The sequence below is a fragment of the Archocentrus centrarchus genome, chromosome 19 (genome assembly GCF_007364275.1).
Source record: "Archocentrus centrarchus isolate MPI-CPG fArcCen1 chromosome 19, fArcCen1, whole genome shotgun sequence".
In the NCBI taxonomy this organism is placed as follows: domain Eukaryota; kingdom Metazoa; phylum Chordata; class Actinopteri; order Cichliformes; family Cichlidae; genus Archocentrus; species Archocentrus centrarchus.
In genome coordinates this window covers 9,904,580-10,034,120 of record NC_044364.1, presented here as the reverse complement: position 1 = coordinate 10,034,120, position 129,541 = coordinate 9,904,580, and the positions used below count along the sequence as shown (strand labels likewise).

The following is a 129,541-nucleotide window of genomic DNA, read 5'->3' as shown; positions in this document are numbered from 1 at the left end:
CGCGTCTTCTTTTCTGCAGAACTGCAACTGTAAAGCCTGTTTGTCTATAAACTGGAAACCAATATTAGTGTTAGGACTGGGTAATAATAATAATAATCGCTTGTAACCTTGTAAAACATCAAGTGTTCTTTGAGGCTGTAGGGTTGTTAAAAAGGAAGACACCCTTTTGGGAATTATGAGGATGACGCAGCACTTCTGACCTTTCAGCTGCCTGTAGAAAAGATATCAGTGATAAAGTTACTTTGGATGATAAATGATTTGTCACAAGAATAAAAATGTATACATCAGGCAAAAATAAGAGTCTGCCTTTCACAGTGTGCTTCTATGGATAAAACAATCTTCATTTCAGTGGCCTTAGATCACTTTAATGAAACTGCCATAGAAGTGGAGCTTCTGTTTAAGCTCCATAAAACACACAAACATGGTTCACACAGATGTCAGTTGCATCAAAATGACACCTCCTTTGTCTTTGGGATTGTTTCTACTCATTTATGATTTCTCACTCCAAAATCTTAGTAGTAGTTGTTCGGGGCAATGTAGTTAAGTAAGATTGACTTCACTGTTTGGAGGCTGGTTTCACGCGGGACTACAAGATTACTGCAACGTCTGCAAATTCTGTTTTCAAAATATTTTAATGGCCAAATACAATATTTTGTCGTTGTTGTTCATTCTTACCTGTGAAAGGTAAGCATGTGATCCAGTTTCGACTGTAAAACGGTTTGAACAAGTCCACGCAGCACCTGAATAATGCTCCTCTATTTTTACGTTTGCCACATCAAATATGGCGGCAAAGTTAACGCTCAATGCGGCATCTACGTATATATGTCTATGATTATAGCCAGTCATTTTGATCAGCTTGGTCCACTCTGTCATCATCATAGCATAAAAGTTTGATGTAAAATATATAATTTCTTTTACCCAACTTGAATTTTCACCAGATGAAGCTGAATCCTATTTTACATGAGACTTTTTTCAGTTTTTCTTCCTGTTTATGACAATTCCTTTGTTTGAATCATTATTCAGTAGAAATTTCATTTATTAATGGAATAGCAAGCTCACTTTTTAAATTTTTTTCTTAAACATCTGTCATTAGTTAAAAATGCTTACTGGATAAAAATGCTGAGAAAAACTGCTTATATAGTATAAACATTTCTCAACTGATCTAATCTCAGCTTCACTGATTAATGATGGCTGTCTGACAACCACAGTGGAGATTTTTCACTGAGTTAAAGGTCAGAGTTCAGTCACAGTTTCATATTTAACTGAAAACTTGTAGAGCAGCTTTCCAAATCTATAATAGTGAATGGTCAATTGACTGGTTCTTATAGCGCTTTTCCACTCCACCTAAGCACTCAAAGCGCTTTATACAGTGCACAGAATGTAAAGGTAAATCAATAAAAGTCAAACATAAGAAATGTCTCAGCTTTATAGGTTTTTAAGTATTTCAGTACAGTTTTGGGAGGACGATCCATTTAAAATAACAAATGCAGAGCATGTCAGGAAACATTAAGCCATTATGAATGGATCCAGATGGGATGAGCTGGGAAATGGCTGGAGCCTGAAGTGGATTTAGGACTTATCCAGTCTGAATCCATGACCCTTGTCTGTTTTGGATCCTTCCTTCTGTGGAGCTGGACTCGGACATGTTTTGCTGATCTGTTACGGAGCTGATGATCCCATCGGATGGATCCAGCAAAGCACCAAAATCACAGATTTAAGTAATTTTCAGTGGAAGTTATGTTGTGATTAATGTTCTCAATTTCAGACACCACAAATTTCAAAATGATGACAACATTTAAGCCACTTCAAACATATTTATTCCTTTCGCTTTAACTAGTAGTGACTTCATGAATTTCTTCACAAATAAAATTTTATCCATTAGAGAAAAAATTATTCATAATCTCAAAGATTTATCTTCATGCTCGGCTGTTTTCAGCACTGCTGGTATTTGTTTAGACTCTTTCGCGCTAATTGATCTTTCGGAGTTAACTTCAATAGTTACTTCCTCCAAACCATCAACGTGTTTATTAGACCCCATTCCTACTATACTGCTCAAAGAAGTCCTTCCATTAATTGATGCTTCAAGCTTGAATATGATCAATCTGTCTTTATTAGTTGGTTATGTACCACAGACTTTTAAGGTGGCAGTATTCAAACCACAACTTAAAAAGCCATCACTTGACCCATCTGTCTTAGCTAATTATAGGCCAATCTGCAACTTTCCTTTTCTCTCAATGATTCTTGAAAGAGTAGTTGTAAAACAGCTAACTGATCATCTGCAGAGGAACGGTTTATTTGAACAGTTTCAGTCAGGTTTCAGAATTTGCTGCTTATAAATTCAGATAAAACTGAAGTTCTTCTATTCAGCCCCATAAATCTTAGAAACATGGTGTCTAACCAGATACTTACTCTGGATGGCATTACTTTGGCCTCCAGTAACACTGTGGGAAATCTTGGAGTCATTTTTGACCAGGATATGTCCTTCAATACACATATTAAACAAATATGTAGGACTGCTTTTTGGCATTTGCGCAATATTTCTAAAATTAGAAACATCCTGTCTCAGAGTGATGCTGAAAAGCTAATTCATGCATTTATTACTTCTAGGCTGGACTATTGTAATTCATTATTATCAGGCTGTCCTAAAAGCTCCCTGAAAAGCCTTCAGCTGATCCAAAATGCTGCAGCTAGAGTACTGACAGGGACTAGAAAGAGAGAGCAGATTTCTCCCATATTGGCTTCTCTTCATTGGCTCCCTGTTAAATCCAGAATTGAATTTAAAATCCTTCTCCTCACATACAAGGTCTTGGATAATCAGGACCCATCTTATCTCAAAGACCTCATAGTACCATATCACCCCAACAGAGCACTTCGCTCTCAGACTGCTGGCTTACTTGTGGTTCCTAGGATACTTAAGAGTAGAATGGGAGGCAGAGCCTTCAGCTTTCAGCCCCCTCTTCTGTGGAACCAGCTCCCAGCTGGGATTCAGGAGACAGACACCCTCTCTATTTTTAAGATTAGGCTTAAAACTTTCCTTTATGATAAAGCTTATAGTTAGGGCTGGATCAGGTGACCCTGAGCCATCCCTTACATATGCTGCGATAGGCCTAGAGGCTGCTGGGGGGGTTCCTATGATGCACTGAGTATTTCTTTTCATTCACCTCTTTTTCTCTGTTTATACTCCACTCTGCATTTAATCATTTGTTATTATTAATCTCTGTCTCTCTCCCCTCAGTCCCAACCGGTCATGGCAGATGACTGCCCCTCCCTGAGCCTGGTTCTGCTGGAGGTTTCTTCCTGTTAAAAGGGAGTTTTTCCTTCCTACTGTTGCCAAGTGCCAAGTCTTTACCTTACAATATAAAGTGCCTTGAGGCGACTGTTTGTTGTGATTTGGCGTTATGTAAATAAAATTGAACTGAACTGAAATTGAACTGTGATGCTGCAGTAAAATACACTATATTTTAGAGGCACTGACTAACAGTCTGACAGCTGTAGCTGGGCTGATTATAAATCTGTGATGTAATCGCTGTCTCTGCCCCATTGACAATGACTATAAAAGCTCTCATGTTACGTACAAAAAATAAACTAATGTCTAACTGGGATTTCAGTGCTTATAAAAACATAAATGTCTGCAAATTAAGTTGCTCCTATGATCGCTTTGACGGCGACTTTATGAATGAGGACATGAATTGGAACATTAAACAGGTGCTTCAGGTGCAGCAGGAGGGGAGGAGTCAGAGAGACACTCAGTTTGTTAGATAAAACATGCCAGTGAGATGGTTACCAGCTGGCAGGTTAGGTTCACAGAGTCTGGAGCCTCAGAAACTGACCCAGAGTTGAAAATAATGCTCTTTCTGAAAGTGAAAACCTCATTTTAGGGTTAGCAAACCCAGAGTTGTTAGCTAAACCAGCTTCCTGAAATAGGGCCCCAGTGCAGTAAAATGTAGAGGTTTACAAATGAAACTAAAGAGGCGTCACTTTTCATTGACATAAATAGGTGCATTAAACCTTGCCTTACCTTATTCTGGCTGTTGGGTCAACTTCATGTTTCACTGTGGGGTCCAGTGGGCCCAGCTGTTATGCTATTTCAAATATGAAGTTAGTGCAGTTTGCTGCAGTTGTTGGTCTCACTCATTGTTCTTCTCTGACAGCCAGCTGGCCTAACATAATATTACAGACTGGTTACTCCAAAAATAAAATACACAAACATTTCTTTAAAAAACAAAACAAAACTTTATTTTAAGCAAAATTTCAAAACACAAAGAAAAAGAAAACACTTTAGCAACTGACAGCATTTCATAAACCAATGGCAGGACATTTCTGAATACCAACCATAAGACAGCAGCACAAACCATGAAGTACAATCAGCACCAAACAACGATGGTGGCCACTGCAGTAAAAGGTCCATAAAGTCTGAAGTGTGTCTCTCCTTCTGTTACATATTCCATATTTTATACTGATTACTCATTTTGAATTATTAAACACTAATTAATGTTATTCCAGGACATTCCAGTTTCATTGAAACTGACCAATCACATTTTTGTGACATAATGTGACACATTATATGTTTGTTTTATATATCTGAATTGTATAAATTAAATATGTTACAGTAAGATTTCCTTGTTTCCAAACTTTCTACATATTCAAAACATCACATATATGAGATCACAACACTGTGTGTCTGTGTGCATGGGTGTCTTGTATTGTTTGGTTTTATGTTGTGTTTTTGTTTATGTCAATTTCAAAAGATTTAGTAGATATATGAACTCATACATCTACTATTAAAATCTTTGAAGTAATAAAAAAAAAAGGTAAATAAATAAACATCTCTGGCATCTACCCCTGTCTAAGTTATGTTAGAGTTTTTCTCTTTATTCTGGTTTTTTGTCACTTCCATAAAGGAGAGGCAAATGCACCTAAATAATCAGAATCAGAATCAAAATGGGTATAGCAGAGATACTTTACAGAGTAAATGGTGCAAGAGGACCATTTATTGGTCTGTTTAGGGTACTGCTTTACAGGAAATTTCAAGGCGTACTGTAGGTTTCCACACCGTGGAGCTCGGCTTGACGCTCTCAATAACTCCCCCGTTGTTTGCCATATCCGTGCAAAAAGAAATCCACAGGACCACTTGTAAACATTTAAAAACGTTTACTTAAACTAAAAACACAAAAATGGTGGTACAGAACATTCGCAAAATTGTTCGTTAATCTTCAATCATATCCAAAGCATAAAATGAGAGAGAGAGTGAGAGAGGTCAAAAAACCGTGTGGCTCCCCTCACTGCACCCGACGGTCTGATGAAACCGACCTTATGGGCCTCAATTAAAGTTACAGCACCAAACCCCATCACCTCATACATGCTCCCATACGTTAGAAATACCACAGAAATTACATTTTTATCCCTCTTAAACAAATCAAATGCCCTTTAAGAAATCAACTTATTACAATAACACACAAATAATCCAACATACCTATAAATAAGCCTCGTAATGCCTTCTAAATCAATTAACTTATACTACTATGAACTTAAACTGTCCTTTTAAACTAAATATCACAGAACTGCATTTAGGCTCCTACATTACCGGCCCCTAATTGTTATCAACTCCTTGAAACAATTACTCATAACATGTTTACATCAATGGAGCCTACATGCCACAATATTACTTAAAGCAAAAGAACTGTTCTTATTCTTCCATCTGCCCAGAACCAGTATTTGGCTTCAGAGTCAGTCTATCAATTGTTCTCTGATTCCTGAAGAAGACATAGCTTTGTTATTGGTCGACAAAGCTCATTGGTCTTGGTCTTGACCTTCACCTGGCGCACAAGGCCTTTCTTGTCAGGAAGAGCCTCCACAATTCTTCCAAGTGGCCATGAATTTCTGGGTGAAGTGTCATCCACAATCAACACCACGTCACCAACACAGAAGTTTCTTTGAGGCGTGAACCACCGTTGGCGCTCCTGGAGCTGTGGGAGGTATTCCTTGCACCACCGTTTCCAAAAAATGTCCGCAAGGTACTGAATCTGTCGCCACCTGCGGTTAGCGTAATGATCTTCCTTGTTGAACACCCCTGGCGGTAATTCCGGCTTGACCTTGAGCAATAACAGGTGGTTGGGTGTTAAGGCCTCTAAGTTGTTCAAGTCTGACGAAGCCTTTGTGATGGGTCTGCTGTTTATAATGGCCTCAGCTTCGCACAGCAATGTGTGCAAACCCTCATCATCCAAAAGCTGTTCATTCACTGTCACGCTCAAGACTTTTCTCACAGAACGGATTAGTCGCTCCCAGCTTCCCCCATGATGGGATCCTGTTGGTGGGTTAAAATGCCATTGCACACCCCTTTGTTGCAAGTGTTTGACAATCTTGCTGGTGTTCCATTCTTTAATGCACCTCTTCAATTCACTGTCTGCCGACTTAAAGTTGGTTCCATTGTCGGAGTACATTTCTTTGACCTGCCCTCTTCTGGCAATAAACCTTCTGATTGCATTAAGACATGCATTGGTGTCCAGTGAGGATGCAACTTCCAGATGTATGGCTCGTATGGCAAGACACGTAAAGATAACGCCATATCTTTTTACTTGTCCTCTTCCCCTCTTCACCAGGAATGGGCCAAAGTAGTCGACTCCAACTCTTGTGAATGGAGGATCATCTGGCAAAATCCTGCATCTTGGCAGATCAGCCATTAGTTGCTTGCCTGCAGGCCCATGTAGTTTTTTGCAAGGAACGCACTTGGACAGAAATTTTCTAATGGCTCCATTTGCTCCGGGGATCCAGAATCTTTGACGGAGTTGAGCCAGCATGCGGTTCCTTCCAGCGTGAGCTGTTACATCATGGACGTGTTTCAGCACAAGCTTTGCAATGTGTGAATCTTTGGGCAAGATTGCTTGCTGCTTGGCGTCGTCTGGCATTGCTGCACGACTCAGCCTTCCACCAACTCTTATGACTCCGTCTTGGAGCATTGGATTTAACTTCTGGAGTGAACTACTTTTCTTCACTCTTTGGCCTTCCTTTAGCATTGCCAAGTCCTCCTTGAAGCCTTGCTTTTGACAGTACTTCACAATCTCTGTCTCTGCCTTGGTTAAATCCTCACAAGTGAGGTGTGTTCCCTTGTAAGCCTTCTTAAACTGACTCATTCTGCTTTTCTCACTTAACAAGTTTGCTTCCTTTCTCTTAGCTTTCAGCTCCTTCAGTAAATCTCTCAATTTTAGAAACCAGGCCACCGCACATTTTAGCTTCATCCAGGATGAGTAGTGGGGCATCAACTGGTCCACTGGATCTTTGGGCTCTTGTGCCTGAATGGTATGTACTTGAACTACTTTTTTGACCTCTGGGTCATCAATTTCAAGCATTCCAGGATCGGGATTCTTTGGTCACTGGTCTTGTGTGTCGGACAAGAAATCCGGTCATGAAAGCCATTTTTCATTTTTTAGGAAAGCTTCAACAGTCTGTCCTCTAGAGACATGATCTGCCGGATTCAGAGTAGTACTGATGTATCTCCACTGTGAAGCCTGCGAGTGCCCGAGAATAGCTGATATTCTGTTAGCAACAAAGGTTTTAAATCTTGTACTCGCACTGCTCAGGTACTTTAGCACAGCCGTGCTATCTGTCCAAAAGATAGATTCGGCAAGTTCCAGTTCAAGCTCTCTCTTCAGAAGCTTATCCATCTTGACTGCAACTGCAGCTGCGGTCAATTCCATTCTGGGGATAGTTGGGGATTTTAAGGGTGCAACCCTTGCCTTTGCCATAATCAGCGTAGACTGAGATTCACCAGTAGCAGAGCGCAGGAGTAGGTAGCTTGTTGTTCCATAAGCATCTTCACTTGCGTCAGCGAAGTGATGTAGTTGCGCAACGACTGGTGCTTGTAACTGCTTTGTCTTAACACATCTGTTCACTCCAAACTTCTCCAGCTGCTGTAGACTAAATATCCACCTTTTCCAGCTCTTAATCATACTGTCTGGCAGGTCTTCATCCCAGCTATATTTCTGCCTGCATAGATCTTGCAGCATTATTTTAGCAGGAAGTATTACTGGAGCAAGGAAGCCCAGTGGATCAAAGATGGAGCTGACGACAGAAAGCATACCTCTCCTGGTGTAGGGTCTATCCTTGAGGTTGACCTTGAACTTGAACTGATCTGATTCAACACACCACTGGATTCCCAGTGCCCTTTCTGTTGGCAAGTTGTGTTCGTCCAAATCCAGATCCTGAAATCCTTGGGCTCTGCTCTCCTCGGGAATGGAGTTGAGCACCTTCCGGCTGTTGCTCGACCATTTGGCCAGCTGAAAACCACCTTTAGCCAACATATTCCTCAAATCAGCACAAAGGGTGATTGCTGTGTCATCATTTGCAGTTGACTTAAGGCAGTCATCCACATAAAAATTTGTCTTGACTGTCTTGGCAGCTTCTGGACCAAACTGTTCCACAAAATCTGTTGCACATTTTTGAAGTGCAAAAGTGGCTACACTTGGTGAAGATGTTGCACCAAAGATGTGAACTAACATCTTGTATTCCACAAGCTCCTTATTGTAGTTCCCATCAGGCCACCAGAGAAACCTGAGGAGATCGGTGTCTTCGTCGTTGACTCTGACCTGATAAAACATGGCTTCCACGTCAGCCATAACTGCCACAGTCTCCTGCCTGAATCTCGCAAGGACCCCGATTAGAGAGCTCGTTAGGTCTGGTCCCTGCAGGAGCTCTTGGTTCAATGATGTTCCTCCAAAGCTTGCTCCACAATCAAAAACAACACGAAGCTTCTGTTTGACTGGATGCCTGACTCCATGGTGAGGCAGATACCATATTCATCCCTCACTTGGCTCATATCCAGTACCGTTGAGCTTGACTGCGTAGCCTTTCTTAAGGATGTCCTCCATGAATGCAACATATTCTGCATGAAACTGGGTATCTCTTAAGAATCTTTTCTTTAGGTTAAATGCACGTTGCTCTGCAACCGATCTGTTGTTAGGCATGCACAACGCCTTGTTCTTTAATGGAAGGCAGACACTGTAATGACCATCCATAAGTTTTGAGGATTGAGATACCATCTTAATGAATTGGTGATCATCCTTCGACATTTCATTGTCTTCATTTAGTCCAGCATCAGGAAAGTCTTGCTTAAACTGCTGTTGCCATAACTCCTCTAGCCTGGCTACTGAGATTCGATTTGCAGTGACTTCCTTTGAGTTGCCGGTTTCCATCATACCACTTCCCCCTCTTAGTGGTCCATTTACTGTCCAGCCTAATATTGTCCTCACAGCATATGGTCCATCATTCACGCTACTGATCACTCGTAATGGCTCCATCGCCCTGTGAACGTTTGCTCCAATGAGCAATCCAATCTCTGCTTGAATAGGAGGAAGTTTCACCTCCTTCAGGTGAGGCCAGCGGTTAACATCCTCTTGGCAGGGAATGTTGTCTATGGTTACGGGGATGGTCTTCTGTGAATAGACCTCAGGAAGTTCGATGAACTCGTCTCCATTTAGGCTGCTGATTTCCAGTCCAGTTATAATGCAAGTGTTCACAATGGATACATTTCCCATTGTTCGCAGCGAGATACTTGTATTGCGTCCATTTATGTTGAGTTGATTAATCAATGACTCTGTAGCAAATGTTGCTGAGCTACCTGGATCCAGGAATGCGTACGTTGTCACTGTCTTGGTTCCCTTTTGTGCCTTGACATGCACTGGAACAACTGAAAGAACACAGTCTTCCCTCCCGGCCCCAGTGACACTAAAAGCTTCCATTGTTTGCACAAGCGCACTTGACACTGACTGTTGCTCCCCCCTCATCCTTCGCTCCCTCTACTCGTGAGTCTTTAGTGCTTATGTGCAGCAGCGAGGGATGCAGTCGAGAACAGTCTTGACATTGAAGCTTCTGTTTGCAGCTGCTACTTATGTGACCATGTTCCAAGCATGCAAAACACAAACCTTTGCTTCTCAAGAACTCAATCTTTTCGTTGTGTGGTTTGCCCTTAAGTTTTCTGCATACTGTGAGGTTGTGTTGTTCACCCTTGCAATAAACGCAAGGTTTGCTATTGGCATCCACTGTGGTGGGTTGTGCCCTTGATGATGCTTGTGTATCCTTTTCCACCTGTATTCTGGGGGGACCTACAGCTGTTGTGAATACTTTCTTAGGTTTGAGTGTCTCTGCACCATGTGCCTTTGGTTTCTGCCGGACTATGTCTCTTGTAATGGTGTTGGATTCTTTTAGGTTTCCAAAGAGCGGGTGTAATATATACTTGACTTGTTTATTTACAAAATAGACAAAGTCCTTGAACTTCGCTCTTTTCTTTGTTTGCTCTTGTAGGTCACAAGCATACTTTCTCCAGGCTTCTTTCAGCTTGTATGGAAGCTTATTAGCCAGTGCCTTTATGTTAGCAGTATTGTCCAAATCTTCCATGTAGCTAACATCTGTCATTGTGTTGGAACAGCCTGTGAGGAATAATGCAAAGGACTGTAGTGCAGTGCCATCTTCTGGCTTGATGATTGGCCAATCCAAGGCCTCCTTTATGTAGGCTTCTGCTATCATGTAGTCATCACCAAAGAACTCCTTTAACATTTGCTTCGCTTTAGCATAGCCTGCCGAAGGTTCCATGTGGATGCAGCTTTTAACCAGTTCATGTGGCTGTCCACCTGTGTACTGCAGCAAAAACTGTAGGCGGTCACGGTTGTCACTAGTGCGGCCTTCAACTCCATGTTCAACGGATCTGATAAAGGATTTATATTGCAGTGGGTCACCCTTGAATATTGGAATGGTGAGATCTGGCAATAATGAGGCCTTGTGATTCCTCACAAGGTAACATTGGCTTGCTGAGTGATAGCCTGGCATAGACTATCAAGCACTGATCCTTCATTGGTTCTTTCTGGTGCTAGACTGTCGGGATCTGGTTCATCTTTAAATTCCACCTCTGGGATGAGTGAGACTGTTTGCGGCAGTGCTGCCTGCACATTAGGGTTAACATCAGATGAAGGAGCAATGACCTGTGGTGGTGGTTGAATTGCTATATTCTCTTCATTTTTGATAGACTGTTTGGCACCTCCAATGCTGCTCCTGTCTGCATATGCATTGTCATATCTTTGCAAAACTTCCATTTTTGCATCAGACTCAGCGAGCGCTGTCTGCATTGCATGCGTTTCCTTTCTAGCCTTTATTGCAGCTTCTATTCTTTTTTGTTGTGCTTCAAACTCTGCCTCACGGCGTTTTTCTTCAGCTTGCAATTGAGCCTCCCTGCATCTTCTTTCAGCATGCCACTCTGCCTCTTCCTGTTCTATTGCCAGCTTCTCCTGCAATGCCGCTGCCTTTGCCTTTAATGCTGCACGTTCCATTTCTGCCTTCACTCTGACTGAGGATGATGATGACAAAACGCTTCCACATTGAGATCCAGGTCTGCTTACGTGCTGAACAGTAGATTTGGATGTTGTAGATCTACTATCTGCAGGCCTTACCTGTTTATCACACTCTTCAGCCTGTTCAGACCGCTTCATAACCTCTGTCATCCATTCCTCACACTTCCAGAAAAAATCATGCATTGATTTATTTTTAGGTTCAAACCAACTCTTCTGGTTATCTGCGAATTCCTCTTCAGTCATTAATTTTTCCAAACCAGAGTTTAGGTCACATAACTCCTGCTGCAGCTCGCTAAATTCAACACGCAGCTTATTTTTTACAGTGTCGACATTTGCGTCGTCCTCCATTAACTGCTCAATCAGCTTCTCCAAACTCGTCAACTGGGATAACTTGTTCCTACGTGCCTGCAGCTGTCTAGTCTTGTGCTCCTCCACAGCCTACTCCGTCATTTTTACGACTCGTTTCTCACTCTGACGTTCATCCATAATGTTAATATCCACTTCGTCATTCAGCCGAACGACCTTTATTTTTTGCAGCGTAACTAGTGTGACACAGCTGTATGCTCGATCGCTGCTTCGGCTAGCGACCCGTAATAGACTTAAATAAAGTTAGAACTTACTTAACTTGCTGTTCTTCCTTTCCGAAACCACCATGAATCCCTTCCTTCGTCCGTTTCCAGTAAGGCTGTGCCAATATCCAATTATCCATGCAGAGCAGGTTTTTTGACTAAAATGTAGGTTTCCACACCGTGGAGCTCGGCTTGACGCTCTCAATAACTCCCCCGTTGTTTGCCATATCCGTGCAAAAAGAAATCCACAGGACCACTTGTAAACATTTAAAAACGTTTACTTAAACTAAAAACACAAAAATGGTGGTACAGAACATTCGCAAAATTGTTCGTTAATCTTCAATCATATCCAAAGCATAAAATGAAAGAGAGAGTGAGAGAGGTCAAAAAACCGTGTGGCTCCCCTCACTGCACCCGACGGTCTGATGAAACCGACCTTATGGGCCTCAATTAAAGTTACAGCACCAAACCCCATCACCTCATACATGCTCCCATACGTTAGAAATACCACAGAAATTACATTTTTATCCCTCTTAAACAAATCAAATGCCCTTTAAGAAATCAACTTATTACAATAACACACAAATAATCCAACATACCTATAAATAAGCCTCTTAATGCCTTCTAAATCAATTAACTTATACTACTATGAACTTAAACTGTCCTTTTAAACTAAATATCATAGAACTGCATTTAGGCTCCTACACCTACTGACTTTTTACTGTATTGTACTGTGATAGGTTCAGATCATTTTAAAAACTCAGAGGACAAACACACAACTCTTTTGAACTTGCGCAAGGAGGAGAGATCCGTTCCTTGAACTCAGCTCTCAGCTGAGCGGAAGTTATCTGTCCTGGCGAACTGCTTCCTGCGCAGCGCTTTTATTCGGATTTTCACAATAAGATCACGTGGGTTACATCAAACACAGTTTACAGCATGTAATAAACAACATTCTTGGCTTTTTCCTTACCATATATGGTCGTAAGCATACTGTGACATGTGCGCATGTAACATGGCGTATACGAGACACGTATCCTATATGTGTTCTCTGCAGGCCGAGAGCAGCCTGCAGGTAACTACAACTTCCTTTGTAAGAAATACCACCACGTGTTCCCATTTCAAACATAAAAACAACAGTATCATATGCACATAAAACAACTTATAGAAAATATACAAACAGAAGATATGATAATTTATAATAAACAGAATGGAATTTATACCATAACTCCAACATACTGTATTTGATTTTGTTTTAGCCACACATTTTCTTAACTGGGGCCTATTCTAGAAAGCAGGTTTTGCTAATAACTCCGAGTTTGTTAATCCTAAAATGAGGGAAACTCGGGTTTTCAGTTCCAGAAAGAGAGCTAACTCCAACTCTGAGTCATTTACCGAGGTAACAGACTCTGTGAACACTAACCTGCTCGCTGGCAGGTTTTGTCCAACAAACTCTGAGTGTCTCTCTGACTCCTCCCCTCCTGCTGCACCTGAACCACCTGTCTGACACTCCGATTCATTTCCTCATTCATAAAGACGCTGCAAAACAATCAGGGGAGCGAATTCATCTGCAGACGTTTGTGTTTCTACAAACTTTGAAATCCCAGTTAGACGTTAGTTTGTTACTTTTGTAACATGGAGCTTTTACAGTCGTTCACTCGTCAGGCTGTAAGGACGGAGACAGCGATGATGTCTCTGATTTATAATGAGGCAGCTGCAGCTGCCAGACTGTCAGTCAGTTCCTCTGAAACATTTACTGTAGTTACTGTAACATCACTGTTACATCACACTGATCTGGATGAAGCTTTAGACACAGAACACACTTTCGATGGAAAAATGTCCGGATCCTGGAGATGATGTGAATGAGTGAAGATGAGGCTGAAATATTTGAAGAATTGAAAACTGAACTAAATGGATTTAAAGTGACCTAAATGATGTCATTTTGAAGGTTACGTTGTCTGAAATTCAGAGTGTGAATTTCCACATATTTTCCACTGAAAATCACCAAAATCAGTGATCATAGGCTCTATAATGGATCCGCAAACTGTGTCCGAGTCCGCCTGTGCAGCAGGAGGATCCAAATGGATCAGGATCAGGGATTCAGATGCGATAAGGCCCAGATCCAGTTCAGGCTCCAGTTATTTTGCAGCTTATCCAGTCTGGATCTGTTCATAATGGATTCATCTTCCCGACACGATCTGCATTCTTTAATTAAAATGTCTCATCCTCCCAAAATGTGCTGAATTTTAAAACGTATAAAGATGAGACATTTATCACAGCATGTTTGCCTTTACTGGTAAAACTTTACATTCATTACAGACTTGGAAAGCTGCTCTGAATGTTTTCAGCTAAATATGAAACTATTACTGAACTCTGACCTTTAACAGTAACTCAGTGAAACATCTCTGCTGTGGCTGTCAGGGAGCCGTCATCTATCCGATGATCTTAGATCAGATTAAAATGGTTAAACTGGAGACATTAAATGTTTTTTTTCTCTGTATTCTCCTTTTTTCACTCTTTCTTTCTCCCTTTTTCTTTTCCATTTCTTCAGCCTGTCAGCTCTGGCACAGAGTTTGTTACATTGTATGTTAAAAATAACTCAAATAAATAAAATAAAGGGTCAAACATCAACAAGAAGAGCCTATTGAGAACCTATAGAGCTCATCTTGAAATGGCAAATATGTCTGGCACAACAACGCATTCAGATCACAGTTCTGCTTGTAAGATCTGCCAGACATGACAGGCTTTAAAAAAAAAAAAAAAGAAAGAAAGAAAGAAATCTTTTTTTAAAAGACTTATTTTAGTTACATCTACATGTAAGCGAACACTGGTGGGCCTCATATTCAGCTGATAGAAACGTTGCATTTGAAATTGCCTGCCACTTTAAAAACATTGCTGCCTTTGAGTATAGTGCTATAAATCATTTTATGTTTAATAGGGTTGTCTTTTCTGTGTTATTGTTCCCTTTATTTAGGCTCATGTCAGTTTAACGGTTTGATGGTGAGCAGTGATATGAAATAAAAACTTCCTCAGCTGTGGTAGACCTAATGTAACGAAAAATTTAATGAAAAGGTAGAAAGTACAGGTGTTTATGCAAAAATGTAGAGAGTAAAAGTAAAAAGTTTTCAGAAAAATAAATATTCAAATAAAGTACAGTCATGAAATAATACAATTTGTTACTTCCCACCTCTGCTTATTTCCTGTTTTGCTAAGACAGGTTTTATCTTATCTGCTTCTGCTTCCCTTGTTCTACTTCCCGTGATTAAAATAATCCATGATTAGTTCTTGTTATTATTTAATATTCCATTTGGGTCTTAGTTTCTAAACTTAATCGTGGTCAGTTTCAGCTGCTTTCCCATCTGTTTCATCTCCCATCATTATCTCATGTGCGTGTTGTCCCAGTCTTCCCTTCATCCTTTTGTGTTTCTCTATTCCCTGTTTTCCTGTAGCTTCCTGGATTTTGGATATATAGATGCTGCTCTGCTTCCTGGAGTATTCTGTTTTTTTATGAAATAAGCTGCCTTGGCAGAGACAAAGACTCTAAAACGCAAACTTGACACAGATGCTAAGGAAATGATGAGAGTATACTCAATAAAACTAAAGCAGAATACTAATGGGACACCATAAACTGAAACAATGAACTTTGGCTCAAGATACTTAGAAATGTGACAACCACAAAAATTAATAAACTAAGACCCACATGGAACATTAAATAATAACAAGAATTCATTTTTTTTTATTTTAAACTGGAGAATAATGTGGATTAGCAGTGTAAATAAAATTGGTTCACTTTAGGTGACATGCACATTAGGTACTTTCACAGAAGATCTACAATGGCTTCTCTTTTTCAAGATTATGTGGAATCAGACAACTATGAGTATATTTAATCCAGGGCTTTTTGACCAACTCATAATACCGCCTGCCACTTATAGAATTTGCACCTTATCACATATTCAAAGTCGCAGATGATGTGAAACAGTTCAGAGTGAGTCAGATGAAAAAGAGAGATTGACTTTTTTTTTTGTTTGTTTTTCAAGAACAGGTTTGTCTAAGTCACACTGTGCCAAATGGGGCAGATAACCAGTGCAAATGGTTTAACATTTCCATCAATTCAGTATGAAAACAAAATTTCTTCATTTCTTATCAGAATTTTCCTTTTTATACTATGAAACAGAACTGCACTCTCATGAAGTCTTTTTTCCTATTTCCAATTTAAAGGACATCCATCCATAAACAGAAATAGAAATTAACTGAATAAAACCCACTTTTCAGCAAAGAATTTAGTTTCAAAACTGCCAACAAAAATTAAAGTTATTGTAGCTCCTCCTACTAGAGTGTTGCTACATGATTGCCCTACCTTTGATCAGTCACCCTATAATTTCTGCATTTCTTGGTTTCAACTCCTCTTCAGCAGAAGTCGCACCTCACTCAGCTGTCAAAAAAATTACACTTTCATGTATTTTTGATGAGAGCAGCACAATGGACTGGATAATTTGTGCAATGCTATTCTTGTCAGGTAAGACAAGTGTGCGTCTTCTGATTTTGTCTTTCTGTAATTATGATTGCAAACAATGAAACTATGACATCATCACATGAAAATAAAACTGTAAGCTGTCTTTCTACTAAATACACAAAGCAGATCAGCATTTTTTTCAATCAAGATCTATTTCTTACTAATCTGTAGCAGGGGCTACAGATTAGAAAATAAAACCACATCATCTAGAAATACTTTTGTGATGGTCATTTCCTTATTTGCATTTTATCCTCTGTGAACCAGTGTGTGATCAGTTCAGTCATCTTCTGACTGTAAATTTAGCTTCAGCTATTTTTCAATTATAGAAATGCACTGAGTAAAAAAGTATTTCATAAACAGTTTTACTATAGTAAACAAAATTTTTTATTATTAACCATTAGAAAACTGTGAAACTGAATTTGAGATCCCAAATAATTATTAGTTCATGCAGTTATCATGTATACCTTTTTAGTTTTGTGCAGGGATACAAAAAAAAAAAACGAATACTTTTTACAAGTGCGTAAGAGTGAGTTTACTATTGGGGCGGGCACATATCAGAAACCTGACAGATCCGTAAATAATCTGAACAAAGCTTAAAAACAATTCTATTTGATCTTTAACTTTCTTCTTTTTCAAATGTTTCTTGGAAAAATAGTGTTGTGTCCTTCTATGTTATTGCATGTATAATTTACATATGTAATCATGCGATGTGGGCAAGCCACCAAACAAAATGGCTTGAGTCTTTTATCAAGCATAATGTCCGTGTAATTTCAGGCTGTACGATAACTTTATCAGGTGGCCTCACTGGTACTAGCAAGCTAAATATTTCAGTAGCACAAAAATAATTCAGTATCGCACACAAGTGCAAAGTTTGATAATTGGTTGGAAATATTTAATACTAGTGAAAAATGCATTTATGTTGGCTGGCAATAGAACTGGTTCTTTAAACAATGTTCTGACATGAAAGAACCCTCACAGATAATGTAATGAACAACTTATTCACTTTTTAACATCAATCTTAAGTAAAAAAAATTAAAAGAAAAAAGAAAAAAAAACTGCTATTAAAATATGCCTATTCAGTTTGAAACTGTTTGTTTGGACAACAAAAACAAAATGTAATAATAAATAAAAATTAATATCAATAAAAATAATAACCAACAGAAATAAAAAAAAAAATTATACCTCTCACATTTAATAGATAAACTCTGTGCCTCACTGACGACACCAAACAGGTGCCGGAGCACACAAAGGGTTAAAAACCATTACCCTAGGCAAAAGAGCCAGAATGTTTTTCCGCCTCTCATTTGAAGCCACAAACTGCTTCCAAACTGACTTCTTGTCCAGAAAGTCCCGACAGACCGTTTTACCTCATTCTAAAGAGCTTCTGACTCCTGCCGCTGTCTCCGCCTCCCAAACAGAGCCGTTCAGAGGGGGGCGGGGGCAGTTCAGGAGGGCAGGAGAGTGCGCATGCAAGTAGGATTTTTTTTCAGTACTGTAAATAAGCAAATGTATACTGTATAGCAATAATCAGTTTTCATACTGCAGTATATACTGAAACTAATTGTATATAACTGCAACCTTATGCTGTGACAAATTTACTTTAAAATTTTAAGTGTCAGTATTTTGCTTTTGACAGATGGAGTAAAATATAAGAATCAAAGACACAAAAACAGATTCCAAAATGAAATCTTATGTATGTTTTTCGAGTGAGTAATTGCTCTGAGACACAATGTTCATAATTTTAAAATGTCCGACTTTGGCGCTGTCTACTGGCACAAAAAAACATTTCTGTGGTTGCACTCAAGAAGCAGAATGAAATTAACACATGCACTGTATACAGTTTCCAATAGGTGATTATAATTAGAGGTGCTATAATCACATTATCATTCTATATCATGGCTTTAAATAAGATTACTGACATTCTTCCTTCTTTAATTCTCAGCACTAAATGCTGCACTTTGTTTCAATATTGATCCTGTGGCCTGGAAGACTCTGAGGAGCTCTGCTGCTGGTTTTGGCTACCAGGTGGTGCAAAGACAGTCAGAGTAAGTCAGGACATGCACTGTTCTGTTGAATCTGGGTTTGCAACCACATGTATAAGATTACTGCTATTTATTTTTTGAACAACCATCTCTTTCATGCACCAAAGTAATATGTAAACAATACATAAAACATATGAAAACAAATGTAGTTTATTGAACCACAATTTTCTCATAGACTTACATCATTGTCTGGATTTATTTCCTTAGTGTGCTCATCAGTGCCCCGCTTGAACAGTATTCACAAAATGGAAGAGGAAAAATATATAGCTGCTCCACCACTACTCAAAACTGCCAAAATATACAATTTGAAGGTAAGTAACCAGCCGTGTCCTAATGTCCTGAAACTCTCACAGGGAGTATTTTGCTATCAGCGAGTTTGTTCCAAGTATAATGATGAGGTGGCAGGCAGGCAAAGGCTGGACCCCAAATGCAGGACTCAGACGAGAGATGAACTGAACTAGTTTATTGAAAATGATGACTACTCATACAAATAAACAGGGCTGGACAGATGCCAGCACTAAAACTAAGGAACAGAGACACACAGCAGGAACATTAACGACAACACAACAAGGAACAGAAGAAAATTGAGGGCTTAAGTACACATCGGGTAATTAGGGCAAGAGGAAACACCAGGGCACGACAGGTGGAACAAATGAAATTAATAACGCATGGGAAGCAAAGTTAAACACAAAGTACAGGGAACACGGGACTGTCAGAATAAAACAGGAAACACATAACGAGGTAAAAGGAGACCTAACACGGGGGATTGGCACACATTAAAAGTTCAGACTGTCTTTGAAAAAACGTAGATATTGGTCGTTTCTGCAGGTACGTTTTACGACCAACATCTAGGTTTCAGAATGAAATAAAGCGACATCTAGCGGTCGTAGAAGAAATTGCGCGTAAATACAGTGTTCGGTTTTCTCCGGCAGATCCTGAAAAAATACGTGAATATTTTCAGTTTCTGAGACGTCTGTGCGGACTAAATGGTATTAGTTGCAACCGGAAAAGTTAAAACAATAATTAAATAAGTTATTCTTTAAAAAAAAATTTTTTTTTTAATTTAACGCTTTACTTGAGTACTTCAGCACTCAAAGAGCTTTATGCAACATTATTTATTCATACAAGCACTTATACATTTTGCTCTCGGACACTTTGACATACCGACTGGAACAGATGGGATTGAACTATCAACCTTCAGATTAATAGATAGGAGGTAGGAGCGATCATTTTGGAAACGTAAATATAGGTCGTATTTCGGGGCCTGCGGAAACGACGGATTGGAGGACGTGTTGCAAAAGTTCCTGGTTTATGACAGTTACTGTTTACAGAAGATACTCTCTATAGTAGTTGTTATGTCAAAAAGGGAAGTATTTTAATTGTGATGTTTTGCATTCGTTACTTTCACTCTTGTTTTCTTCTTCTCTCAAAGTGTGTGTGTTTTAAAAAAAACAAATATCTAATGCCTTCAATACAGCGCCAGGTTTTGCAGTCAACATGTCCCTTGGTTTGACAATGAAACGTGATCCCACATCACAAAACACTGTGGTAAGTTGTGAACTGCATTACTGGTGCTTTGTTAAAATCAGTGAGGATCAAAATGCATGAAGGTCTGTGTTTCATACCTGTCTCCCACAAAATCAGCGGATTCTTTGGCGGTACAATAAGGTCTGCATATTTAATGAAGCCATGCCAAATGTTATCTCTATACATTTTCCAATTTATAAAGACTTGCATGGGACATAGGGCAATCACACTACACTGCCAAAAGGATTGCTTGTCTGCCTTTACATGCAAACGAGCTTGAGTTCCATCCATATTATGTCTGCCCTTTGCAACTATAACAGCTTCAACTCTTCTAGGAAGGCTTTCCAGAAGGTTTAGGAGTGTATTTTGGGGAATTTTTGATTATTCTTCCAGAAGTGCATTTGTGAGTTCATTCCCTGATGTTGGACAAAAAGTCCTGGCAGTCCCTGTTCTAATTCATCCCAAATGTGTTCTATCAAGTTGGAGTGTAGGCCAGTCAAGTTCATCCACAGCAAACTCCCCCATCAATGTCTTTATGGACCAGTCATGTTGGAACAGGAATGGGCCCTCCTCAAACTTTTCCCACAAAGTTGGGAGCAGGAAATTATCCAAAATTTCTTGCTATGCTGAAGCAATAAGACTTAATTGTCCCTCCAGGGTGCACGTCTCCACTGTTCTGACGATTTGCATTGCCCTTAGTAATATGAAGCTTGGATGCAGCTGCGCAGCCAATGAAACCCATTCCAAGAAATCTGTCTGTGCACACTTTATGAGCTAATCATGAGCTACATGAAGTTTGGTGCTCTGTAGCGATTGACTCTGCAGAAAGTTTGCAATCTCTGTGCACTATGCACCTCAGCATCCACTGACCCCACTCTGTCATTTTGCATGGCCTTCCACTTCATGGCTGAGTTGCTGTCATTCCCAATTGCTTCCACTTTGTTATGATACCACTAATAGCTGACTGTGGAATTTTTAGTAGAGAGTAAATTTCATGACTGGACTTATCGCACAACAACCCAAATGTTTGTAGAAGCAGTCTGCATGCCTAGGTGCTTGGTTTTATACACCTGTGGCTATGGAAGTGACTGGAACACCTGAATTCAGTGATTTGGATGGGTGAGTGAATACTTTTGCCAATATAGTGGATATTGGATTGGGCCAAAATTCATGTTTTACACATTTATACTGTGTTAAAAAAACGTATGCTTTTCAGCCCCGAAAACTTAATGTGGCTATGTCATGTACTTAAGAAGGTATGAGGCTCGAAAATGCTGGACCAATATGTAATAAAAAAAGATTAAAAATTGCCAAATTTTGATCCACCCTCTATAAGGCCTCTAACTTGGAATATTTTGATAGTACCAAGGTAAAATTTTGCATGGCTTCTTTAATTAAAGTTATATTTTTGATTTTGATGGCTTATAAGAATTTTTTTTTTGTATTTATTTTTTTCAGATTGATTGATCAGCTCATAGTGGGAATGTGGGAATGTGGGTTTTTTAAGATTTGGTTGATTTTATATGGAATGAACCATTGTTTATGGGACAGGGAATTAATCAGCTTATTATATTAATGACAACTTGAGTTGTCTCCTCTCAGGTGTGTGGTCCAACGATTCCAAAGGACTGCAAAAGTATCACCATGTACAATGGTGTGTGCTTTCAGATGGACCGTTCTAACTCATATGGACCACCCATACCTTCTTCTCTTCAAGGTACATTTTTTTTTTAAAGTAGTGCCTTGTTACTTAGGTACTCACTGGAGAAAGTAATTAGTTTCCCTACTTGTTACATAAATTTTGTGTTACTCTGTAACCTGACCTGAAATGCACATAATGACCAGGTAACAATGTAAACCAGGGCTCTTCAACTCCAGGCCTCGAGAGCCCCTGTCCTGCAGGTATTAGATGTGTCCCTGATCCAACACACCTGAATCAAATGGCTGAATTACCTCCTCAGTATGCAGTCAAGTTCTCCAGAGTCCTGCTAATGACTTCTATATTTGACTCAGGTGTGTTGAAGCAGAGACACATCTAAAACCTGCAGGTCAGGGGCTCTCGAGGCCTTGAGTTGAAGAGCCCTCATGTAAACCTTAGGCTACAGTCCCACACACTGACACAAATTCCAACCCTAATGAGGACATACAGTACAGAGGGTCTTTCTTTTAGTGATGTATAGCTGAACACAAAGCTGACAACACAATGCTACAATGCTACAAGCCTGACTGCTCATCACTGCCTTTGTTACTTGTTGAAGCTCAGGCTCTGGCAGCTGGGCTGGGGTGTGATTACACTCAGCTGTAACATCACTCTGGGTTCATCCCCAGAGCCCAGAGATGGGGTTGTTTTCTCTGTAATTATTGTAGGGTCTTTACCTTACAATATAATGCACTTTGTGGCGACTGTTTTTAATTTGGTGCTATATAAATAAAATTGAACTGAACTGAATTGAATCCCTGGCTTTATTTTTGCATGCTGTTTATGCAGATGTGATGCTGTTGTGCTAACAGTATAAGGCAGTTGTTTCTGTCTTTTACAGAGTTTGGATTTTACCATCGCACTCATGCCTTTTTGTCCAATAATGGTAAAAGTAGGGTACACCCTGGACAGGTCACTACTCTGTTGCAGGGCTAACACAGAAAGAATCTTCATACCCATGGGCAATTTAGAATCACCACTTAACCTAACCCCAGTGACTGCATGTCATTAGACTTTGGGAGGAAGCTTAAGTACCCACACAAACACAAGGAGAACATATAGAATTGCCAAATGGAGGACTTGAAATCAGACCCTTCTTGCTGCAAAGCGACAGTGCTAACCACTGTGCCACTGTGTTGTTGGACCTTTTTTTAAAAAATTAAATATAGCATTTCAAATATGATTACATTTAGTATTCACCAAGTATATGCACTCTGAAATGTTTCAAGGGGACACTAATGAGAAGTTTGTAAGCATGTGGTATTTATACTTCATTTACTGAAAGACTCAGATTCCTTTTCCTTGGATAATATGTGTGCAATGAAAAAAGTTTAAATTAACCCATAAAATTGAATTTAATTTCTAATCCATCTCTTTGATAGAGTGCCCGCCGCAGGCAGATATCGCCTTTCTGTTGGATGGTTCAGGTAGCATATATGGTCCTGATTTTGGAACAATGAAGAACTTTGTGAAAGATCTAATCAAGTCATTTATCTCAAGTGATGTACAGGTGAGACACTGTAATCCCTCTGCCAGTGAAATCATGCCACAGACATAAAATAGTTAGATTCTTATTTTCATCATATTTTTATATTTTTTTTCTCTCTTTCTTCAGTTTTCTGTTACACAGTTCTCCGGGTCACCAGTGATTCATTTTTATTTTAAGAAATATTCCTCATCTGGATCAGTAGACACTGACATAAATGGAATCACTCAACTGAACGGAGCTACTTACACAGCTAAGGCCATCAGACATGTTGTGTAAGGGTTGCAATGATATTAGTGAAGCACTACAGTTAACTTAGTGTCCAGACTTCCAGTCCAGATTATTTCGTTCTTTGAATTTGACCACATTATGTACTGTGAGGACTCTGACTGATGGAAGGCTGTCAAAAGAAACAGTGTACACAGACCTGAGTTTTGAAGGACTGTCTACACAGTGAATGAGATGGCCCCAGCAAAGGCTAAACTTGAAAAAAATATCAGCTCAGTAATGTTGAAAGATAATTTAAAAAAGAATGATACATGCTGAAATAATAACCAATAATCAATAATCGATCATGCAGTTTACCTTATGAACTCAAGATGCACACGAAAAAGATGTTCTGTGTTGAAATTTGATTTCTTTTTTAATTTGACAGGGATAATGTTTTTGCGTATTCCAGACCAAATGTGAAGAAGGTCTTGATAGTAATTACTGATGGACAATCTACTGACCCATACAATCTGGGAGGTGCAGTACAGCAAGCAGAGAGTAGAAAGATTGTTAGATTTGCTATTGGGGTAAGTACTTCCATTATTTAAACCTGAGAATGCTGAATTTCATCCTGACTCAGTCATGTTGGTCAAAGGAGGAAAGAAAAGCCATTGATGTCAAGACAAGAAAGCTCCATGGAGGGTTTCACCCCAAATCCAGCACCCTAAGACTGTACATTAAGTGAAAGGAAGGTGGCCGAGGACCACTAACCACTATCCTAGAAGAAACAAAGAAGATCCATGAATATATCAGGAAGATGGCCACAAAGGATCATGTGCTTAGTGAGTACCTCAGGCAGCAGAAACCTGAGAACAAAGAGGAGGAAGAACAGGAACCATCACGGAAGAACAGGCCTCTGCACGGCATGTACCACCGGCAGATAGAAGAAATGGCTGACATAGAGAAATCCTACCAATGGCTGGACAAGGCTGGACTGACAGACAGCACAGACACAGTAATCATGGCAGCACAAGAACAAGCTCTGAGCACAAGATTGATAGAGGCTGGGGTGTACCACACCGGCAAGACCCCAGGTGCAGGTTGTGCAAAGATGCCCCTGAGACAATCCAGCAGGGTGCAAGATGCTAGCAGGCAGGGCGTATATGGAACGCCATAACCAAGTGGCCAGCATAGTATACAGGAACATCTGTGCCGACGAGTATGACCTGGAAGTCCTGAGGCCAAGATGGGACATGCCCACAAGGGTGGCTGAGAACAACACAGACAAACTTGTGGTGGCTAACCAACCGGACATCGTAGTGGTGGACAAACAAAGGAAGAAGGTCGTAGTGATAGAGATTGCAATACCAAGTGACGGCAACATCAAGAAGAAGGAACACAAGAAGCTTGACAAATACCAAGGGCTCAGAGAGGAGTTTGAAAGGATGTGGAAGATGAAGGTTACAGTGGTCCCCGTGGTAATCAGAACACTCAGAGAAGTGACCCCAAAACTGGGAAAGTGGCTCCAGCAGATTCCTGGAATAACATCTGAGATCTCTGTCCAGAAGAGCGCAATACGAACAGCTAAGATACTGCACAGGACCCTCAAGCTCCCAGGACTCTGGTAGAGGACCCGAGCTTGGAGGGGAAAAAAAATAAAAATACACAGTCCGTAGAGTGTATTTAATTAAATCAAAGCCCATCTTGCTGACCATGCAAACTTGAAATGAAGGTTCTTACATAAATGAAAAAGCAGAATTACTGATGCAAACTGTCATGATTCCAGGATCTTGGACCTGGGGTTTAGTGATTTTTAGACTTCTAACAAATTAATTATATTAGTTTTATTCTTAGTTTGTATACTAACTAGTTTTTCTGGATTGTGTATTCCTTTGTATTTGTTTCCTGTTAGTGGTGTTGACTGCCTTATCCTTAGTTGAGTTGTATTTTCTTTGTATGGTGTTTGAGCTTTGCATTATTTGTGTTGTAATTGAGTTTTTGGTTTTACTCTCAGTTTAGTTTTTAGGGATTTAGTTATAGTTTCCACTTCCCTCATGCCTTGTCTAGCTTTGGTCCCTTTGTTAGATCTTGCCATTATGTTATTTCCTCTTTCATTTTGTTATCCCCTTGTCTCATGTATTCAGTAATCAATTACTTTCAACAGCCTTGTTTCACCCATGTTGTTCCCCACAGTTATTATTTACTTGTGTATAAGTAGCTTCAGTTTCCTCGCCCTTTTACTTGGTGCATTAGTTATTGGGTATTGTTACCCCATGATCTTTCATTGTGTGACAACTCAGACATATATTTATTAATCGTAGGTTGGGAATGCATTTATTTACTACCGGGCAAAACAAGAACTGGACACCATTGCGTCGTCTCCCTCAGTCAAATATGTGTTTCAAGTGGCGAACTTCAATGCACTTCAAATAATAAAACAGAATCTGCAGGACAAACTCTTCTCCATTGAAGGTACGAATTTAATGTTGCAACTTTCTTAAAATTCCTGTAAATGTTTGAAAAAATAATTACATTGCATTAAAAATTTCTTACAGTGGCTCCCTTATTCACAGGGTTTTTATGCCCTTCCCAGAGGGATTCATGTCTCCTCCTGGAATCGAAGCAGTGCTGTTTCATTTGTTGTAGAACTCACTATACTTTATTTTATTTTACTCATTAGTGTCTCATTTCACGCCAAAGGTCCTGCCAACAATAAATGCTCAGGCACCTTTATAAAAAACAGCACCCCCCCCCCCCCCCCCCCCCAAAAAAAAAAAAACCTTTGAAATGGCTACTTAAAAGCATAATGAAAGAATAAGACTTGTAAAATGGAATTTGCTGCATTGTGTGTGTCTTTTACCTTTTCATCTATTTTTCTGTTACAGGATCTCAAAGCAGTGGAGAGTCACTGAAAATGGAAATGTCTCAAGCGGGATTCAGTGCAGCTTTTGTGCCTGAGGTCATTAAAACTATCAGAAGCTCACCACACAGTCTAAGTCAGAGGAAGATTCACACGTGCCTGTGTTGCACTGTTTTACTTAAAAGCAAACAGTTATACAGTTAAGCAAAATTCAGATTTTCAATGTAAAATAAATTATATATAAAATCTATTTCCTGTCTACACTATAGGGAATTCAGATGTCAATTGTTGGTGCAAACCAGTGGAAGGGAGGCTACATGCAATACACAACAGGCAGCCAAAAGGTGAAAACATATGAGGATATGTTCTTTGAGCCTGACAGTTATCTTGGTAAGAATATTACAATTTTCACAAACATGCGTTTATGTATAATCACAGCTCTGCTGCAGTTCTTTCATCCAAACATGTTTTTCAGTTAGAAAAACTGAGAAAATTAAAAAGGAAGAATAAAGAATCTAAATCTGTCTTCCTCCTTTTGTCCACCTAAATTCTAGGTTACTCCATGGCAATTGCTAAAACCCAAAGTGGCTCTCTGACAGTTGTTGGTGCTCCAAGATACAAACACAGAGGAGTTGTGGTCGCTGTTAACAGAGAAAGTTTGAAAAACCAAATGATTGAACCCTTTTCATCACAGGTATGTATTAGTAACAGTAATAAAAGCTGAATGACGTTGTAAACTAAACTTAATAAGTAAGGACATTTGTAATTGGTCATTCATTTCTTTTTTTTTTTTTAACAATGCATCTTGGCAATAAATCTTATATCACTGGAAAGCCTGTTTATTTCCCCCTTAAATAGTGCCACATTTTTAAGGAAAATACATTTGTGGGTTGAACAGTAGAGTTGAGTATGTGGGCTGCACCTATGAAAAACTTGCCAGATCTTCTCTGCCAACGCCAAACAGCTTATTCTGCTACTAACGCTTGCTTAGTACATTTATTGGATTGGATGATTGAAGTCTGAAGAAACAAGACATACCACAATGTGGTTGTCTTGGTCACTCCGGCATGAAGCTGATGCCACAAATGGTGATGGGGTTTAGGTGAGGACTACAGGCAGGCCATTTCATTTTCTCAGTATTGATATATATTCGAATAGAATAGCATAAACCCCCACTCTATTGGTGTGACCGTTGTCATCTTGGAGGATAGAGTTCAGTTCCAGTCTGTGGGGATATGGGTTTGCCACTGGTTGCAGAATCTCATCTCGATATTTCTCTATATTGAGATTGCCTCCAGTGGTGAGAAGCCTTGTTTCTCTAGTGAGGGGGATGCTGCCCAGAACATCACACTGCCTCCACCAAAAGCTGTTTCCCGTTTCAGGATTATGCAAATTTTTCATGGGCGTAACCCAAATACTCAACTCTGCTGCTCAACACACAGATTTTCCTTACAAATGTGGCGCCATTTAAGGGGAGACGAACAGGCTTCCCAGTAATTTATTTATTATTTTAACAGTTACTGCCAAAGACCATTGTTACAACATAGAAATAACCAGCCAAACTCAATTTCCTAATTTTTTGTGCTAAGTTTATGTATAAATTATTTTCTCAAAGAATAACTGTTGATATTTTCCTTTCAGTGATTCTTTTCATTAATAATTTGTTGCTTACACAGTTTCAGACTGGTGAATATTTTGGGGCTGAGGTGTGTGCCATGGACATAAATAATGATGACATCACTGATCTAATCTTCATATCTGCCCCAATGCACATGGAGCCTGATGGAGAGGGAAGAGTTTATGTTTGCAGACTAACTGTTTTGGTAAATCACAGTTTGATGCCCTGCTATTAAACTGATCATTTTATTTGTCAACTTTTTAATGACCATATAATATTCACTCTCCTCCTTTTAGTTTGTCGAGTGTAATTTTAATGACCCAGTATTGCTAAGAGGAAGTGCAGCTGTCAAAGGAAGGTTCGGCTCTTCTCTTGCTGTGCTGCCTGATCTAAACTCAGATGGATTCAGGGATTTGGCAGTTGGAGCACCTTTGGAGAATGATGGTGAAGGCAGCATCTACATATTCAACAGTGAAGGAGGAAGAATCAGTCCTACTTACTCACAGGTACACAACATCAAAGAACTCACAAAGATGACTAAATACATCTGTCATGTAAAGTCAATATATCTACAGTCTGCAGCTTGATTAGTAATTAAAATATTTCCATGTACACAGAGAATTACTGGCTCTGAGGTTCAGTCAGGACTGAAGTTCTTTGGCCTATCAATCAGTCAGTTGTCTTTTGACCAGAGTGGTGATACCCTGCCTGACTTAGCGCTGGGGTCAAAGGGTGGGGTTGTCTTACTGAGGTAAGTCCAAATTAGTTTAGTCATGCATTATTGTTGTCTATAGTAATTTGACCATTTTTGTTGACAATCATAAATGATAGAATTATACGGGATCAGTGATTCATGATTTTTAATTGAATACATATGCAGAGTAAAACAGGTATCTATTTTTCTAAGGTCACATTATATTACTGAATGTTTATTATGCTAAAAGGCTTACTGACCATTAGAATTTTTTTAAAATTATGTTACTACAAGGTGAAAGTTGCTCTGTTGATTAAAGAAGCAAAAAATGTGGTTAGTTAAACACCTGGATTAAAAGCCTGTGTGTGTTTGATTCCAGTCTCAAAATGTAATATGAAACGTATAACAATAGCCTTGTTCTATCAAATTATATAACTGTAGTTCAGAAGTGCTAACATGTTCAGATATTTATCATTTAGCCCACTAAGATGATACAGTTGGATCTTTGGAACAAATGACTGATAGTGACAGAAAATTGTTCTGTGTAGAAAAATACTTAACCATTTAAGATAAATTGTAAATTATTCTTTCATTTACAACATTTCAGGGCAATTTGATATAATATTAGATAAAAACAAATGTGCTTCTTGATATTATTCTATGATATTTCTAAGTGACTCAAAACCTTTGAGCTGTAGAGGTTTTTAAAATGTGAAATGTTGGTCGAGCAAAGGAAAGATTACACTTGTGGGAGGTCTTGTTACTAATTTGGGTCAGAACACCATAATTAAAAAGGTAAATGTTGTTCATGTTTCCTGTTTTCCAGATCAAGACCCATAGTAATGGTGAAAGCTGAGGTGTCATTCAGCCCAGACCAAATTCCAACTCAGAATGTAAGCTGCTCAAAACCACTGGAGAACACAGCTACAATCTGCTTTACCATGAGCAGAGTGTCTACAGTCAATACAGGTTCATCATTCTCCAAAAAGCCACTGCCCATCAGTTAATTTTCTGTTTATGCACCTTTGTAACATTTAAATGTCTGATTTATTGCAGCTCAAGCAAGGATTAATTATACTTTAACACTGGATGCCACTCGCAAATCTCCAAATAACCGAGCTTACATCAGCGGGAAAGAACGAGAGCAGTCTGGATCAGTTACTGTTGACTTAACTAGCAAACAGTGTCCAACTGTAAAATTCCTTATTGAGGTAAAACCGAATAACAACAACGGAAAAAATAAAAACTAACCAATAAAGTTCAATTTGGTGAATGGAAGATTTTGATTTCCACATTATTTTTAAGAATCCTCCAACACTGAATCCAAACCTAACACTACTCTTTTCTTGCAGGCCTGTCCAGAAGATGCTCTCCTTGCACTTTCCAATGAGCTCAAATTCACGTTTGACGGTTTACTCTCAAACACAACTCTCAGACCAAGTCTCGCCCCACAGGCTCAAACAACAATCATTTATCCTGTAAGTGACCTTTAAAGACACCTTATTAACTAGACATCTGAGCCTAGTCTTTATGAAGTGCAGAAAACAACTTTAGCTTTGCCCTTAACTTTTCTTTGTTGTTGGCATGCAATTGACCAGTACTTAGTGGAGAGATTTCTACTGAAGTACTGGAAGTAAATAAGTCAACATTACTACAGTGACATCTTACTGCCATACATGCAAGCTGTACTATGAACTGTACATTTTTCTGCATTTACCTTTACATTTCTCAGCTGCTTCAAAAGCAGTGACAAACTTCAACTTTGGAAAGAAAACAAATGTAAAATGCACAAGCCTTTACCTCACGAAGGGTGCCTCTGTCTGAGATCCCACTTTGGATACATAGGTTTCTTGGATATGCAGAAGATTGAGACATTTTCCAGAAGTGGATCAAGAATATTAACAGAAATTGTGTTCCCTGAAAAAACAAACAAACAAACACACGGCAGGAAACCATAGCTAGATTGGAGAACACACAAAGTGGTTGTTGGACTCACCTATACAATACCAAATAAATAGTATATAATCTAAATACTTTTCCCCCCATGTTCTCTTCCGTAGTTAGGGTTTGAGATCAACTGTGGCACTGACAACCAATGTATTGATAACCTGAAAGTGGATTTCAACTTCACCAGGTAAGGCACAGTTACAAAACATGTCAGATTTAAGAGTTTGCACTCAAAAACTGTTCATGAAGTAAAAAAACACTGATATCTGGGGACAGATTATTCAGTCTGTATTATCTAGTCTAAACTAACACGTAACCCACAGTCAGTGCTTTATATATCTGCCCTGTTAGTGGCATTGCTTTGATACAGAAAGGTATTGAACAGTCTTTTAAAGCAGTGCATAATACAAATGTTCAGAATTTCACTCATAATTATTTACTGTAATAGATTTGCTGAAAATCATGTAAACTGATCAAAAGACTTTCTCCCTAAAGTGCCTGTTTTGGCACCAATTTGTGGTTCTAATTTCTGCTTGACCTTTGAATAATTTGCAATAAAATTTGAGTGGAGGTCCTGGTGGTTTGATCCCCAGTTGACAAATCTAGCTTTAGGAACATGGAACAACACCTCTTTAGGGGGGGAAATCACCTTAGCTAATACTTGAGGCTGAGAATTACTGGCTAGATCGTCAGGCTCGCCTCAACACACAGCTTGGGCTCTGGAACCAGTCTGCTGGTCTTTTTACTACTCTGGAATTTCCATCAGTGAGAGATGGTGGGAAGGGGTGGGCATACTTGTATCCCCCTGCTTCCTGATTGCCAGTGTACCCAGCCCTCTTGGAGTTCCAGTGTGGGGTGCTTGAAGGCCCCTTTCTCGGGGAGTGCATTATCCTGCTGTGAGATTTTAATGCACATATGGGCAATGACAGTGTGACTTGGAGGACTGACCTGCCTGATCCAGACTTCTGTGCTAACCATAGTTTGTTAATAATGAAAACTATTCTCGAGCATAAGTGTGTCTATGAGTGTGCTTGGCACCAGGACATCCTAGACTGCAGGCCAATGATGGTTTTTTTTTTTTTTTTTTAAATCATCATTGTGTCACCTGACCTGCAGCATTATGTCTTGGATACTTGGGTGAAGAGAGGAGAAGAGTTGTCAACTGATGTGAGTTGAATCAGAAAAGGTCAGAAGTGTTCACTTCGGGTCAGGTATGAGTTACGGGGGAGTAGAGTGGGAGCTTGACAGAGAGATTAACTTGGCATCTGCAGAGATGTGGACACTGCACTGAAGAAAAAAAGAGCTGAGTGTGAAAGTGAAGCTGCTATTGGTTGATTCGTATCCCGACCCTCACCTATGACTATGAGGTCTGGGTAGTGATTGGAAGAATGAGATTGTTGATACATACAGCAGAAATGAGCTTATTCTGTGTGGCTGGTCTCTTCTTTCAAGATACGATGAGGAACTCAATTTTTTGGGAGGGGGCTGAACGTAGAGTGATCTCCATAACGAAAAGAGCCAGTTGAAGTGGTTCAGGCATCTGTCTAGGATAGCTCCTGGATGCCTCTGAAGTGGTAACTTTTGGCCATGTCCTACCTGGGTCTGTCCAGGGTCTCCTTCCTGATTATGAGAGATTATGTCTCCTAGTTGGCTTGGGACTGTCCCTTGCTATGAGCTGAAGGAGGTGTCCAGGGGGAGAGAGAACTCTGGGCGTCTCTGCTGCTGCCGCTGTGACCCAAACCTGGACAAGTGTCAGAAAATGGATCGATGGATGTTAACCCTTTAACAGTGGGCAATTGCAGCTGATGCACCTGTGACCTGCCCTTACTTGCCGTGAAAAGCTGATTAATGCCGAGCATATCACTGCTGAAATGTCTGATTAAACGCACTTTGAATTACCATAATTATGCAACCTTTTGTCCTATCAGAAAAATTCAAATGGTTTCTGAAAGCTGAGAAATTGCACTTTAATCTACACCCAACATATGATTATTACAGTAATTGTTGCCGGAAGGCCGCAAATCGTGGTGGGCCCGTGGTAAATAAAGAGTTAATAACTTAAATTTTCATAATGCATCATCAGTTGTTTTTGTATGTTTTGTGCTAATCAGCAAACGTTTTCATTTTAACTCAGTAACATGTAAATGTTAGCATCAAAATCTTTGCACAGCTCTTATTGCTATGCTAGCCATCAACACAAAGCTACAGTATTCTTAGACTCATATAAGTTCAGCCTCCCAGTGCAGTGTTTTTTTTCTTCTCCCTTTATTCCCATCCTCCTCCATATTCTGCCAGATCCTCAGAGGTTAAAGTGGGCATTGATGAGCTTTTGGATGTCACAGTCACAGTGGAGAACAGCGGGGAAAACTCCTACAACAGTCGTGTTATTCTCACGTACCCAGCTGGTCTCTCCTACAGGAAGTTCACCATTCAGCAGGTAAGGCATCAGGATCAAGTCTGTATCAGTTCATCCCTGACCTGCTGCTCTCCCAATGCATCCTGCAGTCATTTCATTTTCTAATCAAGGGAAGAATTGAGTGCAACTCTTTGGACAGTGAAGGTTGTTTATCACGAGGAAGGACAGACTGCACTATTGACAAGCCAATTTTCAAAAGCAAAACTCAGGTTTGTTTTGTTTTTTTCTTTCAGGGTGGGGGTGGGGGGTGGGGGATTGTACAATTATTTCTTCGCTCTTCTGAAACAGTTTAGCAAAAAGTGGAGTCAATCTGATCTCTCACCTTTTTTTTGATTAAGGCTTTCTTCATTGTCTCCTACGGTATCGAAACCAATAGTCAACTTGAGAGGAAGATCTTTGTCACTGCAAATGCCACGAGGTACTGTTCCTTTGGTACAGATACTCTTCATTTAAACAATAGTCCCACAGATACAGTACAAAGTATTTCACTTCTCTCTTTCAGTGGAAATCAGGAGAATATCACTATAAGTGAAATCTACAAAAGGAAATCGATTGATGTGAAGTACAGCATTTTTATGACATTTGACAAGTATGTATTGTTCTCTATGCAACAAAGGAAATTATTCATAAAGTAACAAATGTTATATAGCATGCTACTTTTAAAATGTGTTTGTTTAGCTCCCTCAGCTACAACAATTTCACTTTTGGGATGAATAATTTGCAGAAACCATTCCAACAATCTATCCAGGTAAAATAAAATAAAATATAATACAAACGATTGTGTCAGTTGGGCTAAACCATAATAATACTTGGCTATCATTTTCTTTTCTTCCCATGTTTTAGGTAACAAATGATATCCGAGCGCTTAATTTCACTGTGGTGATCAGGGTTCCAGTGAAGCTTGGTGAAAAAGACATTTGGGTGGATTTGAGCAGTCTGCAGGTAATATATATGTCAGAAGTTTCCCAAACTTTGCTGTGGGATGGATGTGATTTGGCAAAATTAGGACCAATCACACTGATATTAATTTAAATGTATTTCAGATTGCAGACTGTCAGAGAGGAAATGATGAAGAACCAGGTGTCAGAGATTTTGTTCCGAAGATACAAGGGGATAAAGTTGTGGTAAGCACGCCTTTGCACTTGTGGCACCCACCTGCACATTTAACTGTTATCGATTCATAAATTCACATTACACTGGATCACAGCTTGTGTTACATTCACTCTTCTTTAAATCACCCACAGGACTGCTCTGTAGCCAGGTGCGGAGTGTTCAAGTGCAACACATTCATGGGAATATGGGAAAGCAGGACGTACGAAATATCTGCTAACCTCAGTTCAGGATGGATAGAGCAGGTAGTTGATGGGTGGTTTGTGTTAAATACTGCACTGATACATATTTGGAGTGCAAATATGTATCAGTGTATCAAAAATATGTCAGTTATAATAATTTCTGTCTTAAATTGAACAATAATTTAAACTCATCCCACTCAATTTTTTTTTCTTAGATTGGACTTCAATCTGCCAAATTCCGCTTGACCAGCACAGCCAGTCTGGAGTACGACAAAAACCAGTACATCTACTTTTCTATAGGGTCTAACAACAATCCTCCAGTTCGCAAGGTGATTACACATTATTTTATCTTGTTTGAGTTATACAACAGCTTGAATGCCATCCACATTCTGTCACCTCATCTCTCAGATTGAGGCAGAGGTAGAAGTGTATCCTAAACCAGATTTCACCAAAGCGATTATTGGAGGATCCCTGGGAGGGTTGGCTTTACTGGCTTTACTCACTGCTGGCCTGTATAAGGTGAAAGACTCTTCTTGCAGTTTTTCAATTAATTACAAAGCTGTAAAATTTGTAAAGAGCATGTCCAGTTCAAAAAACAAAAAGGTTAAAGGTCTTTATATTCACTCATCCTCTTATTTTGATTCATTATTAATGCAGCTCTGATTGATGCATTTCTTAAAATGTCTTTTTCCTTGCATTTCTAGGCTGGATTTTTCAAGAGTAAATACAGTGACATGTTACATCAAAATGCAGAAGGCGGTCCAAGTCCAGAGACTGATGCAGTTTCACCCCCAGCAGAAGTACAAGGATCACATTTGCAGTTGTGCAATTAATATATATGAAACATATAGACCGTCCTGATATCTTTAGGAATGAATACACGTTGAAATGTCCATGCTACCACATTTGATTCATTAAACAAAAAACAGCTTGCTGTGTCTGGACTCACTCCCTCATTCACTCACTGACTGTTATCTACAACAAAGGTTCCTACCTGGTGGTCATGACCCTCAAATCAAGATCACAAAATGAATGAGAAAGATCCAGGTACATTTATTTTTTAGTGTTTTATGGTCTTCTTCAGGACCCTAAAACTATTCCAATTAAGCTGAGAGGGAAAATACCACTGTCAATCAACTGCTTAAACTTCACACAGACACCTGAAGGCAAGGCATCACAAGCAGACACAAAGTTTGAATACTCGAATCAAATGGACGAGGCTAAATGTAGTGATTTTTTACCCAGTCCTGCGATGCTTTAAACTGTCTTTTCAAATTTGCTTTATGTTTTTTGAAGACTCTTTCTGCTCATTTACAGTAAAATGTTTAAATTTATGCAAACACTATATATTAATGATTTAAAATTTATTGGCATTTATCATCATGTACTGTAAAATGTGATAAATCAATAAATATGCTAAGAAAACTCAAGAAATGTTACTTGCTTTATTTAGTGTGATAAGATATGCAATTTTAAGTTTCATCAATAATTATAATTTGTAGTACGTGAACAGTACTATATTTCATTTTGGTTTTATATGATGTATTATCCCACTTTTAATAAGATAGATACCAAATAACAAAATTTTGCATTTTCCTTGTCCTATTTACTAATGCTTGCACACAACACGTGAATACTGACGTGCTGTGTGCAGTATGAAACACAGTTAGCAAAAAAGCGGCAGTTGAAAAACTATTGAAACTCATGTACATTTTGAATATACAGATCACTGAAATAAAATGCAGTAATATTTCAACCACAGCTGATTCCAGCCCCAGTTGGAGACACAGCCAGGTGCCGTCAGTGACACATAAAAAGAAGCTTGTTTGGAATGGGTTTGGCCAATGTGGGCACAGGAGAAGAGGGAGTGAGAGAGGAAATCACGCCTGGACAAAGAGGAGAATATTTGGGCCAGGGCAAGGGCGGGGTGGTGTTCATCGAAGATTAAGAACTAGTGCAACTGATGAAATTAGAGCCACCATCACAGACCATGTGAGAAACCATGAGCTGTCCCTGAGAGAGGCTGGTGAAAGAGTGCAGCCTGCTGTCACTTCCATTATCCAGGCTTTTCAACAAACTAATAGGTAAGCAATACAGTTACAAGTATATTCTTTGTGATGATATACAGTAACTGTAGGCCACCAGTCCTACTGCTAAAGGAGCAACGTCTGGGGGAAGGGGAAACTTCTGAGTGAAGACCAGGAGCATGCCATTGTTGACATGGTCATTGCTGACAATGGAATAAAAACTCAGAGAAAGTCAGTCCCAAAACTAGAAAAAGCATTTCCTATAGAAAATGCACTATGAATGCTTGCTGCTGAATGATTGGAGCTGAAATGCCAGGAAATGCTTCAAAGAGCTTAAATCTGGCTGAAAGAGTTTAAGCTGCTGAAAATTCTGAAAGTGAATTTGAAATTCAAAACAGCTGAAATTGTCAATGAAGTTGTTAAATTAAACTCGATTTGCTTAAAGGGCAGAAAAACAGCCTGAAGAAATTTTTAACTGCAGCCGAAGACAAAACCATAAAAGATATTGAAATGGGTGAAATAGGCCACCATGACTGAGATGGCAACTGCAGCTGATTACCTTGGGCCATTTCCCTGTTGATTTTTGTGTAAGTTAAGTGCAACTCCTGTGTGCAACCAGTAGGTGAGCACAGTGGTGCAAAGAGTTAGAAGATCTTTTCTTCTTCAATTCAAGTTTCCAAAGTATCAATGAATGTAAAAAATTATAGAGGCTAAAAAACAATCTTAAGAATTAAAGCATACTAGCATGTATCCTAAACATGAAGAAGAATGAAAGTGCAGAAAATTGTGGACAGAATGAATCTAACATTGTGGCAGCCAATGGGAGAAGCCACTAGAGCAAGGACATAATGGACTGTTTATGCTGATGTTGCTGCTTTTAGTTATCAGTGTTTATCATTTATTCAGTGATGTTGTGTTGGTCTCACTTTTATTGGTGGTTTTTGATGTCAATTACACTTTGTTGTTATTGAGGGTGGTTGATAAAGGGCCACCATGACTGAAGTGGCAACTGCAGCTGATGACCTCTGGCCACGTTATTGCTCATGGTATTCTGATTTTCTGTGGGAAAAGCTGCAACTTCTGTGTATAACCAGTATGAAAGCACAGGAATATCCACAGCCTGCAGAGGCTGTTCTTCAATTGTAGTCTGTCAAAAATATCAAGGAATATCTAAAGGTTTAATGGGCAAAAAAAGCTGCCTGAAGACATTTAAACTGTAGCTGTAAAAAGAGAACAGTCAAGATATTGGAGAGTTGACTCCAAGTTTAATGTTTTGCAGGTGAAGGCTTTGAGCTGAATTGCTGTCATTGCTGAAATATTTGGGAATATTGTTGAAAATGTTAAAATACACCTAATGCTTCTCCTAAACATGAAAGAGCATGACAGTGCAGACAATTGTGGAAAGAATGAATTTAATGTTGTGGCAGCCAATGGGAGGAGCCACCAGAGCAAGGACTTGTGGGAATGTTTATGCTAGTGTATGGGTGTTTTAGTTATCAGTGTTTATCAGTTACTCAGTGATGTTTTGTTGGTTTCATTGTGAATGTTGTTTTGTGATGTCAATATGTTGTTATTGAGGGTGGCTGATAACAGGCCACCATGACTGAAGGCTATGGCAGCTGATGACCTCTGGTCATTTTTCCTGTTCCTGATGTTCTAATGCTGTGAGTTATTAAAGTTTCATTTCACTGTGGGTAACCACTAGGTTGGGTGTAGTCACAGTGAAAAGTAAGAAGCTCTTTCTTCTTCAACTGCAGTTTGCTAAAGTATAAATGAATATAAAAAGTTGTCAAATACACAAAAAAAAAATGCCTGAAGAAATTAAAGCACACCAAATCATTGTCCAGAACATGAAGGAGAATGAAAGTGCAGGAAATTGTGGACAGAATGAATATATTATTGTGGCAGCCAATGGGAGGAGCCACCAGAGCAAGGACTTGTGGGAATGTTTATGCTGGGTGTATGGGTGTTTTAGTTGTCAGTGTTTATCAGTTATTCAGTAATGTTTTGTTGGTTCACTGCGATTGTTGGTTGCGATGTCAGTGTGTTGTTATTGAGGGTGGCTGATAACGGGCCACAATGACTGAAGTGGCTACGGCAGCTGATGACCTCTGGCCATTTTTCCTAAGCATGCTATTCTGACATTGTGTCATTAAAGCTGCTGTTTCTCTGGTTAACCACTAGAGTGAGTGCAGTCAGAGCAAAATGTGACAAGATTTATTTTCTTGTTCAGCTGAAATTTGCTAAAGTGTTAATATAAAAGGTTTTAAAGGGTCAGAAATGGCCTGCAGAAATAAACACACAGTGAAACTTTGTCCTAAACATGAAGGAGAAAGAAGGTGCAGAAAACTGTGGAAAAAAATGAGTTTAATATCATTGAATATGAAAAGATTTAAAGTTCAAAACCCAATGGAAAATCTTATAAGTTTGGGGTATGCTTTGAATCAAAATTGCACTCTCATTCAAGTTTTTTTTCCTACTTACAATAGGAAAGCACATCCACCCGTAAACAAAAATAGCGTTTTAACTGAGTAAAACCAGCTTTTCATTTAGGTGCTATTATTTATGATTACAATTTCATATGCTTGACCAGAAAGTAATGAGCTAACTGATCTGTTTACTAATGTTGCTATTGAGGTTTTTAATTTTATTCTTTGTAGAACAGACAGTGTTGTAATTATTGGAGCTCCTCCTACAAGAGAATTGCTCTAAACGATTGCCTTACCTTTGATCAGTCACTCAGCGATTTCTGCATTTCTTGGTTTCAACAACTCCTGTTCTGCAGAAGTCACACCTCTCTCAGCTGTCCAAAGAAAAAAAAAAAAATCCACACTTTTGTTTATTTTTCATGAGAGGAGCACAATGGACTGGATAATTTGTGCAACGCTATTCTTGTCAGGTAAGACAAGTGCGCGTCTTCTGATTTTGTCTTTCATTCTGTAATTATTAATGTCTGCAAACAGTGAAACTATTATATGCATTATATGAAAACAAAGCTGTAAACTGTGTTTCTACTAACACACACAGCAGATCAGCATTTTTCAATCAAAACTATTTCTTGTTGTATTAGAATTCAGCAGGGACTACTGATTAGTAGTAAAACCACATCATCTAGAAATACTTTTGTGATGGTTATTTCCTTATTTGCATTTTGTCCTCTGTGAACCAAACTACCCGCAGATGTGTGATCAGCTCAGTCAGCTTTCTGACTGTAAATTTATCTTCAGCTATTTTTCAATTATAGAAGTGCACTGAGTAAAAAAGTATTTCATAAACAGTTTTACTATAGTAAACAAAATTATTAATTGTTAACCCAAAAACTGTGGAACTGGATTTAAGATCCCAAATAATTATTAGTTCATGCAGTTATCATGTGTACCGTTTAGTTTTGTGCAGGAATACAAAAACTGAATACCTTTTACACCAGAGTCACATCATTCTTTTCCACCAAGTTATTCTGACCCTTCACCCACCTTTGTTAATGGTGTTTGTTAATTTATCTTTTTTGTTCAATGCTATAATTTGCATTCACTCTGTGCAAATATAAAAAGGAAAATGTAAATACATATATGAAAAAGTGAACAAATAATCTTTTCTTTAACTCCTGTTGAACCTATCAAGGATACAGTGATCTAAAAGAGACTGTGGCAATAAGAAAAAGAAGAACTTGAGGGTGTGTAAGTGTTACAAAATGTTTTTCGAATAGAATTAGGTTTTGCAAAACTGTGAAATTTGGGAATTTCACAGTTGGGAACTTTCCCAACTGTCATTTTTTGGGAACTGTCATGTGTTGAACACTGTGCCATGCAGAAAAATAGAGCAAACAGCAAAATTTGCAACAATATGATGCCATATTGACTGATCTTAGCACTTTTAAAAAAGGAATGCTTGTTTGTATGACAAAAATAAATGGTGTAGTGGTTAGCACTGTTGCCTTAAAGATGATAATCTCAGTTTGAATCCACTTTTGTCCAGGCCTTTCTGGTGTGATTTGCATGTTCTCCCCATGTTTGCATGGGCTTTCTCTGGGTACTCTAGTTTCCTCCCACAGTCCAAAGACATGCACTTCTGGGTTAGGTAATTGGTGATTCTAAATTGCCCATAGGTGTGGAATGTGAGTGTGGATGGTTGTCTGTCTCTCTGCGTTAGCCCTGTGACAGGCTGGTGACCTGTAGCAGAGTGTACCCTTGCCCTATGTCAGCTGAGATAGGCTCTAGCCCCCCGCAACCCTGAACAGGATAAGCAGAAGAAAATGGATGGATGGTTGCAGTGAGATGAGGTTTTCACTGTACAGTAATCATATCAGAAAACAATTACCTTTCTCTGTATTATTTTTAATAACCAAACATTCTCATGACAGTAAATTCTTCTCCGGGATGTACATGTGTAATTTTCAGCTTCCCTCAGAGCCTTTTTTTTGTTATGTGTAGAAATGGCACATATTGATCAGTCTGACAGTTCAGAGGGCAGAGAGTGCACATGCAAGTAGGATTCTCCATCCAGTTGTATTTTTCAGTACTGTAAATAAGCAAATGTATACCATATAGCAATAATCAGGTTCATTCTGCAGTATATACTGAAACTGTATATAACTGTAGCCTTAAGCTGTGACAAATTTACTTTACTAAATTACTAATTTCCTTTTTAAAGTGTCAGTATTTGCTTTTGACAAATGGAGTAAAATATAAGAATCAAAGACACAAAACTGATTCCAAAATGAAATCTTATGTATGTTTTTCAAGTGAAAAATTGCTCTAAGGACACAATGTTCATAACTTTAAAAATGTCTGACTTTGGTGCTCTCTAGTGGTAACAAAAAAAAACCCCACTGTGGCTGCAACTCAAGTAGCAGAATGAAATTAACACATGCACTGTATACAGTTTCCAATAGGTGATTATAATTAGTGGTGCTATAATACATTATCATTCTATATCATAAGATTACTGACATTCTTCCTTCTTTAATTCTCAGCACTAAATGCTGCACTTTGTTTCAATATGATCCTGTGGCCTGGAAGACTCTGAGGAGCTCTGCTGCTGGTTTTGGCTACCAGGTGGTGCAAAGACGTCAGAGTAAGTCAGGACATGCACTGTTCTGTTGAATCTGGGTTTGCAACCACATGTTCAAGATTATGGCTATTTATTGTTTGAACAACCCTCTATTTCATGCCCCAAAGTAATAAGTAAACAATACATAAAACATATGAAACTATATGTAGTTTATTGAACCACAGTTTGCTTTTTAGACTTGCATCATTGTCTGGATTTATTCCTTAGTGTGCTCGTCAGTGCCCCGCTTGAACAGTATTCACAAAATGGAAGAGGAAAAGTATATAACTGCTCCGCCACTACCCAGAACTGCCAAAATATACAATTTGAAGGTAAGTAACCAGTCATGTCCTAATGTTCTGTAACTCTGACAGGGAGTATTTTGCTATCAAATAGTTTCTCCACAGATCCTGGCACAGAAACTTGGTGAAATCAAATCACAGTTAGAGTAGATTATTAAAAAGATATTTCAGTGCGTAACATTCAGACTTCAAAACTGATATGAATTTAGCAGTTGACGAAGTAAAACAAGCAAAGAAAAGGTCAATAAGGTCAAAAAGGTTTAAAATGACGTAATAATGACATTGAATTCTATTTTTTGTAACTTCCTGTTGAAAATGTAACATATAAAGTGATGTTAAAAGTTCCTGTTTATGGCAGTTTAATGTTTGCAGAAGATACTCTTTATAGTAGTTGTCATGTCAAACAGAGATGTGTTTTAATTGTGATGCTTTGCATTCCATACAGCACCAGGTTTTGCAGTCAACATGTCCCTTGGTTTGACAATAAAAAGTGATCCCACAACACAAAACGCAGTGGTGAGTTGGTGAACTGCAGACATTACCAGTGCTTTGTTAAAATCACTGAGGATCAAAATCCTCTGTCTTCTATGTTTCTGATGTGTTATAAAAATCACTGTGCCTCACACCTGTCCCTCATAAAATCAGCTAATTTTTTTGAGCGTACATAACTTCTGCATGATTAATGAAGCCATACAAATTTTTAGCTTGACATGAATTTTCCAATTCATAAACACTCACATAGGACATTGGGCAAATATATTGACCTATAGTGCCAAAAGAATTCACTCATTTGGCTTCACACATATGCACTTGAGTGACATCCCATTCTTAATCCATAGGGTTTAATATGATACCCGCTAACCCACGGGTAGGGAATTCCAGACCTCGAGAGCCAGTGTCCTGCAGGTTTTAGATGTGTCCCTGATCCAGCACACCTGACTCAAATGACTGAATTACCTCCTCAGTCTGCAGTCAAGTTCTCCAGAGTCCTGCTAATGACTTCTATATGTGATTCAGGTGTGCTGGATCAGGGACACATCTAAAACCTGCAGGACACCAGCTCTCGAGGCCTGGAGTTCCCTACCCTTGCGCTAACCCTTAGCAGCTATAACAGCTTCAACTCTTCTGGGAAGGCTTTCCACAATGTTTAGGAGTGTGGTATTGAGAATTTTTAACCATTCTTTCAGAATATGTCTGTGTAGATTCTCAGTTATCCAGGTCATAGTAGTCTCTGGAGCTTGAAAAAGGCGACTGGACTTCTTTTTTGTTTCTTGAAGACGTTTCACCTCTCATCCGAAAGGCTTCTTCAGTTCTCAACCAAATGGTGGAGAGACCCAGGTATTTAAACCCCTGTGGGCGTAGTCCCCTGGAGGTGGTTATGACCCTCTATTGATCATGTGCTTGAACACATGTGCCCAGGAAACAATGGAGCGGAGTCCTAAGTTGGTTTCAACTGAAACCACTGATTAAATATGACCCACGCCCCCTTCACACCTGGGCACATGTGTTCAAGCACATGATCAATAGAGGGTCATAACCACCTCCAGGGGACTACGCCCACAGGGGTTTAAATACCTGGGTCTCTCCACCATTTGGTTGAGAACTGAAGAAGCCTTTCGGATGAGAGGTGAAACGTCTTCAAGAAACAAAAAAGAAGTCCAGTCGCCTTTTTCAAGCTCCAGAGACATTCTTTCAGAAGCGCATTTGTGAGGTCAGAAACTGATGTTGGATGAGAAGGCCTGGCTCGCAGTCTCTGCTCTAATTCATCCCAAAGGTGTTCTATCAGGTTGAGGTCAGAACTCTGCAGGCCAGTCAGTTCATTCACACCAAACTCACTCATCCATGTCTTTATAGATCTCGCTTTGTGCACTGGTTTTAGTCATGTTGGAATAAGACAGGGCCATCCCCAAACTGTTCCCACAAAATTGGGTGAATGAAATTGTCCAAAATGTCTTGGTATGCTGAAGCATTAAGAGTTCATTTCACTGGAACTGAGAGGCCGAGCAAAACTGCTGAAAAACAATCCCCCCCATCAGTGGCGCAAAAAGGGGGTATGCACTATATGCAATGCATAGGGGCGCCGCACAAGAGGGGGGCGCCAAAACGATGTGGGAAAATATTTCTGTAGTTGCATTTTCTGTATTTAACAGCTGTGCATATGACATGATCAATAACAGAGGCGCGGCGCTGATTAGGCGCCCCTGCGCTCCTTCACCTCCACCTCCTCCTGTCCCCAAGACAGTCGTAAGTTATTTCATAGAAGTCTGTATTTTATAAGTCCATGAATAATTGATTGCACACAATGAACAGCAGTAAATGTTGAGAGGATGCGGATGGGGTGGTGTGTGTGTGTGTGCGCACAGGTTCCAGCTAGCGCCTGGTCTGAGACGATCCTTTAGTCGGCTGAGGATTTCACCTCTTCACTGCATTTAGCAAACAGGAGCCGCCCCGCGGACTCCGCACCGGCTAGATCGCTGCTTTTATCGCTGCTTACCCTCCTTATTATTTCACTGCAATTTACAATCTACCACAGGAGGGAAAGTTTCACAATGTGCACGTTTGATTGTCCCTAAGGTTCATGCGGCGCACTTGGTTTCCGCGGCTACAGAAATCGAAATGACATCCAGCATGAATGAGGAGAAGTAAGAAGAAAAACGAAGATCAAATGAAAATTTCTCAGGCATGATTTAACAGGAGTGGATCATCGCTGACAAATTTTTTTCACGCCTCCATTGTCTGTGTGGTTTTACTCACTGTGCAGAGAATGTCAAGCTGTTATTTTTTCCTTACTTCAGCTGTAGCCCAACCAGAAACGCTCACTATAACCACAATCTGGTGGTAATTCACACCTATTGTGGTTTGGTTTGGTTTTGGTTTGTGCGATTTTTTTTTTTTTTTTTTTTTGGTGCCGTTTCCTTCACTGTCTATGAACTGACAGATTTCCTCAGGCAGTTCATCGCACTGTGTCACTGTAAACAGTGCTGACTGATGTTTTATCCGCTGATCACTGATCAATCGGCAATACGGAAAACGGGTGCACAGTTCTTGGCCTGCTGGCAGCTGTTGCAGTGAGTGGGATTTGTAGTATAAGTGGTGGGAGCACATTTACCCCCTGGCTATTAATAATAGCTATATGAAATCATCTTGCTGGCCGTATAAAATTAGATCGTGGGCCGGAAGTAGCCCGCAGACCTTGGGTCTGACACATGTGACATAGAGAAAAACTGCCAGTACGGAAGTTAAAATGTGCAGATGAAATTTCTGGCTAGAACCCTGGTGTGTGTATGCACGTGGGTTGGGGGGTTGGGGGGGGGCGCCTAAAAATGTGTCCGCATACACCTCAGAAAGTATATAGCTGCGCCCCTGCCCACCATAATCCCCCCTCCACCAAACTTTAGACTTGGCACAATACAGTCAGACAAGTACTGTTCTCCTGGCAACCACCAAACCCAGACTCATCCATCGGATTGCCAGACAGAGATGCGTGAGTTGTCACTCCAGAGAGCATGTCCCCACTGCTCTAGAGTCCAGTGGCAGTGCGTTATACACCACTGCATCGGATGCTTTGGCATTGTGTTTGGGGATGTAAGGCTTGGATGCAGCTGTTCAGCCACAGAACCATAAAGCTCTCCATGCACCGTTCTTTAGCTAATCTGAAGGCCACGTGAAGTTTGGATGTCTGTAGTGATTGACTCTGCAGAAAATTGGTGACCTCTGCACACTATGTGCCTGACCCTTCTCTGTCATGTTACGTGGCCTACACTATTGTAAAATTTTGCATGGCTTTTTTAAATGAAGTTATTTTTATAAAATCAGCAGTTTCTGGTTGCTCGTGAGGGATTTTTATTTTATTATTTATTTTCAGATTTGAGTTGATCTTATATAGAATGAACCATTGTTTACGGGACAGAAAAATAATCAGCCTACTATATTAATGACAACTTGACTTTGTCTCCTCTCAGGTGTGTGGTCCAAACCATTCCAAAGGACTGCAAAAGTATCACCCATGTACAATGGTGTGTGCTTTCATATGGACCGTTCTAACTCATATGGACAACCCATACCCTCTTCTCTTCAAGGTAATTTGGGACTTTATACTTGAACATTAGTCTTACCATCATTTGTCTTTGTCTTTGAATCTCAAATCATTTGAAACTGCATTGAGACTTTACCTTATATATTTAAGCACAAATCAACGGTTAGTCAGAAATACCAATGAAGCAAATGGTCAATTTTTTGGAAAAGGAGATCACTTCAGTTGTAAACGAGAATGACTTCCAGCTAAATGTATGATTTGGTGGACTAAAGCTGACAGACAAGGTCAAACCTGCAGTCATGGGCTTTGATGCAATATACAGCCCGAACTGCCATACTCCCTAAATAACCACAAGGAAAATCTCTTACATCAAGTCTAGACATTGTTAGAAATCATGTCCACATCAAAATAAAGTCCCCCCCCCTAAGTTTTACTTCAGTTAATCTGTTTAATAAGTGAGCTCCTGTATTGAAATGTCATCAAAAGGGGCCTTTCTGCGGTGCTTTGCACTTCATTCATCAACAGAATCTACAGAATGAAAATTAATTTTATCCTTAGGCCACAAAATATTTTTTGAGTCAGTCTGAAGTAGGAAGCTCTTTGTCTTTGTCTCTTTTGGTCTACTCGCTCTGCTTAATTGGTGGGCAAGGTAATAAAACTAAGCTTGGTAGTTTGTTTAGTACACAGGTTATACACAATGCAAGAAACGCCAATCCAGACACACAAGATTTTTAGGAAAATAAAATCTTATTTTTGTAGGAGACTAAGACCCTTTGGTTTCTTTCTAATGCATGGAGTTTGTGTGCTGTTCAAAATCATCAGTGTTGGTGTTGTACTTAAAAAACTGATGTATTACACATTACTTTTTACAGTTTTTTTTTTTTTAAGTAGTGCATTATGTTAAGTACTCACTGGAGAAAGTAATTAGTTTAATTAGTGTTACTCCATAACATGGCCTGAAATGCACTGTCACACCATGACCAGGTAACAATATAAACGTGGTCATGGTGGTATACATGGTGGCCAAAGTACTGACATTCTGTACTTACGTAGAAGTACAAGTACTTGTGTTAAAAACTACTCTGGTAAAAGTTGAAGTACTGGTTCAACTTCTGTACTCAAGTAAAAATAAAAAGGTACAGGCTCTGAAATCTACTCAAAGTAAGAAAGTAAAAGTAGCTCCTTGGAGGACGTTTCTACATCTTTCTTCCATCTTTCTCCATCTGAGTGAAGTTATCTCATTCTTTGCTCTCCCGTAAAATACAGCTGTTCTTTTAGCTAGCAGACACACTGTGTGACAAACGGCACACACTTTTTTTTGTCCTCTACTTTTTCTGTCATTTATTTTCCTCGCCGTTCCGGCGTGCAGCCTCTATGTAAAGCGCAACTAACTCTGGCTCTTTCCGGTCTCCGAGCGAGCGTTGAAGGAGCCTCTCCCTCTACCGTGTGGGGTGCCTGTTCCCTCTCCCCACCCTGTTGTTGCGACTTCCAAGAAAAAAACGCTCACAATCAAAAGCCGGCTCCCACACTGACCGGAAATGCAGCCGTTTCTCAGACACGTTAAAACTAAAGTAAAGAGCTGTGTGTGTGTATATATATATATATATGTATATATATGTATATAGTATCTCTCTCTGTCTATCTGTCTCTCTCTGTCTCTCTGTATCTCTCTGTCTCGTCTCTCTGTCTCTCTCTGTCTCTCTGTTCTCTGCTGTCTCTGTCTCTCTGTCTCTCTCTCTTCTCTCTGTCTCTCTGTCTCTCTCTGTTCTCTGTCTCTCTCTCTCTGTCTCGTCTCTCTCTCCTATGTCTCTCTCTCTGTTCTCTGTCTCTCCTCTTCTCTCTCTCTCTCTCCTCTCTCTCCTCTCTCTCCCTCTTCCCTCTCTCTCTCCCTCTCTCTGTCTCCTCTTCTGTCTCTCTGTCTCTCTGTCTCTCTCTGTCTGTCTGTCTCTCTTCTCTCTCTCTCTCTGTCTGTCTCTCTCTCTCTGTCTGTCTGTCTCTCTCTCTGTGTCTCTCTCTCTCTCTCTCTGTCTCTCTCTCTGTCTCTCTCTGTCTCTGTCTCTCTCTCTTGCTCTGTCTCTCTTCTTCCTCTCTGTCTCTTCTCTTCTCTCTGTCTCTGTCTCTATTTACGGGGTGGGACTCGATTAAAAAATTAATCGAATTAATTACAAGCTTTGTAATTTTAATCGAATTATCGCATTTTAATCGCATTTCAATATTTGACATGAGAAATATTTTAAGTTTAGTTGATGAATGAATCATATACATAAGCTTAAACTTCAAAATTTTGTTTATTTTCCCACCAGTCTACTACACAGACCAATGAAGGGTGGAAGTGCTCCTCTGATAAGCAAACACCTGAAATTAAAGTTAAGCATCATAACTGGATAGTTTTATTCAACATTAATGTCTCACTTGTTATAGTTGGAAATTAATCATTAGCTCAGCTGTATTCCTTGATGCTGAAATGTGTTATGCTTGTTTTAACAGCTTTTTTGAATTAAAGACTTAAAATTAAACCACAAAAAGGAGAAAAAGTTCATTCTCCGTTTAACAGCTGCTTTTACACAGCTGTGCTTCTCACTCACGGTTGCTAGGCGACATGAGCTACGCAGAGGTGACGGCAGCTGATATGAAGGCTAGCCGCTCACTTCCGGCCTTTGTGGTGTTCGTGGGCTGCGAAAGACGTGGGCCGGGTCCTTCGCAGGATGCGGCCCCTAATTTGGACATTGTGCGTCGATATAATCTGTATGCCGGGAACTCGTTCACTGAGAAACGTCCACGGTGCAAGTGCGATTAAAATGCATTAAAATTTTTAACGCGTTAATTTCCCCGTAATTAATTAAATCGAAATTAACGCGTTAAAGTCCCACCCCTAATATATATATATGTATATATATATATATGTATATATATGTATATATATATGTGTGTGTATATATGTATATATATGTGTGTGTGTTGTGTGTGTGTGTGTGTATATTATATAATGTGTGTGTCTAGCTCTATCCCCTTATTTCTTTGTTTTCTCCTTTTTTTTTCTTCTGTCCCTCTCTTCTTCTTACTCTTTCTTTCCTGCCTGTTAGACCTGGCAGTCATATGTGTGAACAATAATCACAACGAAAGAATAAAATTAATAAAAGAAAGCGTGACAAACTTTAACAAGAGTAGCCTATAGAGAACTTATAGAGCTCTTCTTGTAAAAGCAAATATGTTTGGTACAACAATTGGATCATGACGCCATAACCTTCCTCTCCACAAGACCCTTTCGCACATAGACACCAGTAAGGGAACTATGTGAGAGTGCTGTTTGTAGATTACAGCTCAGCATTCAACACCATAGTTCCCTCCAGGGCTGGTCTCAAAAGCCTCTTTCCCACCAACAGGGTTCCGGAGCCGGAGCCGTGAATTGAACCGAGCACTCGGTGCTCGGCCGAAAAACGGGTTCAATTCCGGCCCCGCAAACTAGCTGGTCTGAAACCAGGAACCCGTGCCGAAAGCGGCAGAGGGGCGAGACTCTGCCGTCTCAACATCAAGTTTTCTACCATATTACATGTGTATTACATGAGAAAAGGGAAGCGATTTTTACGGCTGTGAATTTGGTTGGGCTCTAAGACTGAACTTGCTGCTTTGTATCAGTTCATATCACAGATAAAAGGACACAAAGTGCGTACTTGTCGTCTTGCTCTAATCGCTGTCTGTGTTTACCTCTGTGCTGCACACAGATGCTGCAGTAGTTTGGTTTGGACCGTAAAACGTATTTGCAGCACAAGAAAGGAGAGCGTGTTCTCCCACGTTTGTGCGCTTCAGCTTCCGTGTCCAGACGAGGACCCGCCCACACTCATACGTAAAGGAGCAGTTCACAGAAACACGGTGGGAACGCGGGCCCGTTCTTAAGCGTTTCGCCGGTTCATTGGGATTGGCACGGGAACTTGCTCCGGCTCCAGAACCTCGGCGGTGGGAAAGTAGCATAAGCTGTTGGACCTGGGCCTGGGCCCATCCCTGTGCAGGTGGGTTCACAGCTTCCTGACCAGCAGACCACAGGTGGTACGAGTGGGTCACCTCACCTCATCCTCCTCTCACCCTCAACACTGGATCCCCCCAAGGCTGTGTGCTCAGCCCTCTGCTGTACTCACTGTACACCCATGACTGCGTGGCCACGTCAGAGTCCAATGTCATCATCAAGTTTGCTGACGACACTGCTGTTGTGGGACTAATCTCTCACAATGAGGAGACAGCCTACAGGAGAGAGGTCTCCCGCCTGGAGAACTGGTGCCGGGATAACCACCTCCTGCTCAATGTCATCAAAACAAAGGAACTGATTGTGGACTTCAGCAGGAAGCAGCAGAGGGACTACCATCCACTTGTCATCAGTGGTGCTGAGGTGGAAAGAGTGGACACTTTCAAATACCTGGGAGTGACCATCTCACGGGACCTGTCCTGGACTCATCACATAAACATCACTGTGAAGAAGGCCAGACAGCGTCTCTACCTCCTCAGGCGGCTGAGAGACTTCAAGCTCCCACTCAAGGTGCTCAGGAACTTTTACACCTGCACCATTGAGAGCATCATGCGTGGGAGCATCACCACCTGGATGGGAAACTGCACTAAGCAGGACTTCATGGGCCTAAAAAGGGTGGTTCGTTCAGCTGAACGGACCATCAGAACCACCCTCCCCAACTGCAGGACATTTACACCAAGCAGTGCAGGCTGAGGGCCATGAAGATCCTAAAACAGCCCAGCACCCCGGACACTCTCTCTTCTCCCTGTTCCCATCAGGCTGGCGTTACCGCTGCCTGAGGGCTAAGACTGAAAGGTTGAAGAAGAGTTTTTACCCACAAGCCATCCGTCTGCTCAACTCTGAGCCCTAACTGGACTATTATTGCACTATGTAAATAATATAATATTCTATAGTTCCATGTAAAAGTGTGTATAGTATATAGAGTATAGTGTATAGTATATAGTGTATAGTGTGAATTACTTATTTTTATTTGTATTCTTCTTATTTATATGTGTGTATATATGGTTGCAGGTACAAAATACATTTCACTGTGCATTGTACTGTGTATAACTGTGCATGTGACAAATAAACTCTATCTATCTATCTATCTATCTATCTATATCTATCTATCTATCTATCTATCTATCTATCTATCTATCTATATCTATCTATCTATCTATCTATCTATCTATCTGTCTGTCTGTCTGTCTGTCTGTCTGTCTGTCTGTCTGTCTGTCGTCTGTCTGTCTGTCTGTCTGTCTGTCTGTTTGCAAAAACTGCCAGACATGACAGGCTTAAAAAAAAAAAGAGACGTTTGCCTGAGTATGTGATATTTATAGTCCAGTTACTGAGAGGCTCAGAAGTTTAACCCATAAAAATTAAATTCAGTTCTCCATCATCTCTTTGACAGAGTGCCCGCTGCAATCAGACATTGCCTTTCTGTTGGATGGTTCAGGCAGCATACATGGTACTGATTTTCGAACAATGAAGAAGTTTCTGAAAGATATAATCCAGTCATTTTTCTCAAGTGATGCACAGGTGAGACACTGGAGTCCCACTGTTAGTCCTAGCAAAGACATAAAATAGTTACATTCTTCTTTAACACCATAAAACAAGAGTGGTTTATTTGTTTTAAATATTTTTTTAATCTCTTCTTTCAGTTTTCTGTTTCCCAGTTCTCAGGGGCACCACAGGTTCATTTTTATTTGAAGAAATTTTCCTCATCTGTATCAGTGGAGAATGATATCAGTGAAATACGTCAAAGGGTGGATCTACTCACACAGCTAAGGCCATCAGATATGTTGTGTAAGGGATACAATAATATGAAGCAGTCCAGTGAACTTATTAGCTTGATTTGTGAGGTACAAAAATCTCTGTAATGTTGAAAGATCATTTTAAAGAAGAAGGATGCAGGCTCAAATAACAATCAATCATGCAAATTAACCTATGACCACAAGATATACTGTAAAAAGCTGTTTCTTGCTGAAATTAAATTTTTTTTTATTTGACAGGAAAAACGTGTTCACACAACAAAGTGGTTCTAGACCAAATGTGAAGAAGGTCTTGATAGTAATTACAGATGGAGAATCTAATGACAGGAATGATCTGAGAGGTGCAGCACAGCTAGCAGAGAATGAAAACATTTTCGATTTGCTATTGGGGTAAGTACTTCCATTATTTAAACTTGCAAAATGTTGAGCTTCATACTGATGGTGTGTTTTGCTCATTGTCAGACTTCAGTCACATGATGCTGCACTATATGGAGAAAAGTATGGCTCACCCACTCTTGAAATCCTTAGAAGCTGCTTGGCCATGGAAACCCATGCCATGAAGCTCCCGGTACACAGTTTTTGTGCTGATGTTAATGCCAAAGGAGGTTATTCAGTCAGCAAAGTGTTTTGACTTGCACACTGTGCACCCCAGCACTCAGCCACCCTCTTTCAGTGAGCTCTTTAGAATGACCTGTTCTTTTGCAAATACTACATGGTGTGGTTTCTTGATATTGATGCCATGATATTGTGTTTGAAGGAATTCTTGGGCAACACAGTCTTTATAAAATAACATAAGGTTTATTACAAAGACAATGTCAAACAGACTTCTCGAGACGCCTGGGAGCTGTGGCAGTGGGATCGAAAACACCTGAGTTCAAACATTAAGAAGGGTGGCCACACTTTTGGATATACACATTTGTCCATAGAGTGTATTTAATTAAATGAAAAAGCAGAATTACTGATGGAAACCGCCATGGTTCCTGGGTCTCAGACTTAGTGCTTTGCGTTTGACTTCTAATTCATTAATCATTTTTAGTTTGATTCTTAATTTGTCTACTGTTTAGTTTTATTTTGGTAACACCTTGTTTTGTGTGTTTAGTATTCAGTTGTTTCCAACAGCCGTTATCACTTTCTTGTGTATAAGTAGCTTCAGTTTCCTCTCTGTCTTTGTTGGTGCATTAGTTATCCAACCCCATGATGTTGGTTGTTTTTCTGTTGTCATGATTTTGCCCGGACTCTTGGATATAATTACCTTTTAAACTTTGTTTTCCTTGGACTATCTTCATTTACTCATTAAAGGTACATTATACATTTACATTCTGCCTACCTTTGTTTTAAATCTGAATCTGGGGACCCCATCCACACTCAGCCTTGACAGAAACATAGACAGTGTGGATAATACAAATGTAGCCAATTCAGAATAAAAGAAAAAAAAGTGTAAGTATTATTTTACAGCATGAGATAATTGTTATCATCATTAGGGCTCTATTCAGTGTTAGTGTGCATAATTCTGTCTGCAAATTTTATTACAAATGGAATAAAAACTTTTTATGTACCGTGAGCAAATCATTTTTCATAGTATGACAACCAAAGCATATTTTGAAATCCTAGGTGGGGAATGCCTTTAACAAACCTGCAGCAAAGGAAGAACTGGACACCATTGCATCGTCTCCCTCAGACAAACACGTGTTTCGAGTGGAGAACTTCAACGCACTTGAAATAATAAGACAGAATCTGCAGGACAAAATTTTCTCAATTGAAGGTACAAACATAAAGTTACTGTTGCAACTTTGTTAAAATTCCTGTAATTGTTTCAAAAATGAAAATGATTACATTTTATTAAACATGATTTTCAGGTGCTCTGTTATTCACAAGAGTTTTGCCCCTCCCAAAGGGGTTTGTGTTCCTTCCTGGAATTGAAGGAATAATGTTTGATTTTTTTTATGTAACCCACTACAAAACCACTAAAATAATACATAATACATTCTATTAATGATTAGAGATACTGATAGTGTTTCATTTCAAGCTAACCAGCCTGTCACTATACATTAGTGAATTAAACAAATGCTCAGACACTTTCTAATAAACAACAAAGAAATCATGTGAAATTACTATGTGAAGCATAATAAAAGAATTAACTTGTAAATGGAATTTTTTGTATTGTGTGCGCCTTTTACAGTTTCATCTGTTTTTCTATTACAGGATCTAAAAACAGTGGCGATTCACTGAAAATGGAAATGTCTCAAGAGGGATTCAGTGCAGCTTTTGTGCCTGAGGTAATTAAAACTACCAGAAAGTGACCACACAGTCTAGTCATAGAAAGATAAGATAAGATAAAATAAGGTTTATTTGCCACATGCACAGTTATACACAGTACAATGCACAGTGAAATGTATTTTGTACCCGCATCCAGTAATAAGTAGAATATATATAATAAGAACAATAAAAATAAGTATTTCACACTATATAGAATATAATAGAACAATTTACATTGTGCATAATGCATTTTAGGGTCCAGAGTTGAGAAGACGGCCTGGCTTGTGGATAAAACTCTTCTTCAATTTTCACTCTTAGTCCTCAGGCAGAGGTAACACAGGCCTGATGGAAAGAGGGAAAAGAGAGCGTGTCCAGGGTGGTTGGGCTGTTTTAGGGTCTTCATGGCGCTTAACCTGCACTGCTTAGTGTAAATGTCCTGCAGGTTGGGCAGGGTTGTTCTAATGGTCCGTTCAGACCTCCCTTCTGTAGGCTGTCTCTTCATTGTGGGAGATTAGTTCCACAATGGCCCTGTCGTCAGCAAACTTAATGATGATGTTGGATTGCAGTGATGTTTAACCTCTTTCACCGCTCTGCGACCGTTGTATGAAGCAGCTTTGTAGTCCTCCATGTTCCCAGAGGTGAGGCCGGAGTTGTAGGCAGCGTTGCAGGACCTCAGAGCGTCACGGACAGATTTATCCAACCACAGCTTCTGATTGGCAAAAGTGTTGATGGTGCTCCTAAGCGAAGTGTCATCAACAACTTTTCCAATAAATGCTGAGAAACATGTCTGAGTCGCCTGAATCCAAGCACCCTGCAGAGTGACCTCTGTTTGTCACTTTGCTGACAGCAGGGGCTCCTGTCTGAGCCTTTGTTTGTATTGTGGCATGAGAAGGACAAGGGTGTGCTCTGACTTCCCAAAGAGGGGAAGAGGCTTTGCTTTGTAGCCCTCTTTGAATGGAGAGTAGCAGTGGTCTAGAGTCCTCTCTCCTCTGTTGGGGCAGTTGATGTGTTGAGTAAGCTCCGGTATCACCTTCTTCATGTTTGCACTTCTAAAGTCCTCAGCTAGAGCTGCATCACGCTGGTTTGCCCAATAGGTGGAAACAACCTCATGCAGCTCAGATAGTGCAGTGTCCGTGTCCACCTGGGGTGGGATACAGACGGCGCTGGTAGCAGGGGACGGCATTTCAGGGTTAGGAGCTCCAGTTAATCATTAGGCACACACCTCCTACTCTTGATTTCCCAGACTCGCTTGTTCTGTCCATGCAAATGAACTTTGAAGAACTCTGGCAGCTGTACGGCATGGTTTGGTCAGCTATGTCTCCATGACACAGACGATGTTGCAGTCCTGTAAGTCCCTCTGGAACTGTATCGTGGCCCTAAGTTCGTCCGGCTTGTTATCCAATGACTGGACATTAGCCAGCAGGATGCTCGGCAGTGGTGTTTGGTTTGCTTTATGCCTCAGCCTCTCTATTACACTGGCTCTTTTCCCTCGGGGCCTTGTGTGTGATCTGGTGGCCACGCTCCCTCCTTTGTTTGAGCTGGCCCACTGGTGCAGGATGTCCCGAGGCCAAGCCAGGTCAGGAGAAAAAAGTCTCAGAATACAGCCAGAGTTCTGTATTCCAATGTTTAAAAGAGTCTGTCTGTCATACGTGATATGACACAAAGCAGGCAAAATTATAAAATCAAAAATTAAGGCAAAAAGGAATATATACAGAAAAAATGTGACAGCTGCTGACCTCACCAGTACCATCTTAACCAGATTCACATGTGCCTGTGTTGCACTTTTTTTTTTTTTACTTAAAAGCAAACAGACAGTTATACAATTGAACAGAATCCAGGTTTTCAATGTAAAATAAATTATATATAAAATACATTTTCTGTCTACACTGTAGGGAATTCAGATGTCTATTGTTGGTGCAAACCAGTGGAAGGGAGGCTACATGCAGTACACAACAGAGGGCCAGAAGGTGAAAACATATGAGGATGTGTCTTTGGAGCCTGACAGTTATCTTGGTAAGAATATTACACTTTTAACAATCTAGCGTGTTCATGTATATTCACAGCTCTGCTGCATTTCTTTCATCCAAACATGTTAATCAGTTTGAAAAGTTGACAAAATGTAAAAGAAGCAATAAGGAGTCTTAATCTGTCTTTCCCCTTTTGACTACCTAAATTCTAGGTTACTCCATGGCAATTGCTAAAACCCAAAGTGGCTCTCTGACAATTGTTGGTGCTCCAAGATATAACACAGAGGAGTTGTGATCGCTGTTGACAGAGAAAGCTTGAAAAACCAAAAGATTGAACCCTTTTCATCCCAAGTATGTATTTACAGTAAGATAGATCTGAATAACATTGTAAACTAAACTTTGCATAAAGAGGAAGGAACTTTCTGTTTGGTCAATTATTTCTTTGTTGTGCATTTTGGCAATAAAATTTATACCATTGGAAAGACTGTTTATTTCCCCTTAAATGGTCCCAAATTTGTAAAATGCATTATTGGGTTGAGCAGTGGAGTAGAGTATGTGGGCCACACCCATGAAAAACTTGCCAAAATTTCTCTGCTAATGCCAAACAGCTTATTCTGCCATTGAATCTTAACCGTTTACTGATTTAACAAACAGTGGTTTCACAATAGCCTGGCACCTCGTCCTCATGCTGGTCACCAGCTTGGTCACACACTGCTGTGGGATGGCGTCCCATTCTTCAACCAGCATTTGTCTTAAGTCAGCCAGTGTTGTTGTGTTGGTCACTCTGGCATGAAACTGATCGCAGAAATATTCAAACTCTGGAGGTAGTCTCTGATAAACCCTACTATATTGGTGTGAGGGTTGTCATTTTGGAGGATAGAATTAGTTCCCAGATTGTCGAGATATGGGATTGCCACTAGTTGCAGAATCTCATATTGATATTTCTCTGCACTGAGATTGTCTCCAATGATGAGAAGCCTTATTTTTTCCAGTGAGGGAGATGCCGCCCTATGACAAAAGCTGTTGCCTGTTTGGCATTGGCAGACAGCATTTGGCAAGTTTTTGGTGGGCGTAACCCACATACTCAACCCTGCTGCTCAACCCACAAATGCATTTCCCTTACAAATGTGGTGCCATTTAATATACAGGCTTTCCAGACGTATAGGATGTATTGGCAAGGACCATTGTTACAACAAAGAAATAATCGACCAAATAAAAATTTCCTTACTTTTTGTGCTAAGTTTATGTATAAATTATTTTCTCAAAGAAAAACTGTTTTTATTTTCCTTTAAGTGATTCTTTTCATTAATGCTTACACAGTATCAGACTGGTGAATATTTTGGGGCAGAGGTGTGTGCCATGGACATAAATAATGATGACATCACTGATCTAATCTTCCTATCTGCCCCAATGCACATGGAGCCTAATGGAGAGGGAAGAGTTTATGTTTGCAGACTAACTGGTTTGGTAAATCACAGTTTGATGCCCTGCTATTAAACTGATCATTTTATTTGCCAACTTTTTAATGACCATAAAATATTCTCCTCCTTTCAGTTTGTCGAGTGTAATTTTGATCATCCGTTAATACTCAGAGGACATGCAGCTGTCAAAGGAAGGTTCGGCTCTCTCTTGCTGTGCTGCCTGATCTAAACTCAGATGGATTCAGGGATTTGGCAGTTGGAGCACCTTTGGAGAATGATGGTGAAGGCAGCATCTACATATTCAACAGTGAAGGAAGAAGAATCAGCCACACTTACTCACAAGTACACAACAACAAAGGGCTACAAAGATGACTAAATACATCTATCATGTAAAGTCAATATCTATGCAATCTGCAGCTTGGTAATAAAAATATTTCCATGTACACAGAGAATTACTGGCTCTGAGGTTCAGTCAGGACTGAAGTTCTTTGGCCTATCAATCAGTCAGTCATCTTTTGACCAGAGTGGTGATAAACTGCCTGACTTAGCAGTAGGTTCAAAGGGCACAGCTGTCTTACTGAGGTTTGTCCAAATTAATTTAGTCATGCATTCGGGTCAGAACACCAAAATTATAATGTTCAAAATTATAATTGTTCATGTTGTTTCCTATTTTCCAGATCAAGGGCCATAGTAATGGTGAAAGCTGAGGTGTCATTCAGCCCAAACCAAATTCCTACTCAGAATGTAGACTGTTCAAAACCACTGGAAACACAGCTACAATCTGCTTTACCATGAGCAGAGTGTCTCCAGTCAACACAGGTTCATCATTCTCCTCACTTTTTCTACACCAAAAAGCTACTGCCCATCAGTTAACTTTGTGTTTATGCTCCTTTGTAACATTTTAATGTCTTATTTATTGCAGCTCAAGCAAGGATTAATTATACTTTAACACTGGATGCCACTCGCAAACCTCCAAAAAACCGAGCTTACATCAGTGGGAAACAACGAGAGCAGTCTGGATCAGTAACTGTTGACTTAACTAGCAAACAGTGTTCAACTGTAAAATTCCTTATTGAGGTAAAACCTAATAAAAACAACAGAAAAAAAATTAATATGAACAGTGAAATTTGATTTGGTAAACAGAAGCTTTTGACTTCCATTTTATTTTTAATAGTCCTTCAAAACTGAATCTAAGTAAAACTCTGCTCTTTTCTTGCAGGCCTGTCCCGAAGATGCTCTCAGTGCACTTTCCAATGAGCTACAATTCATGTTTGATGGTTTGCCCTCAAACGATCTTAGACCAAGTCTTGCTGAGCAGGCTCAAACAACAACCATTTATCCCGTAAGTGACCTTTAAAGACACCTTATTAATGAGACAACTGAACCTAGTCTTTAGTGCAGAAAACAGCTTTAGTTTTGCCTTTAACTTGCAGTTGACAGTACTTAGTGGAGAGACTTCTACTGAAGTACTTGAAGTAAATGAGTCAGCATTACTACAGTGGCATCTTGCTGCCATAAATGCAAGCTGTACTAAAAAGTGCAGTTTTCTATTTTTAACTTTACTTTCCACAGTATGTACCTCTAGTTTTGACACTGGGAGAACCTGTGAAGTTCTCAGCTGCTCCAACAGCAGTGGCAAATGTCAACTTGGAAAGAAATCAAATTGAAAATACACAAGCCTTTACCTTATGAAGTGTGCTTCCATCTGAGATTACACCTTGGACAGACAGGTTTCTTGGACTAAGATGTTTTCCAGAATTGGATCCAGAATATTAACACAAATTATGTTCTCAGAAAGAACAGCAGGAAAGCCCATCTAGATTGCAGAACATCCACTGTACAGTGGTTGCTGGATTCACCTTTATAGTGAATAAATAATGTATAATATAAATACTTTTCCCATCATGTTCTCTTCCATAGTTAGGGTTTGAGATCAACTGTGGCACCGACAACAAATGTGTTGATAAACTAAAAGTGGATTTCAACTTCACCAGGTGAGATGCAGTTACAAAACTTAAGCTTTGCTTGTGTGTCTGGTACTGTAACATGTTAGATTTAAGAGCTTGCACACTAAACCTGATCATGAAGTAAAAAACAGGTTATTATTTATTTTGTATTATCTAGTTTAAAGTAACACACATCCCATAGTCAGTGCATCATATACACCCTGTTAGTGGCATTGCTTCGATACAGACTCACCACTTGAAATAGAGGCCATAACAGATTGGTGCTCTGTGGATCGGGCAGCAATCAAGGTGGAGGTCCTGGCAGTTTGACCCCCAGTTGATAAATCAGCCTTTAGGGACATGGAACAACACCTCTTTAGGGGGAAAACCCTGAGCTGGTACTTAAGGCTGAGAAGTATTGGCTAGCTATAATTGGGCTTGCCTCAACACATAGCTTGGGCTCTGGAACCAGTCTGCTGGAGAGGGGCTGGGCTCTGTGCTACGCTGGAGTTTCCATCAGTGAGAGACAGCAGCCAGGGGTGGGTATACCTGTATCCCCTTGCTTTGTTTTTCTCTGTTGGATGAGAGGGCTGCTTTCCTGTGCATTTGGGTTAGAGAATGGGTCCCGATTGTCACTGTACCCAGCCTTCTTGGAGTCTTGTGTGGGGTGGTTGTAGGCGCTCCTCCTGGGGAGTGCATTACCGTGCTTGGGAGACTTTAATACTGACGTGGGCAATGACAGTATGACTTTGAGGACTGTGACTGGAAGTAGCAGTGTGCCCGATTTGAATTTGAATGGTATTTTATTGTTGGACTTCTGTGCTATCAATAATAAACACCATACTTAAGCATATGTTTGTCTATAAGTGCACTTGGCACCAGGATACCCTAGACCACAGGTCAATGATTGATTTTTTTATTTTTATCATTGTATCATCAGACCTGCAGCTTCATGTCTTGGACACTTGGGTAAAGAGATGAGCAGAGTTGTCAAATGATGTGAGTTGGAGGCTGTGTGGGAGAATGCTGGAAAGACCTGGCACATCTAAACATATAGTTAGAGTGCACTGGGTGAGTGTGGGAGAAGCCCCAGTTAGCAAGATCTTTAATTCCCACCTCTGGCAGAAGTTGTCAAGGCATAGGGACATTGAGTCCAAGTGGACTGTGTTCTACACCTGTGTTGCTGAAGCCACTGAACGCAGCTGTGGTTGTAAGGCAGTTGGTGATATCATTGAGCTAATCCCTGAACTAGATGAAAGGATCCAAACAAACTGATGAGGAAGTCCTATTGAGCTTGGTTGGCTTTGTGGGACTCAGGAGGCAGCTGACAGGTACAGACAGGTCAAGTGCAGTGTGTTCATAACTTTTATGGATATAATTTCTAGGCACAGCCATATGATGACAGATTTTCACTTTGGCAGCCTTAGGATCATGTCTCTGCTTTTGGCAGATGATGCGGTTCTTTTGGCCTCATCAGGCTATGAGCTTCAGAGTGCAATTAGGGTGGTTTACAGCAGAGTGTGAATGGCTGGATTGAGAATCAGCGGCTCCAAGTCTGAGACCATGGTTCTCAGCCTGGAAAAGGGTGGAGTGCTCATGATGGGGGACAGTGGAGTGGAAGATTGACAGACAGACTGACATAGCATCTGCAATCGATGTGGACACTGCAATGATCTGTTTCTGGTAGAAAAAAAGAGCTGAGTGATTTATTTATTGCTGATTTATTGGTGGGATCAATGTCCCAACTTTCACCTGCAGAGCTGTGAGGACGGGAAGAATGAGATTGTCAATGCAAACAGCAGAAATGAGTTACTCTGAAGGGGGGCTGGGCTCTCCCTTCGAGATAGGATGAGCAACTCAGTTGAAGTAGTTCGGGCATCTGACTAGGATGCTTTCCTGGATGCCTCTGAAGGTGACAAGCCTGCTCCACTGCCTGTTTCCCTGATTAAGAGAGATTATGCCTCTTGGTTGGCTTGGGAAATGCTTCAGTGCCCATTTGGATGAGCTGAAGGAGGTAGCCAGTGAGAGCGAACTCCTGGCATCTCCACTGCTGCCACCATGACCCCAACCTGGATGTGTCAGTGTCAGAAAATTGATGGATTTTTCATAAAGCAACATCAGTTGTTTCTTACGTTTTGTGCTAATTAGCAACTGTTTGAATGTTAACTGAGTAAATTAAAATGGTAACTACACCTTCCTAGTTAGCACCAAAATTTTAGCACAGTCATTATTGCTATGCTAGCCATCAACACAAAGGTACACTATATTTAGCCTCTTATAAGTTTAGCCTCATGGTGCAGCAGTCCCGTCGCCAGATCTCAGTCTTAATGGGGGCTTATGAAATCCAACAGGGGGGCACCACTATTATTAGCTTTGATTAGTGATCTGGTTTGGTGTGGCGGGCCAGGGCGGGCCAAGCGTGATCAGTGGGCGGGCTCGGCCCCCTAGGGGCCCGCCCAATAGCGACGGGTCTGCGGTGCAGTCTTTTTTCTTCTCCTTTTTTTTTCTCATCTCTCTCATATTCTGCCAGATCCTCAGAGGTTAAAGTGGGCATTGATGAGCTTTTGGAAGTCAACAGTCACAGTGGAGAACAGCGGGGAAAAACTCATAAAACAGTCGTGTTATTCTCACGTACCCAGCTGGTTCTCTCCTACAGGAAGGTTCACCATTCAGCAGGTAAGGCATCAGGATCAAGTCTGTATCAGTTCATCCCTGACCTGCTGGCTCTCCCAATGCATACAGCAAGTCATTTTTTTTTTCTAATCAAGGGAAGAATGAGTGCAGCTTCATTAGACAGTGAAGATGTTTATCACGAGGAAGCACAGACTGCACTATTGACAAGCCAATTTTCAAGAGCAAAGCTAAGGTTTGTTTTGTTTTTTCTTTCAGGGTGGGGGTGGGAAAGTTGTATGATTATTTCTTCTCACTTCTGCAGTTTGGCAAATCTAGGAGTCAATCTGATCTCACCTTTTTTTTCGATTAAGGCTCCTTCATTGTCTCCTATGATATTGAAACAACAGTCAACTTGAGAGAAAGATTTTTGTCACGGCAAAATGCCACGAGGTACTGTTCCTTTGGTACAGATGCTCATTTCATTTTATTTAAACAATAGTCCCACAGACACAGTACAAAGTATTTTCACTTCTCTCTTTCAGTGGAAATCAGGAGAATATCACTATAAGTGAAATCTACAAAAAGAATGGATTGATGTGGAAGTACAGCATTTTTATGACATTTGAAAAGTATGTATTGTTCTCTATGGAACAAATTATTTTATAAAATAACAAATGTTTTATAACATAGTATTCATTTAATGTTTAAAATATGTCTGTTTAAGCTCCCTCAGCTACAACAATTTCACTTTTGGGATGAATAATTTGCAGAAACATTCAAACAATCTATCCAGGTACAATAAAATAAAATAAAATATAATACAAATGATTGTATGACTGTATATATATTGTATAACTATAATAACTATAATAACTATAATAACGCTTGGCTGTCTTTTTTCTTTCTCTCCAATCTTCTAGGTACCAAATGATATCAGAGCGCTTAATTTCAAGCTGTGGTGATCAGGGTTCCAGTGAAGCTTGGTGAAAAAGACATTTGGGTGGATTTGAGCAGTCTGCAGGTAATATATATGTCAAAGTTTCCAAACTTTGCTGTGGGATCAATGTGATTTGGCAAATTAGGACCAATCACACTGATATTAATTTAAATGTATTATTTCAGATTGCAGACTGTCGAGAGGAGAAATGATGAAGAACCAGGTGTCAGAGATTTTGTCCAAAGATACAAGAGGATAAAGTTTGTGGTAGTACGACTTTGCACTTGTGCACCCACCTGCACATTTAACTGTGTTATAGATTCATAAATTCATATTACATCTGGATTACAGCTTGTGTTACATCCACTCTTCTTAAATCACCCACAGGACTGCTCTGTAGCCAGGTGCGGAGTGGTTCAAGTGCAACACTTCATGGAATACAGGAGAGCAGGATGTACAAAATATCTGCCAACCTCAGTTCAGCATGGATAGAAGCAGGTAGTTGTGTTAAATATGTTAAATACTGTGCTGATTACATATTTGAATTACAATCCTAACATATACTAAAAAAATATGTCAGTTATAATAATTTCTGTCTTAAATTGAACAATAATTTAGACTCATCCCACTCATTTTTTTTTTTAGATTGGACTTCAATCTGCCAAATTCCTCTTGACAGCACAGCCAGTCTGGAGTACGACAAAAACCAGTACATCTACTTTTCAACAGGGTCAATAACAATCCTCCAGTTCGCAAGGTGATTACAAATTATTTTCTCTTGTTTATCTTGTTATGCAAGAGCTTGAAGTGTCAACCTGTCACCTCATCTCTCAGATTGAGGCAGAGTAGAAGTGTATTCTGAGCCAGAGTTCACCAAAGAGATCATTGAGGATCCCTGGAGGGTTGGCTTTACTGGCTTTACTCACTGCTGGCCTGTATAAGGTGAAAGACTCTTCTTAAAGTTTTCCAATTAATTACAAAGCTGTAAAGTTTGTAAAAAAAAAAACCTGTCAATTTAAAAAAATAGTTTAAAGGTCTTTATATTCTCTCACACTGCAGATATTTTCATTAATTTTTAATGCAATTGTAATGCATAATTGATGCATTTTTTTGTCTTTTTCTTTGCACTCCCAGGCTGGATTTTTCAAGAGTAAATACAGTGAAATGTTACAAGAAAATGCAGAAGGTGGTCCAAGTCCAGAGAGTGATGCATTTGCACCCCCAGCAGAACAACAATGATCACATTTGTAGACGTGTAATTAATGTATGTGAAAGATATAGACCATCCTGATATCTTTAGGAATGAACATGGCACGTTGAAATGTCAATGCTACCACATTTGATTCATTAAACAAAAAACAACTTGCTGTGTCGTGAATCACTCCCTCATTCACTGATTGACTGTTATCTACAACCAGAGCCGGTCTCAGCCTTGAAGTGGCCCTAAGCAAAATTTGAATTGGGGCCCCCTTCGTACCACTTCATTGTCCCCTGAACCTAACCATTACAGTAATCCCTCGCTACTTCGCGATTCATTTTTCGCGGTTTTTCAATCAATATTAGTGTAAAATATTTATTGCGGTATTTTCGCTGTTTCGCAGGTTTTAGTGGTACTTGTTCTTCATATGCATAGTATGTGTTGTACAGTAATGTATATATTTTTTGTGTAAGTGTGTGGGAAGGGTTTATAAAAACTTAAAATAGTGTATAACTACTAAAATAATGTATAAGTATTAAAATAAATACAGCGTCCCTATTTCGCAGATTTTGACTTATCGCGGGTGGTCCTGGAACGTAACCCCCGCGATAAGTGAGGGATTACTGTATTAATGCTAGAGGGTTAAGCATTGGTGTTTCAGCCTAATGTACACAAGCCTACTGTATTTTCAGTTCAACTCAATTTTTACAGCACCAGATCACAAGAAACAATAATTACACAGAAAACCCAGAATGGTATGTGAGAGTAGAATTTTTACAAATACGAATACCTTTATAGTCCCACAATGGGGAAATTACAGTTTAAATTCTAATTCTGGATTTAACAGGAGCCAATGAAAGAAGCCAGTATGGGAGAAATATGCTCTCTTTCTAGTACTCTAGCTGCAGATTTCGAATCAGCTGAGGCTTTTCAGGGAGCTTTTAGGACAGCCTGATATAATGAATTACAAATAATCCAGCCTAGAAGTAATAAATGAATTAGCTTTTCAGCATCACAACCGAGACAGGATGTTTCTAATTTTAGAAATATTGTGTAAATTCAGTCCTACATAATTTGTTTGAAGGACATATACTGGCCAAATGACTCCAAGAGTTCTCACAGTGTTACTGGAGGTCAAGGTAATGCCATCCAGAGTAAGTATCGGTTTAGACACCGTGTTTCTAAGATTTGTGGGGCCAAGTACAATAACTCTGATTGGACCTGAATTTAGAAGCAGGAAATTAGAGGTCATCCAGGCCTTATGTCTTCAAGACTAATTCATGTGTGTCATCTGGCTCATGGATGGATAAACTGTATTTCAGTAAGATACATATTGTAAAATTTTGTCATGTCCATGACTTTGAGGGGTTGGGACAAGTATCAGTGCATGCCATGTCCAATCTAAAGGGCATAGACTTTTACCTGTATTAAAAAAAAACAAAACACAGTTTCATGGTAATGTGGGTGAGCTCAAGGGCCCCCTGGTGCTCAAGGGTCCCTGTGCAGCTGCATGTGTTGCCTATGCCCTCGGGCTGGCTCTGTCTACAACAAAGGTTCCTACCTGGTGGCCATGACCCTCAAATCAAGGTCACAAAATGAATGAGAAAGATCCAGGTACATTTATTTTTTACAAAGGGCATAAACCAGGGAGAACACACTCCCCTTCTGCAAACTCTATTTCTTGTGCTGCAAACATATTTTATGGTCGAAACTAGAGATGTGTGCGATTACTCGACTAGTCCGACTAATCGTCGATATAATTAGGTTAGCCTAATTATTAAGGTTTAATTAACCTGTTAACTGGCAGCACCAAAATCACCTGAAAAAACTACATAACGCCCTCTGGTTATTATTTGCTCTGGAAAAACCCATTTCTGTCACCTGACACTGCATGTAAAACAACAGGACACAACCGAAAGGTAATTAACACATGTAATGCACCTGCATTGCAGTGTTAATTTCGTTGACAAACCATGCGTTGAGGTAAACCGGACTATATCTAGTAGGTACTTCTCAACCTCATGCAATAGCTTAGGCTCCTTCCCCACCAGAGAGGTGACATTCCATGTCCCAGTAGACTCTTACAGACTATGTCCATCAAAGGATGAGCGTACATTTTGGCAATGGAAGTGAACTGCTACTCCATTCAAATCAATAGGAACAGCAAGACTTCACTGCGGTTAAACGTGATTTAAAAGCGATATCAGCATCACAATGTCTGGCTCCTGCGCATTTGGCTGTCAGAATTTCTACTCCACCAAAAGTGGACTGAAGTTGTACCGAATCCCATGGGATCACGGCCCGTGGTTGCAAGCCATCAAATGTATTGATAAAAACTGGACTGAGGACACGGTCCAGAAATGCTCGCGTTGATGCGATCAGGTAAAGTTATTTATCTACTCTGGTTATACCGGGATGTCAGCTTTAGATAAATACTAATATCCAAAGTAAACAGCATTAGCTGGTAGGCTATTTGGCTTTTAAACTGTAGTGTGGCTGCTATTTACAGGTGAGGTATCACTGGACTCAGAGAGTCCTGATTTTTAAACTAATATTAATAGTACTATAGATTCCATATGCAGTGCCAGTCAAAAGTTGTGCAGACTCGCATATGAAATGGTTGAATGTGTCCCAGGCATGCTCAGCCACCAGGCGCTCTCTGTTGAGCTCCCGCCCTAGGCCTGGCTCCAGGGGTGGGCCCCAGTAACCCTGTCCAGGACTGTATAAACCAGTCCTTGGTGTGTCTTCCATAGGGGTCGTTGGAATTTCTTTTTGTCTGGCCATCACCCAGGACCGATTTGCCATGGGAGACGCATCCAGAACTGCAAACCCCCCAGGACAACATAGCTCCTGGGATCGCTGGGAACACACACACCCCTCCACCACGATAGTGTGGTAATTCACGAAGGAGGTATAATTAGTGTATTAGAAAAAGGACGTCATTTCACAAAAATAATGCAGTCTTGTTGTTATAAATGTAAAAGTCCTTTTTAAATGCTAATATACTTGCTTCAGTGTGAATTGTGTATCAACAGTTCTTTTAATACATATGAATGGAGTCATATAAAGAGTGTTAACAGCTGTCAATCAGTTTTATACTGCTATGCAATAATGAACTACATCAATGACCCCCAACAACAAATAATTACCAAGAAGAGCATGTTATCAACTGGAGGTCGCGAGACAGTACGTGGAGGAAGATAATTCTGTGGTATTCGTTTCATGCAATAACAGCACTTGATGCACACACACACACACACACACACACACACACACACACACACACACACACACACACACACACACACACACACACACCACACACACACACACACACACACAATTGAGAGGCTGGAATTTGATTTAATCAGAGATGGAAATTTAAAGTTTTTCAGTCTGAGTTAATAAAGGTTGAGTTTGGTTACTACTTATATTTAAGCTTCAGTAGGTCCTTAGTCATCGTGAGTGAGAACCATGGGCAGGCAGGATGCCAGAAATATAACACAAAAGGAACTTAAATAAAAATGATGGTGTTATGTGATCACAAAGTTATAAATCCAGGGATGTGTTAACCTTCTTCTTTGGGATGTACCACAACACATTGAAGCTCTTATGGCTTGTGTTCAGTTTGTTTATCTGTATTAGATCATCTTTTGTAGGCTGTTTGTTCCATGTTTATTTCAGTGTGATACATGTGAATTCTTGTCAGGGTTTTTTTTGGTTATTTGAGTTGAGTTCCTGAGGATTTTGGTTTATTTATTCCAGCTCCCCAGAGTCCTCTGTATGTTGCCAAGTCTTTGTCCGTGTTCAGTGTTTTCCTGTTTAAACTACTTCCTCTTGTGTTGCAAGTAGCTCTGTCTGCTGTGCCTTGCATTTAGTTTTACTTCCTCACAGTAGTTGGTCTTGTGTCCACCTCCCTGATATAACCTTCTGCATGTATTTAAACCCGTAGTTTGCTTGTGGTTTTTTTGGGGGGGCCATTTTATATTTCTGTGCATTTTTTCCCTAGTGTGCACTTCCTCCAGTACATGTTGTACTGTGTTTCTGTTGATTCAGGACCCTTTTTACTGGCCTTAATAAAGGCTTACTTTTGTTACATTTCAAGATTTAACAAAATTCACCAGCAGAAGCAAACAGTACAAACATATTAAAACAAATTTCTTGTGTACATACATCAAGCACTCTCACCTTGTTACTATAGCTTCAGCCAAGAGAGTTATCAGATAATTTCCAGCTTTTCTGGACAATTTCCACCCTAAGACCATGACTTGTGACTTGTAATTGTACACTTGAATTAAAATGAATTAAGACCAGTGTGTTTTTGTGAGTCCTCCTTTACTAAAGAGTCTGCTGCCCTGCAATATACAGACATAGTACATGTTACATGTTTGACACAGCGCATACTAGGTGCACTGCCTTACAGTGAGTGTCCTCTTAAACTCAACTCAACAAATATGTCTTATAGCAGAATATGCTAAATCAACATAAACAACAGTTATGTGATTTCCAGTATTATTTCACTGTGATAACAGCTAGGTATATGCACAAAATCACCATCACACCTCAAGATCTCTAAGTGAACTGGTGAATTAGCTTTTGCTGCAAATAGTTAGCTCCATGGCTAACCTAACACTCCCTAAACACACATAATGGGGATCAATGGCCAATATTCCCACATTTTCTACAAACCAGTGGACTCGACCTTACATCAATGTCAACTTATGTACGGTTTTGTACGTGCTTACCTGGAAATATACAAATGTAGTATATTGTTACACGTTTGACACACAAGCTGTGTCCAATTTGGACACAGCTACAGTCTCTAAGCTCATGCTAGACGCACTGAGTGGCTCGGCCCTTTACCCTTACTGGACTTCCTCCTTTTAGGGGATACTCAGTCTTATAGTGTAAGGGAGGAATAGCTGCCCTTTGAGTACTATGTTGCATCAAGACTGGAGCATAGCTGTTTTGTGACAACAAAGAAAATACAATTTTAATCATCTGAACATTATAACAAAACCAAATATTTTGGGGTGGGTGGCTTACTTTGTCCACGACACACTTCTCCCTTACACTTGCCGAAGGTTACACATTCACACAGTCAGGTTTACCGCGCTCTCTGCAGCTGTTTCAGTTTCTCTCACTCAGATAACTCATAACATAGCACAGTGAGACTTAAAAAAAAACAAAACAGATGTGAAACTGGAACCTCGGATGTGGTCAGATCACTGGCTGCTCTGACAGAAGTGCACTTTATCGGTGATGGACAATAGCAGAAAAAAAAAAAAAGACTTCCTGAAAAGCAGCTGTAGTCTGAACTAATAAGCATGTACAGACGTGATAAGGCATGAAAAGAAACAGTCATCTAGCAGCCAGGTGGGATTCAGAAAATATTTTTAGATGTTCAAAGTAACTTTGAATACTGTTTTTTAATCCTAAAGTGCAATATATGATTTCTCTTTTTCAGCTGTAGAAATAAAGTAGCCACAAATAGAATCCAGTCCTGTGTGACCAACTGATGGTGTATGCATTATATAAAAAAGTGCAAATTATTCAGTTTTTCTGACTCACAGGAATTTGAATGCAGAGGAAGTTCATGTTGAAAGTATAAAATTATTATTTTTATTTTTAGACTTGTAGGGGCTTGTCTGACCCACACCGTGGGACAGATCTATTTTCATCAAATAAGTACAAGAAGAAGAGCAGGCATTTTTCTTTGTACTGTAAACTGAAACAATATCCCACAATAGTAAGAATTCTTTAAAAAAATTCCTGGATAAAGATTGTGATCCAGATCACCGCCAAAATTTAATCACTTCTTCCTCTGGTCATTTCCAACCACTGCCACAAAATTTCATTGAAATCCGTTCATAACTTTTGGAGTAATCCTGCTGACAAACAAACAAACAGTCAAACAGACAGACAGACAGACAAACAAACCAACACGACCAAAAACATAAACCTGTTTTGTCATTCGTGTATCCGACTTTGTAGATGTCTTCAAAGTACATGAATGACTGATAACTAATAGCAGCATTGACGATGCTGTTATATTTTAACACTGAGTCTGTCTTCACACTTAAAATTAAAGGTCAAAGAGGCGGAGCTGTTAATGAGCTGAGATGGTGAAAGAAACCATTTTTCTATTGTCCAAAATACCAGCACTTGTTCCTGTAATCACCATTAAAACCTTTACTGGGAAAAGCTGGCGGGAGCCCGTCATCAAATCACATGATCAACAACAACAAAAAATAAATAAAACAAGCTCCAACATGAAGACGAGCTTGCAGCTGCTCCCATTTGTTTGTGTTACACAGCGTAAAATCTAGAGCAAAATTATAACAGAGGTTAAAATAAACTATGCAGATGAACCGTTAACTAACTAAGTCTGACACAATGTTTAAATCAGGCAGTCAGGTGTACTAGACCATATGTATTTCAGGGCTTTAGTAGCATTTAGCAGATTTAGATTACATAAATTTAAATAAATTATATTAGCAATTGCTATTAATTTTTTAAACGTATATTTTTTTTCCCTTAGGCCAGTAAAAATATACACGGGCCAGTAAAACTGATAAACTGACCATGTGCTGTTAACCTGGATTTATTATTAACATTAATTATTAACATTTACACTATCATATGCTCGCTTATTCTTTTTTGGAGCTGCCACATGCTCCCTTATAACCACACATACTCACTCATTCACACACTTAAAAACAACAACATATGCACACAACACACGCACTAAAAACCTACACATGCATACACACCAAATCTACCTCATCTAGAAGACACGAACACGACTCTTTTTTTTGTCTCCTACTAATGTTAGAGCCTTCAAAGAAGACAGTAATGAATGGTTTTACTTTTACGCTTTGTTTTAGGATGTATGATTACCTTTTTTATTTTTGCATTTTTATAGACATTATATATAGAGGCCAATATCTGTTTTAAAAACAAACTCTAAAATAAATGAGGACATTACATGAAAGCTTTAAATTTCTGATCAAATGTCACTGAGTAGTTCTTCTCCGTCTCTGAGTGAAGTTATTCCACATTATTTTCTCTCACTGTTAAAAAAACAACAGCTTTACTTTTAGCTAGCAGACAGCAAACAGTTTGGGTGTTTGCTGAAATTTGTTGTTTTAAAATAACATTGGTAATCACATGGTAGTTTCAAAAACATTACTCTCTTTATACTTGTTCCTCTTCTGTAGCGCTAGCTAGATGGTGAAATGCCACAACCACAACTTCCTGGCTCTTTTACCCCTGACCGTACTGCTACAAAATTAAATATGTTTTGTGGTTTTTTCATCTCTTTGAATGCAACAAGCACTGATGATGGCTACAGCAACTGGATTGCTTTTGTGTTGTTGTTCCCTCCATTTGGGTTCAAACTGGCTTGATTTGTGAGAAATTACAGTGACAAGTAATAACAACTGCTCTCAAACTACTTAAAACTCAAATAACGAGCCTTTTTTGAAAAGAGTAGAAAGTAGAGATATTTGTGTTAAAATCTGGGCAACTAAACTAAAAAGTTCCACTTAAGTACAGTAGTGAAAGATTTGTACTTGTTACTTCCCTCCTCTGATTAAATGTCACAGCCTACCTGACCATAGTTGCTGACCGTGTCCATTCCTTATGATCACAGTGTATCTGTCTTCTGATGGCTGCTCCAGCAGGATAAAGCTCCATGTCACAAAGCTCAAATTATCTCAAATTGGCTCCTGGAACATGACAATAAGTTCACGTACTCAGATGACCTCCAGTGTCACCAGAGGTCAATCCAGTAGAGTGAGGTTTGAAAAACCAGGTAAACAGAGGAGAGCTTTTGTTACTACAGTACTTGCACATATCTAAGCCAGGTGCTGAGCTGTGGTGACACAGAGCTATGGCTAGGCAGTAGTACAGCATGGAGACCTTTTAGCTGTTGTAACACAAACAAAATGTATTATGTGAAATCCAAAGGTGATTCACAGATATATCTGACCAATCACAAATCAACTGATTGGAACAATTCTCACAGCAGGAAAGTCATTCTCAGTACTCTTAATGCAGTTCTCAAAACAGTTCATGGCAAAATACAACAATCAAACCTTTTTCACATAATGTCAGAATATGAAAAGTCAGTCGATCAGTTCAACTCTGTGACCAATGAATAAAAATCCTTTCACCACCATTTTAAGACTTGCAACAAATTGTTTTTTACTTTTATGAAAATTTTACTGATTTGGAAAGAGCACTGCAAACAAATATGGGCCTAATGTAAAATGTTCAGACACAAAAATGAAATGTGACGGATTATTTGAAACTTTCCAAATTTTATGAAATGGTGAAAAGCAAAATGATACTTGTGAAACAATATGTCTGAGTGTTTCGGGAACTGCTGAGCTACTGCCCAAGCAACCTTCTGGGATTTACGGGGAATGGTCCTGAGAAAGAGAAAATATTCAGGAAGCAGCATTTTACTAGATGAAAATGCCTTCTGATGTCAGAGGAGAATGGCCAGACTACTTTGAGCTGATAGGAACTGCACAAAACATCTGACCTTGAGTAGATGGGTTACAGTAACAGAAAACCATACTGGGTGCCACTCCTGTCAGAAACAGGAAACTGGGGGTAAAATTCACACAAGCTCACCAAAATTGGACAACAGAGATCTGGTGACTGTTCTCCAATGGCCTACAGAGTCACCAGAGCTTAGTCCAGCAGATTGAAAACTCTAAAGCAATGCTGGACAGTACACAGGAAAGAGTATGTATGTTCTGAGTAGTGAGATTCAAGTGAGAAGCGCATCAACAAATATCTTTACTGCAGAAACATGCATAGAAACACTAGCAGTGAGTATAAAATACAAATACTAATACCTTTATTAGTCCCACAACGGGGAAAATCAATGAGAAAGTGAGAAAGTGTCAGTGAGGAAATACTTAAATGATTTGAGAACTGCATTAGGAGTAGTGAAAATGACCTTTCTGCTGTGGGAATTGTGCCAAATCGATTGAGAAAAAACAAAACGGTGGTGAAAGGTTTTTATTCATTGGTCACAGGGTTGAAGTGACTGACTTTTTTAAACATATGTGAAAAAGGTTTTGATTGTTGCAGCGTCTTTTGCACCGGTGAGTTGTGTTATGGAAAACACCTGTGATCTCAATATTTCAGTGACACACTCCCACTGATGTGGCCATAGGTGATGTTAGGAGGCAGATTGATCAATAAATCGAGAGCTTCACTTTCACGGTCAGCTCTTTCTTCTCCCTGACAGACTTCTGTAATATCCACATCACTGCTGATGCTGTTCCAGTGTGTCTTCCAATGACCCACTCCACTCTCCCCTGCAGCAGGGTCAGCAGCTCTCCTTGACCCTGGAGGAGGGCACTTCACTCCTTTTTGACTGAGAACCATGGCCCATATTTTGGAGGTCATACTCTGCTTCACATTTAGGTGCAAGCCACTCTGATGAACCAGAAGAATCACATCATCCATGAAAAGCAGAGAGGTGACCCTGAGTCTACCAATCAGGAAGCCCTACACCTGTTAACTGCAGCTAGAAATTGTGTGCATGAAAATTATGAATAATCTCTCACTGCTTTTGGGTCTGACTTATTTCAGCAATGTGGACCAAATTCTCACTGTGGTTGTACAAGGACTGAATGGCCCATAATAATTGATCCAATAACTCACATTCCTGCAGCAGCACCCCCCCCCCACACACACACAGAACACCCCAGGCGGCATGGTCTCCAAGTCCATAAAATCATTTAATCCTGCTGGGCAAACTCCCCTGCACCCTTGAATATCCACAAGAAGATAAAGAGCTGGCTTAGTGTTCTACAATCAGGAGGAAAAACATTTTGAATTTCTGTATCTGTATCTAGACCCACGGTTTGTCTCACAGAGGGACTCGGGAGTGGCTAAGCAGCATGATCCTCCTCAGCTGGAGCATGTCAGAATCAGGTTTACACCAGGTTTATTAATGTCATGGCCCTGAGTCTGTGACCCAGGGTTTTCAGTTCTTTGGACTTTCATATTCTGGTATTTAAGGTCTCCCAGTGTTTCTCAAGTTATTATGGGTTTTTGCCATTTTGAGTTTGTACATTTTTCCTTACAGGTTTTAGTGAGTTTCCTTTGTAGCATCCTCAGACCTTAGTTTCATTTTCTGAATGTTCTTGGCTATAGTTCATTTATATTTAATTCCTGGTTTCCCCATGTTCTCCATTCTAGTCTGCATTTTATCATGTAAGTCATTTCCTGTTTTATTTTGCCAGCCCTTGTCATGTGTGCATTGTTAGGTTTTAATTCCCTTGTCTAGTTAGATTCTGTTCACCTGTGCCCTGTTTTCCCCAGCTGTTTTCTTCTCCCTAAGCACCTGCTGTGTGTATTTAAGCCCTCAGTTTTCCCCTATTCATTATTACATTGTCTTTCATGAGAGTGTGAGTCCCCTGTGTGTTCTAGTCAGTTTGTTTCTTTGATCTTGTAAAAGCTCTCCATGTTTCCGTGTATTCTGTGAGTATCAGCAATAAAGCTTTGAATTTGTACTTCATCTCTGGAGTCCTGCGTTTGTGTCCCACTCCTGACTGCCAAACAGGACAGTTTACACGTTTTCACATTCACATAGTCAGGTTTTACTCACTGTGGGAGAAGAACTGAAGTAGATGCATTCAGATAGCTCATGAAACAAAACCACACATTGAAAAGATGTGAAATTTTGCAACTTGGACATGCTCAGAGCATTAGGTGTGAGTTTGTGGTGACATAAAACACTTTATCGCTGGGTGGGAAGCTGCAGAAAAGAAGATAATTTCCTGTAAGTTGTAGCTGAACATTTCATCATATAACCAGAGTCAACTGGTTAGTCATCTACCAGCCTGGGAGGTTCAGAAATGAACTTTATTCAGATGGTCAAAGTAATACTGAATACTATGTTTTTTTGTTGTTTTGTTAATATACTTAACTGGAGCATAAAGTGAATTAGAAATGTCAAATGTTTAAATAAAATTGCTTCACTTTAGGTGATTTGTGCACATCAACAAGATCTACAGTGTTTTCTCTTTTTCAAGATCAAATATTAAAAGCAACCATGGACATGAAGGTCAATCAAGTCTGTTTGACCAACTCTGCTGTCTCCCTCTTACAAAAGTGTCACATTGTCAAAGTTTCTGAGTCACAGAGGGTCGATCGGACATAAAGCAGAATTTGAATGTTTATTTATAGGTTTTTTTCAAGAAGAGGCGTTTCTAAACCAAACTGTGGTGAGTGGACTGTTTATATGGTCAAATGTGGTGTGTGTTTTTTTCTATCACACTAGTATAAAAAACTGATGCTGTTTACAACAGTAACACCCCCACCTTCTTATTTACAAATGTAAACTGATTTTTTATTATTCACAATTACCATGATTCCATCTTGTTGCACAGAAACTAATAAACTATACAACCTATTTACTATGTATTATATGGCTTATTGGATAAAAATTTGAACAATACCACTGCAGTCTGGTGTGTGCTCAAAACAAATGTTGCTTTCAGTATCGTAGCTCCTCCTACACAAGAGTCCTTTAAATGAATACCTCAGCTTTGAGCAGCCACCTATGATTTCTATATTTTGGTTTCAGCCCCTTCTCTGATAGTATCAGCAGAAGTAATTTCTCACTCATCTGTCATTTATGTTCTTCATGGGAGCAGCACGATGGACTGGATAATTCGTGTTACGCTATTCTTCTCAGGTAAGACAAATTTGCGCCTGCTGATTTGTCTCATTTTTCTTTTAAGTTGTGTTCCTACTACATACACACAGCAACTTTTTCAATCAAAAAATATTTCTTGTAGTTTTTACAAACCAGCAGGGATGACAGATTAGTAAGTGAAACCATATCATTTAAAAATACTTTTGTAATGGCTATTCCTCTGAATCACCTACCCTCTACAATGTGTGATCAGCTCAGTCAGCTCCTGACTGTAAAATAACTTATTACTAAAAATTATTCTGATTATTTTCAACTGTAGAAGTGCACAGAGCAAAATATCTATCATAAATATTCATACTAAACAAGACAAAATTTCTTTTTTGATTATTACCCCCCAAATCAAACTGGACATAAAACCCCAAAATAATTATGGGTTCATGCGGTCGTTATACATACCTGCTGTTTTGTCACATTGTATTAACCCTATCCAAGTTATGTGGACAGTGCACCCACCTTTGGTAATGGTGGCCATTTTCTTATATTTAATGGTATAATGCACACTCAATCTGTGCAAAATACAGCAGAAATGAAAAAAGTGAACAAACGCTGATGGAAATCTATGATAGACCTCTTTTCTTTAACTCTTGTGAAGCCATGACAAGCAAGAAAAGTGGAGAGTGTGTCATGATGATGATAAATATGTTACACAAATTTAGATTCTGGAAACTATGAAATCATGAAGCTGTCACTGCTGAACACTGTGACACATGGCAAAATATAGGACACAAGCAAAAAAGCACTATATGATGTCTTAGCAACTGTTAGCACCGCCCCCCAAAACAGGAAAGTTTTTCCTTTTTTGGGCATGCTGATGTGTTTGTGTAACAAAATAGATAACAGGACAGTTCAGGTGGAGCCTCGTATTACATAAAGACTTTACTATATACTGTATGGTTGCAGCAGTACAGTAATAATATCAGAAAACATTTCAGCTTACAAGTGAAATCTAAAGTAGCACATTTAAGTGAATAAGAGCCACAATGTTTCACAACTTTAAAATGTCTGACTTTGGTGCTCTCTAGTGGCAATGAAAGAAACACTATAAACCAAAAAAAAAAAAAAAATATATCACAGACTATATAGTTTCTATATGTGACAATAATAAGTATTAAATCACATTTTCATCCTTTACAGTGGCTTTAAATGACACGTCTTTATGAGAATAATGATGTTTGTTCTTTAATTCTCATGCACTGAATGCTGCACTTTGTTTCAATATTGATCCTGTGGCCTGGAAGACTCTGAGGAGCTCTGCTGCTGGTTTTGGTTACCAGGTGGTTCAAAGACAGTCAGAGTAAGTCAGGACGTGCTTGATTACAGAAAGCAGGTGTAGTTTATTGAACCACAGTTTGCTCTCTAGACTTACATCATTGTCTGGATTTATTTCTTTAGTTTGCTCGTCAGTGCTCCACTTGAACAGTATTCACAGAGTGGAAGAGGGAGAATATATAGGTGCACCACCTCTGACCAAAACTGTCAAAATATACAGTTTTCAGGTAGGTAATCATTCACTTCTCAGTGTCTTGACACAATGTCCTAAAACACTGACAGTAAGTATTTTACCATCAAAGAATGTCTCCACAGATCCTGGCACAGAAAACAAATCATAATTACAGTAGATTTCCAAAGCAAGTAACATTTAGCCTTAAAAAATTACATTGATTTCTGAATTGATGAAGTAACACAAGCAAAGAAAAGTCATTGAAATTTTACTTTTAGGGGTGGCTGTTGGTCAGGAGGTAGAGCAGGTCATCTATTAACCAGAAGGTTGGTGATTGCTTCCTGGCTGCTTTTTAAAAAAATTATATATTTGCTGTCACTACATTGTAGAGGCTGACACTGTCTCAACACATTAAGAGAAAAATGAGTACAATCAGGGGTTAAAGTGGGATTTGGCAGACAGGAGAGCCCTGTGATTGATTGTAGTGGTGCAGCGCTGGGAAAAGAATTATTAACACACCTCCCTCCGTCGAGGGAATAGCACCTAGCTGCTGGTAAAGGTGTGTTACAAGAATTATTACCCTAGCTCCAGCAGATTTTCTTTGTGTACAGGCTGAGATCAGCTGACCTGTGCTTCTGGTGCTCTGAGGTTTACTGCTCTTTGTGGGTTTACCACAACTTAATTCACAAGATGTAACCCAGTATTACACAAGCTGTCTTGGCTGTTGTGTATCAGTGCAGCACAGAGCTTTATTGTGAATTCATCACAATACAGCAAGCGAACTGTTTATCCTGCACTAAACTGCTGAGTATTTTCATGCAACCTTTGAATAACATAAAGTAATGGATCATGCCAGTGTTGTGCTAAAAAGTGATCGTCTTTCAAAAAGTGATATCAATTTCCCCAAAACTGATTGACTGTATTCAAATGGTTGGTAAATTACTTTTTGGACCATAATATGTCAAATATATGTCAAATTATCCCCCGTGAATGATATTAAGTAATTTTGACCCGAAACAACATTCCTGTCACAGGGTAGAAGCTGCAATCAGTTTTTGCAAAGTGGCTTTTACGCTTTTACATATTTTATATATTTAAAAACTGCCATTGACATTTTTAAAAAAAGTCTTTTAAGAGACATCTGGCCAAGAGGACAGCAGAAATTGCCACAAATATGACAAAAAAATAGTTCTTTAAATATATTTGAGTTGCCAAAAACAAACAAACAAACATTATTTATATATATATCTATATATATATATATATATTATATATATATAATATATATAATAAGATATATATTATTTATATATATGTATATAATATTTATATATATATGTATATATATATATATATATATATATATACATATATATAATATATATAGATATATTATATCTATATATATATAATATGTATATATATATATATATATATGTATGTATATATATATATATATGTATATATATATATATATATATGTATATATATATATATATATATATATATATATGTTTATATATATATATATATATATATATATATTATATATATATATATATATATATATATATATATATATATATAATATATATATATATATATCTATAGTTTATATATATAAAAAATCAAGAACAAATCAAAAAATGGACTTTATATATAAGCCATAATAAATTTTATATATAAGCCATTCTTAAATCCAGTTGACTACAGCCCATTTACCAATATAAGCAAAGATATTACACATTATAACAGATAGCAACATAGGAAATCATTTTTTGGCAAACAATTACTTTTTGGCACAACAACAGTTCATTTTGACTCTGAGTACAGAGCTATAAATGATGCATAAATTACAGTACCAGTCAAATGAGTGTGTCCAAACTTTTGATGGTACTGTATATGTTTTTGGATCATTCACCTCTTGTATGCGATAAGCCCGAGGGATGGATACACCAATAGGACTGCCTGTTATGTGTTATTGTTCCATCCATTTAGGCTCAAATCAGTTTGATGTTTGTGCAGTGATGTGAAATAAAAACTTCCCTCAGATGTTTTAAACCTAAAGTAACAATCTTGTTTTTAAAATGTAAAGCATAGAAAGTACAGATATTTGTGAAAAAATGTGGCAGGTAAAAGTAAAAAGCTGTCAGGTAACCTATTATTCTTACCATCCTGCCTGGTGATTTTTTTTTAAATATATATTTTGGCCTTTTTCCTTAATCAGATAGGTGTAATCCACATATCTGTACCAGCGGCTAGGTGCTATTCCCTCGAAGGAGCCAAGCATTTACTTCCTGCTTCCTCCATATAAAGGTTGGCCACAATGGGTGACCCTAGGGACCCCATGAAAACCATTGAAAACCATATTGTATTTGAAATATGTGGTAGTACAGCAAAGGTCTAGCAGTGTGCAAATCTGATTGTGGGTAAAGCTGTTTCTGTTGTGCAAGGAGCTGTAGTTGTTGTAGGTTTTTTTCTGACAGCCTCCACTTCCTCAGTTGTAGGTATACAAGTGAAAAGTAAAACTGCATCAAAGGACAGTATGGTTTCATCAGGATTCAACATAAGTTTGAGGACTTTGTTCGTGAAGTTCATGACGTGTTCGATATGATGGGGTGGTTTGCCCACAAATGGAGCTAAGGGTGGCAAGATGCCTCCTTTTCAAGCTGTAGTAGGCAACAGAAGAGTTTTTTTTTTCTTGTAGCTGCTTGTGGGATCTTGCCTTAAGACCTCATAAGTATTGCTGTCACTGGAGTGTAGTAATTTTGGTGTGATAATCAGTTGGGTTTCTTGTATTGTTTCCTTTAAAAAGTGTATTTTATGAGTGTTTTAACAAATATGAATGCTTTCAATACAGCGCCAGATTTTGCAGTCAACATGTCCCTTGGTTTGACAATGAAAAGTGATCCCACAGCACAAAGACTCTGGTGAGTTGGTGAACTACACACATTACCAGTACTTTGTTTAAATCATGAGGATCAAAATCCTCTGTCCTCTGTGTGCCAAATGTCTTGTTATGGTTAAATATGCATAAAGGTCATTCCATGAAAAATCTGTGTCTCCCACCTGTTCCCCACAGAATCAGCTGATGTTTTTTGATGTTTTGGGTGTGATAACTTCAGTAGATTTAATGAAGACATGAAAATTTTAAACTTTATTCTTTGATTTTTTTTTCAGTTATAATCCCTCAAAGGACATAGGACTGTGTCTAAATCAGTTTTGTTTGAATTCAAGTTTTACACATTTAAGTTTTGTTAAAAACTAAATGTGTATTTTCACCCTGAAAACTTAATGTGGATATATCATGTACTTAAGAAGTTATGAGGGCTCAAAATTCTTTAAAAAAATCACTTAAAATGGAATTAAAAAATTGGAATATGGAACATGGAATATTTTCTAGTATCAAGGTAAATTTTTACTTGGCTTCTTTAAACGAACTAAAGTTATTTTAAATAGTCAGCAAATTCTGAGGGGTCATGTGGGAATTTCTTTTTTCCACATTTGCTTTTATGTGGAATGAACCATGTTTAAGGGACAGGGAAATAATCAGTCTTGACAGCTTGACTTTGTGTCCTTTCAGGTGTGCGGTCCAACCATTCCAAAGGAATGCAAAAGTATCACCATGTACAATGGTGTGTGCTTTGAGATGGATAATAACAATAGATTTGGACCAGCCATACCTTCTTCTCTTCAAGGTAACAGTAAAAAGAGTTTGTGAAAAAGGTTTGATAATATCCTCACACACTGCTTTCTTCTGCCTCTCTCTCTCTTGCACACACACACACACACACACACACACACACACCACACACACACACACACACACACACACACACACACACACACACACACACACACACACACACACACACACATACATGCATTTTATACCTGAACACAGTGTTATAAACATTTATCTTTGTGCTTGTGCAATCTCTGAATCTCAACTCTGACTTCCTCTATATACTGAAGCACACATCAAGGGTTAGTCAGTAATAGCAATGGAGTAAACGGAAAAGCAATTTTTTTTGGAAAATGAGATTGTTCCAGTGGTAGAGGAGATTGATTCCAGGTTACATGGGTTTTTGACCCAGGGAAATTAATTTGTGATTTTTGGATTTGATAATTTTGTTGCCTTTTGATGTCTCTAGTTTCCTTTTGATATAATTCAGTTTCTTTGTTCCCAGTGTTATGATTGTTCCTTTCATGTCCAGTCTGTTCTAGTCTTGGTCTCTTTTGCCACTTCCTGCCTTATTGTGATAGTGTCTTATCATGTGCAGGGTGTTCCCTTTCTTTTGTCACAGTCATTCGGTCCACATGTTCTTCCCAGCTCTTTCCACTCCCTCCTCATTAACCCCTGTCTTTATTGTCTAGGTTGCCCCTGCTCTTTGTTGCATCATCATCATCAATTCCCTCTGTTTGTGCCATGTGTTCAAGTTCTTTTCCTAAGTCTTTGCAGGTTTGGCTAGCTGTCAGGTGATATTTGTTTGTGTTCTCTCCAGTGTTAGTTAGCAAATAAAGCTGTTAATCTGAGTTCTACATCCCATCTCCAGGGTCCTGCCACACAGTGTTTCATGACAACATGTATGACTTGTATGATATGATGGACCAAAGATGACAGAAAAGTTCAGTCCTGCAGCAACAGGCCGGATTGCATATGCATCCCAAACTGCCAAACCTCTAAATAAGCAGCAGGAAAATCACTGACATCAAGTCTAAGCATTGCTTATAAATAATTTCCACTTCAAAATGAGGTTTTGATGTCAAAAAAAGTTTGACTTCAGATAGTCTACTTATTAGTACTGTAATCAGCCGATTGTGCCAACTTATTTTGGTTATCCCCACAATTGTGCAGGAAGAAAAAGGCATGCAGATAATTAAATAACCTTATATAACAAGTAATGACATAATTTTAACTGTAATGTGATTACTGCATTACGAGAAAATGTAATGTAATTACAGTACCCAACATTGTAAATCATAGAATGGAATTTAAGTAATTCAAAGTACATGAGAAAACTAAGTCTAAGAATAATTGTATATCCTTTACATTAACTTCACTAAAATGTATACAAGCATTTTTGGAGCAATCTCATCTCTAAACCTTAATCTCTTCCTCTGTCTCTCATCAAATAAACATGAACAATAAGACTGCATTAAAAAGATACATACATATATATATATATATATATATTTCTCGGTAACAGTACTCAGTAATGCACTCTGAATGTTTCAAGAGGACATTAAAGAAGAAGTTTGTAAGTATGTGTTGTTCAGAGTTTGTTTACTGAGAGGCCCAGAATCTTTTTGCCTGTATAATATGAAAGTGGGGAAAAGTTTTAAGATTAACCCTTAAAAAATAATAAAAATTTGAATCCATGTCTTTAATAGAATGTCGAACACAAGCAGACATTGCCTTCTTGTTGGATGGTTCAGGCAGCGTATCTGGTAAAGATTTTCAAATAATGAAGAAGTTTGTGAACGATCTAATCCGATCATTCTCTCGAGTGACACACAGGTGAGACACTATAGTCCCTCTGTCAGTGAAATCATACCACAGGCATAAAATAGTTACATTCTTATTTTTATTATATATTTCTCTCTTTTCCAGTTTTCTGTTTCCCAGTTCTCCACTCATCCGAAGGTTCATTTTTATTTTAAGAATTTTTCCTCATCTGACTCAGTGGAGACTACCATCAATGGAATCCATCAACAGGGTGGATATACTTACACAGCTGCGGCCATCAGACATGTTGTGTAAGGATGCAATGATATTACTGAACCTCTACAGTTTTTATTATTCGTTTTTTTTTTTTTAAGCCTGTCATGTCTGTCAGCTTTTGCAATCAGAATCATGATCTGAATGCACTGTTGTGCCAAACATATTTGCTTTTCCAAGATGAACATATAAATTAGGTTCCTCTATTAGTGTTTTTCTTTTTATCTCTTGGAGAAGGAGGAGTGAGGCCCCAGATGGAGCCCTCATAGCCAACGGGCAAAAGCCCCTGAGAACCAGAGGCAACAGGCAGCCCAACCCACCAGAGGCTGCCTGACCACACTAGTGACCACACTAGAACTGTTGTGTGGACTACGAATCAGGGTTGTCAAAAGGGAAAATGTACACAGAATTGTATTTTGAAGTATTCTACAGTGTGGATGAGATGGCTCCTACCAAAGCTGATTTCAAATACTGGCAGAGCTAAATTTTCAATTTGCTAGATTTGCACAGTACAAAGGTCTCAGTAATTTTGAAAGATAATATAAAAGAATGATATAGGCTGAAATAATAATCAGTCAATACAATTGCCTTAAGATCACATCTTGAACTGTAAAATGATGTATTTAATTTTTTTTATTTGACAGGAACACTGTTTTCATACCACAAAGCAGCTCCAGACCAAATGTGAAGAAGGTCTTGATAGTAATTACTGATGGGTTATCCCATGACCGGTATGATCTGGGAGGTGCAGCACAGCTAGCAGAGAGTAAAAAGATTGTTCGATTTGCCATTGGAGTAAGTATTTTCATTATTTTAACTTTCAGAATGTTGAGTTTCATACTGATGATGTGTTTTGCTTATTTGTCAGACTACAGTTACATGATGTTTCACTATATGGACAAAAGTACTGGCTCACCCACTCATTAAACCTCCAGAAATTGCTTGGCCAGGGAAACCCATGCCATGAAGCTCCTGGCACACAGTTGTTGTGCTGATGTTAATGTCAGAGGTTATCGAGTTAGCTGAGTGTTTTTTTTTACACATTGTGCACCTCAGGACTCGGAGACCCCACTCGGTAACTTTGTGTGGTCTGACATCCCATAGCTGAGGTGGCTGCTGTGGATCCTAAATGGATCATTTTGGAATAATACCACTTGCAGTCAATCATGGAATATAAAGGAAGGAGGAAATTTCACAAACTGACAACAGTGGTATCCTATTATAGTACCACACTCAAATTCAGTGAGCTCTTTAGAATGACCCATTCTTTCACAAATATTTGTTAAGGGAGACTGCATAGCTAGGTGATTCTTATTTTTTTCATTCCTGTGGCAACAGGACTAAAACACCTTAATTAAAGAGCAAGAAGTGTGACCATATAGTGGCAATACTTTTTTATACACTTTTTCCCATATAGTTTAATTAAATCTAAGCATAGCTAATTGACCAAGCAAATCTGAAATTACGTTTCTTTAATAAATGACAAATCAGAGTTACTGATGGAAACATGGGCTGTGTGAGTAATGCAAATGCAGCCAGTTCAGAAAAAAATAGAAGAAAAAAACAAAACTATTTTAAAGCACAAGATAACTGTTACCATGGATTTGGGTTCCATTCACTGTTAGAATGTATAATACTTGACTGTAAATTGTATTATAAATGGGTTGAAACTCTTAGGTTTATTGACTGTAGTTTAATAAAATGAACAAACCATCTTGCAGCACGGTGGTGCAGTGGTTAACACTGCTGCCTCACAGATAGAATACCATCTGGAAGGCCTGGGTTCAATTCCACCTTGGCCCAGGCCTCTCCCTCTCTCTGTGTGGAGCTTGCATGTTCTCCCCATGTTTGCGTGGGTTTCCTCCGGGTACTCCGGTTTCCTCCCACATTCCAAAGACATGCACTTACTGGGGTTAGGTTAATTGGCTAATCTAAATTGCCCATAGGTGTGAATGAGAGTGTGAGTGTGAAAGGTTGTTCGTCTCTCTGTGTTGGCCCTGTGACAAGCTGGCGACCTGTTCAGGGTGTACCCTGCCTCTCGCCCTATGACAGCTGGGATAGGCTCCAGCCCCCCAACCCTGAACAGGATAAGCGAAGCGAATGGATGGATGGATGGATGGATCTTGCCGAGCATGAGAACTCAAACTTGTATTTTTTTCAACAACCCTAGGTGGGGAATGCATTTAACGAATATGCGGCTAAAGAGGAACTGCACAACATTGCATCATTTCCCCCATACAAACATGTATTTAAAGTGAATAACTTCAACGCACTTGAAGAAATAAGACGGAATCTGCAGGACAAAATTTTCTCCATCGAAGGTACAAACATAAATTCCTTCTTACAACTGTTAAACTTCCTATAAAGGTTCCAAAATCTTTAATTCATACATGGTGTTAAATGTTACTGTCTGCTGCTAAAAGAGAAGCAGATGCACAAAAGGAATTTATGTCTCCTGGAACTGAAGCAGTGATCTTCATATGTTAGTCAAAATCTGTAAACCACTACACGATGGAGCCACTAAAACAATTACACTGTATTCATTTTATTGTATTTTACTTATTAGTGTCTCATTTCAAGCTAAACATTTTGTCAGTATATATTAGTGACATGAACAATAGCTGCTCAGGGACTTTATAACAAACAGCAAAAAAAAAAATTTTAATCATCTGAAATTACTACTTGACATGTAATGAAAGAATGAACTTGTAAAGTGGAATTTGTTGTATTGTCTGTGTCTTTTACCCTTTTTATTTATGTTTCTGTTACAGGATCTCAAAGCGGTGGAGAGTCGCTGAAAATGGAAATGTCTCAGGAGGGATTCAGTGCAGCTTTTGTGCCTGAGGTCATTAAAACTACCAGAAACTCACCACACAGTCATAGAAAGATTCACATGTGCCTGTGTTGCACTGTTTCTTACCTACAAGCTGAAAGACATACAGCTGAACACATTCCAGATTTAAAATGTCAAACAAATTGTATATAAAATGTATTTTCTGTCTACACTGTAGGGAATTCAATGTCTATTGTTGGTGCAAACCAGTGGAAGGGAGGCTACGTGCAGTACACAAGGGGCCAGAAGGTGAAAACATATGAGGATGTGCCTTTGGAGCCTGACAGTTATCTTGGTAATAATGTTACACTTTTAACAGTCTAACATGTGTTCATGTTAGATTCTGCTGCATTTCTTTCATCCAAACAAGTTGATGAGTTTACAAAATGGAAACAATGTAAAAGCAGGAATAAGGAGTCCTAATCTGTCTTCCCCCTTCTGACTATCTAAATTCTAGGTTACTCCATGGCAATTGCTAAAACCCAAAGTGGCTCTCTGACAATTGTTGGTGCTCCAAGATATAAACACAGAGGAGTTGTGGTCACTGTTAACAGAAACCAAAAGATTGAACCCTTTTCATCCCAGGTATGTATTTACAGCAGGACAGAGCTGAATGACATTGTGAACTATATACAGTACCAGTCAAAAGTTTGGACACATACTGTATAAATTTTTTTTTTTTTCCTTACATGATTCTTTTCAGTATCAGACTGGTGAATATTTCGGGGCTGAGGTGTGTGCCATGGACATAGATAATGATGACATCACTGATCTAATCTTCATATCTGCCCCAATGCACGCAGAGCCTGATGGAGAGGGAAGAGTTTATGTTTGCAGTTTATCTGGTTTGGTAAATCACAGTTTGATCTACTGCAGTTAATTAATCCTTTTTTAAAAATTGAACTTTTTAATGACCATAAATATTCACTCTCATCTTTCAGTTTGTAGTGTAATTTTGATGATCCGTTAATACTCAGAGGACATTCAGCTGTCAAAGGAAGGTTCAGCTCTTCCCTTGCTGTGCTGCCTGATCTAAACTCAGATGGATTCAGGGATTTGGCAGTTGGAGCACCTTTGGAGAATGATGGTGAAGGCAGCATCTACATATTCCACAGTGAAGGAAAAAGAATCAGTCCTACTTACTCACAGGTACACAACATCAAAGAGTTTACAAAGATGACTAAACCCATCTATCCTGTAAAGTCAATGTGAATACTACAGTACCAGTCAAAGGTTTGGTCCAAACTTTTGGTACTGTGTATGCATCTTGGTTAATAAAGGTATTTCCATTTACACAGAGAATTACTGGCTCTGAGGTTCAGTCAGGACTGAAGTTCTTTGGCCTATCAATCAGTCAGTCCTCATTTGACCATAGTAGAGATCGACTGCCTGACTTAGCGGTGGGTTCAAAGGGCACAGCTGTCTTACTGAGGTAAGTCATGTGTTATTGTTGTCTTTCACAATTTTACCATTTTTTTTAAATGTGCAACCTCAATGAATGCACTACTGGTTAAACATTTAGGTTATTCTGAAAGGTCATTATTTTAAGAGCTACTCATAGATTTTTATATAATATAACAATGAATTGATCATAAATGATGGAATTATTCATAAGTGATTCAGGATTTTTAATGGAATACCTATGCAGGGTAAAACAGGTATGTTTTCTGAGGTCAAATTATATAACGAAAGTTTATCATGTTTAAAGGCTCACTGATCACTTAATCACCATGATGAAAAGTGCTCTGCTGATTAAAAAAGCAATAATAATATGAGTTAAATATTGCACCACTGGAACAAAAGAGTGATGATGGCCAGAAAATGGGTCCCTGTACACATAGATTCTATTAAAAACATTAACGAGTCCCTGATTGAATTATTCATGAATCATTACTGTAATTTACAAATATCTGGTCAGTTTTATGTAATATTAGATCTAATGTTATTCTTTTTCAAAAGGATATTTCAAGACGTCAACATTACTTACTTAGATAAGTTTATCTCAAACTTCCAAACACTAGAATACAACTTGATATATATGGACATTCAACAAAATAAAGTACCAATTATAATAATAGTTTGTATAGGTGTGTGTGTGTGTTATGTGTGTGTGTTGTGCGTGCACGCCATATGTGAATGGCATATATGTGTGTGCAGTTGTGTCCTGGTCCCTGAGGTTTACTGAGCCTTGGCCCCTGTAGGAAAGACACCCAACACTACAGGCTTAAAAAAAAAAGCTCTCCTCTGTTGCCTTTGATATTTATTGAGCTTCCTGTGTTCCTCTGTCTTCTGATGTTGCCATTGCCTTGGATTTGCAACGTCTATCACTACGGCTTTCTTCCTCGTGCTTGTCCAACACTACAATGTCCAGTTGGTTAGTCATCACAAGTTTATCTGTCTGTATCTGGAAGTCCCACAGGAGTTTAGCTTTGTTATTCTCAACCACCTGTGGGGGCGTATCCCATTTGATTTCGGGACTTTCAGGTCATTACTGGCATAGATGTTTCTGTTTACTGTGTCAGCCACTTATGGTGTTCCATGTATGCTATGTTCCATGTTGCACCCTGCTGTTACGTGCTGGATGTCTCAGGGGCATCTCTGTACAGCCTGCACCTGGGGTCTTGCCTTTTGTGGTAGACCCCAGTCTCTATCGATATGTGCTGCTTGTTTCTGTGCCGCCATAATTAGTGGCTCTGTGCTGTCCTCAGCCCAGCTTTGTCCAGCCATCGGTAGGATTCTTGTATGTCAGCTACTTCTTCTATCTGCCGGTGGGACATGCCGTGCAGGGCCCTGTCTCTCCATGAGGGTTCCTGTTCTTCTTCCACTTCTTTACCTGGTCTCTGCTGCCTGAGATCTTCACTATGCACTTGATCAGTTTGTGGCCATCTTCCTGACACACTGGATTTATGACATTTCAATACCACTTGGTTCTTCTAATCAAAGTATTTCTGGAAAGACTGCTTATTTAAATTGTTTTCTAAACTGGAAAATGTTGCTGTGAATCTTTGAAGGACTATTCCATAGTTTGACTTCACGGATAGAAACACAAAAGGTTTTTCGCTGTGTCTGTGCTTTCTCAAAGTTTTTCAACTATACTTTCCCTTCAGAGTCTAACACCCCTCTCTGTCAGAGTATGTCTTCTGTATATTTCCTGGTAATGGTTTAATTCCATGCTTTATACATTAATCAGTGTGATATTTAACAAGGCCCATAAATTTAACTTGTGATTTAAGAATAACAAGTAGTATGTTCTTTGAAACATACCCAGTTAACTTTTTATTGCCTATTTTTGAGGGTATACATAAATGTGGGGTAATGGTTTATAAAATATGAAATATGAAATATTGGTAGAGCAAAGGAAAGATTAGACTGGTGGTCTTGTTACTAATTCAGGTCAGGAACTGGAGGGCAGCTGTTAGTTTGGTACAAATTAAAAAGCCAGATGTTGTTCATGTTTTCCTACATTCCAGATCAAGACCCCCTAGTAATGGCGAAAGCTGAGGTGTCATTCAGGCCCAAAGCAAATTCCTACTCAGAATGTAGACTGCTCAAAACCACTGGAGAACACAGCTACAATCTGCTTTACCATGAACAGAGTGTCTCCAGTTCAACACAGGTTCATCATTCTTCTTACTTTGTCTAAGCCATTGCCCCTCATTTTTTTTAATGTATCTCTACATTTCTAACATTTAAATGAAAATTTATTTATTCCAGCTCAAGCAAGTTTTCAGTATACTTTACACTGGATGCCACTCGCAACCTCCAAACAACCGAGCTTACATCAGTGGGAAAACAACGAGAGCAGTCTGGGATCAGTTACTGTTGACTTGGGAAGAAAAAGTGTTCAACTGTAAAATTCCTTATTGAGGTAAAACCTAAAAACATCAGAAAAAAAAAATACTACAAACAACAGAGGTTCCGTTTTTTTTAAACAAAAGATTCTGTTTATTGAATTTTCTTTTTTAGAATCCTCCAACACTGAAATTGAAGCCTAACACTTGCCCTTTTCTTGCAGGCCTGTCCAGAAGATGCTCTCAATGCGCTTTCCAATGAGCTTAAATTCACGTTTGATGGTTTGCCCTCAAACAATCTCAGGCCAAGTCTCGCCCCACATGCTCAAACAACAACCATTTATCCTGTAAGTGACCTTTTCAAAACACCTTATTAACTGAATAACCGATTCTAGTCTTTATAAAGTTATGAAAGCAACTTTAGTTTTACCCTAAATTTCTGAATTCATTTATTACTACTGGCATGCAATTGACCAGTTTGTAGTGGAGAAACCACAAACACAACCTCCTTGGCAGAAGTAAAAATTGTTTATAACATCACAGTCTTTATAAGCTACCAGGTCGGAGAACCAATCACAACCACACAAATCACAACAGCTCTTACTACAGCATCAGTGACCTGAAGATGACCAGTGGATTCACAAAATGTCAGTCTTAGTTCCACTTGTTGTATTGCTATCTTTAACAGTGTTAATCATTACATTTTAAGGCAAATTCTACTGATTTCCGTGGTTAACAGGTCGGGCCTCTTTACTGGCTTTCCTCATACCTAACGGGTAGCAGTTTCAATGTATTAATTAGTAGTGTTAGATCTGCAGAATTAAAATTCAGTGAGGGTTCCCAAAGTGTCAGTTCTTGGTTCATTAGTCTCTTTCATTGGTTCCCAGTTCAGTGTACCTTTAAAATCCTTTTGTTAGTTCATGACTAGTCGTTATGTTTTTGATTTGTTGCTTTTGCTGCCTTAAAAGACTGTGGGTATGTTACATATCTATATATAGTAGCACATTGAGTTTATGTGTAATAAAATGTGCTATATAAATACAGATTAAAAATATAAATAAAGCTGACACCTAGACAATGTTTCATTTAGCCTGCAAATAATGTGTAATATAAATAATTATACCCATCATGCTTTCTTTTGCAGTTAGGGTTTGAGATCAACTGCGGCACTGACAACAAATGTGTTGATAACTTGAAAGTGGATTTCAACTTCACCGGGTGAGACTCAGTTACAAAACTTCAGCTTTGCTTGTGTCTGGTAACATGTTAGGTTTAAAAGATTGTACCCAAAAACTAATTGTGGAATAAAAAACTCAAATTTTTATGTACAGTTTATTGTTTAGTCTATGATATCTAGTCTTTCAAAAATTCAATTCATTATGATGAATAAACCTGGAAGAGAACAAATAAAACCCAACAACAACTTGTTTTGTTCTTTAAGTTTAGTTCATGTTATTTCTTCTTGTCATGGTTTATACAGTAGCTTGTTTCTTTTGATTCCTAATACATGATAGGTTTCAGGTTAAGCAGATATCTAGCTTTTTCAGGGAGGCCAGAAGTTCCTTCTTGTTTTGTGGATGACGCTCCCTTTGCCTGCCACACAGCCCGTTTCATGACAGTGCTAGTCAGCAAATGATGACATAACTCAGTAATTAAGATGGTAAAAATACCTTCTCCCTTATCTGAAAACTGCCTATTCTGCCAGATCCTCAGAGGTTAAAGTGGGCATTGATGAGCTTTTGGATGTCACAGTCACAGTGAAGAACAGAGGGGAAAACTCCTACAACAGCCGTGTTATTCTCACCTACCCAGCTGGACTCTCCTACAGGAAGTTCACCATTCTGCAGGTAAGGCATCAGGATCAAGTCTGTATCAGTTCATCACTGATCTGCTGCTCTCCCGGTGCATCCAACATTCATTTTGTTTCTAATAAAGGGAAGAATTGAGTGCAACTCCTTGGACAGTGAAGATGGTTTATCACGAGGAAGCACAGACTGCTCTATTGACAAGCCAATTTTCAAAAGCAAAACTAAGGTTTGCTTTTTGGACAAATGATCTTTTCTCACTTCTGAACAGTTTAAAGGCAAAGAGCAGTCACTCTCATCTCTCTCCTTCAATTAAGGCTTCCTTCATTGTGTCCTATGGGATTGACACCAACAGTCAGCTTGAGAGGAAGATCTTTGTGACTGCAAATGCCACCAAGTACTGTTGTTCCTTTAGTGCAGGTACTCTTCATTTAAGCAATAACCCCACAGATACAGTACAACTAATTTCACTTCTCTCTTTCAGTGGAAATCAGGAGCATGCTGCTAAAAGTGAACTCTACAAAAAGAAATCGATTGATGTGAAGTACAGCATTTTTATGACATTTGAAAGGTGTGTTGTTCTGTTCTTAACAAAATAAATCATTTAGAAATTAACAAATGTTTTATTACATGGTATTAATTTCATGTTTTAAATGTGTCTGTTTAGCTCCCTCAGCTACAACAATTTCACATTTGGAATGAACAATTTGCAGAAACCAGTGCAACAATCTATCCAGGTAAAATGTAATGAAATAATAGACATATGATTTTGTGAATTACACCTAACTCTCATGCTTAGATTTCTTTTACTTTTCAACCCATCCTTTAGGTTACAAATGATATCAGAGCGCTTAATTTCACTGTGGTGATCAGGGTTCCAGTGAAGCTCGGTGAAAAAGACATTTGGGTGGATTTGAACAGTCTACAGGTAAAATATATGTCAGATGTTTTAGCTGCTGACTCTAAAAAATGGCTCAATCTTAGGTATGGATGAATGGATGTGTTAAAATTAGGACAAATCAAAATTCCATAAATGAAATGTATTTCAGATTGCAGACTGTCAAAAATCAAATGATGAAGAAGCAAGTGTCAGAGATTTTGTTCCTCAGATACAAAAAAATAAAGTAGTGGTAAGTATGCCTCCAAACTTCAGCTGTTAAAATTTCACCTAACTGTAGACTTAAAAAATCACCTTATATGGCATCACAATTTGTGTTACATTCACTCTTCTTTTAAATCATCCATAGGACTGCTCTGTAGCCAGGTGCAGAGTGTTCAAGTGCAACACATTCATGGGAATACGGGAGAGCAGGACGTATGAAATCTCTGCCAACCTCAGTTCAGGATGGATAGAGCAGGTAGTTGATGGATAATTTGTGTTAAATGCTTCATTAGTATATATTTTTTAAAACTTCTGAGTATGTACTAGTAACTTGGTTAAATCTTTAGAATAATTGTTCTACTAAATGAAACACTGCCTAATTTAGGTTCAACTCATTCCATTCTTTTTGGTCTTAGATTGGACTTCAATCTGCCAAATTCCTCTTGACCAGCACAGCCAGTCTGGAGTACGACAAAAACCAGTACATCTACTTTTCAACAGGGTCCAACAACAATCCTCCAGTTCGCAAGGTGATTACACATTATTTTATCTTGTTTGATTTATGAGAGCTTGAATGTCATCCACATTCTGTCACCTCATCTCTCAGATTGAGGCAGAGGTAGAAGTGTATCCTAAACCAGATTTCACCAAAGAGATCATTGGAGGATCCCTGGGAGGGTTGGCTTTACTGGCTTTACTCACTGCTGGCCTGTATAAGGTGAAAGACTCGCCATTTTATCAGTTAATTACAAAACTTTAAAGTTTTAGAGAACATGTCCAGTTAAATAGTTTAAAGGTTATTATATTCACTCACGTAGCTTGGTTATTTTCATTCATTTTTCTTCCAGCTCTAATACACTATTATTGCATTTTTAAATGTTTTTGTGTTTTCACTCCTAGGCTGGATTTTTCAAGAGTAAATACAAACAGATGATGAATGAAAATGCAGACGATCCAGGTCCAGAGACTGATGCAGGTGCACCCCCAGCAGAATAACAAAGATCACATTTGTAGTTGTACAGTCAATTATATGAAACATATAAATCCTCGTGATATCGTTAGGAATGAAGACTATGTGTAGAAATGTCCATGCTACTGCATTTGATTCATTAAACAAAAAACGGCTTGCTGTGTCTGAAATAACTCATTCACTCACTCATTCAATTCAATTCAATTCAATTTTATTTATATAGCGCCAAATCACAACAAACTGTCGCCTCAAGGCGCTTTGTATTGTGGGTAAAGACCCTACAATAATACAGAGAAAACCCAACAGTCAAAACGACCCCCTATGAGCAGCACTTGGCGACAGTGGAAAGGAAAAACTCCCTTTTAACAGGAAGAAACCTCCAGCAGAACCAGGCTCAGGGAGGGGCAGTCATCTGCCGCGACCGGTTGGGCTGAGGGGAGAGAAAAGACATGCTGTGGAAGAGAGCCAGAGATTAATATCAATTAATGATTAAATGCAGAGTGGAGTATAACAAAGTAAATAAGGTGAATGAGAAACAGTGCATTATGTGAACCCCCCAGCAGACTAGGCCTATAGCAGCATAACTAAGGGATGGTTCAGGGTCACCTGATCCAGCCCTAACTATAAGCTTGATCAAAAAGGAAAGTTTTAAGCCTAATCTTAAAATAGAGAGGGTGTCTGTCTCCCGAATCCAAGCTGGAAGCTGGTTCCACAGAAGAGGCGCCTGAAAGCTGAAGGCTCTGCCTCCCATTCTACTCTTAAGTATCCTAGGAACCACAAGTAAGCCAGCAGTCTGAGAGCGAAGTGCTCTGTTGGGGTGATATGGTACTATGAGGTCTTTGAGATAAGATGGTGCCTGATTATTCAAGACCTTGTATGTGAGGAGAAGAATTTTAAATTCTATTCTAGATTTAACAGGGAGCCAATGAAGAGAAGCCAATATGGGAGAAATATGCTCTCTCTTTCTATTCCCTGTCAGTACTCTAGCTGCAGCATTTTGGATCAGCTGAAGGCTTTTCAGGGAGCTTTTAGGACAGCCTGATAAATATGAATTACAATAATCCAGCCTAGAAGTAATAAATGCATGAATGAGCTTTTCAGCATCACTCTGAGAAAGGATGTTTCTAATTTTAGAAATATTGCGCAAATGCAAAAAAGCGGTCCTACATATTTGTTTAATATGTGCATTGAAGGACATATCCTGGTCAAAAATGACTCCAAGATTTCTCACAGTGTTACTGGAGGCCAAAGTAATGCCACCCAGAGTAAGTATCTGGTTAGACACCATGTTTCTAAGATTTGTGGGGCCGAGAACAAGAATTTCAGTTTTATCTGAATTTAGAAGCAGGAAATTAGAGGTCATCCAGGCCTTAATGTCTTTAGGACATTCCTGCAGTTTAATTAATTGATGTGTGTCATCTGGCTTCATTGATAGGTAAAGCTGAGTATCATCTGCATAACAATGAAAATTGATGCAGTGCTTTCTAATAATACTGCCTAAGGGAAGCATGTATAATGTAAATAAAATTGGTCCTAGCACAGAACCCTGTGGAACTCCATAATTAACCTTAGTGTGTGAAGAAGACTCCCCATTTACATGAACAAATTGGAGTCTATGAGATAAATATGATTCAAACCACTGCAGTGCAGTACCTTTAATACCTATAGCAAGCTCTAATCTCTGTAATAAAATGTTATGGTCAACAGTATCAAAAGATAAGATAAGATAGTGTTTATTTGTCACATGCACAGTTATACACAGTACAATGCACAGTGAAATGTATTTTGTACCTGCAACCATATATACACACACATATAAATAAGAAGAATAAAAAAGCTGCACTGAGGTCCAACAGGACAAGAACAGAGATGAGTCCACTGTCAGAGGCTCTAAGAAGATCATTTGTAACCTTCACTAATGCTGTTTCTGTACTGTGATGAATTCTGAAACCTGACTGAAACTCTTCAAATAAACCGTTCCTCTGCAGATGATCAGTTAGCTGTTTTACAACTACTCTTTCAAGAATCTTTGAGAGAAAAGGAAGGTTGGAGATTGGCCTATAATTAGCTAAGACAGCTGGGTCAAGTGATGGCTTTTTAAGCAGAGGTTTAATTACAGCCACCTTGAAGGTCTGTGGTACATAGCCAACTAATAAAGACTGATTGATCATTTTTAAGATTGAAGCATCAATAATTGGAAAGACTTCTTTGAACAGTCTAGTAGGAATGGGATCTAACAAACATGTTGCTGGTTTGGAGGAAGTAACTATTGAAGTTAACTCTGAAAGATCAACTGGAGCAAAAGAGTCAAAACAAATACCAGCAGTGCTGAAAGCAGCCGAACATGAAGAATAATCTTTGAGATGGTTATGAATAATTTTTTCTCGAATGTCTAAAATTTTATTTGTAAAGAAATCCATGAAGTCACTACTAGTTAACGTGAAAGGAATACTCGGCTCTACAGAGCTCTGACTCTTTGTCAGCCTGGCTACAGTGCTGAAAAGAAACCTGGGGTTGTTCTTATTTTCTTCAATTAATGATGAATAGTAAGATGTCCTAGCTTTACGGAGGGCTTTTTTATAGAGCAACAAACTCTTTTTCCAGGCTAAATGAGCATCTTCTAATTTAGTGAGATGCCATTCCCTCTCCAGCTTTCGGGTTATCTGCTTTAAGCTGTGCGTTTGTGAATTATACCACGGAGTCAGGCACTTCTGATTTGAAGCTTTCCTTTTCAGAGGAGCCACAGTATCCAAAGTTATAAGCAGTGAGGATGTAAAACTATTGACGAGATAATCAACCTCACTGGGAGCAGAGTTTAGGTAGCTGCTCTGCACTGTGTTGGCACATGGCACTGAAGAGCATAATAATGAAGGAATTAGATCCTTAAACTTAGTTACAGCACTTTCAGAAAGACTTCTACTGTAATAAAACTTATTCCCCACTGCTGTGTAATCCATTAAAGTAAATGTAAATTTTACTAAGAAATGATCAGACAGGAGGGGGCTTTCAGGGAATACTGTTAAGTCTTCAGTTTCTATGCATATGTCAGGACAAGATCCAGAGTATGATTAAAGTGGTGGGTGGGCTCCTTTACATTTTGAGAGAAGCCAATTGAATCTAACAATAGATTAAATGCAGTGTTGAGGCTGTCATTCTCAGCATCTACATGGATGTTAAAATCACCCACTATAATTATTTTATCTGAACTGAGCACTAAATCAGATAAAAAGTCTGAGAAATCAGACAGAAACTCTGAGTAAGGACCAGGTGGACGATAGATAATAACAAATAAAACAGGTTTTTGATTTTCCCAATTAGGATGTACAAGACTAAGAGTCAGGCTTTCAAAGAATGAAAACTTTGTCTGGGTCTTTGATTAATTAATAAGCTGGAATTGAAGATTGCAGCTAATCCTCCTCCTCGACCTGTGCTTCGAGCATTCTGACAGTTACTGTGACTCGGGGGTGTTGATTCATTTAAACTAACATATTCATCCTGCTGTAACCAGGTTTCTGTAAGGCAGAATAAATCAATACGTTGATCAATTATTAAATCATTTACTAATAGGGACTTGGAAGAGAGAGACCTAATGTTTAACAATCCACATTTAATTGTTTTATTCTTTGGTGCAGTTGATGAAGCTGTATTATTTATTGTTTTTGAATTTTTATGCTTAAATAGCTTTTTGCTGATTTTAGCTTTTGTTTTTGGTGGTCTGGGAGCAGGCACCGACTCTATGGGGATGGGGTTTTGGGGGGATGGCAGGAGGAGAGAAGCTGCAGAGAGGCGTGTAAGGGGCTCGACACACGGGGAGCGACGTCGCTCGCTCTCCATTCATTTCCTATGGAGCTTGTGTGATGAGGCGACAATCGCTTGCCCTCCTCCAGCTAAGCGACCGGCGACGTTCGTGCTTGTGAAATTTCGAGCTCGTACACGTAGACGTGCACACGCGACCAGGCGACGCGACTCAACAAAGTTGGAAAATGTTCTACTTTTGTCGCTGTCGCGTGGCACTAAACCAATCAGCAAGAGTTTCATTGACTGACCAATGAGCGAAGAGTATGCTACACACTGCAGTCTGCAACCACTTTCAGCAGGAAGGAAAGCATCGTTTTAGCTGTGTTTGACTTTCCTATATTATATGACACTTCACGCAGTGATTATCGAGTTAAACATAAAAGGCAGCTGTATGGGAACGTGTTGGTGCAAGACTAACGTTAAACAGACGGATAGAGAGGACTTTTGTGCTAATATAGGATGAACGCGAGGTTGTCTTTTTCTTTTGTAGAGGAGACTTAACAGCAAGATTTCTGTCAGTTCAAATAAAATCTTCAGACTCCTCATCTTTATTGCCGTGTCTGACACGGACTGCTTTTAAAATGTCTAAATCCCTCCAGTTTCATAACCAATCACATTTCTTGGAGACGAGTGACGTAAGAGCGCGATTCGCAAAGCTGCCGTTGCTATCGCGTCCCGTGTGTTCAGTTTCACCCCAGTGGCGATGCGACCCATTCGTCGCTGTCGTTTGTCGCTCCCTGTGTGTCGAGCCCATAAGACTGCAACTCTGCTTCCTGGTCTCAACCCTGGGTAGTCAGTTTTTAGGAGGGTTAATAAATTTGGCCAGATTTCTAGAAATGAGAGCTGCTCCATCCAAAGTGGGATGGATGCCGTCTCTCCTAACAAGACCAGGTTTTCCCCAGAAACTTTGCCAGTTATCTATGAAGCCCACGTCATTTTTTGGACACCACTCAGACAGCCAGCGATTCAAGGAGAACATGCGGCTAAACATGTCGCTCCTGGTCTGATTGGGGAGGGGCCCAGAGAAAACTACAGAGTCCGACATCGTTTTTGCAAAGTTACACACCGAGTCAATATTAATTTTAGTGACCTCCGATTGGCGTAACTGGGTGTCATTACTGCCGACGTGAATAACGATTTTACCAAATCTACGATTAGCCTTAGCCAGCAGTTTCAAATTTCCATGAATGTCGCCTGCTCTGGCCCCTGGAAGACATTTGACTATGGTCGCCGGTGTCTCTAGCTTCACGTTTCTCAAAACAGAGTCACCAATAACCAGAGTTTGTTCCTCGGCGGGTGTGTCGCCGAGTGGAGAAAAACGGTTAGAGACGTGAACAGGTTGGTGGTCTACCCGGGGCTTCTGCTTAGGACTACGCTTCCTCCTCACCGTCACCCAGCTGGCCTGTTTTCCCTGCTGCTCGGGATCTGCTGGGGGGGAGCTAACGGCGGCTAAGTTACCATGGTCCGCACCCGCTACAGGGGCCTGGCTAGATGTAGGATTTTCCAGGGTGCGGAGCCGAGTCTCCAGTTCAGAAAGCCTGGCCTCCAGAGCTACAAACAGACTACATTTATTACAAGTACCGTTACTGCTAAAGGAGGCCGAGGAGTAACTAAACATGTGACACCCAGAGCAGGAAAGTGCAGGAGAAGAAGCCATGCTGGTAGTGAGTCGGCTAAGGGCTAAGCTACTAGCTGAGCTAAGCTAGCGAATTTCTAAAAACAAATAAAGTGAGTAATGTGAATACAGGTGATTCAGCAAAGAGTATGCTATTTAAAGTAGGTGAAGATTACACTAAAATATGTTATTATCCAGATAAATCGAGTTATACAGATATAACAGCTAACAGACAGCAAAACACTGTGCTCCGAAACAGGAACAGGAAGTGATACAATACCGCAGTGAGAGCCAACACCAAGGATTAAACCTATAACCTATTAATTCAGTATTACCTATAACCGAGGTTCTTATCTGGGGGCAGGCCCCTCAAAACTGGGTCACAAAATAAACCTGGATGGCTTGCCACAAGCAAGTGGCTGGCATAGTATACAGGAATATCTGTGCCGAGTATGACCTGGAAGTCCCGACGTCAAAATAGGTGGTTGAAAATGACAGAGGTAAGATCCTGTGGGACTTCCAGATACAGACAGACAAACTTGTGGTGGCTAACCAACTGGACGTCGTAGTGGTGGACAAACAAAGGAAGAAGGTCGTAGTGATAGAGATTGCAATACCAAGTGATGGCAACATCAAGATAAAGGATCACAAGAAGCTCAATAAATACCAATTGCTCAGAGTAGAGCTAGAGAGGATGTGGAAGGTGAAGGTAACAGTGGTCCCTGTGGTAATGGGAACACCTGGGGGAGTGACCCCCAAAATGGGAGAGTGGCTCCAGCAGATTCAGGTGTAGCCTTGTATAGAATAAAGACTTTGCTATGTTATATAGTATGTAGAGTGGTGATGGTGTGAGATTTTCACATTATGATAATAATCTCAGAAAATTTGGTTTCTGTTTATTATTTTGATATCCAAAGCAAACACCAACTTTAATTTAAATTCAAGTGTTGCTGAATTTAATTACACTGGGCAACAATTTTTTACTTTTTGAATGTTGTCTAGATTGCTACAACTGATTTAGGGTATTTTTGCACTGCTGAATCAGGAAATGGCATCCGTTTTTCTCCATCAGGTTAGGGTTTTTGTGCTAAGTTGATTTGAAAACAAATCAGATCTTGTGACAAAATCGATTACATTTTTGTAATCATCCTAAATATGTTTTTAAGAGAAAAAAATGTTTTTCCAACAACATATATTGATTACCTGATAGAAACATTGATTACTGTAAACTGAATGGTGGGCAATGATAATGGTAAGTACACGTAAATTGCATGTTGCTTCACCATTGTTCAAACTTCAGGGCTTGAACTTCCATTTCTTCGAACTGGTTGCAGTTAGTTATCTGAGCAGTGTGATTTTAGGTTTAAAGTCAGTTGAGACGGTGTTTTTAGGCACCAGCTTCCTTAGGATTGTTTTATACTCCATGTTTAACAATATTCAACACAGTGATTTATATCAAGGTGAGAAATTGTTGTTTTTTTAATGAGAGTGAAGTTATCTTACATTGAGTCTTTGTGTTTCTCACATTGTGTCAACTGCCAACCCTGGCAAAAGTTGCACATTCACAAAGTCAGATTTACTGTACACTGCATCTGTTTCATTTTCTCTCACTCAGCACATGAGAAACCACAGACTAAAAAAGAAAAAAAAAAGGGAAACGGCATCTCAGACATGATCAGATTATTGGTTGTTAGGCTGTGCTGACAAAAGTGACCGTTTATCACTGGTGGACATTTGCAGAAAAAGAGGCTGACTGACACAAGTGTCTTACTGAAGAGTGTAGAGTAGTCTGATGTGGACCGATGAGTCTAAATGTGACAAGGTGTCAAAAGAATCACAACCACCTTGTTAGTCATCTACTGTAGCAGCCAGGCAGGGCTCATAAATTAGTTTGGGGTGTTTAAAGTCATAGTGAATACTGTGTTTTTTAACCCTGAGGTGCAACATACAGTGAGTTAGCCATGGCAAAATGTCTAAATTTTTTCCCTTTTGGCTACATGTGCACATTAGGTACATCCACAGAGCATCTACTTTGATTTTTCTTCTTCAGCCATAGAATGAAGTAGCCACATCTTGAATCCAGGCCTAATTTAATAACTCATGCTGCATGCATCATAAAAACACAAATTTTCTGACACACAGTAACTGCGTGAGTATGGAAGGGAAGTTGGGTAAAAAGGAGAAATTAATCGTTTTATTTTAAGAGGTTCTTCTAAGCAGGAAGCTTGTCTGAACCATTCTGTGGCGATTGGGATGGATGGGTAATCAAATAAAAATGAGAAGAGGAGCAGGCATATTCCTTTACTGCAAACTAAAACTATATTTTTAATAACACTTCATTTATTTCTTATGTACAATTTAAAGTGATTAAAAATAGAGTATTATCTGAGTAAAACCTACTTTTCAGGAAAGAATTTATTTCCACATACCAACAAGGACTGAAGTTATATAGCTTATGTTTGGCTATTTATTATTTTAGTTATTATTTATGATTAGAATTCAATTCAATTCAATTCAATTCAATTCAATTTTATTTATATAGCGCCAAATCACAACAAACTGTCGCCTCAAGGCGCTTTGTATTGTGGGTAAAGACCCTACAATAATACAGAGAAAACCCAACAGTCAAAACGACCCCCTATGAGCAGCACTTGGCGACAGTGGAAAGGAAAAACTCCCTTTTAACAGGAAGAAACCTCCAGCAGAACCAGGCTCAGGGAGGGGCAGTCATCTGCCGCGACCGGTTGGGCTGAGGGGAGAGAAAGACATGCTGTGGATGAGAGCCAGAGATTAATATCAATTAATGATTAAATGCAGAGTGGAGTATAAACAAAGTAAATAAGGTGAATGAGAAACAGTGCATTATGTGAACCCCCCAGCAGACTAGGCCTATAGCAGCATAACTAAGGGATGGTTCAGGGTCACCTGATCCAGCCCTAACTATAAGCTTTATCATAAAGGAAAGTTTTAAGCCTAATCTTAAAAATAGAGAGGGTGTCTGTCTCCTGAATCCAAGCTGGAAGCTGGTTCCACAGAAGAGGCGCCTGAAAGCTGAAGGCTCTGCCTCCCATTCTACTCTTAAGTATCCTAGGAACCACAAGTAAGCCAGCAGTCTGAGAGCGAAGTGCTCTGTTGGGGTGATATGGTACTATGAGGTCTTTGAGATAAGATGGTGCCTGATTATTCAAGACCTTGTATGTGAGGAGAAGAATTTTAAATTCTATTCTAGATTTAACAGGGAGCCAATGAAGAGAAGCCAATATGGGAAAAATATGCTCTCTCTTTCTAGTCCCTGTCAGTACTCTAGCTGCAGCATTTTGGATCAGCTGAAGACTTTTCAGGGAGCTTTTAGGACAGCCTGATAATAATGAATTACAATAATCCAGCCTAGAAGTAATAAATGCATGAATGAGCTTTTCAGCATCACTCTGAGAAAGGATGTTTCTAATTTAGAAATATTGCGCAAATGCAAAAAAGCGGTCCTACATATTTGTTTATTATGTGCATTGAAGGACATATCCTGGTCAAAAATGACTCCAAGATTTCTCACAGTGTTACTGGAGGCCAAAGTAATGCCATCCAGAGTAAGTATCTGGTTAGACACCATGTTTCTAAGATTTGTGGGGCCAAGAACAAGAATTTCAGTTTTATCTGAATTTAGAAGCAGGAAATTAGAGGTCATCCAGGCCTTAATGTCTTTAAGACATTCCTGCAGTTTAACTAATTGATGTGTGTCATCTGGCTTCATTGATAGGTAAAGCTGAGTATCATCTGCATAACAATGAAAATTGATGCAGTGCTTTCTAATAATACTGCCTAAGGGAAGCATGTATAATGTAAATAAAATTGGTCCTAGCACAGAACCCTGTGGAACTCCATAATTAACCTTAGTGTGTGAAGAAGACTCCCCATTTACATGAACAAGAAGAATTTAATCTGGGAAACTGTTACTAGTGTTTATTGCAAAAGCCAAGTAGTTGAAGGACTGAATCAAAACAAAACCACCACAGTGCGGTGCGTCTTATGAAACAGAAAGTGTTGTCACTATTGTAACTCATCCCACGTAGGACTTTCTCTAAAGCAGTGTCTTGGCTTCGAGCTGTCAGCCTTCTGAATTTTTTGGTTTCAACTTCTTCTCCATCACCAGAATTAATACCTCACTCATCTGTCAAATAAAATTTTGTATTTTTTTGAGTAACAGCGACTGCAGGGTTCTCCAACCTTAGAATATAGAATGGGACTGATGCAAGCTCACTTGCTGGGACATGTTAATAGCCTGGCTGCAGCATTTTCTGTTACTTGGAGGCTCGAAACAAATGACACAAATGCATGGATAATTTTTTACAGTTCTGCCAAACAGACCACATGTCACAGTTTAGAAATGGTCCTTAAATGAGAAAAACAGGAATGAGAAAATATTTTATATCGGAGTTAAAACCCAGAGAGGAATCAAATATTACAACAAGATTTTAAACAGTAGCTTTAGTAGGTGAACAAAAGGAGGTAAGAGCATGACTGAGTTTCAGGAGAAGCTATGATCATGGTGACAGTTTTGTTTGCATTTAAGACAAGGTAATTGCAAAGTAAGAGATCCAATCACTAATCCAGGTTAAACAGTGCACTAAGGTGGATAGCCTAGCCAGCTGGTGAGGCTTCATCAGAATAAAACTGATAAAGAAACATCAGAAAACAATTGAATGATGCAATCCAAAAGTAGAATGTAGAAAGAAAGAATGTAAAAAGAAAATAGCAATGGACCCAGGACTGAACCTTGTGGAACCCCTCAGGTTAGAGAGACAGTGTTAGTGGAGAGCCCACTCTAATGCAGTCTAATGCCAGTCTAATGCAGAGCCAGAAATACTAGCCAAAACCTTAAGTCTTTTAAGTAAAATCTTATGGTCAAATGCACTGAGTGATAAAGCAAGTAGCTCTGAAATGTAGTCAAAGTATCAAGTAAAAAGTAGCTTTTCTTACTTGACCAGCTATTTTGTGCAAAGCTAACAGAACCTCATTATTATTACTGCTAATAAAATATATTAAGCAGCTTAAATTCTAAATCTAATGCATGTTCACAAGCAGAGAAAAAGAAAAGGAATTTAAAAAATAGCTCTATTTGCAATTGCCTACATTGTAGATGGGGTGCTGTGTGTCTGGTAAGGAGTAGATGCAGTACTGTCCCTTGAGCATCAGGGGGCACAGACTTTAGAATGGTTACTTAGCCCAGTGGTCCCCAACCTTTTTTGAGCCGCGGACCGGTTTAGTGTTAGAAAATATTTCCACGGACCGGCTTTTAAGGTGTGGCGAATAAATACGTCAAAATAAATGATACGACCATAACCAAGTGTGATATTTTCTACGTATAATAATAAAAAACGTGAATCCACTTTGTATTCGTATGCAACTCTATCAGCAGCGTTCTCGTAACATCCCGCCTCAACATTAATAACAGGCTCTCTGCCCACAGCGCTCCCTGGTCAGCTGTTAGAGCCATGGTAAAACATGCCTTCAAAATAAGATACACCGCAAAAACAAATACAGTAGAAATCACCTGAGTCGGATTCAAATGGCCCAGTGCAATGGCTTCTGCTTCATCTATGAATTTGCTTCTGCAAATTTTATAATCTGAAATTTTACTCGTAAGTGCAAGTTTGTAGCTTACACTTGCCACGATTGTCCCCGGTGAAATGAACTGATATAAACACTAAAACAATTTCCAGGCGTTGTTAGTGTGTGCGTAGTTGTGCATGAACGAGCCGATGCATGGAAGTGGGCGGACAGGAGCTGAGGAGGGTTTTAGCGCTAAACTCATCCAGTTTATGCGATCACATTTAACTGGAAATTTATTACAATGGGACCAGATTTTTCATCCGAGGTAGGTGAATATCCGACGGATTTATGTGATGATTTTATTGGAATTAATGTTAGAAAAAAATCAGGACCTGCAGATGCCATCCAACTAGAGCGAAAACCTGATTTGTGCGACTTCGACTTAGGTGATTTTTACTGTATACAGCGCATGAAAATTACAACTCACCATAACACTGAATCAGTGTAAGCCCCCTGAGCTTGTTTCTCTGATACTCATTTTTGCTGGCTTCTGGTTTGACTGGGTTCGGCCGATTTCACATGGAGCGTGGCTGCAGAGCCGCGGTGTCAAGCGCTGGAGAGTCAGTTTGATGGCTGGGTCTACCTCACTGCTATTCCCGGTGTTGATAAATAAAAATGGTAAATGGACTAGTTCTTACATAGCGCTTTTCTACTCTTGTTGAGCACTCAAAAATTTAAAGAAGCGTTATGTAGGTCAACCAACCGATTTCGTTAGACAGGCCTGAAGCTTCTGGGTTTAATTTTAGCGGTGACGTATCATGTGAGCAGAAACGTCTTGACACGTCAAGAGGAAGTCATGGAGGGAAGTAACGGAGCGAATCCGCCCATTTTTCAAAATAAAATATAGTTTAGGCGCAGATAATAATCAGAATCAGAATCAGAAGGTTTTATTGCCATATGGGTGAACAGGTTCACAGCATTAGGAAATTGCTGCGGTACTTCGTGCTTACAGAAAAAAAACAAATAAGTATAAAAACTATAAGACAATATACAAGTATACAAATTGCAAATATACAGAGATATTAGAGCTATAACTATAGCACAATATTACAAAATTACAAAATATACAGTGCAGAGACTAATTAAAAGATAAAAGAATGTAGACTATATTCCACTAATATGTACATCAGTGCAATCAGACAGGTGCATAGACATAGGGTCATCAGCGTTTGTGGAGGGTGGTGGTAACAGTCTTAGGGTAATTGTTCATGAGTCCAACAGCTGAGGGGAAGAAACTGTTCTTATGGCGGGAGGTTCTGGTCCGTATGGACCGTAGCCTCCTTCCTGAGGGGAGAGGGTCAAAAAGTCTGTGCCCAGGGTGAGAGTGGTCGGCTGTGATCCGACCTGCACGCCCCAGTGTCCTGGAGGTGTACAGGTCCTGGGGAGATGGGAGGTTACAGCCAATCACCTTCTCAGCAGAGTGCACAACGCGCTGTAGTCTCTGTTTGTCCCTAGTGGTGGCTCCAGCGTACCACACAGTGATGGAGGAGGTGAGGATGGACTCAATGATGGCAGTATAGAACTGCACTGTAAGTAAAACGGAAATAATTTAAGTTATTTATTCTTTATGTGCGGCCCGGTACCAAATGTCCCACGGCCCGGTACCGGTCCACGGCCCGGGGGTTGGGGACCTCTGACTTAGCCTATTTCATGCAGGCACCTGGGGCACAGGTACAGAGAATTAGAATGAGGAGGAAGTCACAGTTTTTTTTTTAAATGACTTCACTTGCCTCCAGTGGTCTTTTTAGTGGTTGGATTGCCACTACATTTACTTTGCCTCAACACCTACACGGGAAAATGAGAAAAGTGATATTTAGATGTGTGAACACTATGACTGGGTACTGGGGTGCAGTGTGGGGAAAAAAAATCTCTTAGAAATAGGTCACAGTAATTTCTTTGTCATGGTCCCTGGGTCATCGATCCAGAGTTTTGACTTTTTGTGTGTTTATGATTTATTTTGGTTTTGAGAAGAGATTGTGTTCTAGCTCTGCAGTGGGTAGAGTCTTTTATTAATTATATTATTTCATATTCACTGGTGCTTTTTGAGTTTGTGCCTTTAGTTTCTTTCTTGCTTATAGATAGCTTGAGGTTTATTAGTTCCCTGTTATGATTCCATTCTATTCTTCCAGTCTTGTATAAACATGGAAGTGCTTGTATGAATGTGACTGCATGGGTAAATGGTAAATGGACCAGTTCTTATATAGTGCTTTTCTACTCAGTATGAGCACTCAAAGCGCTTATACAACCTGTTTTGCATTCACCCATGCACTCCCATTCATACAAGCACTTCCATTTTTACTAAGCTAAGTGCTTTTAATTACCTAACATTCACACGCATTCATACTCCGACAGAACGGTCGGAGAGCAACTTGGGGTTAAGTATCTTGCCCAAGGATACATTGGCACGTAGCCCGGAGTAGCCAGGATTCGAACCGCTGACCTTCCGATCAGTAGGTGACCTGCTCTACCTACTGAGCTACAGCCACCCCACTACAAATGTAAACATGATGTGTAAGCGCTTTGAGTGCTCTGACTGAGTAGAAAAGCGCTATATAAGAGCTAGTCCATTTACCATTTACCATTTGTCTCTGTATTTGTTATGTCAAGTTTTCAATGTTTGAGTCCTTATCTTGGTGTTAATGCTTTTCTGTTTTATTTTGGGAACCTTTGTTTCTTGTGTTCAGTTTAACTTTCTCCAGTCTTGTTTCCCTGATGAGTTTCAGCTGTGTTCCCAGGTGTTTCCTCTCTGCCCCAGTTGCCCCTCTCTGTATTTATAATTGTTGTATTCCCCTTTGTCTTCATCACAGCATCTGTTTTCATTGCTCCAGTGTCTCACCCTAAACTTCTACATTACTGTGTGTCTCAGATGATTAGTGGCCCCTCTGCCTCCTTTAGCAGCAATGGTACTTTCAATAAATGTAGCCTGTTTGTAGCTTTGGAGGCCAGACTGAGTGAATTGGAGACCTGGCTCCACAGCCTGTAAAATCCTGAAGCTAACCAGGCCCCTGGAGCTGATACGGACCAAGGTAGCTGATCATTTCTTAATGACATTTAAATTTACTTTAATGGATTACACAACAGTAGGGAGTCAATTTTATCACAACAGAAGTCTTTCTGAAAGGGCTGTACTAGTTCAATTCCTCCATTATTATGGTCTTCAATGACATAGTCAGTAGTTTCACATCCTCACTGCATAACACTCTAGATACTGTGGCTCATGTGTGTTGAAGCTCAGTCAGCTCTATTTTTAAGTCTAGATTTAGTAATATTGAAGATCATCTGATTAGCAGACAGGAGTATGAACATGAATAAGATCAGACAAATACAGTGGTGCCAGCCCATATAAAATCTTAAAAACAATCAATAAAATTTTAAAATGAATCCTAAAATTGACAGGATGCCAATGAAGCGATGCTAAACCTGGAGTAAAATGCTCACGGTTTCTCATCCCTGTTAAAAGTCGAGCAGCAACATTTTGGACCAGTTGAAGCTGACGAAGTGACGACTGTGGTAAACTTGCATACAAAGAATTACAGTAATCCAGTCTTGTCATAATAAGAGCAGTTTTAACTGGTATAACTCACAAATGCACTGCTTGAGGCAGATAACCTGTAATCTGGAGAGGAAATGGCATCTCACTAATTTAGAAGATCTTCACTTAGCCTGGAAAAAGTTTATTGCTCAATTTAAAAAAAGGTCCTCTGTGAATCTAGGATATCTTACTATTCATCACTGATTGAAGAAAACAAGAACAACCCCGTGTTTCTTTTCAGTACTGTAGCCGGGCTGACAAAGAGCCAGAGCTCTGTTCAGCTGAGTATTCCTTTAACTTTAACTACTAATGACTTTGGTTAAAATTTTATTTGTGAAGAAATTCACATTCATAACCATCTCACAGATGTATCTTTGTGTACAGCTACTTTCAGTTCTGCTAATATTTATTTAGACTCTTTCTGAGTTAACTTCAGTAGCTACTTCCTCCAAGCTATCAACGTGTCTTTTAGACCCCATTCCTCCAAGACTGCTCAATGAAGTCCTACCATTAATTAATTTTGGCTCTTCTGCTTAGGCCAATGATTTTAACCTTTTGTTTGGCTAAATGCAGGCCTGTAAAGAGGCACGCAGCTTGTCTATTAAATGTGAGTTTCAAACTGAATAGGCATATTTTAATAGCTGTTTTTTTAACTTAGGCTGATATTAAAAAGTGAATAATTTGTTCATTACATTATCTGTGAGGATTCTTTCATATCAGAAAGTTGTTTAATTAAAGAACCAGTTCTGTTGCCAGTCAACCTACATAAATGCATTTTTTAACCATTATTAAATGGTTTCGACCGATAAAATATATCAAACTTTGTACTTCTGTGCATTAAATTATTTTTCTGCTACTGAAATATTTAGCTTGCTAGTATATGAAGGAGTGTGAGGGCCACATTGAGGAAAAAAAAATAATTTTATGCATTTTGAGAATAAAGACAAAATCGTCGAAGTCGTCATTTCAAGTCAAATAATGGCCACAGCTGCTATACTCTCTACAAAATGCCTTGGGTAGAAACAACTTGATCAGCTGTGTTATTGTGTCTTGTGGTTCTGTGGTCCCCTCTGTACTGTACGAAGGTGCAGCCATCCATGAATCTAACCTTATAAAACATACAGTGGTGTGAAAAAGTGTTTGCCCCCTGCCTCATTTCCTGTTTTTTTGCATGTTTGTCACACTTAAGTGTTTCGGAACATCAAACCAATTTAAACAATAGTCAAGGACAACACAAGTAAACACAAAATGCAAGTTGTAAATGAAGGTGTTTTTTACTGAAGGTGAAAAAAAATCCAAACCATCATGGCCCTGTGTGAAAAAGTGATTGCCCCCCTTGTTAAAACATACTATAACTGTGGTTTTTCACACCTGAGTTCAATTTCCTTAGCCACACCTAGGCCTGATTATTGCCACACCTGTTCCCAATCAAGACATCACTTAAATAGGAGCTGCCTGACACAGTAAGGTCCCCCAGAAGATCCTTGAAAGCTACACATCATGCCGAGAGCCAAAGAAATTCAGGAGCAATTGAGAAAGAAAGTAATTGAGACCTATCAGTCTGGAAAGGGTTATAAAGCCATTTCCAAAGCTTTGGGAATCCAGCGAACCACAGTGAGAGCCATTATCCACAAATGGCGAAGACATGGAACAGTGGTGAACCTTCCCAGGAGTGGCCGGCCGCCCAAAATTACCCCAAGGGCGCAGCGACGACTCATCCAAGAGGTCACAAAAGACCCCACAACAACGTCCAAAGAACTGCAGGCCTCACTTGCCTCAGTTAAGGTCAGCGTTCATGCCTCCACCATCAGAAAAAGACTGAGCAAAATGGCCTGCTTGGCAGAGTTCCAAGAAGAAAAACCACTGCTGAGCAAAAGAACATTAAAGCTCGTCTCAATTTTTCCAAAACGCATCTTGATGATCCCCAAGACTTTTGGGACAACATTCTGTGGACCGATGAGACAAAAGTGGAACTCTTTGGAAGGTGTGTGTCCCATTACATCTGGCGTAAAAGGAACACTGCATTTCAGAAAAAGAACATTATACCAACAGTAAAATATGGTGGTGGTAGTGTGATGGTCTGGGGCTGTTTTGCTGCATCAGGACCTGGAAGACTTGCTGTGATAAATGGAACTATGAATTCTGCTGTCTACCAAGAGATACTGAGGGAGAATGTCAGACCATCTGTTCGTGTACTCAAGCTTAAACGTACTTGGGTTCTGCAGCAGGACAATGATCCTAAACACACCAGCAAGTCCACCACTGAATGGCTGAAGAAAAACAAAATGAAGACTTTGGAGTGGCCTAGCCAAAGTCCTGACCTGAATCCTATTGAGATGTTGTGGTATGACCTTAAAAAGGCCGTTCATGCTCGAAAACCCTCTAATGTAACTGAATTAGGACAATTCTGCAAAGATGAGTGGGCCAAAATTCCTCCAGAATACTGTAAAAGCCTCATTGCAAGTTATCGCAGACGCTTGGTTGCAGTTGTTGCTGCTAAGGGTGGCCCAACCAGTTATTAGGTTTAGGGGGCAATCACTTTTTCACACAGGGCCATGATGGTTTGGATTTTTTTTCACCTTTACTAATAAACACCTTCATTTACAACTTGCATTTTGTGTTTACTTGTGTTGTCCTTGACTATTGTTTAAATTGGTTTGATGTTCCGAAACACTTAAGTGTGACAAACATGCAAAAAAACAGGAAATGAGGCAGGGGGCAAACACTTTTTCACACCACTGTATATATATGTAAATTATACATGCAATAATATAGGTGTACACAACACTATTTTTCCAAGAAACATTTGAAAAAGAATAAAGTAAAAGATCAAATGGCATTTTTTATGCTGTGCTCCGAGTATTCACAGATCTGTCAGGTTTCCGATATGTGTCCCCCCCCAATAATAAACTCAGTGGCGGTCCTAGCCTGTTTGGCGCCCTGGGCGAGCATCCCCGCCGGCGCCCCCCCCCCAATAGCGATCGCCTCAGCAGCGCCTACCGCACTACTCCACTTGGGGGGTAATGAGTGCCCTCTGCCTGCTGTGTGGTGAATTCTGCCATGGTCTGACAGACAGTTTTTAACAGAAGCCCCCCCCCCCCCCCCCCCCCCCCCAATCACAGGCACACTCAGAATTTCTTTTAAATTTTTATTTGAAAAAACATGGAAGAAACTGAAATATTACACAGCTTCTGCTTACCTTTATCTTTTGCTTCTTTCTTTTCTTCTTCTTTTCTCTTTTCCTAAACTGCGTGCCTGATGGCTTTGACCTTTTCCTTTCCATCTGCCGTAATTCGTACTGAAGCGGAATAGGTTATCACCGCCACCCATCCCCAGGGTTGTCAGATCTGATTGACAGTAGCCAGCCCAACACAACGAAACCTCCATTGAAACTCATGTTAATAGCACCAGGTGTGATATATATTTAAATATACACAACTTTGGGTAAGTTGTTAAAGTTTTGGCTGCTTTTCACCATATTTGGTAGGTTCTTAGGAAGTTTTTAATTGTAAAATTATATATCTACATGATTTTATAATTATGTAGATATATCTATATAATTTTCCAGCCCAATGTGTTTACAAGCTGCCCAATCTGGCCATCTGGCAACACTGCGCCATTCACCAACATTTGTCTGAACCATCTAGATTCGTATTTGTGTTATTTTTTTCATCAGGATTCAGGTTCACACAAATACTGTGAATTAATGACCATATTTCCAGTATTATAAATGAAATGTGCTTTGTGTTCTATCAGTTTATTATTATCAGTTTATTAGTGCATCTAATTTTATTAGATGTACAGATTCATTCTATACGGAACCCAAGGGACATTGGGTATCTCCGCTGTCTGTCAGACCATGGCAGAAAGCTACATGCACCACACAGCAGGCAGAAGGCGCCCATTACCCCACAAGTGGAGTAGTGCGGTAGGCGCTGCTGCGGCGATCGCAATGCGTTGGGGGGAGGGGGGCGGTCATGCTGCCCTAGATGAAAAGCCGCCCTGGGCGGCTGCCCATATTTCCCATATCAGAAACCGCCACTGCCTTCAGACAAATCTGAACCAAGTTAGGACCTTCAACACACATACTGTAAGGCAGAATTTGCAGGACAAACTTTTTTTCCAGCAAAGGTACAAATACAAACTCACAATGAAAACTTTCTTGTAAACGTTCTTTGTATAAAAAGTAGTTACCGTTAGGCCTTTAGGGCTTTGGACATTAACACATATTTGGCCATTGAAGAATTTTCCATTTCTTTACCTTTCACAATACATATCAGTTAAGTACATTCTCGTGTTTAAAAGACTTTGGTAAGTTTTTTTTTTTTATTCAATTAAAAGTGATAAAGCAAGTAGCTCTGAAATGTAGTCAAAGTATCAAGTAAAAAGTAGCTTTTCTTACTTGACCAGCTATTTTGTGCAAAGCTAACAGAACCTCATTATTATTACTGCTAATAAAATATATTAAGCAGCTTAAATTCTAAATCTAATGCATGTTCACAAGCAGAGAAAAACAAAAGGAATTAAAAAAATAGCTCTATTTGCAATTGCCTACATTGTAGATGGGGTGCTGTGTGTCTGGTAAGGAGTAGATGCAGTACTGTCCCTTGAGCATCAGGGGGCACAGACTTTAGAATGGTTACTTAGCCTATTTCATGCAGGCACCAGGGGCACAGGTACAGAGAATTAGAATGAGGAGGAAGTCACAGTTTTTTTTTTATATGACTTCACTTGCCTCCAGTGGTCTTTTTAGTGGTTGGATTGCCACTACATTTACTTTGCCTCAACACCTACACAGGAAAATGAGAAAAGTGATATTTAGATGTGTGAACACTATGACTGGCTACTGGGGTGCAGTGTGGGGAAAAAAAATTTCTTAGAAATGGGTCACAGTAATTTCTTTGTCATGGTCCCTGGGTCATCGATCCAGAGTTTTGACGTTTTGTGTGTTTATGATTTATTTTGGTTTTGAGAAGAGATTGTGTTCTAGCTCTGCAGTGGGTAGAGTCTTTTATTAATTATATTATTTCATATTCACTGGTGCTTTTTGAGTTTGTGCCTTTAGTTTCTTTCTTGCTTATAGATAGCTTGAGGTTTATTAGTTCCTTGTTATGATTCCATTCTATTCTTCCAGTCTTGTATAAACATGGAAGTGCTTGTATGAATGTGAGTGCATGGGTAAATGTAAACATGATGTGTAAGCGCTTTGAGTGCTCTGACTGAGTAGAAAAGCGCTATATAAGAGCTAGTCCATTTACCATTTACCATTTGTCTCTGTATTTGTTATGTCAAGTTTTCAATGTTTGAGTCCTTATCTTGGTGTTAATGCTTTTCTGTTTTATTTTGGGAACCTTTGTTTCTTGTGTTCAGTTTAACTTTCTCCAGTCTTGTTTCCCTGATGAGTTTCAGCTGTGTTCCCAGGTGTTTCCTCTCTGCCCCAGTTGCCCCTCTCTGTATTTATAATTGTTGTATTCCCCTTTGTCTTCATCACAGCATCTGTTTTCATTGCTCCAGTGTCTCACCCTAAACTGCTACATTTCTGTGTGTCTCAGATGATTAGTGGCCCCTCTGCCTCCTTTAGCAGCAATGGTACTTTCAATAAATGTAGCCTGTTTGTAGCTTTGGAGGCCAGACTGAGTGAATTGGAGACCTGGCTCCACAGCCTGTAAAATCCTGAAGCTAACCAGGCCCCTGGAGCTGATACGGACCAAGGTAGCTGATCATTTCTTAATGACATTTAAATTTACTTTAATGGATTACACAACAGTAGGGAGTCAATTTTATCACAACAGAAGTCTTTCTGAAAGGGCTGTACTAGTTCAATTCCTCCATTATTATGCTCTTCAATGGCATAGTCAGTAGTTTCACATCCTCACTGCATAACACTCTAGATACTGTGGCTCCTCTGAGAAAGCTTCAAATCAGAAATGCTTGACTCCCTGGTGAATGGCAATGTCCAAATTTATTTATAGAGCAAACTGTAAATAGTTACAATATATCAAGATTTAGCTTGAATTAAAAGCCAGTGAGTAGAAATCAGTCTTTAGCAACAACTTAAATATAGTAACTGTCTAGGCAGGTCTAATATGAAATATAAGGCATTCCAGAGACTCAGGGCAACAACTGAAAATGCTCAGTCACCTCTATTTTTAAGTCTAGATTTAGTAATATTGAAGATCATCTGATTAGCAGACAGGAGTATGAACATGAATAAGATCAGACAAATACAGTGGTGCCAGCCCATATAAAATCTTAAAAACAATCAATAAAATTTTAAAATGAATCCTAAAATTGACAGGATGCCAATGAAGCGATGCTAAACCTGGAGTAAAATGCTCACGGTTTCTCATCCCTGTTAAAAGTCGAGCAGCAACATTTTGGACCAGTTGAAGCTGACGAAGTGACGACTGTGGTAAACTTGCATACAAAGAATTACAGTAATCCAGTCTTGTCATAATAAGAGCAGTTTTAACTGGTATAACTCACAAATGCACTGCTTGAGGCAGATAACCTGTAATCTGGAGAGGAAATGACATCTCACTAATTTAGAAGATCTTCATTTAGCCTGGAAAAAGTTTATTGCTCAATTTAAAAAAAGTCCTCTGTGAATCTAGGATATCTTAATATTCATCACTGATTGAAGAAACAAGAACAACCCCGTGTTTCTTTTCAGTACTGTAGCCGGGCTGACAAAGAGCCAGAGCTCTGTTCAGCTGAGTATTCCTTTAACTTTAACTACTAATGACTTTGGTTAAAATTTTATTTGTGAAGAAATTCACATTCATAACCATCTCACAGATGTATCTTTGTGTACAGCTACTTTCAGTTCTGCTAATATTTATTTAGACTCTTTCTGAGTTAACTTCAGTAGCTACTTCCTCCAAGCTATCAACGTGTCTTTTAGACCCCATTCCTCCAAGACTGCTCAAAGAAGTCCTACCATTAATTAATGCTTCAATCTTATATATGATCAATCTGTCTTTATTAATTGGCTACTCTTTGAATGAGGTAAAACAGTCTGTCGGGAACGTTACCATGAATATGGCTTGTTTGGCTGTTTACTTTCATACATAGGATAAAGTTTACTTACTGGACAAGAAGTCAATTTGCAATGAATTTCAAATGAGAGGCGGAAAAATCATTTTGGCTCTTCTGCTTAAGCCAATGTTTTTAACCTTTTGCTTTGGCTAAATGCAGGGCTGTAAAGAGGTACGCAGCTTGTCTATTAAATGTGAGAGCTATCACTTTTATTTATTTCTTTTGGTTATTATTATTTTTATTGACATTTATTTTGGTTTATTAGATTAGAGTTTCAAACTGAATAGGTATATTTTAATAGCTGTTTTTTTTTTACTTAGGCTGATATTAAAAAGTGAATCATTTGTTCATTACATTATCTGTGAGGATTCTTTCATATCAGAACGTTGTTTAATTAAAGAACCAGTTCTGTTGCCAGTCAACCTACATAAATGCATTTTTTTTACCATTATTAAATGTTTTCAACCAATAAAACATATCAAACTTTGCACTTCTGTGCATTACATTATTTTTCTGCTACTGAAATATTTAGCTTGCTAGTATATGAAGGAGTGTGAGGGCCACATTGAGAAAAAAAATCATTTTATGCATTTTGAGAATAAAGACAAAATCGTCGAAGTTGTCATTTCAAGTCAAATAACGGCCACAGCTGCTATACTCTCTACAAAATGCCTTGGGTAGAAACAACTTTGTAAGTAACCACAAGCATGTTTTATTGCAGCAAAGTGATTGTAGTTTTTCCACTTGAAAATGTTGTAAATTTGCAGGCTTCCGTGTATAAGCTTTTATTTTGAAGTGCACTTCCTGTTTAGCGCAGTGAGCTGAATGTGACTGTAGCTTGTTTACGCTTCAATGCAACGGACACAGAGACACGGTTTATCTCAGTCATCTTCTCACTTGCAGCCCCTCCGAAGAGGCAAAAGCTCTTATGTTGGTTGGTTGGTTGGTTGGTTGGTTGTTGTTTGACACGGCTATGGTGAAAGGTTGTAGCTCAATAAAAACGCCACAAACCATCAGTAAAGTCTCATCCTTGTTCGGGGGGCATGCTACAGTAAGAGCTTCACCTCAGCGTGCTACATCGAGCTGCCCATGAAGGCTAAGGACAACGGCAACGGCACAGGCAGCGAGCTGGAGCAGCTACGGTTAAAGGCTAACAAGCTAAGGCTAAAGGAGAAGGTGAGCTACAATAACAAGGAAAATGGACGGCATCGAAGAGCACACACATAAGCTACAAACAGAAATAAATGAATCGAGAAGTTTATTATGCAAAGGAGATACAGAGAGTATGTCACGGCAAGAATTAAAGGACAACATTGAACACAAAGAGAGACAATTAGCTGAGCTTAACAAAACGGCGGCTCAGTTAACACTGCCCAGGCATTCAGAGCGGCCTAGCGTGCTAACGGAGAAAATGCTAGCATATAATAAAGACGAACTGATTAAAAAGGACAGAAAACTACAAAGCCTCTATGATCAATGGAAAGTACTAATCAGAACATCCAGGGAGAGCCTCAAAACTGATTTATCCGAGCAAGCGTTATGTGCTATGGCAGATGATATTGAAAAGAAATTGCAGGACATGATGAAAGTGTACAGTGAAATAAGGGAGCGTAGTACGCCATCTCCTGACACTAGACGCAGAATGGACTCTTGTGAAGCAGTAAATAAGGACATTATGAAAATACTTAATGAACGTATAGTAGCAATAGATGACTTTGATTCGGCTACAGAAAGGCAACGTCTTCATCAGCTCCTGACACACCAATACGCCCGCTCTATCTACGGTACTGCCTCTCAGTTAAGTGTTGGCAAACAGTCTGATACTTCAAGCATCGCAGCTAAAAGGATTGATGCAGCTGCAGAGTTAGCTGCAAAGGAAGCGGAATATAAAATCGTGCAAGAGGAAATTAGACAAAAGGAAAAAATAAGAGACATAGAGGAGCAACACAGAAAGGAATTGGAGGTACAAAAATCAGAGCTTGAGCGTTTGAAGGCAGAAAAGGAAATGCAAGCTGCTCGTGCGAAACTTGAGACCTATGACAGAGAAATGAACGTGGATATGGACAATCAGCAAATGCAAAATGATAATATGCTTTTCTCTGTTGACCATCAATCCTTTCATGAAGCACCAGCACCCTCTAGTGGCTTACCTCGCTCATCAATGCCACGAAACAACGTGTCAATCCCCGCTGCAAACGATCCGAACCATCAAGTCTTCACTCAAACACCCCCTACAGACATTTCCCAGTTAGCCCAAGCAATTCAAAACAGTATAGCCATAAACAGAATCCCAATGCCAATGCCCACAGTTTTCAGTGGAGATCCAATTACCTACATAGAATGGAAGGCATCGTTCACTTCACTTGTGGACTGCAAAGGAATCTCACCTGCTGATAAACTCCACTTGCTAAAAAGGTATGTCACAGGCTCGGCACAAAAATGTCTAGAGGGCATATTTTATCGCAGTGATGAAGAGGCTTACAAGGATGCATGGCAAAAGCTTGACCAACGTTATGGTCAGCCCTTTGTTGTCCAACGAGCTTTTAGAGACAAATTGTCAAAATGGCCTAAAATAAGTTCAAAGGATGCAGAAGGACTAAGGACATTTTCAGACTTTCTAAATGCATGTCTCCAAGCCATGCCCCATGTGAAAGGTCTAGAGATTCTAAGTGACTGTGAGGAGAACCAAAAGTTGTTGCAGAAAGTTCCAGATTGGCTGGCAGCCCGTTGGAATCGTCAGGTCACAGTTGCACTTATGGACGGCAAAGATTTTCCTTTGTTCAAGGACTTTGCACAATTTGTGGCAGTTGAGGCAGAAATCGCGTGCAACCCTGTCACTTCTTCATATGCTCTTCATTCATGCAGTTCATCCTACGAGAAGAGGACCACAAAGGACTTTAAACCAAACAGATCCACTCATGTCTTCACGACGCAAACTATGGTACAAAACAGTAAGGGAAGGACAACCAACACTAAATTAAAGGTGCCCTGCATGTTTTGCAAAGATGAAAACCACCAGCTGTTCAAGTGTCCAAACTTCTCAGAAAGGCCCTTAGAGAAGCGCACATATGTTAAGGACAACAAGTTGTGCTATGGATGTTTAAAGGTGGGTCATAATGCCAAAGATTGTCGCCACAGACACACATGTGACATTTGCAAGGGAAGGCATCCCACTTGTCTGCACAATGACAATCACAATGCCAATGAAAGGTTTCCAAGCCCTGTCAACGCAGCTCCTAGCACTCCACAAGAAACTACGGCAGTCACAGCTCTCAATGTTACTAAGGTGGGTCAGTCAAATGGCACATCCATGATCGTTCCTGTATGGGTGTCCACGGTTCAGAGCCCTACTAACGAGCAATTAGTGTACGCACTTTTAGACACACAAAGTGACAGCACATTTGTCAGTGAAGAAGTAAGCAACCAGCTACAAGCAGACACTCACCCTGTAAAGTTAAAGCTATCTACTATGCTGGGTGTCCATTCTATTGTTAAGAGTCACAGAGTATCTGGATTGTGTGTGAGAGGTTATGACTCAGACATTCGCATCGATCTTCCCCCCTCATACACCAAGGACTTTATACCAATTAACTATGACAATATACCCACCAGTGACACAGCAAAACAATGGCCCCACCTGACAGAAATCTCTGATAAGATACCACCTCTTTTAAGTTGTGATGTTGGACTCCTTATCGGATTTAACTGTCCCAGATCTCTAGCCCCAAGACAAGTTCTACTAGGAGAAGGCAATGAGCCCTATGCAATCCTCACGGACCTAGGGTGGAGCATTGTTGGAGGCTCCACATTTGAGCTCAGTGAAACCAAGTCAAGTTTGTGTCATAGAGTCACAGTGAAGGAACTACCCCCTGTAACTCCCATGGATGTGATTAATGTGCTAGAGTCAGATTTTAAGGACACAAAAGCAAGCGACAAAACTGTCTCGCAAGAGGATCTCATCTTTTTGGACAAGCTCAAGGAAGGAATAAGGAAAAACGAACAAGGACACTGTGAGATGCCTCTACCATTCAAACAAAGGCCACACTTACCTGACAACAGAAGGCTTGCTGAAATCAGACTTGAACACTTAAAGCGAAAGTTCAATAAAGACGAGAAATACAAAAGAGACTACATAACCTACATGAAAGACATTATTGAAAGGGGTGACGTCGAAGAAGTACACAACGAAGGAAAACAAGGTGAACAATGGTACATACCCCATCACGGGATTTATCATCCCAAAAAGCCCACTAAACTGCGTGTTGTATTCGATTGTTCAGCCAAACACAATGGTACAAGTCTAAATGATCATCTTCTTCAAGGGCCAGACCTAATCAATAATCTAACAGGCATCCTCCTACGGTTTAGACAACATCCTATTGCTCTCATGTGCGATATAGAAAAGATGTTCCATCAGTTTCATGTCCAGCAGTGTGACAGAGACTACCTGCGTTTTCTGTGGTGGAAAAATGGCAACACAGAGACACAGCCACAGGTTTACAGAATGAAGGTACATCTTTTGGTGCAGCATCATCCCCAGGCTGTGCAAATTATGGACTAAAGTACTTAGCAAAAGAACATTGTCACACACACCCCGTGGGATCTGAGTTTATGGAGAAAGACTTTTATGTAGACGATGGAGTGACAAGCACAAACACAGTTGAAAGGGCAATACAGCTTGCACAAGAGGCTACAGAAATATGTGCACAAGGAGGGCTCCGTCTACACAAATTTATTTCAAACAACCCTGCTGTCCTACAAAGCATCCCATCATCAGAATGTGCAATAGAGACCAAAACAAAAGACTTAACATTCAAAGACATGCCACAAGAAAGGGCCTTAGGCATTCAATGGAGTATCGTGAAGGACTGTTTCAAGTTGACACACTTTAAAGGATCAGCCACCAACACGCCGAGGCATCCTATCAACTGTCGCATCCATCTACGATCCCCTTGGCTTCCTGGCGCCATACGTGCTAATCGGAAAACAGATCCTGCAGGAAATGTGCCACCAAGGTATCAACTGGGACGACCCCTGCCAGAAGCACTGAGGCCAAGGTGGGAGAGCTGCAACGTGACTTTGCCAATCTAGACAAAGTAAACATAACTCGCTGTTACCTCCCAGCTAGTTTTAGAGACATTAAAGGAATAGAGTTGCACCACTTTCAGATGCGAGTACAAGTGGTTATGGACAATGCACCTATTTAAGAGCCATAAATGAGAAAGAGGAGATCCACTGCTCACTAGTGATAGCTAAAGCCCGTGTTTCTCCTACCAAGCTGACCACAACACCCAGACTTGAGCTCACAGCAGCTGTAGTATCAACGGCAGTCAGTAACATGCTAAGAGAGGAACTCTGTTATGCTCAAGTCAAAGAGTATTTTTGGACTGATTCAAAGGTAGTTTTGGGCTATATAAACAATGATGCACGTCGTTTCCACACCTTTGTGGCAAATAGAGTCCAAAAGATTCGGCAATGCACAAGCCCTCAGCAATGGTTTTATGTGCCATCAGCAGAGAACCCAGCCGATAGTGCATCTAGGGGTAAAACTGTCACTGAACTTCTCTCATCTGACTGGTTCACTGGTCCTTCCTTTCTCTGGGAGAGGGACCTGCCCACAATACCAAGTATAGAGCTAGATCTGTCCATTGGAGATCCAGAGGTCCGAAAGACACAGACAATGTTAACTAAAGTTACAGAGACATTCAGCCTTGCAGAACGTCTGTCAAAGTTCTCGTCATGGTCTAAAGCAGTCAAAGCTGTAGCACGTCTCTCAAGAAGGGTCAGAAAGGTCAAATCAAATGCACCTACAACAGTGAATGAACAAGAAAGAGCGGCACATGTCATTCTCCAGGATGTCCAAAAACAAACATATGGAAAGGAGATAAAGCTGTTAAGCAAAGGCAGTCAGCTCCCACATCACAACAAACTGTTCCACCTAGATGTTTTTGTGGACAAGGATGGTCTACTCAAGGTGGGAGGGAGACTTTCATCCACCAAAGACTCTTTCAAACATCCTATTGTTATCCCAAAAGAGCATCATGTGACCAAACTCATAATATCTCACTGTCATGACAAAGTAAAGCATCAAGGAAAAGGCTTCACCATAAACGAAATCAGATCTACCGGTTACTGGATCCCAGGTATGAGCAGAACAGTTGCATCTTTCATCCGTCAGTGTATCATCTGTCGCAGACTCCGCAGGGCTCCAGAGGGCCAAAGAATGAGTGACTTACCTGCTGAACGCTTAGAGCCATCTCCTCCCTTCACATACTGCGGTATGGACTGTTTTGGCCCGTTTGTTACCATAGAAGGAAGAAAACAACATAAACGGTATGGACTAATATTTACCCGCTTTTGCTCCCGTGCCATTCACATTGAGTTATTAGACGACCTATCCACTGACACATTCATAAATGCATTAAGGTGTTTCATTGCTATTAGGGGATCAGTCCGTCAAATCCAGTGTGATCAGGGAACAAACTTTGTTGGCGCACAAAATGAGCTTAAAGCAGCCCTAAATAGACTAGACACCCAAAGACTGAGCACTTATTTGTCCCAAAAACAGTGCGACTTTGTGATGAATGCACCTCACTCCAGTCATGCAGGCGGAGTGTGGGAACGCCAGATAAAGACTGTCAGAAGTGTACTGAATACAACTCTGTCACTCGCCCATGGTAGACTTAATGATGCTTCATTAAGGACTTTATTCTATGAAGCTATGGCCATAGTCAATAGCCGCCCACTGACAGTTGATAACCTTAACGATCCTGACAGCTTAGAACCCCTTACCCCTAACCATCTGCTCCACATGAAATCCAGCGCAGCACTGCCCCCACCTGGTGCTTTCCCAAAGGAGAACATCTACGGAGCAAAGAGATGGCGTCGTGTGCAGTTTCTGGCAGAGCAGTTCTGGTGCAGGTGAAGGCGCGAGTATCTACACAACATTATCGCCAGGCAGCGCTGGCACTCACCAAAAAGAAACCTGAAAGTAGGTGATGTTGTGTTGGACATTGATGAACTGTCACCCAGAGGTGAATGGAGACTTGCCAGAGTCTTAGAGACCTTTAGTGGCAAGGATGGACTCGTGAGAAGAGTAAAAATCTTCTTTGGAGACAAGAGACTGAATAACAAAGGGCAACGTTCTAATAAGCTTTCTATTTTAGAGCGTCCAGTACAAAAGCTAATCTTGATATTAGAGTGTTCATAAGTTAATAAGTAGAAATGGTTATCTCTTGTTGAAAATTATTTGTTGTTGTTCGGATGTAAACCAACAAACATTCATAATTTGGTGGGAGTGTAAGTAACCACAAGCATGTTTTATTGCAGCAAAGTGATTGTAGTTTTTCCACTTGAAAATGTTGTAAATTTGCAGGCTTCCGTGTATAAGCTTTTATTTTGAAGTGCACTTCCTGTTTAGCGCAGTGAGCTGAATGTGACTGTAGCTTGTTTACGCTTCAATGCAACGGACACAGAGACACGGTTTATCTCAGTCATCTTCTCACTTGCAGCCCCTCCGAAGAGGCAAAAGCTCTTATGTTGGTTGGTTGGTTGGTTGGTTGGTTGTTGTTTGACACGGCTATGGTGAAAGGTTGTAGCTCAATAAAAACGCCACAAACCATCAGTAAAGTCTCATCCTTGTTCGGGGGGCATGCTACAAACTTGATCAGCTGTGTTATTGTGTCTTGTGGTTCTACATGTCCCCTCTGTACTGTACAAAGGTGCAGCCATCCATGAATCTAACCTTTGCCAGTTTGTGTGGTTTTTTCCCTCTGAGCAGATGCAGCTTTCTGCACTCTCTCTTTAACGTCCTCATACTTATCACTACATCGTGTTTATGTACTAAAAGAGAAATCATTTCCTTGTTACTAAAACCAATTCTAAAGCATAGTTTCACTAACTCATAATACAAGACATTCTGGAGGGTATAACAGATGGCAGTTGTTTGACTTGAAACAACTTTAATCTGTTTCAACTTTTTTCTCAAAATTTTAAATTTCTTTCAAATGCACAATTTTTTTTCTCAATGTGGCCCTAATACTCCTTTGTACTAGTACCAGTGCGGCCAGCTGTTAAAGTAAGCCTGGAATGACATGGTCATTATGCTTCATAAAAGACTCAAGCCATTTTGTTTGGTGGTTTGTCCACGTCTTATGATTATAAAACATATACATATGTAAATTATACATGCAATAATATAGGTGTACACAACACTATTGTTCCAAGAAACATTTGAAAAAGAAGAAAGTAAAAGATCAAATGGCATTTTTTATGCTGTGCTCCGAGTATTCACAGATCTGTCAGGTTTATGATATGTGTCCCCCCCAATAATAAACTCCTTCCTACGCCCTTGCCTGCTGCTGTCTCAGGCTCCCAAACACTCAGAGCCGTTCAGAGGGGGGCGGGGGGGAGCGCAGTGGCATGACGCTGTGTTGCGCCTTCAAAATAAAAGCACGCGAATTAAAAATTTTTCTCCATGCTGTAATTTTTGGGTGGGACAAATGCGCCTGTCTCCAATATTGGGGGGGACATGTCGCCCCCATCCCCCCCCGGCTCCAACGCCTATGCTAACAATACTTGCAAAATAAATTTGTGTGGGAAAAACAAAACTAACAAAGCATGTTACACAAACCAACAATTTTGTTGTGTTGTGATTGCGTGGGTGTTGGTGTCTGTGTCATGGAATGTACTTACCAATCAGGGCAGAACGCTGCAGCTCCACCCATCAGAAGCTAGAGGCGGTAGAGAAAGCCCCAGGAAACCCAGGCCACCAGCAGCCCACCAAGAACCAGGAAGACCTGCGGCCACTCATTCCAAAGACAACCGCACACCACCCCAGCAGACGGAAGAGGGAGGTTCCAGACGGAGCCCCCCCAGTTGAGGAGCAAGGGCTCCAGAGAACCTGAGGCGATGAGAAACCAGCCCCTAGCGGCCAGCACCTGCACAGGCCGGCGGCAGGGCACCTGAGGACCGCCCGACCCCCCACAGAGCTCCCCCCACGCCGAAGAAGCCAATGCAGCCCCGCACCACCACCCCCCAGGGGAGCAGGTCAACACCCACGTCTGGCACCTTGTTGAATCTGTGCAATGAATAACAGTTTTGAAGGCAAACGGGAGTCCAAGCAGATGGAACCAAGGTATAATTAATAAAGCATACAGTCAGTGTATATACCAGTGGTTCCCAAAGTAAAGAGTGCTGTGGCCCACTTAAAAAGCAGAAAATCCAAACATGGCCGCATGTTCTTAGGCACATAGAGGAGTATATCACTGTGGACTAAGGGAGGGAGGTGAAAGAGCAAGATTACTTCTATTGCTTATTTATTTGTGAACTATTGATTTTACATAGGGGGGTTGGGTTGGGGAGTCTTTTTATTCAGTTATTTTATTTTTAAATTTATTTCTATTTACATATATATATTTTTTCATTATTTAAACTTTCATTTACTTTTAATTATACATTTTTGTGGATATATGCATAAGGATATGTATATAGGTGTGTGTAGGCAGGTGCATTGTAGGGAGCCTTATGCATACGTGCGTGTGTGTGTGTGTGTGTGTGTGTGTGTGTGTGTGTGTGTGTGTGTGTGTGTGTGTGTGTGTGTATCCCTGCATCGTTTCTCTCAAGTTTACAAAATTTTCCATGTTTCTTATGTCTCATTTATGTTCAATAATCCTTTTCATGACACGGGGGTGGGGGGTAACTAGTGCCTTATTTGCTTGGTTTTTCAGTTTACTTGCATATGGTTGCTTCGAGTGCCATGATGACTAGTTACAATATGTTGAGTTCTGCATATTATCTTTCATTGTTTTTTGTTTTTTTTTCCTTTCCAGAAAATTCCATGGATGGTTGGATAAATTGGGTTTAAACAGCAAATTAATTTTGAAGATTTTAAAACCGAGTTAACAGAGGAGATGTCTTGGTCCGGGTCTGAAGTGCAGTGTTCAATAAACTTCTGAAAAATAACTGTTTTCATTCTTTCTAGTGATGCTCAAATGAAGCAATAAAGCAGTATTGAACCACTTTGCCAATTGTATTGAACATGAGTTCATTCAGTCAAAGGTTCATTTCAGTGACATCTAGTGGTGAAATAGTAGACCACAAACACTGTCAATATACAGTATGTTCAGCTGCTTCAATAGACATATGTTGACTAGTATCTGGGATTGAGAGAGGGTGTTCTTTAGGAAACAAAGTAGGTGCAGGGAAGGTGGGATGTGCTTGTATAACTCAGGCAGTTATAATTTGGGGATGGGAATTCAGAGGTTTTTATTTAGGAAGAAGAGTTTTCCCACTGATTTTGGACTCAGGCGAATTCTTTTTTTGCTGACAACTTCTCCAGCTTTTGAAATGTCATGTTTGAGGCGCACGTGTTATGACCGAATATCATGATATCAGGTTCTATTTACAAATAAAGATGGATGAATGTGCGTGTTGTGTTATTGAGCAGAATACTGGGAAAACATGGCATTAACTGGGTTGCTTGTGTAACTACCGCTTTTGCGTTAATCTTGATACGACAGCGTCCGTCATCACGTTCAAAGGACGAGCCAGCAAAGGTTGTCCTGAATTCATAAATCAGCAGTAACTGTTGGACATAACAACGCTAATGCTGTACGAATATGAATCTGGCTGACTGTCTCGCTCTCGCTCCTTCACTCCAGTCAAGTGATTCATCCCGAGAACGACTTCGGACGTCATATGTCACGTGATTTTTTTTTTCCTCGCCCAGAAGCAAGCTTCGAAGCAGTGGTTCTAGTTGGAAGTCCAGGTTTCGAAGTACGTATCGAAGCTTCGGTTTCACACTCTCATCATACTTCTTTTCACCTCCACACACGCCACACGGTCTGCTACCACGCATCGTGACAGGAGAGGTTTTGTTCAATTTGCACAGTGCGAGAAGATATGTGCAAGTTGCACACATCTAAGCCAGATGCTGAGCTGTGATGAGTTTGAACCATGAAGCCTTCCGCCACTTGGCTATGCCTAAAATTCTGTCCATAAAATTATGAACAGAATCGGTGACAAAGTACAGCCACGGCGGTGTCCAGTACCCACGGGAAACAAGTCTGACTTCTTACGGACGAGGTTTATTTTGAAATTTATTAATTATTATTCACAATTACACTGATTTCATCTTGTTGCTCAGAAAGTAATAAACTATTAGCCTGTTTACTTGTGTTACTATTGTTTATTTTAAAAAAGATGGTTGAATAACTGGATAAAATGTGAACAATACCACCGCAGTCTAGTGTGTCTTATAACTCAGACAGTGCGTCAGTATCATAACTCCTCCTATACAAGAGTTCATCTACACGCCTTAGACTGAGCAGCTACAATATGATTCTGCTTTTTTTGGTTTCAGCTTCTTCTCTGATAGTATCAGCAGAAGTAATTTCTCGCTCATCTGTCGTTTATGGTCTTCATGGGAGCAACACAATGGACTGGATAATTCATGCTACACTATTCTTCTCAGGTAAAACACGTTTGTGCCTTCTGATTTTGTCTTTCATTCTCTAAACAACGTCTGCAAACAGTAGAAATATGACTGGCATTTTAATTTAAAGTTGTGTTCCTACTACATACACACAGCAAAATTCTTCACTCAAAAACATTTCTTTTAGTATTAAAAACCAGCATTGATTACAGATTAGTAAGTGATATCATTTAGAAACATTTTTGTAATGGCCATTTCCTCTGTGAATGACACTACCCTCTAAAATGTTGATCAGCTCAGTCAGCTCCTGACTGTAAAAATAACTTTATTACTAAAAATTATTTTTGATTATTTTTCAACTGTAGACGTGCACAGAGTAAAAGAATATTTAATAAATACTGACACGAAATAGGACAGCGTGGTGGTTAGCACCACTGTCTCACAGTTAGAATACCATCTGGAAGGTCTGGGTTTGATTCCACCTGGCCCCAGGCCTCTCTCTCTCTCTCTCTGTGGAGTTTGTATGTTCTCCTCGTGTCTGCGTGGGTTTCCTCCCACAGTTTAAAGACATACACTTACTGGGGTTAGGTTAATTGGCCACTCTAAATTGCCCATGAGTGTGGATGGTTGTCTGTCTCTCTGTGTTGGCCCTGCAAAAGGCTGGCGACCTGGACAGGGACAGGGTGTACCCTGCGTCTTGCTCCATGTCAGCTGGGATAGGCTAGGAAATCTATGATAGACTCTTTTCTTTAACTCTTGTTGAAGCCATGACTAGCAAAAGAAGTCGGGCATGTGCCGATGCTAATGTTGATGAATAATGTTAGACAAATTTAGATTTCTGGAACCTATGAAATCATGAAGCTGTCATTGTTGAACACTGTGACATGCAGAAAAACACTGGACACAAGCAAAAGTTAGCACAGTAGAATGTCATGTTGACGGTTCTTAGCATGCCCAAAAAAGGAAAGCTTCGTTTGCGTAACAAAAATAGATTCAGGCGGAGCCTTGTATTGAACAAAGACTTTACTATGTATGGTTGCAGCGGTACAAGATTTTCACTGTACAGTAATAATATCAGAAAACATTTCAGTTTCCACATTGAAATTTTAAGTGAATAATCTCTCTGAGCCACAATGTTCAGAACTTTAAAAATGTCTGACGTTGATGCTCTCTAGTCGTAATGAAAGAGACACTATGAAAAAGTAACATGTAGACTGTATACAGTTTTTTTTCTTTTTTTTACATGTGATCATATTTAGAGGTGCTATAACCACATCATCATCCTTTACAGTGGCTTTAAATGACACTTCTTTATAAGAATAATGATGTTTGTTCTTTAATTCTCAGCACTAAATGCTGCACTTTGTTTCAATATTGATCCTGTGGCCTGGAAGACTCTGAGGAGCTCTGCTGCTGGTTTTGGTTACCAGGTGGTTCAAAGACGGTCAGAGTAAGTCAGGACGTGCTTTGCTATGTTTAGAGCAGGTTTGCAGCTCCACATTCAATGTTTGAGATTAATGCTATTTATTTTTATTAACTACCATCTCTGTTATGCCCCACAGCAATAAATAAATGAGCACACAGTCCTTATTAACAGAAAGCAGGTGTAGTTTATTGAACCACAGTTTGCTCTCTAGACTTACATCATTGTCTGGATTTATTTCTTTAGTTTGCTCATCAGTGCTCCACTTGAACAGTATTCACAAAGTGGAAGAGGGAGAATATATAGGTGCTCCGCCTCTGACTCAAACTGTCAAAATATACAATTTTCAGGTAGTAATCATTCATTTCTCAGTGTCTTGACACAATGTCCTAAAACTCTGACAGTAAGTATTTACCATCAAAGAATGTCTCACAGATCCTGGCACAGAAAACCAATTATAGTTACAGAAGATTACCAAATCGGGTAACATTCAGACTTCAAAATGACGTTGATTTCTGAGTCAAAGTAATGAAGCAAAGTCACTGAGATTTTATTTTTCTAAGTTTTTAAATAAAGTGTAAGTGAACTAGAAATCTGTTTTGCATTCCTTCCTGTTGAAAATGTACCAAATAATTGATCTTAATACTGTTTTTTTTTTAACCAATTAAAAATGTTGCAAACAAGTTCCCATTTACAAACACGAACTTCTCCTTTACAGTGTAGAGGAGATACTGCTGCTAATAGTTATGTTAATAGGGAAGTGTTTTAATTGCGGTGCTTTGCATTTATCAGTTTCACACTTAGAGTGCCTTGTGAAAGTATTCGGGCCCCCTTGATATCAATAGATCACATTGATATCAATAGATCACATGATAGGGTCTTGGTATTAGAGGTGAAGATGCCTCTTGCATGAGAGGTGAAACGATTTCTAAAAGAATTCAGATGTTCTTTTTTTTTGTGAAGAATCAACAACAAGTGGGACACAATCGTGAAGTGGAATGAAATTTATTGGATGTGTCAAACTTTTTTAACAAATAAAAAAACCGAAAAGTGGGGCGTGTAATATTATTCGGCCCCTTTACTTTCAGTGCAGCAAACTCGCTCCAGAAGTTCAGTGAGGATCTCTGAATGATCCAATGTTGTCCCAAATGACAGATGATGATAAATAGAATCCACCTGTGTGTAATCAAGTCTCCGTATAAATGCACCTGCTCTGTGATGGTCTCAGGGTTCTGTTCGAAAGCGCAGAGATCATCATGAAGACCAAGGAAGACACCAGGCAGGTCTGAGATACTGTTGTGGAGAAGTTCAAAGCCGGATTTGGATACAAAAGATTTCCCAAGCTTAAACATCTCAAGGAGCACTGTGCAAGCAATCATATTGAAATGGAAGGAGTATCAGACCACTGCAAATCTACCAAGACCCGGCCGTCCCTCTAAACTTTCATCTCAAACAAGGAGAGGACTGATCAGAGATGCAGCCAAGACGCCCATGATCACTCTGGATGAACTGCAGAGATCTACAGCTGAGGTGGGAGAGTCTGTCCATAGGACAACAATCAGTCGTACACTGCACAAATCTGGCCTTTATGGAAGAGTGGCAAGAAGAAAGCCATTTCTCAGCGATATCCATAAAAAGTCTTGTTTAAAAGTTTGCCACAAGCCACCTGGGAGACACACCAAACATGTGGAAGAAGGTGCTCTGGTCAGATGAAACCAAAATTGAACTGTTTGGCCACAATGCAAAATTATGTTTGGCGTAAAAGCAACACAGCTCATCACCCTGAACACACCATCTCCACTGTCAAAAATGATGGTGGCAGCATCATGGTTTGGGCCTGCTTTTCGTCAGCAGGGACAGGGAAGATGGTCAAAATTGATGGGAAGATGGATGGGGCCAAATACAGGACCATTCTGGAAGAAAACCTGTTGGAGATCTGAGACTGGGACGGAGA

General features: G+C 39.6%; 2 protein-coding genes and 2 pseudogenes across 2 annotated transcripts in view; all 4 read left to right on the top strand.

The window, feature by feature from the left end:
- Nucleotides 1–16,384: 16,384 nt before the first annotated feature.
- Nucleotides 16,385–35,536, top strand: LOC115797989 (integrin alpha-M-like). The gene is made up of 30 exons (XM_030754618.1): nucleotides 16,385–16,418; nucleotides 18,358–18,460; nucleotides 18,665–18,768; nucleotides 19,935–20,005; nucleotides 21,587–21,701; nucleotides 23,066–23,193; nucleotides 23,299–23,444; nucleotides 23,825–23,966; nucleotides 25,701–25,851; nucleotides 26,265–26,338; nucleotides 26,509–26,629; nucleotides 26,794–26,933; nucleotides 27,916–28,062; nucleotides 28,154–28,363; nucleotides 28,475–28,608; nucleotides 29,378–29,520; nucleotides 29,608–29,762; nucleotides 29,904–30,029; nucleotides 30,612–30,685; nucleotides 32,740–32,935; nucleotides 33,025–33,123; nucleotides 33,253–33,332; nucleotides 33,417–33,503; nucleotides 33,593–33,662; nucleotides 33,758–33,856; nucleotides 33,958–34,038; nucleotides 34,159–34,269; nucleotides 34,422–34,535; nucleotides 34,615–34,725; nucleotides 34,911–35,536. The coding sequence occupies exons 1-30, from the start codon at nucleotides 16,403–16,405 to the stop codon at nucleotides 35,037–35,039; spliced, it is 3,477 nt and encodes a 1,158-aa protein (XP_030610478.1). The 5' UTR covers nucleotides 16,385–16,402; the 3' UTR covers nucleotides 35,040–35,536.
- Nucleotides 35,537–39,095: 3,559 nt separating this feature from the next.
- On the top strand, nucleotides 39,096–63,863 carry LOC115797988 (integrin alpha-M-like; annotated as a pseudogene).
- An 11,464-nt stretch (nucleotides 63,864–75,327) lies between these two features.
- LOC115798398 (integrin alpha-M-like) lies at nucleotides 75,328–93,290 on the top strand (annotated as a pseudogene).
- Nucleotides 93,291–125,397: 32,107 nt separating this feature from the next.
- LOC115798177 (integrin alpha-M-like) overlaps nucleotides 125,398–129,541 on the top strand; it is a 65,891-nt gene continuing 61,747 nt past the window's right edge. The window contains exons 1-4 of the mRNA XM_030754929.1: nucleotides 125,398–125,506; nucleotides 126,093–126,203; nucleotides 127,512–127,614; nucleotides 127,834–127,937. Coding sequence (XP_030610789.1) covers nucleotides 126,167–126,203; nucleotides 127,512–127,614; nucleotides 127,834–127,937 — 244 coding nt within the window. The 5' untranslated portion in view covers nucleotides 125,398–125,506; nucleotides 126,093–126,166. The remainder of the gene's footprint in view (nucleotides 125,507–126,092; nucleotides 126,204–127,511; nucleotides 127,615–127,833; nucleotides 127,938–129,541) is intronic.

Excerpts from the sequence above, each read along its gene's own strand:
- LOC115797989 (XM_030754618.1), top strand. Across the intron at positions 28,364-28,474 it reads TCAGTCCTACTTACTCACAG|AGAATTACTGGCTCTGAGGT; the intron begins GTACACAACATC and ends CCATGTACACAG. Across the intron at positions 34,726-34,910 it reads TCACTGCTGGCCTGTATAAG|GCTGGATTTTTCAAGAGTAA; the intron begins GTGAAAGACTCT and ends TTGCATTTCTAG.